Raw genomic sequence first — 144179 nt, 5'->3', positions numbered from 1 at the left:
TCGCTACCAGGAAAGATAAGTGCTCACCTCGACAGTTCCGCCACCTCGACTATATTTCGCAGTTTACGACAGATATACGTCACATATCTGGGAAAGAAAATGTCGTGGCAGATACTTTATCGAGAATTGAAGAAGTAGCACAACCCATCGACCTGATACAGTTAGCGAAATCACAAGATAGCGATCCAGAGCTAAAACGTTTACTAAAAGAGGAATCAACGTCACTGACCTTTCGTAAGCTAACTATACCTGGAACAAAAACACAGCTGGTTTGCGATGACAGCCAACAACTTCCACGGCCATTCGTCACAGCACCGTTTCGACGTCAAGTATTCAATAACTTGCATTCACTGAGCCACCCTGGCGCTGCAGCAACTGCAAAGTTAGTCGCCCAGCGCTACGTATGGCCCAGTATGAGAAAAGATTGCCGTGAATGGACGAGGTCATGTCATTCCTGTCAACATTCCAAGATTACCCGACATGTAACCGTAACTCCTGGAACATTTCAATTACCACGGGCCAGATTTACCACTATACATATAGACCTAATAGGTCCAATGCCAATATCGAACGGCTATAAGTATTGCCTAACCATCGTTGATCGATTTACAAGATGGCCAGAAGCCATACCGATCATGGACATAACGGCCGAAACCGTAGCTAAAGCCCTGATATCTGAATGGATAGCACGCTTTGGTTGCCCTACCGCCGTTATCACTGACAGAGGACGGCAATTCGAATCGGTCCTATTTAACAATTTGGCTGAAATGGTCGGGTTCGAGCACAAACGAACGACGGCTTATCATCCTGCATGTAACGGCATGGTTGAAAGATTTCACAGGCAGTTGAAGGCTGCTATAGTATGTCACTCAACATTAAATTGGACAGAATCACTACCACTTGTCTTACTCGGAATCCGAAACACCTATAAAGAAGACATTCAAGCGTGTCCGGCTGAGTTAGTATACGGACAAACGCTTCGATTACCAGGGGAATTGTTTCGTTCATCCAAAAACAAAACGGAAGATCTTACCGATTTTATGACTAGACTCCGATCGATAGTAAAGGATATACAACCGCAACCCGCATCTAGGCACTGCAAGAAAACAACATTTGTTTTTAAGGATCTCGCTACAACAACCCATGTTTATCTAAGAGAAGACGCCTTGAAGGGGGCCCTCCAACCAGCTTACACCGGACCTCACGAAATACTGGAAAGAAATGATAAGATAACACAGATCTTGGAAGAAACACGTCATTTCCACCTTGTTCACGGATGAAAAAGAATCACGACGAAAAGGCTGCTGAAAAGGAGATACCTGAAAAGGAGACACCTGACAATGAAGGACCTGTTAAGAAAACACGTTCCGGAAGAACAGTACGATTACCCATGTATTATCGCCCGTAGGACGGTCTCTGGAGGGGAGTGGTGTGGCGTCCTCCACACAGTGGCAGACATGCAAAAAAATCGTACGGTGTAATGTGCATAAACAAAACGTAAAAAGCTCGACTCGTACGACGGCCGGTCACGTCACCTCCCGCCCGCCGGTCCGCACCACGCTTTCGCTTGCGACGCATGTGACACTGCTATAATATTATAAACAATCGTTCTACCGCCAGTAAATATATTTTATCATTTTGAACTTATAATTAATTATCCACTTCTTCTTTCTGCTTTCCTGTGCTTGTGCTTCTTACAAAAATACAAACTATTAACTGTTGGTGGAGTGTTTAATTTGGGATATATTCTGGACACGCCGGGACAACCCCGTATCTCCCGCTACACGGACCACCACATATTAATTAAAAACAAACGAAATGTCGCGTTTAATAACACGGTTCATGATATTCTATAGATCGTTAAATAACATTCAAACTTACATTTCGAACGCTAAAACTGAGAGAACCCACCCGTTCCTTACCTCCATCATCATTACTACCAACATAATGACACGAAACTATCATTGTTACAGTGGGGTTGCCAGGCAGGCGGTTGGTAATTTTCTGCACTATTTATTCCTCGCTGGTCACATTTCGCTCTCCGTGTTTTACTTTACGTGCCATTATCGGGGCGCAGCTAAATCGGGATTCGTTTTAAATAATACTATTATATATTTCTGTGAACTTACTCTCTTCTTATATTATATTCCTTATATTTAATTGAACGAGCACAGGGTCCGCCTTTAGTTACCGGAAACCATAGACTACCACGTGAATGCCACCTTAAGATGCGAGGTCGAATATACATTTCTGAAATATAAAAGAAATAATTTCGCGAAACAGATCTAGAGACTTATTATGAATAAATACGAAGGGTTCAAGTATCCAGTCACGAATAAAAATCATGAGCTAACGGTGAGAAGCAAGAAGAAGGGTTGAAATCAAGGCGGGGTGGTAATCAGGCGGCGACCGCGTAATGGGCCCAAAGGGACAGGCCGATGTGCGTACTTGAGCCATCGCATTACAGGGCTGCCAGGTATTATTACTAGTTTTTTAGTTTTATTTTTTGTATTCGCGTTGAATGATGCATCGGCTTTCGAATCTCAGGCGGGTACCAATTTTTCTGATGAAATACGTACTTAACTAATGTTCATGATTGACTTCCACGGTGAAGGAATAACATCGTGTAATAAAAATCAAACCCGTAAAATTATAATTTGCGTAATTACTGGGGCTAGGACCTCTTATGAGTCCGCGCGAGTAAATACCACCGCCCTACCTATTTCTGCCGTGAAGCATTAATGTGTTTCGGTTTGAAGGGTGGGGCAGCCGTTGTAACTATACTTGAGACCTTAGAACTTATATCACAAGGTGGGTGGCACATTTACGTTGTAGATGTCTATGGGCTCCAGTGACCACTTAACACCAGGTGGGCTGTAAGCTCGTCCACCCATCAAAGCAATAAAAAAAATCGAACGTATGTAATTATTTTATTTATTTATTACACTTCATGTAAAATTTACATTGGTGGACTTAATGCCTAAGGCATTAATTAAATTATTTTAGTAGTTTTTCTTCGCAACTCAAATTTGGTCTTTAATTTGGAAAACTCCATTTTATTATGCATCACAGGGAATATCTTCTGCTCAGGCCCTGGCAACTTTAGTCCATTTCAAATGTTCCACAATCACGACTCTTTTAGCGTTCTTCGTCTTCTTTTCGTGAACGATTGAACCTCATTATGATCGACTTCAAGACGTCTGATTACCATGAAATTTTTCCCACGCATCAAAGACCGATCACCGCCCTGCCTATTTCTGCCGTAAAGCAGTCATGTGTTACGATTTGAAAGACGAACCAGCCGTTGTACTTTACATTTGCATGTCTATGGGCTCCGGTGACCAATTAACACCAGGTGGGCCATGAGCTTGTTCACCAAACTAAGCAATAAAAATAATTGCTTTGGGTTCTATGTCATTTATGATTAATTCATTCCCCACTAATGCAGAACTGCATCCAGAGAGTCATATTCGAGTTCTTGGTTAAGATGTACATACATATGTGCCAATTGTTTAATTATTTATTTATCTTTTTTTTTTTTAAATTGCTTGGATGGGTGGACCATCTCACAGCCCACCTGGTGATAAGTGGTTACTGGAGCCCATAGACATCTAGAACGTAAATGCGCCACCCACCTTGAGATATAAGTTCTAAGGTCTCAAGTATAGTTACAACGGCTGCCCCACCCTTCAAACCGAAACGCATTACTGCTTCACGGCAGAAATAGGCAGGTGGTGGTACCCACGCGGACTTACAAGAGGTCCTACCACCAGTTATTCCAGGATTGTTCAGTTAACATGTACATATATTTTTTTGAAAGTTTTAGTAACATGTTCGTTCGTCCTTCTCTTCCATTAAGGTGTGCGGCAGAATTTATTTTCTTAAACTAAGCATAATATGTGGGTGAAGTTAAAAAAAGCAACTATTAAAGCTATATCTAAACTGTTATACAATGTACTTTTCTATTTCTTCGGATTTCGCGTGTCGTGAACATAATTAAAACTACATTTATAAAATAAAAGACTTTTCTCTTTTTTTCATTTTGCTATCGTTCGGACAGCCCTGCGTAAACAGTTATTCTTGTCGGGAGCTTAAGACAATGCCAATGTTTATTCTTTATCGCAGTCGTGGGAAATTTACGTTCAGGGGTGAGTGATAATTAAAATATTTCCATTCATGGAGGCTTTCACTGTTTCTGCATTATTTTGCTTGTTAATTAAAAATGGACGAGAAATACTTTTTTTTTAAATAAAATCTAAATTATTTATTATTCTACCATCTAAACAATCATAGTTTTTACCACGGCTCGATATCAATTGATCGTGAACAACAAAGAATAGACGTGAGATTAATTGTCAAAGTGTATTTAAAAATTTACAAGTACGATCTCTTTGGGTACAAGCCCAAAACCTAAGTTAATAATTAGTAATGTAAGAGGTTCAAAACCATAGTTTTCAGCCATCATCATCGTCTGGTACCTACCATGACCTTCAGAATAAGGCTTTAGAGAGAATATGGTTGTGCGAAATTTAGCTAATAGGTATACCTAAGAAAAATCATCCCTAGAGCTGTTGATTTGGCTCTGTGTACCGACTTATCGATCTCGCATGCCTCTATCTACCTTGAGAGACGAGATCGCAATGATACGGTTATCCTACCCTTCAAATGGGAAAAGGAGTACTTTGTACTTAGAAATATGCGTCATGATAGTCGCCTTATCGTTGCCGCCGCTGGCTACTTCCCGAATCCTAATCACGCAAGAGCCAGTCACGCCCTAAACATGTCCTTACGGATCTATCAGACCCATTAACCCTTGGATTAGACGCCTTTAGCTCCAACATTAAGAACAGGTTTAGGGACCCCAGTAACCGTACTCGTCAAACTCGTCAAAAAGTTCGACGTGCAACCTAACCTAAACATCAGCCCGCTGAGTTTCTTGCCGGATCTTCTCAGTGGGTCGCGATTCCGATCCAGTAGTAGATTCATTCGCGAAGCAGCTACTCTTGAGTCGTTAGGTCACCTATGGAGGCGCTCAGGTAGCAAATCCTACCCTTCCTAGCTGAGCCCTTGCTCGTCCAACTGTAGAACCATATGTTAACCATATGTTATTGTAGTTACCATGGTTAGAAACCACATGCAGACCTAGCTCCAACCAGTTTTTTCACTAGAAAGCAGGAATTTGTACTTATATTTTTTCATTGTCTTGTAGGCAGACTATCATACGGCCCCCCTGATGCTGAGTAGTTACCGTTACCTATGGACGCGCAGCAGCGAACCTACTGCATACCGTTAAGTAAAAACGAAATAATGGGATATTCTCAAACAATTCATCAGAGCACTCTATATTATTATTCAAAAGAAAACTTAATACAAATAGAAATAATTTAGGTAAAAGAAACATTCATTTTTGCGTTGTTTTTCTTACCTATAGGTACCTATCTATATAACTATAAACACGTGTCCACTATGCAAACACGAGAAAAATATTAATGAATATAGGTATCGCCGAATTCACTTCTTTATCATTTTTACAACGTCAGTAAACATATTCCAAATTACAAGTAATTTTTAATCGACATATATATTGGATACGGACATATTTTGTGAGGCAATGATAAACTTAAAAAAAAATCCTACAAGACACTTGCTACTCGTGCTCATGCTACAACTGCAACTAGATATATTCATGTCTGCTCGGCTCCAGATCTATTCGAATCCAAGGACCAATTTTATAAATAGATCATCAATGTTTTGAAGCAACCTTTCCAACTGTAAAACCACTGACGGCACAGGTTGCCCTATTTTTGCCGCGAATCAGTCGTACGTCAGAGAGGTTCCAAACTTTCGTTACCAGAATAGGTACACACTCATGTAATTGGCACTGATAAACCTTGCAGTGTTTAATATGGTTCTTAACCGCCCAAAATCAATTGGCCCTTGAATTCGTCGGCTACGCTAATAAAATAGTAGACACTTCTACATAATAAAAGTAGATTTGTCTTTATGATCCGATTCTGTCAACCGCCAGCGCCATCTCTCAGTTATTTGTGAAAGCGAGGTCACCACTAGCGCCGCTCTTGACACACACTTTTTATTCATATACTTACACGTACACGCACACAAAGCCGGATAAAAGATACTGAAAAATTCACAGTTGAGTTTTGTCCTGTTTCCAAATATACATACAACGAAAATTAGCGCTTATTGATTGAACATAAAGTAAGGATTTGAACAATATTACGTAACACTTACGCCTCTTTCAAACTACGTCGAATTGTAGAGTGAAATTCAGAAAAGCGTAAGTCGCCAGAGTCTGCTCGGAGTATCAACCTTTAAACTCGGAAATAATACAGCTTACGTGGTTGAATTCCAACAGGTAATAAATGAACGGCATTTGTATGGCACTTGTAACGTTTTCGTTTAGAACGTTCTCCCCTCGGACTACATCGTTCGATGTGTGAGTGAGGTGGAAGTGTAGGTGAACTTTCTTAGAAGGAGTTTCGTTTCTTAAGAACTCGAAGAAAGCGCGAAAAGGTTCACACTCGAGGGTGTCTTATAAAAATAGACACGAAATGGTTCGTCGTTGCAGTAATAGAGGGCGCTTTTCGATTTTTCTTCTTTGAACTATGTTTTAAATTCACAATTTAATTAAAAATGTATTAGCTATGGTATTAAATTATTCGTAACAAACCTAGCAATTTTATGAATCTTCGCAGATCAATTCACGACCGGTTGATTTATCATACTGTTTTGTCTAGAACAGTGTAAGTTTTGCAAAAAAATCCCCGTTTCGCTTGTTTTGTATTTAATGATTTTATTGATGTAAAATTGAATATTTTCTGCAGCTAGAGAATGTGGTGGGCATCATGAATTTAGATGTTAAATAATAGAATTTACGCCCCAAACCACAAAATACACCTAATAGCCATTAACCGAACGTGACAAACCTCGTTCATTGGCCTCGTGACCAAAACACCCGACCTATTACGTTCTTAACGAATCACGCGTCGCGGTTAACCGCAAAATCATTCGTCCTCCAATCAAATCATTTGGATATATCTATTTTCCTCTATTTATTTTTCCGGGGGGTGAAAATCTTAGAAACCGCATAGCTAACCGCAAAGGTCAGGTGAACGACCAATAGGAACGAAACCGCGAGCCACGCCCGTTTAACCACAAACCAACCACAAGGCGAGACGTTAGCTCATCGATCGTGCTTACGGCGACATTATTTTTTTTAAGCGTCGACTACACATGCCCCTTTCGACGAGATCGTGCTCTGTAACGCTACGCACTCACGGTACTCGCAAGGAGTATTTAGGTCATAATTTAGGTCAATGAGTTTATTTTTCGCTAGAACGAGTGTGGTCCGTTCATCGCGAAGATGAAATATCGATTACGGTAAAAGCGCGACCCACACACACGCGTTATCGCGTTCAGCCTCACGGACACATCCTCGACCGCATTATATTCATAATGAATACATCTATCCCACTCGGCGGCCGTCTTTGACTTTGTATAAATATGTTGCGTCCCTCTCGCTCGGCACTTGATCGAGGTTTTCCTCTTCGAGAGAGTGAGACGGGTTGTGTCTTCGAGAGGTCGACAATTTCTATTTCATTAAGTGGCGCGTCTGAAACCGCCTGATCGATGGCAGTTGGACACGTGAAAAACATATTCGAAGACTTTGCCTAACTTATATCAAAACAAACGAGCTTAATTTCAACCATGTCGCCTAAATACAACAGCCAGCTTTCGTGCTTACAAACGAAATGCAAAGATCGATTTAAAAAATGAACCATAAAAAAATACATTCGATAACACAGTAACAAAGTCCTCTAGCTGCACCGTAATGAATTCACAATTCTATTAATTATATTTTTTCCTTCTGTTTATATCTAGGAAGAGTGAATCTATAACAATGCTTTCACAACTCGAGCTGCGTCTTGGCAATTTGCCGAATCTAGTAGCTTTACAAGGACTGTGGCCACTATGCAATATGTAGGTAATCCTCAAGCAAATTTAAGAATTTCACAGACCAAGTAAAATATGTACGAAATATGTAGGTAGGTATGATTTTTTTTAGTGCATAAAAGAATAAACAGCCTCACGACCTTCGTGGCCAACATCATCATCATCTCAGTCTACTACCTGTCTACTGCTGAGCATAATTTCTAATCGATCTCCATTGCGGTTGGCCCATCGGCTTCCTTAGTGTTAAGAGGTTACTCAAGCACATAGACACCATAACGTCAACTTTGAGACACGAAAATTCACTACCCATATTATGAGCTTACATTTCATGTTTTACTTACTTACAGATAGTTTTAATTAAAATTATATAAAATTCACATTAAATAACATGTACAAAGGCGAAATTAATTCAGAAGTGAATTTTTCAGCGAACCTCAAGAAAAATTCACATAAACATAGAAGAAGACAAAAAGTGTTAAGAAATAGTAGATATGTTAACAAAATAGTTTTACACCAGTGTACATATTACCAGTATAGATGTATGATTCGATACATACATAAACATTTGTGTCACACACTTAATGATACCAAATACAAGGTCATATTCTTAAACTTCCAAACAAATTTGGTTGACTTGTTTTGCCTATACAACACTCTTCATTTATACCTACCCTCATAATTTAATCTAGTTTAGACTAATTTATTTAAACATAATAAATAAGACGACGGCCAACACCATGAAAACTGAGTATTTCAAACGTCAGAAAAAGTAAACGCAAGATAAAACCGTATAAGAATAGGAATTTAATTATGTTCACTACCCACAAAAATCTGATAGAAAAAAAAGACTCATTAAGATTTGGAGCTCGCCTTTGTATCTGTTATTCTGTAAACAATAAGGAAACATATTTTTTAACGACCAAGCCAGTAATAACGAATCGATTTATCAAGTTCAAATTGTCCTGCAATCCATAATTAGGTCTGAGAGCGGACATAGGTATTTCACGACGCACAAGGTCGTTGACCTTGCGATTCAGCATATTTGTATTTCGATGCGTAGCATTGCAAAAAACAGCAATTAATACATCTGTACTGTCGTATTATAAATGTGACAGTACGTTTGCTTGTTTGGTAATCATTCTCGCTTTTGTTATTCATAAATAACATTACCCGTATCACATTAGCTGCCTCTGCTTTAATAACAAATATCAATGTATAAAATTACAATAACAAACAACATTTACAAATCTACTAGCAGTTTATGAATGAAAGAATTTCACAAGCAAATTATTATCCCGTGAAAATGCAGAAAAAAAAACGTGTGAGGCGCGTTTAACAGCACATATCGTCATCTTGCATTAAAACTGTACTAGTGGTCCCGCAGTAGTCGAAATTCAACTATAATTAATTGGAATTGTAAGTTTGTACACTATTATGATTGTATTTTATACTTCTATAATCACAAATTTCGCCAAGGCTTACACTATAAAAAAATATTAATAAAGACAAACAATATTTAATATATTCTCAATTTGACCACAGACGACAAGAACAAAAGTTTGACAATAAATAGTATGCATGCGTGTGTGCGTCAAATACATGGTTTGTAGTGTGTGTAATGTTTTCTTTATTGATTTTATGTATCTTTTATGCACTATTTTAAAAAAATATTAGCATTGTGCACTTCTTCTCTATATTCTCTATAGGTAAGTGTGGAAAATTTCATACTCCTCCGTCCGCGCAATTTTCGTAAAAAGGGATACAAAGTTTTTCCTTCACGTATTAATATAGGTATAGATAATCTCAAAACTTACAAATTTTACAAGAGAGCGTTTTAAAGGTTTAGCACGTAATATTTTTAATATTAATCTTCTTTGCAACATTTATTTTTTATTTTTTATCAGATACATTATCTATCTTTTCTTCTTCTTCTTCGTCGCTTTCTTCATTGCTGAAGGTCGTGTCCCTGAAACTTGAATATGGCCTATCTCGTGAGCGGTTTCCATCTATCTGTCTTTTAAAGTAAGATAAAATTATGTTTTAATTCTGTTAATAGTAGTTAAACCCCCCTTGGTGGAGCGACCTTGTCGCGGTGGGGGGGCTTGCGGGGAAGGACCAAACACAACACGTCAATAACACCTGGCAGCCACAGGCATACCCTTCCCTTACCAACAGCTCCACGACCTGGAACTCAAAAGAGCTCCCTTGCAGAGGGACTTAGCGCCAGTCCCTCGGTCCGCAACCTGTCCCACCATGACAACGACCCCATTTCAGCGCTCATGGCAGTACGTCATTGGCTATGGACAGGCCGGAGGCTTGCCTTTACCGGCCGGCCACGACGAGGAAAAGTCTGTAAAACCCGAGAGAGAACTCGTAAAACCCTGTGGACACCTGGCGACCTCCACAGTATGTAGCCTCTCCCCCGGAATGGGCGTCACCCGAGGGAGCATATTTATATCGGCCTAACTCGTGGGAATTTTATGGATAGTGAAAATTTAAAAAACCCAACCCGTACTGATCTAATGACGACCTCTGCTGACGATAAAACTGACAACCGAACTGCTACCACGACGACTATGGCATTCTTAACGGACGATGAAGATATCTTCCATGATGTTTACGATGAAAATTCATTTTTAGGAAACCCAATTTTAGATGCCATGAATCGCATAGTCTCACATGCAATGGCTATCTCTAAAAAGTTACCGGAAAACAAGAGCGTGACTAAAGCAAATAAACTTGAAGCGATAAAACATGCAGACTCCATCAAAAAACTAGCAGAAATGCTTATCACAAACATTAAAGAAAACCCTGATAACCTATCAATCCCAATTCCAACTCCACAGACTCTTAATAAAGAAGCAATGGTAGCCATCCAAAATACAATAAAAACAACCTTGAAAGAATACACAAATATCAATCCTAATCAACTCAATCAAAAACAAACTTATGCAACCATAACCAATACTACAAATAAATCAAGTGAATTTCCTTCACTTAGAACGTCAGATAAACCCAAAAAATCTAACCCCGCTTTACTTGTAACAATCAATGGCTCCACCAGTAAAGAGGAATCTAGAAAGATTTGGAGAGAGGAAATTTCCTTCCGAAAAGAAAAATATTTACCCACAAAAATTTCGTCAATTAAAGACGACAAACTTAAAATAGAATTCGAAACAAACGAACAACTTAACAATACTATCCATTTAATAAAACAATCCAAAAGTAATAAATTAACTGCTGAAAAAATAAATAAATTACAACCTATGTTCATACTTAAAGGAATTCCTAAAACTGTAGACTCCAAAGATTTAACCACTCTACTTATAAATCAGAATAACTGTCTTGAACACCTTGACCCAAAAAATACAGAACCACACCTTAAACTCTGCTTCTTAAGAAGCAACAAAAATAATAATTTATATAATGCTGTTTTCCGAGCCAGTCCGGAAATCTGGCAAAAGGTATTAGAAGCTGGACGAATTAACGTCGATCATTCCCGTGTCCATGCTGGAGAGCACGTGGCAATTCTTCATTGCTTTAAGTGCCTCCAGTATGGACACACCAAAAATAAATGCACTAGTGAGCAGCACAATTGCTCTCATTGTGCTTCAAGTCTGCATTCATATGAAAATTGCCCCCACAAAAGTGTTAAGTCAGTCGTTAAATGCTTCAGCTGCATCAAAAACAATACTAAATTCAACAAAAGTAACCCCATAAATCACTCAGCTACGTCCAACCAATGCCCCATAAAACAAGCCATTGCGGCTAGAACCATCAATAACACAGATTATGGAACCAAGTAGAACTAACAGAAGAATTAACACAATAAACTGTTTGCAGCTAAACTTCAATCGAAATCATAAAGTATTAAATGAAGTTATTGGTCATGATAAATTAAAAGAGATAGATATTATCTTTATAACTGAGCCTTATACGGGCAAATATTTATATGCGAAGACTATACAAGGTTATACCCTATATCAAAATGTAAATAAAAAAGATAAAAAATCCAAATGCAAGACCGCTATTGCGATCAAATCTAACAAATTCAGTGCCACTCTAATTAATCCTACTACTACTGACAACCTCACGGTCATACAAGCCAGAGATCTCTCTGGCATGAATATATACTTATATTCGGTTTATTTAGAACCCAAGATAGATGTAGATAACACTTTAAATAAATTAAAAGGATTTTTAAGTCTTAACCCAAACGCAATACATATAGTCACAGGGGATTTCAATGCATGGAACACAATGTGGGGTTCTAGGCATTGTAGTCGCCGCGGTGATGATATTGTCAATATCATTATTGATTATGATTTAATTTTAGTTAATACTGGCGATGAATGTACATACTCTACTGTGGCCAATAATGCTATTAGATCTTCGCATATAGATCTGACGATGATAAGCGACCACAGACACATCAGAATCACCGACTGGAAAATCAATCACGATATCACCACACTATCCGATCACAAATCAATAACTTTCACTATAAATCTGGACAAAAATAGACAGCTCACTAAAAATCTTAAAAACTCCACATGGAGATATAATACTAGCAAACCCAACTTTTGGACAGCTGATAAGAGGCAAGAGTTTAAATTAGAATTAAATAGATATATAAGTCGGAATGAAATAAATAACATATTATGCATGAACAAAACACAATTAGATAATTATATAAATGAATTTATAAAAAGTATTAACAACACATGTCAAAAGACCTTACCGCGGTCTTCTGGTCGGCCATCGAAACCACACTGGTGGACTGACGAGTTGGAAATTTTGAAAAAGAAGGTCATACAGAATCATCACAAATTATCGAAAGCGGCACGTCGCGGAAATCCTATAGAAGAGCTTATAAAAGAAAAATTAGAAATAAAAGAACATTATGCTAAAGCAATACAAGAAGCTTCAACAAAGAGCTTTAAAGAATTCTGCAATATGCAAGAGAAAGAGAATGTTTGGTCGGTTACGAATCGTATTATACGAACGAAACCAGTTGCGCAGCCTCCTTCTACACTCAAAAAATCGAATGGTGAGTACACGCGTGATGTGGATGAAGCAGCGCAATACTTTGTAAATGGACTTTTCCCCACTGACACAGAGGACAATGAAATTCAACGAAGTATACGCGCTAGAATGTACTTGCCCCCGAATACGCAAAATGAACCACTTTTCAACACAACAGAGATTATTGAAACTCTTAAAACTTTCAATTCAAAGAAAGCGCCAGGATATGACGGCCTCACAGCGGACATATGTCTGGTTGCTACCGAATCATATCCAGAAATAGTAACAAATATCTTAAATCAGGCACTTATTCTTGAATATTTCCCAAAACCTTGGAAAAGGGCAATAGCCAAAATCATTCCCAAACCAGGAAAAGAAACTTATGATACTTTAACATCTTTCCGACCGATCGGTCTGATACCAGTTTTCGGCAAGCTTTACGAAAAACTGTTGATAAATAGATTAAACCATCACATGTATACTAACCAGATCGATAACGAAAAACAGTACGGTTTTAAACTTCAGAAATCGACAGTTATGGCTGTAAATAAAGCCATCAAGATTGTAAGAGAGGCCAAGGATGCTGGACAACAAGTGGCAATAGTGTCACTCGACATAAGAGGCGCATTCGACAATGCTTGGTGGCCATCAATATTTTGTCAGTTGAAACGAATCAAATGTCCCAGAAATATATATGGTATTCTCCTAAGTTACACAGAAGAGCGCGAAGTAGTGGTCAGGTTATCAAACGTTGAATCCACAAGAGCAATGTCACGAGGCTGCATTCAAGGATCTGTCTGTGGCCCACCTATGTGGAATCTCATAATGGATGATTTGTTATCAATCCCCTTACCAGACGAGACATATTTACAAGCATATGCTGATGATGTGCTTCTAATCTCAGCTCATAAAAATATTCAATCCCTAGAGGATAATATCAATAGAACTATCAATAAAATTCTGAAATGGGGAAATGTCAATAAGTTAACCTTTAGTCCCGAAAAAACACAACTGATTGCGTTTACAAATAAAGCAAAAAATATACAGATCCAATTGAATGACAAATATCTCAAGCATGTAAATAATATTAAATATCTTGGCATAAATATAGATTCCAAATTAACCTTTACTAATCATGTAAAATACATAATTGACAAAACCAAAAAGCTTTTTAATAAACTAAAGATATATGTTCGTCCCACCTGGTGAATTCATCCTGAAAATGTTAGAACCATTTACCAACAGGTCATTGTACCGATCTTGTCATATGGAGCGTCCATCTGGGAACCAGCTTTAAAAAACAAATACATACAAAAACAACTCTTATCACATCAGAGAAGGTTTTGTATTAAAATTATTCGCAGTTTTCGTACCATTAATACACCACTTTCAATAGTCTTATCCCAGCTTCCACCACTTCCCATGCAAATTAAAACCATAGCAAACAATGAAAAAACTAAACTAAATGAATCTTCTCCGTATCTACCAGATGATATAACCTTAGAAACCCCTGCACATCCTAGAATGAGATTACACCCTGTTAACCGAAAGCCTGTTAAACACTACATAGCTAATGACCAAAACGAACTTCAAGAAGTATTCTTACGACATACAGAAATTATATACTACCTGTATACAGATGGCAGCAAGTCTGATGATAATGTCGGTGCTGCTGTTGTGATACAGGATTCGCAAAATATAATTCATAAAAAATTAATTAAACTGCACAGCTCATGCTCAGTCTACCAAGCTGAGCAATTGGCAATAGCTACAGCTTGCAAGTGGGTAAGAGATCAACGAGTAAGTGCATTCGTTGTCACTGATTCACTTTCCACATTACAAGGCTTATGCAATAGCAACACATTTAATCCACATGCAGTCATGACTCTAAAATGCATCCACGAAATAGAAAGGAATGGACAACAAATTAAATTCGTATGGGTAAAAGCTCACAATGACATACCTGGTAATGAGCTGGCGGATATAGCAGCAAAAGAGGCTGCTGGATCACCAACAAATACTAATTATGCCAAATTCCGAATAAGCTTTGTAAAAGAAATAAATCAAAAGTCACTTACTAAAGAAATTACTAATCTGTATAATGAAGTAGATAATTGTAAATACACCAAGCAGATATTTCCAGATTATACATCCTTAAAGAAATTTATAGATAAAGTTCCACCAAATTTCGCTGTAACACAATTTCTCTCAGGACATGGTTACCATAAAGCATACTTACACAGATTTCGTATAACACAAGACCCTTTTTGTCCCTGCGATTCAAACACCATACAAACGATGGAACATTTGTTATATCATTGTCCAAAATATTTTAATACAAGGTATGAATTTGAGACTATATGTCGAATAAATAACATAGACTTTAAAGATTGCAATGAAATTACAAAAAAAGAGGAAACATTGAATAAATTTATGATACATTTAAATGAAATTATTTATAGCCTCAAAAAATTTAATAACACTTAAATATAATTTAATGCACTGTGTTTTACATTTCTATTTACACTTTTACAAAACATTATATTAACCACTTACAAATTTACATGACATCTTAGTTTCGTTCATTTACATATAAAGTTATATATTATATTTATATACTGTCTACTCAAAACCCCCTTAAATTATTTTACCTCTCATAATAATTATATTCTAATATTTAAATACCTATGCATCTTGTTAAATTTCGAAGTAGTCAATAGCGTCGAAATTTAATAAAAGTATCTATTAGCTTAAACCAAAAAAAATAGTAGTTAAATCATAAGTAAGCTAAAGAAAAAAAACTATAACTAAACTACGCGCTTTTGACAGTATTTATAAGAAAAATACTGGTGATAACCAAATGATTCCGCATAATAACTCAATTCCTAATATTTTTGGAAATTGTACACTTTTAATGCCAAAAGACGATATGTAAATTTATATTATCGTTTGTATTATCACCAGAACTACTTTCTTTCATTTTGGGTGAACTTAACCTACAACCATACGAAAATCCGTGAACTAAATTCGTTCAATATGCAGTGTCACGTCTTTTGAAAATATAATTCTCATTGTGATTTGAGCGGGCATTAAAAATTCATTAAAGGGCATATGGCGATGTCGGGGGCGTCTCTGGACGGTTAGGTACACGTATCGTCCGGCGTCTACGTATTCGTAACACGTCTGTGTTAATATTTAATCTTTGATCCATGTTTGAAGAGTACAATGTAAAGAGAACGATAAATATTGAAGAGATTTACAATAAATCGTGCTATTAAGACACGACACGATTGGAAGGCATGCAATTAGATCAATGTGTATTCATTTTTTTTGTTTTTGCATTGACGGGTGGACTAGTTCACAGCCCACCTGGTGTTAAGTGGTTACCGGAGCCCATAGACATCTACAACGTAAATGCCACCCCCACCTTCAGATATGAGTCCTAAGGTCTCTGTATAGTTACAACGGCTGCCCCACCCTTCAAACCGAAACGCATTACTGCTTCACGGCAGAAATAGGCGGGGGACAATAAAAAGGCGACTTCAATTTTTATTCTCAAGTGAATGGCGATATTCCCATTATAATGTCCATGAGCTCCGGTAACCAATTAACATTATGTCAGCCGTCCACTATAAAATATCAGCGTATCTATCGAAATTGTAAAGTAAATTAAAACGCAAAATTTTCATGTCTTATTTAAACGCAAAAATCAACCAGACACGAGGTTTTCAACGAGCCCCTAGCTCAGTACAAACATCCTTTATATTAATTAGCACGAATATTCTGGGGGTTATTATTTACGTAATAAAGACTAATTTAGTGCTGCCCCCTAAATGAAATATGAGCAATTGAGGAGAATAAGTACTTAGCGCGGTTGTTAAAATTCGCTCTTGTAATTGCGGAAACTGGAAGGGTTAAAGATCATTTGTTGATCGTTCTTTAATTCATGGTTTAATCAGGATTGTTTTTATTAATTAGGATGATTTTAGTTGGGAACACGTACCGGTCTTAGAACAATCAGTAACGACTTTAGGGATGTGCCGCAGATTATTAACGGTCATATTAAAGTTCAACATTTGACTGTAGATTAGAAATTTGGAAAAGACTGACAGAGATTTGTAGACTGTCTACATTCCGACGTAGATGCCAGCACTCGTATTGAAACGTGAGATCGAATTCTCCATCACATTGTAGTGCATGTGCCAACCTTGAAACTGGAACGCACGAATATTTCACAGCAGAAATAGGCAGGACGATGGAACCAATAGGCGGGCCACATTAAATGGAGGCTGATATGCTCAAAATGCTTTACTTGCAACTAAAATAAAATTCGAAATACTTAAAGATTTACTGGTGGTAGGACCACTTGAATCCGTGAATCCGCATGGGTAGGTACCACCACCCTGCCTATTTCTGCCGTGAAACAGTAATGCGTTTCGATTTGAAGGTGAGGTAGCCGTTGTAACTATATTGAGACCTTAAAACTTATATCTCAAGGTGGGTGGCGCATTTACGTTGTAGATGTCTATGGGCTCCAGTAACTACTTAACACCAGGTGGGCTGTGAGCTCGTCGACCCATCTTCTTCTTCTTAGTCGAATACTTCATTGCTGAAGGTCGTGTCCCTGAAAGCCCTTCGTGGCATCAGCTTCCACTTGCTTCGGTTTTCGACTTCTCTCAGGGCGTTCGCAACAGAGAGTCCAGTGAGCGCAGTTATCTGATCCGACCAACGGTTTGGTGGCCGGCCGGCGGGTCTTTTCCCTTCTACCTTGCCCACCACAATCAATCTTTCAAGGTTGTCCACCCGTCTAAGCAATAAAAAAAAAGATGCTTTCCTTCTGGAGTTACGCTGTCTTGTATCTCGAAATTCAATTTGACTGATCCACACGTCTTGATTCGTACAAGCTCCACCTAATTCTGTCTGTGTCCATTGAACCGTGATTCTATCTACAAAAAGTCAGAGTACACATTATTTAAATACAATGGTCGTTCGTTAGGGCAGCGGCAGGCCTCAGGAGCTCGATGCAAGATTTAATTAAATCGCCTCCCTTTTAGGCCCCGCGTCGTCGCTGCCGCCCCCCGCGCCGCGTCGTCGGCAATTTCCTAGAGGGTTGATTTATTGTCGCCTTTGGTCGCGAGGTTACGTACGTAAGGTAAAGGCTTTTTGATCTTCAATACATGAGTTTTTTGGTTATGTGATAAACGAACTAGCTATTTAATCCGAACGCATATTGCTGTCTTAATCAATCCGGCAAGCTATAGACGCGCGATGGAACGCGTTGTATATTTTAGACTACTAAATTCCCGGAAATTTTACTGGTCATTGGGTAATCCGTTTCTAACGTTCGCTTTTGAGAAAGTTACGATCCCCTAATGGTGATTTTAGGTACCTCAGGCACCAGTCACCGTTCTCGCTGAACCCGTCGCTTGCGATGAAGTGCTCGACGAGTAAACTGACCCATAGATACAGCCCGCTGAGTTTCTCGCCGGATCTTCTTAGTGGGTCGCGTTTCCGATCTGGTGGTAGATTCTGCGAAGCACTGCTCTTGCTAGAGCAAGTGTTAGTAACACCTCCTGGTTTGAGCCACTAGAGCTCAACTACACGCTAGGTTAATGATGATATAGCCTCTCTAGGCTATCAGCATAAGAAAAAAAGTTACTTGCCGAGCCTCCGGGACAGTGTATTATGGTTCCAATGTTATCGGTTATCGCAAAAAATAGATTCTTAACATAATGGGCTGTGAATAATGAGTATTCATGATCATACTTAAAGTTACAACATGTCAAAATTTGAATTACAATTTACACAACCTGAAAACGCATTAATTATAAATCATTTTAGTATTATGTAGATAGTAAACGATTAACATTTGAAATCCTATTCAAGATAACTATTCCACAAATTGATTCACTGGATCTGAAACCGGTCAGAAATAAAGAGAAAACACTATTGGTTAACAAAAAAAGCATACCTACAAATAGTGACTAAAAACCGCAAAAAATTACATAACACCAAAATTAATCGGAAATTACCTAATATGTTAATATCAATTTCTTATTTTAAAAAAAAACCACTTTGTTCTACATTGCTAATATATTTTTCAACATGAGATTCCTATGTATAAAAATCGTAAGCTCGGAAAGTGGTAACTTGTAAAGTGAATTTCCTTGTCCGGTGCGGGATCGGGTTACTTTTTCTGGAGTGTATTAAGGCGGGATCAGTTAGGCCGGGGGCGAACGCGGGTTAGGGCACGTATGATTTATGCGAGCAACGTGTATACAAACGAAATTGTTCAGAAGGTACACTTGAATTCATAAATATAAATATTAGGTCATGTCTTGCATTCGTGACTTCGTACAGCTGAACCGGTCGAACTACGAACGTGTCAACTATTTTAAATGTTCATAAACATAATGTTCAGAACGGGACTTCTTAGTAGGTTGCTATTCCAATCCGGTGGTAGATTCATTGAAGCATTGCTCAGGCTCACTTCTGCTTAATATGTCTCTACTATTACTAGGGCAGATATTAACAACTCTCTGAGGCTGACTCTCCAGTACTGGCCCACCAGTCGTGGCCAATATAGCCCTTTGAGGATACTGGCCGATAGGTAAGTAAAACATACAAGGATAAAACTTTAAATAATGCGTTGGCCGTAGGCGTGGCTCTGTCAAAATATATCTATTCTTCCATACCCTTACATCTAACGTGAGATAAGTTAATCTTTTTGACCCGTTACATTTTAATTGAGGAACTATCATTACGAGTTTATACTGATTAGATTATTTAGTAGATTCTTTTATAATTTTTTGATTGAATCTCGTAACGATAACATTGTTTTTAGTTATTGGTAGAAACCCAACCACGCTTCCCTGTGGCTAAGTCGCTCGACGGTTGAAAGACCAAAATTTCTTCCCCGAAATACCATAACATTCGAACAAGTTGTATAGACGCATCGATCACTAATAAATAAATTTACCTATTAACATTACATATTAGATTATAAACAAATAGAACCAATCGACCCATCTGTTAATTCCATAATTGAAATAAATCTAGATTAAAAGTCTAGGCAATAGGAAAGCATTATTCAAAAAGGACAGAAACATTTAAAATCTATCTTCAAAATAGTCTTATATTGTACATGGAAATACGTTCAAAATCCTTGTCCAAACTATTAATTTTATCTCGTAATTTCACTAATCAGAAGTAAAGTAAGTTCTAAACCTTCTGTACAAATGTTACAATATAAGTTTCCATGGGAACGACAGTATCACACGCCATCCGTCTTCGGACAGCGGCTCGCGTCGGTGATAAGAACCGGCGGGAACACGATATTGTATTGTATCTATAATTTATCAGATATTACATGAAATTACATTTTTACTTTATATAATGTTATATGTATTACATGTAAAAAAATACAGTTTCCGCTTCTCAAAATTTCAAGACAGCTTTTTTTTGCCTTGTAGGCAGACGAGCATGCGGCTCACCTGATGGTGAGTGGTTACCATCGCCCATGGACTTCAGCAATGCCAGGGGCAGAGCCAAGCCGCTGCCTACCGTTTAATACTCTCCACAAGCCTCGTTTGAAGAAGGACATGTCATAGCGCTCGGGAAACACCATGGAGGGGAGCTCATTCCCTAGTCGGATGGTACGTGGCAAAAAAGACCTCTGGAAACGCACTGTGGATGACCGCAGTGGCTCCAGGTAGTATGGATGAACTCTACTTCGGTGGCGGGCTTGCGATGGTAAAAACTAGGAACTTTTGAAAAATAATTATTGTTATTATATTAATACCTTTCAGTGGCTCGATAATCGTAGTGAAATTTGAAATAAAACTACTGAAAATATTAATTTTGGATTCACTCGAATTATAACTACAAACGTATGTGATGATACATATATTCCATTATCACTACATAGTATAAAACAAAGTCGCTTTCTCTGTCCCTATATCCCTATGTATGCTTAAATCTTTAAAACTACACAACGGATTTTGATGCGGTTTTTTTTAATAGATAGAGTGATTGAAGAGGAAGGTTTATTTGTATAATAACATCCATTAAATAGTGGAGAAATCAATAATAAATTACAGTTTCCGAAGCGAAGCGAGGGCGGGTCGCTAGTATATAATATAAAGGAGTTTTTTTTAGCTTATGAGTAACATTTGCCAATCTAAATGAAACATTAAAATCACATAACGTAAGAAACAAATTCGCAACCTAAACTTAAACTTGGCGCTCCTTGTCGACTTCGACACGACAAACAAACGGATGTTCGTCTAATCTTATCACGGACCCTCCGTCAAAGAAGCGAAGTTTCGGCCCGAAAGACGCCTCCAAAAACTTCGCCTATTAAGCCAACAAACTCGAACTGCTTTTCATATCAGCCCTACTAATTAATCAGAGAGCCGGAACAAAACAAAATATTAAATTACCTACCAAAAACGAGACCTAATAAAGTTAATTAGTATAAAACTTCCAGTAAATTAAAGTCGTTTTTCGGTTATAAAACAAAGTAGTACCAGAAAGGTTCGTTTGGTACAGTTAATATAATCAAAATCGAACTGTTTTTAATTCAAATAGTCCTTCACGGGCACTTTTTAAATCGCCATAACTTTGCCGCCCATCCGGAATGTAGTTTTATTGAAATTAACCCAATGTAGAATTGTGTTATAAGGGAAGATAAAGAAACGATATTTTTAATTTGACGATTTTAACAGAGAGCACTTTAAGTGATCCTTTAATTTTAAGTCCTCTGCGAACGGAAAAACATTGATAATGGTTTATGGATGATTATTGATAGGACCCAAGTGACCATAAAAATTGGTCACAAACCTTGTCATACCACCATAGCATCAAAATTGGTCACACACCTTGTAATCTATATGGAAACATATTTTTTTTACGTAACTGTATATATTGTGCATTTCAAAGTTTACCAAAGCTTTACATCGAAGTCTGAATAGTATTGCTATTACATAAGGACTGTGTTACCGTTCGTACCTGACCCATTGCATTGCTGTGCATAACAATGACCTTTCCACATCTACCGGTGGAGTCGAATATCTTTCGTAACATCACAAAAACAATAAGGCAATAAATAAAGAGACTGTTGAGTTATCGCGATCCTCCCCGAGGACCTTCACCTCATGTAGTCTATAAATCTCTGGGGTGGACAAAGAAATGATAAACACGCATGTGCGTATGAGTTATGTGCGCCGTGTGATGTAGTACGCGGCGACCCTTAATATTTGTAGGGATTTTTCTTGGGGAACGTTCGAATGGCTACTGAACTAGTGAAGATACTATAAGTCGTCGATACTATAGTTCACACTGTAAATTAGAAAAAAAAAACTTGATTTAGAAATCCTCATATCTTCGTAAAATTATTTTTCGCCAAAATCTATGCTTAGGTGTTATTGAATCTTCCCTTGGGGTTTGCATAAAATGATCGAAAAATATTGAATTCTGCAAAATTAATCAAATTTAGAAAACGATGTAAATCTATTTGGAATCTGTTTGGTTGATTTTAAAATTAAACACTATTATTTTAGTGGCATTTATCACAATTTTCACTTTTAATGAGATCTCAATATTTTGGCGCTGTTGCAAGCTTGATAACGGGTAGCAAGTAGATAGCTTAGCGTAGAAAACTACAAAAGGTGAAAAAAACATAAATTTAAATATTCTTCTTCACAAATCTGTTGTTTAATAAAACATACAACTACCCATCAGTTCTTACGCACAACACAACATTAAAAATGAACTAACCAAATAGGCCACTTTCATAAAAGTCCCGACATTGCATACAAATATACCTTGAATGAAATCAGTTCGATTGCGATTAAAGGATTACGGTCCGGGACAAAGCGATGGCATTTTGTTATTGCCCCTTGTCCACTCACCCCTCCCGCCGACGAAGCGAGCCGGCCCTCCAAGACCTTTAGACATTTGCATAGCTTTAGCTTAGGTTTTTTGCTCTCAAACTCTTAAAGGATAAAGAAAAGAGATTTTCTTGTACCTTTTTTCACTTGCAAAGTCTAAGTTACGGATCGGAGATTCAAGGTTTTTTGATTCTTTTTTCGTTCAGATTTCTCTTGCATGTTTTAAAGTGGGTATTCTCAGCGCTCTGAAGTATTTCCAATACTAAAATTTGAATTTATACACGCATGTGTTTAAACCTATGATAGAATACACAAAGGATACAAATAATAAAGATTCTTCGTAATTAATTTGGTCTAAAGAATAAAATATTTTGAGCTGTTTAACAATACTTTTAATAAATTGTGCCAAATAACTAAATCATTAAAAATTTAAATATAAGTGGGCGAAAAAGGAAAAGAATTGGTTTTGAACCTCCTTCATACTTATATAATACTAGCGGCCCGCTCCGGCTCCGCTCGGGTCTTGAACAAAAAATTCAACGATATTTGACGTTGTTTTATTTTTTTAAATAAAATAACACTTATTGCGGCATAACTATAATAGTTAGACATAATATGCTGTCGCGACACTTTTTGTAAATAATAATGTGTTCTACAAGGCCGTAGTACATTATTTTATTCTATCGTCAATAGTTTGCGCAGGGCACGCGATGTAAAGAATATTGAAGGTATTTTTTTTATACCTTGGCTTACATTATTGGGGTTTTAGTAAGGATCCTTAATTTTTTTCAAAAATGATGCCTATATCACTCGGGAATAGTGTAGCTTCCAAGCAGTGAAAGAGTTTTTCAAATCGGTTCAGTAGTTTCGAAGCCTATTCAATACAAACAAACAAACAAATCTTTCCTCTTTATAATATTAGTATAAAGTATAATATTAGTATAGATTATTAGCAAAACAAACCGATAAAACAAACAGATTTTTTACTTTAATTTAGGTCGCCGCTGCAGTCTCTTGTGTGAGCTCTTAAATCTGCTTTTGCATTTAATTATTTATTTCAACCAGTTCAGGTCTGTCCAGCGTACCTGTTCATGGGGACGCGTTACGTATTTACAAATACTAGTGGACCCCCAGTAGTCGAAATTCGACTATAATTAATTGAAATTATAAGTCTGTACACTATTATGACTCTATTGTCAAAGACTATTTTACTTCTATTATCACAGACTTCGCCAAGACTACAACACTATAGAAAAATATTAATAAAGACAAACAATATTTAATCTATTCTCAATTTGACCACAGACGTCAAGAACAAAAGTTTGACAATAAATAAATAGTATGCGTGTGTTTGTCAAATACATGGTAGTGTGTGTAATGTTTTCTTTATTGATTTAATGTATCTTTTATACATTATTTAAAAAAATTTTTAACATTGTGCACTCCTTCTCTATATTCTCTATAAGTGTGGGAAATTTCATACTCCTCCGTAAGCGCAATTTTCGTAAAAAAGGGTATAAAGTTTTTGCTTTACGTATTAATATATAGATATATAGATAACTAAAATGTCGTTAGGGTTGTTACACGATACCGAGCGCTGAGAATATCAATATTCCAAGTATCGTTACGGAAAATGCAGTTGGCATTCCTAGCAACAATCACACCGTGTACTCACGGCGTTAGGTTGATCAGCCGGCGAACATTCCGTCTGGCAGGCGTCTCCGGGACATATCTAAAATGCCAGAACGCGACTGCTCCGGCACGCTAGGAACGTGATTCGCGCCGCCATAACAGCTCAATGCTGATAATCACAGGAATTCGATTATTAAATTTAGTATTAATTAAAGCATAACTAAGTTTGGGAAGACGTAAATTTTCAAGCTTAGATTTAGATCTGAGCTGAGTTCGGTCGTTTGACGTACTTCTCTCAAAGAATATAGCAGTAATATTAGTCGTTCATTTTTTATTAAATATTACAAGCACGAGACTCCTTACTACGATTTTTTTTTCTTCTTTTTATTGCTTAGATGGGTGGACGAGCTCACAGCACACCTGGTATTAAATGGTTACTGGAGCCCATAGACATCTACAACGTAAATGCGCTACCTACTTTGTCATATAAGTTCTAAGGTCTCAAGTATAGTTATAACGGGTGCCCGACCCTTCAAACCGAAACGCATTACTGCTTCACTGCAGAAATAGGCGGGGTGGTGGTACCTACCCGCGCGGAGTCACAAGAGGTCCTACCACCAGTAATTACGCAAATTATAATTTTGCGGGTTTGATTTTTATTACACGGTGTTATTCCTTTCACCGTGGAAGTCAATCCTGAACATTTATTGAGTACGTATTTCATTACTTGTGGAACTTCGAAACTTGTGGAAAAATTGGTACCCGCCTGAGATTCAAACACCGGTGCGTCGCTCAACACAAATGCACCATACGTCTTATCCGTTAGGCCACGACAACGACCATCAAATAGTGCAACAGTAGTAGCTTTTCAGTAGTAGCAAACAGTAGTAGCAAACGCATACTAATAGCATAATGTAAATAATAAATAACTAAAAGTTGAAAGCTGCGTTCAAGAGTGAAAAATAATTGAACATTAAATAATTTTTAATAACATTTTACTGATTATTATAATTACTGTGTTAAGGCAATTTTATTATTATATGTTGTTTTTCTGTTTGCTGGTTCCTCTTGGTTTTTGATTCTAGCCCTAATTTTATTTTAATTTAAATTAATTCATGTTTTAGATTTTAATGTAATAGCTTGTATTTATACGTTGCTTGTTGTTAACCCCACTTCGATAAAGCGGCACGACACGAGAACCCTCTCATCGTGGCCGCCGGTATCTACATTCCCGAAGAATGGAAAGTAGTCGAAGTCGCTCAAAACACGTCATTTCGGATGCTCCCGATCCACTAACGGTACTTTTAGGTACTTTAAGCACCGGTCACCGTTCTCGTCGAACCCGTCGCTTGCGACGAAGGGCTCGACGAGTAAATTAACCTTCAGACACAGCCCACTGAGTTTCTCGCCGGATCTTCTCAGTGGGTCGCGTTTCCGATCCGGTGGTAGATTCTGTGAAGCACGGCTCTTGCTAGGATTCGTGTTAGCAACTTCGTCAGGCTTGAGCCCGTGAGCTCACCTGCTAGTTAAGGTTCCGCTGGAATAGCCTCTCAAGACTACCAGCTTAGGTAGGAAAAAAAAAGTTGTTAACCTTAACCAGTGTTAGAAAAGTTGTATATGTATTCCTATAAATGCTGTGTTTTCCTGTAATTAAGGGAGTACACAAACTAAAAACGTTTTATTACTTTAAAAAATAAATGCATACATCTAACTAAATAGATAATAATGGAATATTTACTTTTCGAATATGAGTAATTCAATTTAACTAAAGATCGTAGAACATTTATTGGCTCTGTAATTCTGTTTTGATACATGAATTTACAAATACGATTTTAAAGAATAGTTTGAACAGAAATTTGCAGTCAAAGTCTGCTGTCGTCACAGACACGGTATATTGGCGTGATCAGACTCTTGACACGGCGACGTCTCGGACAAACTTTGCCGACCCCTTCGAGCTCGCCCGCACACGTATCACGTATTCTAGGACTTAATATTATTATATTATACATATTATGTGTCTCATAACATATCAGATAATGATATTTGTATAACGTATATCGTGGAATACGTTATACGCATATAGATACAGAAATACTTAGAAATACTTTTAACCTATTAAAAAAATATTTAGGTCATTAAATCACTAATAATTTGAATGAATTAGATTTTAGGTTTACTAAGCAGCTACTTACACATACATAACAAACATAGAACATAGTCCTAACAAAAGTGCTCAGTAAAGGTCACGACCCTCAGAACTGAGGAATAGGACGCACGGAGGAGGAGGAAGCAGCTACTTTTATTTCATTAGTGTTAAATGATTTTCCTAATACATGCCCAAATTTATATTACATGTAAGACGTCCAAAACAAAAAATTAAAATGATCCGAATTAAGAACCTTCTCATAAAGTCGTTTAAAAATGGAATTATTTTAGAACTAAACATTTGTTAATTTACTTCTCAACACTCCAAGTTCATCAGTTGTAAGCTGAAAGATAGTACATACCACATTTTAATATTTATCACAAAAGGATAATAATTTAAAGTAGGTAGCACTAAAGGCAATTAATATATTTTAGATAGTAAATAATTTAGATAACAAATAGCCTATAATGTTAACATTTTATATGTAACTGGAGCTAATTACAATTATCCACTTACAGTAAGTGTAGTGGACTGTATGATTAGGATGGGCAAGGAACTTGATAAATAAACTCGCGAGGATTGCACGTATAAAATTTGTATATTTTTTAAATTTTATAAATCGCGTACAAAAGCACGGAAAAAAAAGAATTGACAAAACTAAGACATTCCAAAATTCAAATTCAAATGTAATGTCAAAAACCACAACCACAACATTAAAAAAGGTTTTATACCGATTTGTTGGGTGTCCAACAGTAAGTACCTACTTGCCTGCTACAGCGCACTTTTGCTAAAATATTGCAATATTACACAGGTTACAGTAATATAAAGAATATGTTATAACTAACTGTTTTATGGAAATACCCATAGACACAGCCTATTGAGTCTCTCGCCGAATCTTCTCATTGGGTCGCGATTCTGATCCGGTGGTAAATTCTGCGAAGCACTGCACTTGCTAAGGCTAATGTTAGCAAAATTATTTCAAGTTGAGCTCACCTATCCGTCCGGGTGTAGCTGGAATAGACCCTTAGCCTACCAGCAAATAGATAAGGAAAAAAATTGTAATATTTTTTCATCTTTGCTACCTTTGAACTCAAGCGGACATAGATAGGCTTATTGGAAACTAGCGTAAGTTTAAGAAACTGTGTGTTTTTGGGTTTGTCTCATATGCATATAGTTCTAGTAGCCACTAAATATATTCCAATGTCTCGCCTAATAGCCCACAGGTGTTACACAAATGGAATACAAAAAAAGAATGTTTGGCGAATATTATTTTATAAACATGACGTGAATATTCCCCTGACAGGTATATTCGAATATTTCAGGGTGTTGCGCTGAACAGAGCGCTTAACATTCCACACGCATTCACCCCTTTCAGTGTTCACATGTATCAATATACATGTTCTATTGACACCTAATAGGTGTCACACGAAGAGTGTCCGAATTTTAGCTGACACTTAATTTGACTAAGGCTTACATCATTAAAGAACCATAGAAAATAAACACATTTTGATTTTAGAAGCATTCATCGAAATGTAAACTTTCATGACGATCTAAATTTTAAAGCTAAGATAAACTACCTGTAAAAGAAAAGTTAATATGTATTCATTAGAGAAAATGTCAAAGATTGACGTCAAAATACAAACATTATCTTTAGGTGAGTCAACAGTGCCACATCTATAGTATGATAAGTTGAGAACAGGTGTGTTCTAGCTTTATTAGTCAAAACCGTTAACACACAGCTTAGTGTTGAGCAAACCTAGTGTTTCACAGGATTAATTAATTTGATCGCATGATTTAGTATCGTCTGGGTAATTAATAGACATTTCTTGACTTTGTGCTTGATTTGTTATTCTGTTTCTCAAAACTTCTACTACTTACCTTACTATAAATATTCCAATAGTTCCAATTAATCTGGTAATTATTCAAACTATTACGAGAACTTTTTCGATGTTTATCAAAAATAATCTGGGCGTATTCTTGTATATCTGTATGTCCCGCCATCTTATCTATTTCTGTGTGAAGAAGTTATGAAGCCGGCTTGAAATTTGAGACAGTCGTTATACTAATCCAATTGGCACTTATATCTCGTGTTTCAAGGTAGGTCAGGGCACTCGCATTGTTATATAGGCTCGGGTCCTATTAACACCAAGTGATCCATGCAATATCAATCCAGTACAAAAAATCCAAAAGTACAGTCTGCAAATCAATTACTATTAATTAAATTTTGGACGGCAATAATAATTGGTCTCTCATGAACATCAGGAGTATAATGTAAAATTGTGAGTCGCAAGGTAATGTTCAATCTTGGAGATATACCTTCCCATTTCTGCCGAACATCAATAATGTATCACAGTTCTAAAGTAAGATAGTTTAAAATTAAGTTCACTCATTAAACCAATATATTCAACTCACACAGTGATGTGATACATCGTTATTACGTTTCTAAATTCTAACAAAGAGTTGAATGGTATTAACAAAAAATAAGAAATATTAATTTTGACATAAATAACCTTAAACTTCAGCAATATTTTAATAGATACAAAACAATTATATTATATTGCTAAAAATAAAAGTGTGGTACTTGCTGTAGCAGAAACTAACAATACTACAGATTGAATCGAAATATCTTAGCCTCAATTTCAAGTGTTTCGAATAGCATTGAGTCGACCCTTCGAAACTTGTGGAATTGCCAACTCCTCTCGGATACATTGGGAATATAAATATCCTGTAACGCCCCTAGCCCTTTCAGCGCCACTTAAGACATCCGACATGGGTCCTTACATCCTGCCCACTCCAACAGACTATTATTAGCAAACAAGATAGCATGTTTACGATATTGATTTTGAATGACAAAAAGACTAAGCTGACAATTGCCACCTTTTAAAAATAAAAAAAGTAGATAGCAGTTGTACCTAAGTAGACGCACTTGAAAACGAGCAGAACAATTCAACATTTTCATTATAAACGTTTGTGGTGATCTGAATGGGTTTTACCATTTATTAGAGAACTTCCTTTTTGTATTGCTTAGATATCACAACGTCAGCACATAGAAATCACGACTTGAATAACTTGTAACTTGAAGTGTTAACTCAATTATATAGTAATTGCGCAAATCATGTTTTTGCGGGTTAGTTTTTTGTTCGTGAATGTAGCTTAAGTATGCGTTTTATTAGAAAAACTGAGAGGCTTTAACATTGGCACAGTCGCATCTTTAGACCCCTATGAATTGAAAACTTCAAACATTTTCCGCTTTCAAGAGCGGTATTACCACCACACAATACGATCGATATTTAGAACTCATCTCTCAAGGTATCAGTATTCATGTTGCGGTACATATGGGCCCCGGTACCAGAAAATACCAGATGATAAACCAGTAAGGATAAGACATTAACAATGCAGAATTATCCTGTTAAGGCTTAAACAAAATTGATACCTCGAACTCATATCTCAAGACGCCAAATCGGAAGTGAGCTTATCGGAACATCCACAGTAATGAATGAAAATAAAATTCCTACTAATAGTAGGTATAGTGATAAACGGGCAGATACCCATGCCCGATCACTATACCTATAAATACCACAATCCTGCCTATTAAACATCACGCATACCTTGCCCTGGACTTAGTATTCGGGGCTGCTGTGTATAATGGGATAAAGATTACAACTTTATTTCATATCCAACCCAGGTGACGGGACTATACAAAGCTGCCATCGCCCAAAACATATCTTGTCGGATCACCCGGATCTACCTTCGATGCTTTTATTGTCTTCAAGCACCAGTCACGGTCCTCGTCGAACTCATAGAGTACGAAGAGTTTCACGAGCGACACAACCCGCTGAGTTACTTGCCGGATTTTTAAATAGGCCGCGATTCCGATCCAGCGTTAGATTCTGCGAAGCACTGCTCTTGCTATGGTTAGTGTAAGCAAATTCTTTCATGTTGAGCCCGTGAACTTACGTACCCGGTCGCGCATGACGTGAATAGCCCCTTAGGCTACCAGTTAATAGATAGAGATAAAAAAGTCGACTTTATCTCACAAAATGAGTTGAAGCACTTACGTTGTGATGTTTATGGACTCCAGTAACGTAACATCGAGTGTAGATTGTGCAGAAATTAGTGGCAATAGATTTCAATTAAGGTTCGCAGGGATCCGCTGGATGCTGACAGCGCAGGACCGGTCTTTGTGGCGAGGCTTAAAAGAGGCCTATGTCTAGCAGTGGACGTCTGTGGGCTAAGAAGAAGAAGAATCAGAATGTATTATAATAATATATACTACAAAAAAAATTTGGAAAAAACTTTAGAACGTACTATATACTGGTGGTAGGACCTCTTGTGAGTCCGCATGGGTAGGTACCACCTCCTCGCCTATTTCTGCTGTAAAGCAGTAATGCGTTTCGGTTTGAAGGGTGGGGCAGCCGTTGTAACTATACTGAGACCTTAGAACTTATATCTCAAGGTGTGTGGCGCATTAACGTTGTAGATGTCTATGGGCTCCAGTAACCACGTAACACCAGGTGGGCTGTGAGATCATCCACGCATCTAAGCAATAAAAATATATATAAATTATGTATTAGAGCATAATTTTTATATAGTACGTTCCAAAGTTAGCATTCTAATTAGCTCTGATTTCATATTTCGTAATCTGTTTTGTCGTCCGAACAATTCGAACTATCCGAAACGGTGAGCAATTTCCTAAAGGCCACATTTTCTTATCTTATTTTGCGCCATTGGTTATTGTAGTGAACGATATTATTAATTTCCATTCTTTTAGCTCCGCCATTTACGTCCGGAGACAAGACAAGCATTTAATTCAATAAGTCGCTACATCGAGCTACGAAGACATTCTGCTGACAAATATTATTTTATTAATAATAATACTCTTAGCGATCTCAATCACAAATTTCAGATTCTAAGAATATCTCTTTGTTATATAAGATAATATGTAAAACTAACTTATATAACAAGAATGCAGAAAACAAATTTCATGTCGAAAATAAAATGAATTAAACACGGCAAGACTATGTTGATGGGTAAGCTTCAGTTATTAGATAATCTTTTTAAAACTCCAATTATGCCACATCCGGATTGTCTTCGTGAATGAAAATATCTCAATGTAGGGTCCGGTCGGAAAATCGCTACTTACGCTGATTGAACAAGTTTTTCCCATAAGTCGGGGGAAAAGCGCTCTTGTGTGAAATTAGCCGAGAACTCCGCTTGTCGAGACGCCGTGATTGTTCATACCGAATGTTCAACATTCATAACGTTGATTAAAACAACGAAATTATCCTTATTACTTGAGTTTCAATCACTCATCTTGTTCTAAGGTATTTGGGATGGAAATATTTATATTGTTTTCTTGTAGTTTCAATAGAAATTCTAGCAACATTTTTGAAAACAATTCTTCAAAAGAGTTTTTATATAATATATTATGTTGACGTAACAAACCATTTATCTAACATTTATCAAATACTTATAAACGAGATTGAACTTGATGCGACATCTGTTGAAATTCCACCAAATTTGTTTGTTTGTTATCGGTTATGTGAATTAATAACTTTCTCATGTCTCGTAGTTCATCCAAATATTCTTCCCTCAAAAGAAAATACTGTTACGCATATAAAAAAAAAACAATATACTTACATCTGTTCCACTTTAATCTAACAAATGATATGGGAAAAGTTTATTTTTGCTCCAACTCAGCACTAACATAAATTTAAAACTATCCGAATTAGGTAACTAGGTTGATGAAAATAAAGTCACAGAATAATTCAAAAGTAAGGATATACTCAAATACAACAACATTTCAAAACCCCACGCCACAAAATGGTGGATGCCTGTTGAAGACCTAAATAATAAAAAAGACAACATAACGCTTTTTTTTTTTCTGAAAATTAATGGCCTTCGAATTTCCTATTAGCATTATACCTAATCAGGTCATAAGTTCCGTCACATGTTTAATGTAAAATAATTGAAACAAGTTTATTCATTATGTAACCGTTCATATACCAAAATGAACTTAACAAAACATAGATTCTTATGACACTAAAGTTTATTCAAAATGACCTCCGTGATTTTGAATACAGGCCTTCAATCTGCGCGGCCAGTCGTCTATCGCAGCACGAACGAGGTCCATGTCAATATCGGCGGCTGCCTTAATCAAGGATGTCTTGAGTGACTCCAAATTGGGATGAGGCTTTGAGCACGCCTTTTCCTCCAAGTGTTGCCATATCTTGTAATCTAACGGATTCAAATCTGTACTGGAGGAGGGCCAGTCTTCGTGCCGGATGAAGTCGATTTCACGCGCCGCCAGCCAGTCTTGTGTGCTCTTCGCTCTATGAGCTGGCGCCGAATCTTGTTGGAATACCCAGTGCCTGTTATTGAACATGGTATGAGAAACAGGTTCCACAAGGTTCGTCAGGACTGTATTTTGATACACAACTGTATTCGTTTTTACACCTTTCTCACAAAAATGTACCTCTGTTAAGCCCCAATAAGAAACTCCCAACCATACCATGAGCGAGGATGGAAAATGACCTCGTTGGACACGCGGAATACGGTTGCTCGCTTCTTCACTACTGTGTGCGTACACCTTATCATTTTGTTTGTTGTAGCTCTCTTCTACGGTAAAAAATTTTTCATCCGAAAAAAGAATTTCCCGATATTTTTTTCCCGCGTACCGCTTCAACAAAGCGCGGCATCTCTTCAGTCTCATGTCCATTAGACGAGTATTCAAACGATATCCTGTTTTTCTTCGATATGCCCGAAGCCCTAAGTCTTCATTTAACATCCTTTTCACCGTGGTTCTGCTTAACCCTATCTGAAGGGCCAACAGTTTCTGCTTACGTTTGGGATTTCTTTGAATTCGCGCCTTCACAGCTTTTATCACTGCTGGAGTCCTAACAGACCGAGGGCGACCACTTCTTGACCTGTCATCTACACTAGAGTCTTCATTGTATCGTTTGATGGTACGATAAACAAATCTTTTGGTTATATTAAAAATTTTCAGTATGTTAAAAATTTGAATTGGCGCGTAGCCGCAACGATGCAACACAATAACTGCAACACGGTCTTCTTTAAGCGTCCACTCCATATTTAAAAATGAGTAAAATTCTAAAAGTATACATTTTTATTTTCATGAACAATTCGAAATTCGAATTCAATAAACTTTTTTGTGGCCAGCATTCTAAAAGAAAAGTTTTTACTGTGTGACAATACTTATGACCTGACTAGGTATGTACATGTGTACATATATCATGATCGGAATTAAGGAAATTGACACAACATCTACGTGCCGCGTTTCTGTAGTCAAAAACAAAAAAAAATGAACAAGAAAAGCAATAAATAAGGCCATAAACTCCCGGATGGACAATCGTTCCGAAAACTTGACCTCCCAATGATGCGAAAACTTAACTGCCAATAACGCTGCACCGGACGTTTGATGCCGATTTTATTGGTTCTCTATACAGCAAATTGGATTTTATAAGATTTTCCGTTATATCTGTATCTGTGTAATTGAATTAGTCATGTTTACGACGAAAGCGTTTTAAATAATTAGCATTTTGGTGGTTCATTAATGTGGTTAAACGTAAAATAGACATAATTAAATTTAAGTAATAAAATCAGTTTCATTATTTAAAAAATAATTAAGGTAACTGTACCTTGTTGTGAGTACTTCTTTCTTTAAGCTTAATTCCTAAGTGCCTTATCGCATGCAAAACAAATTTTAAGAATTAAAATTTCGAAACATTCGAGTTTATGTTAGAATATAAACTTACTAGTGGGAGCCTTTCCTATTTCACCAGAACAGGTAGCCCAGAACGGACATGTCCATAATAATATATGTTATATGGTACATATAAGTCTATAATTTCCATAATATATATACCTAATTTTAGTTTGGGAGCAGATGAACATGCGAGACTTGTTTCTGGCTCTTATTATTATTATCTTATACCTTTAAACGAGTAATTCTTGTATATATATAATCTGAATTTCGGAAACGGCTAAAACGATTTTCATAAAATTTAGTATACAGGGGATTTCGGGGGCGATAAATCGATCTAGCTACGATTTATTTTCAGAAAATGTTGTTTTGTTCATGTTTTCAATAATCAAATTTATCGATAATGAACTTTATGACTCTTCCCGACATCTATTGGCGAATAATAATACTATTTTTCTTAATTGAGAGCAACTAACTGCTTTAAAGAAAAAACAAGATGGCGTCATCAAAAAAAAAAGCGAATAAAGCTCGGTCATCGTCTAGTTATTATTATTATAGAACATATTCGTAGCACTCGACCGTAGTATCCACCAATGTGAACTCATAGCGAACCTTATCAGCAGTAGCACGTGCAATTCATCGTGAAAAACTTAAAAGTGCCAACTAACACCTCAACAAACGAACTGAAATTGCACCTTAACCCCCAGGGCCTATGATCGAAATCCTTATCTCATACTCTCATACCAAGATCTACATGTCATTCTCAATCATCACGACAATGCCCTTTAATTCCACGCACAATACTGTCCTTATTCATTCTTCTCGGGTAAGTGACGGTGATCGAAAGTCTCCGGGGTATACGATGTGATTTTCGGCATTTCAAGATATGGGTAAATGATAATTGCACAGATAAGAACTTATTTGATTTCACAAAGCTAGAATACACCGAGCATATACCTAACGAAATATGTAACATGAGGATAATGTCATGGAAACTAAATAATTCAGCTATTGCGTTACATTGATTGGGTGGATGGTGTGTCTATCTTTCCCTGATCCTTTAAATCAAAATGCATGCTTATATCACGTGCATTCTGTAAAGTAATACTCAATACCGGGACAAATTTTATTCCCATTTCCTGGAACCACTTGCATCCCGTTGATCTAGTGGCAACTGTACCATCCAGGTTCGATTCCATGAGGGAGTCAGTATCAATACTTTTGTTCAAATGTTTAACGTTTGCGGTCTAGATAATTAATAATTACGGAAGAAAATATTAGCTGAGACGTTAAATGAAGGAAACTTGTTTTATGTTCAACGTATAGTGATGTTTTTACGATCGAGCCTTAAAACGATGCTTAAATAGGCAAAGAATAGCTCGTTTTTGTTTTATTAACTTTCTCCAATACCCGAAGAATTTATTTGAATTAAGAAAGAATTAGTTAGATTTTGGAACGAAGTTCCTTATGGGACGATGCGGAGGGGTACCCTAACCGGGAAAAAGCGTCCGTAACGTAAGATTTTTATTAGTAATGCACACAGTGTACGACTTAAGTTTGTAATAACGTACAAAAAATAACATATTTTTTTATCATTCATTAACCACGATCTCAGAGCGTTCGTTTGCGCAATACACTAACTCTTATGCAAACAGCCGTGAATGAAGTGTACCACAATAATTTCGCACGTTACCGAAAGACCGTGGGTTGTTGCGAAACCTCCAGTTTTAATTTCTTTATACCTCGAACAGAACTTAAAATTAATATTTTTATAATAAGGAACTTCGTTCCTATCCGGTGTCCGACGACACCACACATTTTTTTAAAATAATATATACAGACAAATTTAATTCGTACCGAGCAACTAGCATTTGTCTCGTCGGGAACTGTCGCACTGATCCCGAGCTTTAATAAGTCCGGTGGTCCGGTCCGGATCTGCGAGGTAATGTGTATTTGCGTTCCGGTCTCGACTGTTTGTTCAGCGCCGACTCTCATTTACGAAGTTAGACGTCCAACGGATCCACTCGTCTCATTTGGATTATACTAAGCAAATAAGTAGAATTTTTGCGTGTAACTTCTGTTATGTTTCGTTACTGTTTGAGCTTTTATACAGCTCGACTCTATATGAAGCCTTTTTTATTTCCATTAATTAGACTCACTTAGAGCTCACAGCCTGAGCACGACTGTACAGATATTCAAGCACTATCTATTATACATAATGGTAATTAATTGTGAGCGCACGCAGTATCTATATATTAATACGTGAAGGAAAAACTTTGTATCTCTTTTTACGAAAATTGCGCGGACGGAGGAATATAAAATTTCCCACGCTTATAGAGAATATAGAGAAGGAGTGCAGAATGTTAATATTTGTTTTAAATTATGCCTAAAAAATACATTAAACTAATTTTAAAAAGACGTTACACACACTACTATGTATTTGACGCACACACGCATGCATACTATTTATTTATTGTCAATTATAGAATAGTCTTTGAAAATAGAATCATAATAATGTAAAAACTTATAATTTCAATTAATTACAGTCGAATTTAGACTACCGTGGGACCACTAGATCTGTATTAATACACACATAAGGCTGCTGTCCATTCTCTAATGCCTTAGCAGAATTTCGCGACACCTTCGAGACAAGATGTGATCAAAGTTCATAAAGATGCATGGTGATCAAAGTATGATAGCTCTATTTTGGGTCACGCAAAATACATATACACACCGATGGCTAACTAGGTAGCGATTCCGTCGGAATCGGAGAAGCTAGTGTTAGAAAATTCTGTCAGGTTGAACCCGGGAACTCACCTACCCGTCCAAACGTAGCTAGAATAGTCCGTTAGGCTATCAGCGATTGGATAGAGAAATGAAAGGCTAACAATAAAATTATAATCCTACCATTTCTCATGTATCTAAGTGACATTATTATAATTTGCGTAATTACTGGTGGTAGGACCTCTTGTGAGTCCGCACGGGTACGTACCACCGTCTTGTCTACTTCTGCCTTGAAGCACTAATGCGTTTTGGTTTGAAGGGCGGGGCAGCTGTTGTATCTATGTTTGAGACCTTAGAACTTATACCTCAAGGTGGGTGGCGCATTTACGTTGTAGATGTCTATGAGCTCCATTAACCACTTATCACCAGGTAGGCTGTGAGCTCGTCCATCAATATATGCAATTAAAAAATTAAAAAAAAAAACGTTATCAACATAAACTTCAAAAAGGCAATTTCAGTTTTAAATACATCAAGTAAAAAAAGGGAGGTTCTCAATTTGAGCTGTACGTTTAATTTTGTTTTGCTTTTTTCATACTATTAACGCAAATGAGGTTTTAGGCTGTTTACAAGCCCGACTCCGACATCCGCACCTATAAAATTTCACGCGACATAAAGCAAAAACTCACCCACCCCCCAACGTATAACAACTCTACTAGTTTACGCTAACCAATATAGTTAGGTCTGTCGATTCCAAAATAGTGGTCGGTTTTTGATAGATACGAGCATAAAGGGAGATCTTCTAAATTGGAGAGTAAAATACGTGATGGTGACGCCGATATGAGCAAAGTTTTCGTGAATGCTAACATTATGTTTAAGTACATTTGAAATTTAATTCCTAATACGCTGTAAATAATGGCCGTTGAATATGCACCTTAAGTTGATGAGAATTCCGTTGGTCAAATTTACAACTATTTAATAATACACATGATATCAAAAACAATCGAGTCTCTCTCCAACCATTATCTAATAAGTAAGGACTGGATCTCGCAGTCGATTTACTGTTTCTTCATCAATATATTCCACTGGGCTAATGAGCCATTCTACGCGTAGGTACATATGTTCTAAACGTTCCGATATCTGATCCGTCTATCGCTTGAGACTTCGTTCTTCTAATTCTCGATTTTTCCAATCACCACGAGATACACACCTTCTAGGACCTCTTCTGAGTCCGCGCGGGTAGGTACCACCACCTGCCTGCTTCTGCCGCGAAGCAGTAATGCGTTTCCGTTTGAAGGGTGGAACAGCCGTTGTAACTATACTTGAGACATTAGAACTTATATCTCAAGGTAGGCGGCGTATGTACGTTGTAAATGTCTATGGGTTCCAGTAACCATTTAACACACGTGGGCTGTGAGCTCGTCCACCCATCTCGGCAATAACAAAAAAACTCACCAGTAGAATAGGGACATCTTGAAATGGTGTTTTTTTGTTCTTTAGTATACATTTTGTATACGTAGACGAGTGGTGACTGAGTTGGACATACTTCATAGTTTGAGTTACATGACCCCCCTTAAATGGAGTGATCAAAGTATCTATTGTAATATATAACAACTGACACAATTATCATACACATAACTGGTTCGCATCAAAAATAGAACGATTGTACTTACTTCCTCCAATAAAACAGACAAATCAACTAAAAATTATAAAAACACAGTTGAGTCTCAAAACCCATTACAAAATTTTAAATTTAAGTAGGTACTTACTGGTTACTGAAAGTCAGTCAAGAATTTTCAAAAGAGCTTAAGTCTGGTTCAAAATAAACATTCCAGTTTTACCCTCGTTAGTCGATAATAAGACGAGTTCTATCATGCAAATATTGATGTTGAAGGTTCGTCATATTGATTAGCTATCTCCACTCGCTCGCTCCGTCGCCAATTCGTCGTACCCAATTATAAACGTTGATTTTCAATAAATTTTATTTTTACATATAAGCTGGTGGAATTGCGGCGCATCTCATGTTGAACCGTTGGCACTTATTTTAAATAGATGAAATTTTAGTCCCGTATAGGTACCACCATCCTACCTATCTCATTCGCGAAACAGTAATACGTTCTAGTTTCATTAGACAGCATAATTTAAATGACATGCTATTCAATAGAGATCTCATGTCTCGAGATGAATGGCGATGTCCACGTTATGTCCATGGGCCCCGGCAGCAAATTAACAACAAGTGGACCGAGAACTCAATCTGACGCAATATCACAAAAAAATTTTAACAAGTTAAAAGAAGGCTTTATTGTTTCACACTATTTAATAAATAATTCGGATAGGCACCGATTAAGCTTAGGAAAAAAGCGAGCACGTGCTGACCAATTTACATGGAAGTGCGTCTAGGTTTGTATGAATTTTCACAAATAAAAGTTTAAAAAAATAACAAAAAAATCATATTTTTCGAAATACAAAATACGCAAATTTGTTTATTAAATTTTAAAAGAAACTGCCCTTATTTAAAACGATTTTATTTGATAGTGGACTTTGAGTTCTAGTTTGTGTGCTACATCGAATTCTGAGTCCACACGAGCTTTCAACAAGAGTGTTGTTTTTCGGATTAAAGTTAAGTCATTATTTATATTGATTAACTAGCTGACCCGGCAGACTTCGTAGTGCCTCAATCGATAAATAAAAGACCTAAGTTTTTGTATAAAATAAACTTAAAACAAACAAAAGGAATCCGTCCGACGGAGGACACATCAAAGGAAAAACAAAATAGTTATTTTTATTTAATTCCGAGCATGTTCATATTTATCTAACTTTTAAACCTTCTCTGAACTTCCACAAATAATTTAAAAGCAAAGTTAGCCAAATCGGTCCTGCCGTCGAGTTTTAGCGAGACTAACGAACAGTAATTCATTTTTATATATAAGATATATATAGATTAATTAATTTACTAACAATTATTAATTACAACCGAGACTTCGACTTCACCCCTCAAATTCAGCGGCAATTCTATTTCTTTGAGCTCTGATAGACACAAGCTATGCACCTTTTGATAACCCAAGATATTCTCTATTTCGTGTCAACGCAGTACGTTTTGCATAAGCTAATCGTAGTTCAATTCACAGCCTATATTCTCTGTCCGATGCTCTCATTACGTAACCCAATCACCGTGTAGGATCACGCCCTCCCCAGCCTAGTGCCTAACACTAACAATATCCTAAATTGACTACTACAAGCGCAGACAAACTCAGAATTATATTATAGGGTAATTTTATTCTGTCTTATATTCATGCGGCATATTTCAAGTGGTGCATTTTTAGGTTCACATCGATGCGTAGACAAGCCAAGATATTTGTTTTTTTTTTAAATATCCTCAGATGGAGACACACCTAACTCCCGGCTTACCTTGAATATTCAGCATCTCTCTTGGACATCGGTAATGTTAGGAGCGTAATCAAACCGCTTTATTCAGCTGGTTAGTTATTTTTATTCAAAATCTTGGCATAGTGGCAAATGTAAATGCGACAGTGACATATTTAGTTTATATAAAAACCAACAATTTATGAATTTTACGCCATTTAATTTAAATGAGAATCAGCTGACACGCGAGATTGACGTCCTCGTGTGACGCGAGGGGTAACCGCCAGCTGTTTTCGCTTTAGAATGCGGGTAATCTGAAATTTTTTAAATTACATTTTGTGGTCATCTCTGCCCATTAATAATAATAATAATAACTCTTTATTTATATAACACCTTAATATGTACACAGTAAAGTAACAAAACAAAAGTCGGTATATAAATCGGCGGCCTTATCGCTGAAAGCGATCTCTTCCAGGCAACCTTGCAGGGAGAGGAATAAGTTAACTGGACGGTGCTATATCTTAATAAACTTACATAAAAATATATACTTAAATACACATGTGAAAAATAAATACCATATAAGATAAACTTACATACGATTAAATACAAATAAATACTAAAAATATACAAGATAAAATACAAAAGAAGTAGGAACTTATACAGTTATATCATAGAAGCAAAGTAGTGCGATTTCAATCTGGACTTGAAAATTTCCGGCGAGGAAGATAGTTTAACGCTTAAGGGTAACGCATTCCATAAACGGACAGCCTCAACCGCAAAGGAATGGTCATAAAATGACGTCCCGTGAGCCGGAAACTTCAGCATTAAATTCTCCGATGACCTGAGTGAATGAGAGCTTGCAGTATGTAGGAAATCAAAACGTTCCTGAAGGTAGCGCGGGGACGAGGAATTAAACAGGACACTGTAAAGAAGAGACAATATATGAACATTCCGGCGATAACGAATAGGAAGCCACTTGAGCTTAACTCGATACTCAGAGACGTGGTCATATTTGCGTAAACCAAATATAAACCTTATGATAAAATTTTGAAGCCGCTCAAGTTTATTTAGCTGGGCCTCGGTTAGATCAAGATAGCTGGCGTCGGCATAATCAATAATGGGGAGTAACAGAGACTGTGCAAGTGCAATTTTAGTAGATGTTGGAAGAAAATTACGCAACCTACGTAAGGAACCTGCAGAGGAAAATAGTTTGCGACTGACTGACACCAGTTGTGGTCCCCATGACAAACTGCGGTCAATGATAACACCAAGATTTTTAACGGTGTCACTAAACGGGATGTTTATCCCGTCAAGAGACAATTGGGGAAGATGTGTCCACTCTATCTTACTGCATGTCCTTTGGCTGCCAACAATTATACACTGCGTTTTTGTTGGATTCAGTTTAAGGCCGTACGCGTTACTCCACTCAGATAAGACGCGTAAGTCGCTATTCATAGTTCGAATAGCATCATGTAACTGAGGAAGTGGAGCTTGACAATACAGCTGAAGATCGTCTGCATAAAGGTGGTAGGACGAAGTGAGATTACAAGATATTGAATTAATGAAAAGAGAAAACAAAAGAGGAGATAAAACGCCACCCTGAGGCACTCCGGCAGATGTATTGCACCAAGATGAAATCGATTCACCAAGGCGAACACACTGTCGGCGTCCGTACAGGTAATTACGAAACCATTCAATCACAGTTGGAGATATGTTGAAGGAGCGAAGAACGGCAAGTAGTATGTCAAAATCAACCGTATTGAATGCATTGCTGAAGTCCAGCAGTGTCAACACAGTTAACTGACCGTTTTCCATACCCAGACGTATGTCGTCGGTGATTTTTACCAGAGCAGTGACTGTACTATGGCCAGGACGAAAACCGGACTGAAAGGGGTTCAGGAGATCATGACTATTAAGGAACGAACTCAACTGGTTATGGATAAGGCGTTCGAGGACTTTAGATAGGAAAGGAAGAATGGATATAGGTCGATAGTCGGAAAAGGATTTAGGGTTAGGTTTTTTTGGCAGAGGTATTATCTGTGCTTCTTTCCAAACAGAAGGAAACACACAGTTGGAAATTGAAAAATTAAGGATGTGGCAAAGAATAGGAAGCAGGATATCAACTAATGGGATGACCATATTACGACTTATACTATCTGTTCCGATAGCATTGGACGCTATAGAAAGGATACTCCTTCGAACATCACAAGCTGTGAATTGACGAAATTTAAAAGAAGAATGGTCAGGAGCGGTAATGTTAGAAAGAGAATTAATGGTAGATGACTTAACAACGTCATCTAATAAAGACGAAGAAGTAAAGAAAATGTTCATCTGATCAATGTTAATGTTTGTAGAATTACACTCTTGACGAGATTTACCAACTCCTAATGACCTTAGAAATTTCCAGACTTTTGCTGGATCCTCAACTTTAACGGAATCATGAATGTGACGTCTTTGAGCGTCTCTACACACCATATTGCAACGATTTCTGATCTTAACATAACGTGTTCGGTTAAACTCGGTTGGGCGCAACTTATACTTAGTCTTAGCCGCAGACTTCCTCCTCTTCAGATCTCTAATATGGTCAGTGATCCAAGGCGCCGGCTGATGTTTAATTTTTATCGCCCTTAAGGGAGCATGGATGTCATATAAACGGATCATTAGTGAATTAAATATTGCCACTTGGTCATCGATTGAGCTAGCCGCCATCACAGGCTCCCAATCTACAGTTTTGGCATCCGCAAAAAATGCATCCATGTCCATTCTACCAAAATTGCGTTGCAGAATAACGGTAGGTTTACGTTTAGGAGGCCGAATTTTGTAGGATAAGAAAATCAGATGATGATAGGAAAAAGAGTCAGCTGAGCATTGTCCGTGCCTGGCAACATGCTCTAGGGAAGAAACTAAGATGAGATCAAGCAGGGATGGGGAAGAATTTGGAAAATGGTGGGTAGCGCTAAGTGGGAGAATGTGCATATTGCTCGACGTGACAATGCTTTCTAAGGAAGAAGAACGATGATCACGTTTAAGAAGGCAGGTATTGAAGTCACCCATAATTATGGTGTGCTCATAGCAAGGAAGTAGGTCTTCCAAGACCTTTTCAAAAGAAGAAAAATAATTAATGTGAAGAGATGGGCTATAAAAGACTCCAAGTAAGATTTTAGCATGTGTTAGACCGACTTCAATGAACAAGTGCTCGCTGACATTCGGCAAGGGTGATTGGTCGGAGGCGCTAACGATAGTATATGGTATATGGGAGCGTAGGTATATGGCAACACCACCGCCGCTTTTGCCGATTCTATCATTGCGAATTAGGTTGAAGCCGGGTAAAGAATACGAGATAGAAGGAAGAGACGGTTTAAGCCAAGACTCGGAGACTAATACAGCATGGATGTTTTTTATATCAAAAGATACCAGCATATCAGAGAAATGAGCCGGAATGCTCTGCGCATTTATGTGAACTACATTCAGATTCCTAGGCACATCGGAGAAATTAGAGTCCAACGTTTCTGCGAGGGAAGGGATACTCAAGAAGCTATCTTCACTTCCGCTACTGGATGAAGTAATAGATAAATAGTCACTACTATCACTACAATTCAAAATATCAATCATAAAGATAATACCTATTATAAACACAAATAAGTAACAAAAATATATATAACACTAACAATAATATATATATATATATATATATATATATATAAACAATATTAATAAACAAAAAATAAATACATTCACTCAACCTGCCGGCGTCTGATACGAAGAGAAAACTTAAAAATTAAAACTTAAACAAGACAGAAACAAATTTTACCATGTGCATTGCATTTACCAAATACAACATGAAGTGCAATTACAAATTACGAACTGATGTAGAATAAAATAAAATAAACTATTTATAAATTAAAACAAAACAAATACAAAAAAAAAAAAATAAAAAAAAAAAATATATTAACACAAAATTATTAAAAAATAACTAATTATAACACTAATAGGTAATTAAAAATAAAAGGAATCTTAAAAAGTTGTTAAAACATTAATAGAACGTAAGAATAGTGTAACAGCAAAAACAAAACGTAACAAATAAAAAAATAAAAAAATAAACAGAGTGGCTATATGGCAGCTTCCATAGCCTTATACAATAACAACAACTACTAATGACAAGTAATGTCAACAGTCAAAAAGACAATAACTTTGAGTATTTACCTACTTAATAAAAATAATATTATAACTAAATTCTAAACTACATTCTACATCAGTTATTACTAAATTTGGACAATGACAATAATGGACAGACAATTGCAATGGGTAACAAATAAAGAAGCAGTGAATGACACCAAGAACGAACACTACTTCTTGTTCGCAGCCACACGTTTTGGTCTGGTTGCAGCTGCAGACTCCTTTGTGTCTTTGCCGGTTTGTCCCCTCTTTTGAGCAGCATCTTCTGGCATAGTCGTCTTGGCAAGAGCATCCAGATCAGACATTACTTCGACACGATGTCGCACCCCATCCGATCCCTGAACGTAAACGCAGCCGTCCCGAGTCCAGCACCTGGTTACTCCGAAGCGTTGACGTGCAGACATAAAAATATCATGACGTCTTTTGGTCAAGAACTCGGAGAGTGCTATTCCTGAGCCCTTAAGCGAAGTCTTAGCAGCCCAAACCTTAGAACGCAGGTTCATGTCACATAGCTTCAAAAGAATGGGCCTAGATCTTTCTGGAGTAAATGTTTTACCCATTCTGTGACACCGGGAAATGTTAGATGTATTAAAGTCCTTAAGTTTCAATTTACTGACAATGGTTTCGACAACTGTAGCTAAAGTGTCCTCTTTCTGTTGTTCAGGAACACCGTGTATCAGAAGAATTTTTCTCCTTGAGTGCATTTCTAGGCGATCATTTTCAAGTGAAATGAGCTCCACTTGAGTCTGTAGTGCACGAAGCGCATTCAGAGTGAAAGTTTTAAAAGCAAGAAACTCTTCTTCCAGTGTGGAGAGTGTTGAAGTGGATGGAGCGCTCAGTTTCTGCTGTCTTACCTCAAATTCTGCAAATTTCTTGTTGAATATATCAGTCAATTGTGCCATGGACTGCTGAATACCTTCCATTGTGTGGTTGTGAAGTTTAATAAAAAAAAAAATGTTCTGTAGTGTTTTTATTCAGTGGAATCACTGCCGGCAGGTAAAAAGTGTTAGAGTCTATGCATATATATCATTACACTTTAAAATTAAACTGATTTACTATTTTAAAAATGTAATTAACTAAGAGCACTTCTAATCACAACCTAGTTCACAAGTACCGCCCCACAAAAAATGTTATCTCCGGTTAACACTTATCTTGAGGAAAAAAAGAGAATGAATACCATATTAGTTTCGTGAATGGTTACGTTACAGTGCCCGAACCAGGTCATTAACCGGGCGACGAAAAGTCGTCAAATTCACTTATTTGTTCCAATATTTGTGTCACAGATTCTGCTATTATGTGGCCCAAATTCTCGTTCCAATTCCGGCCCGTACTATAGGCACTAAGCATTTGGCCTATATTAGGGTTGGCCTGACTGACGAATCTTAATTAATTTTCAGGCTACGTTGATTTCTTTTTATTTGATACATTGATTTAGATAAAGGACTGTCTTGTCCAAATTATTGAAGTTACACTTTTTTACAAGGATTCATTTTGTAACAATGTATTTATACTATTAAATACACAGTAACATTTATTTAGTAAGTAATCGTTATTAAAGTATTGAAAAGGAGTACTTTGTATATTTTTAAATATATAGTAGAGCAGAAGTATCAATGGTCTAAACACTACCTACAAAAGTATAGTTTTCTAATCTAAAAGTGAACTCTACAGAAACACAAATCGAATTCATTATCGCTTCGGAGCTTTTCAATCTATTGAACTAAAAATATAAGCATATCATTTTTCAGCGTTCGATGATTAGACATTTTTCAGCAGATACCCCAAAACGTATCTTCAAAAGATCGTTCAATTGACAAAGAAGTAAAGATCGCGCTCAACAAAGAAAGGGACCCGGAAGGCCCTGAGGGGTTGAATAGTTTGAGTTTCGGTCCGGGGATGACTCCCGGGGCCGTATAGGGAAGTCGTTACTATGTTTTCAAAAATATAAATAGGTCACAGGGAAGCCTGGATTAATGACAACAACTAGATGTGCCCTTTATTTGTCATTCAATTTTTTTTATAATAATAATAATAAAATAATTTATTGCCTTTCACATTAAATAAAATAAAATACAAAAAAAAAGAAAAAGGCAAAAGGTGGTGGCTCAGCTAATGCTGTTCAAGGTCTATAAATCGAACAGCGCTGATTTTCAGTAACCCCAGTTTCCCTTTGGTTCATTGCGAGAATGAAGGGATTTTGTACACATAGTATTATAATTTTTACAAGATGACGTACCAAAAAACGCAAGATGGGGATATATATTCTAGGTAGGAAAGTATATTCTAGTCAAAGCTTAGAATACATGGTAGATAAAGCATTATTAGGAACGTGAAATTCAACATTATAATATAATATTGCTTTTCATATTAAGAACATTTGGGATCGCAGGGCGGAAACTAGACGATTTTTAATACTAAAATTTTTGTTTCAAAAAGCCACTTCAAGCACAGCTATCACAACTGATATTGAAATTTTCATTAATCTTTTTTAAAACAAAGCTAGTATGCCAGTGTGAAAACTAGAAAACTAACGATCTTCTTAAATAAACATATTAGCCCAAGAGCCCGTGGGCGAATACCTGTATGTATTTGACCAGACCTGAATTTTTGTACATTTAGACCCTTATACCTACCATGCATGAGGTGGGGACTCACTAAGCTCAAATTGATCTCAAGGCATACTTATTTCTTCTATTGGCAAAAATCTATCGGATCACTAAAGGCTGACACTGGACTTTTTTTTGGAACGAAGTTCCTTATCGCGCGTTGTGAAAAGGGGCTAGACGGAAAAAATTCTTACGAAAAGTTGTCACGACACTTTTTAGATCCGTCATTCTGACCAATCAACGTGTAGGCGCTTATCGCGTGACATTGCTCGTATCCGATTGGTCCGCGTAATGAGTACAGTTTCTTGAGATAGCGTTTCAACAATAGTAATTTAGTTCATAGTATTGTTTTCTTCTTCTTCATAATGCCGTAATTTATTATTATAACTTTAAAAAAAAATTACAATTCCTTCACTAATTAATCGAAAGGAACTTCGTTCCATCCGGGTGTCCCATGACACCTCTGAAGTTTTTATTGCTTAGATGGGTGGACGAGCTCACAGCCCACCTGGTGTTAAGTGATTCCTGGAGCCCATAGACATCTACAACGTAAATGCGCCACCCACCTTGAGATATAAGTTCTCAGGTCTCAAGTATAGTTACAACGGCTGCCCCACCCTTCAAACCGAAACGAATTACTGCTTCACGGCAGAAATAGGCAGGGTGGTGGTACCTACCCGTGCGGACTCCCAAGAGGTCCTACCACCAGTAAGCTATTATTCCTGCTATTATGGAACATAAATTATGAAACGTGTAATATCAATATCGAATGTTCTAGCTTAATTTTGACGGTCTCTTCTAGAGTGTCAACATCGTGTCTTGGAAGCATGGGGTGTAATTTGAACGAAATGAGCGACGGCCAGCGAACCAAATTAGATTCTCGCCGCTCGCCGCCTCACCCACCGACAGATTACATTGGCGTAGAAGCTCCCTACTATTTGTGTTTCTTTCGTTTTATTTTACACAATTGCTATTTAAATTTGAAGTCTTACGTAGTGAATTTTTTTTTTATCAAAGCGTTCAGATGGCAACCGTGTGCGCTTATAAACTTTACTATTTATCTATATATATATAAAAATGAATTGCTGTTTGTTAGTCTCGCTAAAACTCGAGAATGGCTGGACCGATTTGTGGAAGTCCAGAGAAGGTTTAAAAGGTAGATAAATATGAAAAAAGTTCGGAATTAAATAAAAATAACAATTTTGCTTTTCCTTTGATTTGTACCCAGTCGGACGGATTCCTTTTGTTTGTTTTAAGTTTATTTTATACAAAAGTTTAGGTCTTTTATTCATCGATTGAGGCACTACGAAGTCTGCCGGGTCAGCTAGTATATAAATAAGATTATAAGAAAAAGCCTGATAGTAGTGTCAAAATAACAGTCTTCAACCTACAACATCTTCCTTGAGAAATATATAATGCCCTAAAGCGCCAACTGCCATTGAAACGACTGCCTTATGACCTGAGAATAAGTTTGATAATTACTGTCACGGACGAATTGTTAACAATCAGTAAGTAGGAAGTGCGTTTTTTTTTGTTTTATTATTTAATAGGCCAGGGAGATCGCAATCGCATTTTTATTAGGATACTCTGACCATATTCTGTGACCTAGAGACGTACCATACCACGTTTTCTTAATTTTATTTTTTATTACTTAGATGGGTGGTCAAGCTCACAGCCCACCTGGTGTTAAGTGGTTACTTGACACCTTGAGATATAAGTTCTAAGGTCTCAGTATAGTTACAACGGCTGCCCCATCTTCCAAACCGAAGCGCAGGGTGGTGGTACCTACCCGCACAGCCTCACAAGAGGTCCTACCACCAGTAAAAACGTTTCAATATATCATGATATAGCTTTACGATTCTTACTAAACACTATTATTAAAAACACATTTTAACTTGACTAATATGACGTCTACGAATTTTGGACTAATCACTCAAAGTGGTCAATAGATTCGTTTTCCCTTTGAGTGGAACATAATTTGAACAAATGAGCGACGACTTGCAAACAAAATTAGATTTTCACTGCTCGCCAACAGATTACGTTGTCCTGGAAATTCCAACTATTTGTTCTGAAACTTTATAATCCTTTACGTAAAGATGAGCAAAATTTAAAGGAAAGCTACGTAAAAGATTAATGAAATTTTATAAAAAAAAAATTTTTTATATCTTTTTCTGCGTAAATCAAAAATGGTTGCTGGTCGAACGCAAACAAATGCCCTCTTATCCGGTGTTTAAACAGTTCCGGACCCCTCCCGACTCCTAATCAAAAAATTGAACTTTCAATAAAGGGAATCATTAATTCTGCTTAGGGAGGGTATCTCGGTACAACCTAACGAACTCCACAAGAATCTTGGGATGTTTTTGTCGGATAATTATTTGAAAGAAATACTGGGAACCGGGGCGCGGACCACTTGGGAAATTGTTTGCGCACCTTGGTGTACGTTGCAGGAAAAAATCCGCAGCGCTAATTACCAAAAGGTTGCAAAGTAGGTCTATTATTGTAACAGTGTTATGTAGAAAATCGACTTAAATTTAAAACTCACTATTCCGATACTTATTTGTCATTTCTTTGAAAATTCATCGAGTATTTATAGTAAGACTATTAGTGTTTAAGTTACTCGACAACACTGGTACTGCATTTAATTTCAAACTAATAAAATTTGCATTACAATCCGTTTATTTCAATATTTATAAATATGGATTTTTCATATCTATTTTAATACAGTAACAGTTCATTCTTGTTCCTTAACCAAATACAGTAAGTGAAAGAGAAGTTTTTTTGTGCAATTACCGTGGAAGTAGTGAAAAAATAACCGGATACTGCGACAAAACCAGAATTACAGAGATCCGGGATATTGATCTGTTATTTTGCTCAGACGCTATTACTGTAATGCAGCCAATCCCCCGACATGGCTGGCGACCGGCGAGAATTAATGATGTCCTTTATTGAAGGCACAATTTTTTGATTCACCCCGCTTCCACAACCTTCGGAGTTAGAATAAGTCGACAAAACAAAAAACGGATCGATCCGACGTTAGTCAAAAATGTTTTTTTGTTTGAATTTCAACTAAAAAAAGAGGTTTATTTGCACGATCACGCTTCGCTGTGACTGTCATTAGTTGTATGAAAAACTCTGTACTTTTCTTATTATCGTTTCTAATGCTAAGACTTCAAATCTCTTTTTCCTCATTATTTACGTAATGAATTGCTTAGAACAATATTGTCATTAGGCAAAATTTATTTGTATGATGAGTTCTAAAACAACTGACGAAGGGTATTTATTAACTTTAATGAAATTTTAAGACTTCGTTGTCGACGGGAAATTAATTAAGTGCACTCAGATTTTAAAACTCGACCCGATGCACGAATGCTTTCATGGCCGAATAGGTAAGATCGCCGGTGGATTATAATTCGGTATCGGGTACGATTTTTTAAGAACTTTTTATCACTAGTAATGACAATCAGACAAGCTCACGCCTCAGATGATTTCAAGTGGTTATCAGAACTCACAGACACTGAAAGATAGCTGTTACCACTCATTTTCAGCGAACGTCGACAAAAGTTCGGATTGTGTCTTACAACGAACGTCTATTCCATATTTCAAACCGAAACAAATTACTGTGATTCCGTAGATATAACAGGGTGATCATAACTATCCGTGGAGGTTTGCAAGCTGATCAACTACATATACAAGAACATACAGGCAATTTTTTTAACAATGTATTACAAAATCGTCATCATACCGATTTTAGACGATAAATCGTTACCTATCCTCTTTTACTTTCACCCTGTTCTATACCCGACAAATGGCAGTGATGTAGCCGACGGCGTCGGAAGCCAACAAAAGCCTTGTTTACACGAGCGGGGGCTCGCATTAAACAGAACGCAGGCTTGGTGCCTTCAAGGCATCGTTCAGTCATGTCGGGGATTATAGAATTAAACAGGAAGGAAGGACGTATTCGAATTTCAAACTCACGCCAATTAAATATCGCCCAAATATTATCATCGCGGTATTTATTATTTTATTATACACAAGCGGTCCGCTCCGGCTTCGCTCGGGTCTTTAAGAAAAATTTCAACGATATTTGACGTTGTTTTATTTTTTTTACATGCTGTCACGATACTTTTTGTAAATAATAATGTGTTCTATAAAGTCGTAGTACATATTTTTATTCTATCATCAATCGTTTTCGCAGGGCACGCGATTTAAAGAATATTTTAAGTATTTTTTTTACACCTTGGGTTACATTATTGGAGTTTTAGTAAAGTACCATAATTTTTTCAAAAACAATTATTATAGCCTATCTCACTCGAGGATAGTGTAGCTTCCAAACAGTGAAATAATTTTTGAAATCGGTTCAGTAGTTTCGGAGCCTATTCAATACAAACCAACAAATATTTCCTCTGTAAAATATTATTATAGTATAGAAATATAGATTATTAATTGCAATATCATACATTATTAATTGCAAATAACGCAAATTGAGAGGATTTCAGATTAGTTTTAGAGAATGAAATTTAAATTTAACGAAATTTAAAATTTCTCAATAAAATTTTTTGTAGTTTGTTACTAACGATAAATTCAGCAGGGTCATTTGAACAAAATTTCCGCTAGTAACTTTCTTTAGTGTTCACCAAAAGCAATAAGTGCGAGCGAGCACTGAACGCTAAAGACGTCGTACGTTTCAATTAGGCGGGCGTCGGAACGCGTCTTGTCGCAATCTCGTTAATTATCACACGACCTCATCGGGCGAATAGCATTACCGAACTTGTCGCCTGCATTAAAACTCGATCTGTTTCCATATTAATAGCCAGCGAAGGTTCTGGAATACAAGAAGTAAAAATCATTTATGAATGCTTCCTCTGTACGATTCATATTTGGGTCGTTTTTTTTCTATTGTGTACAGGCGGAAAACTCAAGGCATGAATCAACCATCTCAACAATAACAGTAGTTTTGCATTTTTAATATGTGAACTACGTAATATTCCAGATCACATTTCTATAAACACTTACTGGGTTGGGATAGTACGGTGTTGACTGGAAATCTTGTGAAGCACAGAATCGTTAAAGCTGTAACATTTCTCGGGAAGTCATTTTTTTTAGAAACAGAGAACCTATATATCACGAAACTTATTATTATTATTTAAAAAAAACGGTGAATAGTGCTAAAACATTGGTGAAAAATGGACTTTAAAAATCGAGATATTGAGTTCTATGTAGCTTATGTCTCAATGTGGGTGGCGGAATTTGGGTCTATGGGCTCCAGTGACCATTTAACACCAGGTGCGCCGGGAGCTTACCCGCCCATCTAAGCAACAAAGAAATATAAGTATTTACATTTTTATGTCCAATATACTTTACCTGACTAGACAAAAAAGTCATATTTGTTTTACTAGTTTCAGTGGAGTTTTCAAAAGACAACTTCCCGTCATGTCCGTTACAATCAATCTCTTTTGGACACGATCAGCGACTTCTGTAATTCGTTCTCCGACTACAACCGCGCACTAAAAGTTACGGAGCCGTATTCTTGTTGCAACACTAATTCAGAACATAGTCAGCCAGCCATTTCTCGTTCGTAAAAATTTCGTATTAGTTCGATAGGAAGATGAATACATACAACGAATGAATTTCCATGAGAGATCAGATTAAATCCATTCTTATTATAATGTGAAGCGTATTTAAAATTCCACAACAATTTGGTGACTAAGCGCTTACTTACTTTCTTCTTGATTATAGTTACCGCAAGGAAACAGCGTTCCGTTTTCAAAAACAGCCAGCTACCATTGAGACACAAACGTCTTAAAACTTCTTAAGAAATATTAGTGAAATAAGCGGATTTTACGTCGTGATTTCTATCGGCACCGGTAATCACAACAGAAGAGCCGTGAGCTCTCTCTCTCTATTTTTTTTATTGCCCTTGTAGGAGCAAGTTAGCTCCATCACCTTTCTGTGACCAATTTAAATTAAATTTACAAATGCACCTATAATCCAAGATATCGTGAGGTCGAGACTGGGATCACTGCGATTTATAAGTTTTTAACTGTATTAACTTTGTTATTCACATGAGCTGTCGTTGTAATAGAATCTACATCTGAGTTATAGTATTAAGGATCACCTGCAAGTGTCTGCAATAAAAATATCGAACAGTAGATAACATAAGAAGTAGCACACTATGTCTTTACTTAAGTTTTAATGAACTCGCTTCCTTGTTAACTCGTACCTTCTAATTTTGAAATCAGAAAAAGTTGTTTGACGTGACAACGTTTTATAATTCGATGGAGCCGGCTGCACGCACGAAAAAACATGAATCATGCGGCGTTACCACACTTTGAAGCGTTCCATTTAAGGCTTGAAGTGCAAGCGAGAGCGCGCAACGAGCGACCAAGAGGCACAATCGGCCTCCGCGTTCGGCAGCGTTCGACATCTGTCTCTCTCCTACTTGAGGGAGCGATGCATCCGCTATACAATAATACACCGATGGACAGCTGCTATACAATAATACATTTACATGTTTCCGTCAAGTATGAAGTGAAAAGTGAATGTGGTGTCAATTGTTTATAGCAACGATAATTGCGATAATTGAAAAATGAAACCATTCCATCTGTATTTTCTTATGACGTTGTCACGTTCAAATATCGTCAGTAAGCCGACTTTACAGACAACCGCTTTTTTTTTACTTTTTTTTTGCACTTGTTCTAGAATAAGCAGAATACCGATTATATGTCCCGACGTAGCTGCGTCGCTCGTGTGATTGGCAGACCGCACTGTGGCGAGAACGAACGTTCGCGGAGTTTTCCAGTCGGCGGTTTTCTAATCCAAAAGTCGAATTCGTTCACTACTAAATGTCACTGATGTTGGACGTTTTCGAATTTACGTAATTGGGCAATGTTAACGGGCATTTCTCGCAGACTTTATTACCTACATGGTTCAGGAGGAAATGAATGAAATACTCTATGTAACAGGAACGAATCAAAATAAAATAATGATTTGTTCATATGATGAACCGATTCTGGATATTTATAATCATGGAGCCCGTGAATGTGAAATCAATAAAAAAATTTAAAAAATATATAAAAACTTTTTGACTCTAATGTCGAAAAATAGACAACCACCAAATAATCAACCAAAGAGAACGTAATCACTTAGTTTTTATTCAATTATAAAATTACACTTGTCATTTTTCAATACAATCAAAATTCTCGTAGAATACCTAAATTTAACTACATTCTAGTCTAGTGTTGAATCAAAAAAACTACTCCTTATACACAATCGACTAACATCCTCAACAATGAATACAATCTCAACGACGAGTGCTACAAAATTATCAAACGTTTTGCGAAAGACCAACGGTATTTCCGAACACGATGTAGATTTGGAATCCAATTCCACTATATGGACTGAAAACGGTACTCAAACTAAGTTCGGAAAGAAAAGTAAGGAATATATTACTCTTGGATAGATAACAATTAGCCATCTAGGCACTTTAGCCCAGTTAGGTTAGTTTAGGCTTAGTTGGTAATCGGCCCAATATATTCGTATTCAGAGATGGGAATACATCGGCGTTTAAATCTTCTGGTACATACCTATATACCCACATATCACGAATGACTTTCACGATAAAGGAACACGGCTAATCAAACGTGGGTTGTGAGTTCAGATATAGATACCATTCGGTCTATACTTGCTTCAGATTTTTCATGTTTATGTTAAAGAGACTCCGGCCTCATATCTTGATTCTAAAATATCGTTTTAGAGTCCCAAGGAACCAGTAATTTACAACAATCCAAGTGAAAATATATGTCAACAAATAAGCAATCTAATTTGTTCACCATGGCTTACAATCAGATTCCGCTCCTTTCCTACCAAAATAGACTAATAATAGTTCAATGCTAATTACAAAGTTGCCGACATCTTTTCGCTTACAGCAAAACCAGGCACAGTCATACCAAGAGGATTAAAACAAATTGTTCCAACGAATAAACCAAAGAAAAGAAAAGGTAGACCTGACAATTTGTCACCAATCTTTTTATTTTTCAATATCCATCACCTCTGTAGTGCTGCCATGTGGCGATTATTGACCGTTTGCTAATGACCTACAAAGTCCACACTAGTCTAGGTTGCATTTGTGCATGTTTTTTTTATCCTACCTATGCTCATAGCCTTGAGAGGCTATTTCAGCTTCTCCTTGACGTGTATGTGAGCTCACGGGGCTCAAGCCGGGAGTGTTGCTAACACTGGCCCTAGCAAGAGCTTCGCTGAATCTACCACCGGATCGGCAACGCGACCCACTGAGAAGATCCGGCGAGAAACTCAGTGGGCTTTTGTGCATGATTCCAGCACCCACAAGATATTATTGTGAAAAAATGTTCTTTTTTTTTTTATTGCTTAGATGGATGGATGAGCTCACAGCCCACCTGATGTTAAGTGGTTACTGGAGCCCATATACATCTACAACGTAAATGCGCCACCCACCTCGAGATATAAGTTCTAAGGTCTCAGTATAGTTACAACGGCTACCCCACCCTTCGAACCGAAACGCATTACTGCTTCACGGCAGAAATAGGCGGGGTGGTGGTACCTACCCGCGCGGACTCACAAGAGGTCCTACCACCAGTGAAAAGAGGTCCTACCACCAGTGAAGAGGTCCTACCACCAGTGAGAGGTCCTACCACCAGTGAAGAGGTCCTACCACCAGTGAAGAGGTCCTACCACCAGTGCCCAGTCCACCAGTTCTTAGTTTGGGTCACCATCTATTAAAGTTGGAACATTGAATTTTTGGAATAATTTAATTTATGAAAACTGTTCATTCCTTTAGAATATTATTAAACTAAACTTCAGCTCATAAACTTGAATGAACCAATATATTAACGTATTATATTGAAATGCATTATACTTGCATAAATAAATATGCTTAAACCGTAACCTAACTTTATAACACGTTGATTGCAATGAAAGCTCCAAATAAATCAGTATAAGTTTTCAGTAAAATTAATGAATTGGAAGAAATACCACAGACTGAACGTGATTTACGCGTTTATAGATGAACTGGAGAGGGATTACCCGGCCATTTGCACTGTCTCTGTCATTGGGCAATCGGTCGAGGGACGCGATATTAAGGTTTGTTATCAGATAATTTTATTTTAAACAGTACAGCCGAAATTCGGTTATCCAGAACACCGTTCACGCCAAAATCGTGTTTGGGCAATGATCGAGTCAGGGTGCGAGAGCGGACTTGCTTTGCCCTTGATATTGTCGACATCCGTGAACGACCATTCCCAATTCAGGAGGCCGTAGTAGACTCTGCATCTCGTATGTTTTCTGAAAGCAATTCTTCTTCTAACATTTCTGCTATGAAACTCGTTATTAATGTGCTAGCACTTAAAGCAGCAGATGAGCAGAAGAACGCATCCAACTGGTGTTGACAGTAATTCGAGCCGACACAGTCACACGACTTATGAAATTTAGTCGAAATTTCAGTTTCAATAGATAAAAGTTACGTGTATACGGTCATTCAAATAAGAATATATGATTTCGCCGGGACTGGAAAAAGCTGAACCAAAAATTATAGTTTTTTATTTTTATAAGATTTACTCGTGGGGCGCATTGTAAGCCTGTACGATGAATAACACAAATCAACCTGTTTCCGACTTTAAGAGTTCAGACGGTGCATTCGAAGGCTGAAATAGCCGTATTCCGATACAATTAAATTTTTTATCTCTTATTTCAGCGTGGGTAGTGGTATTCAAGTGGAGAAATAATTTTCAAACTACTGGACGATTCTTAGTAACTCTTTCTTTCTCTAAAAAATATTTCCAGATGCTAAAGATATCAAACAGCGACGCCCGTAACTCAGCTATATGGCTCGACGCGTCGATACACTCTCGTGAATGGATAAGCACGGCAGTTGTAACTTACATAGCTGATTACATTGCAAGAAACTTTCACAGTCTACCTACTTCTATTACTAATAAGGATTGGTTTGTACTCCAACTAAAAGTAGGGCTATTGTCATTGATTTTTAGTAGGAAACGTAACCGCTCTAATAAAATATAAAAAAAAAATTAGGATATCTATCACAGAACACGGCTGAATCCGATTTGTGTTACCTTGTGTATTTATACGTATGACTTTGTTATTATGCACTATATTATACTACTACTACTACATATATTATGAATTTCTGTATTATATTACAACTATATTATGAACGGAGCTACAAATCGACAGATATCTTATAACTGCTATTATAGGGTAATTATAATTATTAATCGTCGATGCATGCATAATGTCTGAATTTACCGAGTGGCAACGCGGGGCAAATCTAGTTCAAAAGTATATAATAACTTATAAAATGGTTTTATATTTCGCATTCGGTTGCCATTACTGAATTAAAAGCTGTCTTTTACAGAAAAATATATTGAGATGATTTTGTTTCGCTTCCAGGCATATTGTACCCATATTAAATCCAGATGGCTATGAATACACCCATACGCATGACCGAATGTGGAGGAAAAACCGAGCGAAATATGACGGAGAGCGCGTTGGTGTTGATTTAAATCGAAATTTTAGGTGAATTACTACGTATTTCCTTGTTTGAGCTTGGTGCTGTATGTTCAAAAAGAAGTGCCCTAAGGAATTTTTCAGAGATGACCTTGTTCTCTCGTTTTATCGTTGCACCGCCCATGGCCGGGGTAAAGTTCACCCAAATACCTAAATCGGGTGCTTTGGTCCTCAACGTATCATTATTCGTATGAGTCATTTGGCTCTGGAATGAACTTCCCTTCATGGTGCTTATTGGGCGCTATGTCCTTCTTCAAACAAGAGTTCAAAACAACCTTCAGTGGTTGTGAGTTGGATATACTATCTATCCTTGTTTGCCTTATCTCACTTTAGGCAGGGTTGGCACTCTTAATTCATCTGAGCTAGTAATTTCTATCCTGAACTATCACACTGACAGGTTGGGCCTTGGTTGAGTGTTTGGTGTATATTTGTCCTCCCCGAGGCGCCGTCTTTGGGCAGATACAGTACATGACGAACGGCGTAGTCATCGTCCCTCCGCATTATCCATAATTGGAGTGATGGCAGATTTTTACTTGAAAACTCTTTGTTTAAAAGTAATGCATAGTATTCTTGCCACCTTCTGTTTATACTTTTATTTGAATTTAGTGAAATGTTTTTTTCTCCTACTTACGCCGAAAATTCGGTTTTCCTCCCGCTGTACAGGGAAGAAAGTGTAACTTTTCCTCCCTGGGTACTGACAAGTGCGCATGTTAGTGTTAAAATTCTCCGCCATTGTTGTGCTCGGGTAGTTTGCAATATTGTGTTTAATGTAAAAGTGAAATAAACAAAATGCAATAAAATTTAATAGTGAAGTATTAAGTACAAAGATGAGTTCATCAGACAGTTCTTATTCAATTAGTAAGAAATTATTTAAAAATAAAAAAACAGTTAAATTGTTTTTTTACTAGTAAGGGGGGGCTCCGCCCCCCTCTACCCCCTGCCAGGGCTTCGCCCCTGGACCCTGGCTCGATACTCCACGAACTTTCGGCCTGGTAGGAGAAAAAATAGTATGTGCACCGCGGGAAAAAAGTTAGACATCTCATCCCGCGTGTTTGCCATTTACACGCGAGAGGAAATGTCCTAATTTTCTCCCTTGGTGCACAATGTACTATTCTTTATATATTTGCTTAATTTTAAATCCAAACTCTATATTTTATTCCCATAACTGAAACATCCGTGTACATCCTTATAATTGGAATTGGATATATTTTGGATATTATTCCTTATAATTGGATTTTATTCCTCTACAAGTCTATTAAGATCGCTACAGATAAGTTTTGTCTCACTAAATGGAATACTATTCATAAGATAATCTAGGAATGCCTCCTTTTCTTCTGCGGTACACCCAGTTTGTACAATGTACGCAGTTATTATATGACTTGGATATACCTTATGCCGCTATTTAAGCTTATATCCATTGATAGCAGTATAACATATCTCATATTCGTTATTAAATTTAAAATTAATTGAAATGTATGTGATGAAGAAATAAAATGAATATCGGCATTACGAGCGCTTCGTGAACTTTAAGTTGTACTAAAAACTTCTGAAATACATTCCAGCTGCGGTTGGGGTAACAACGGTGACGAAGGTTCTTCAGAGGAGCCGAGCAGTGTATTTTATAGAGGACCAATGCCATTCTCTGAACCTGAAGCGATAGCAGTAAGAGTATGTATTGAGATTATAGTAATATTTATATAAGATTTGGCTATATAAGATAAGCACTCCGCTAGATGGCTCTCTATAAAAAAATAACCAAACACAATCCATCCCAAATGAGACGAATGACGTCAAAGGCAAAACCTAAATAAAGAATTCATCTTATTTATATCACAGTACACAGAAATCAGTCTGGATATATCTACTTTTTTTTCAGGATACAATCTTGGGATCCACAGTTATATTTAAAGCATTCCTATCGTTTCATAGTTATTATGAACTGATTATATTTCCATGGGGGTACAAAAGAGAACCGTGTCCGGACTACTTGAAATTATTAGAAGGCGGGGCAGTAATGGCAAGGGTACATAAGTTCACGTAAGAAAAATAAAATCGTATGGTCAATTAACTTCGTCTATTCCCGTTAGAACTGTGAAACAAAAACGAATCTTTCTTTTTAAAGTGTGCATCAAATCAAAGAGGGCTTATTGTGGATTGATGGAGTCTCCTTATACGGCTTACTGAAGCTCATAGACAAAACACCATAGATGCCAATACCTACCTCAGAATGCAAGATTTAAAGATTAATTTATACAACGGCTGCCCAAACCCTCGAACTGGAAAGCCCGAAGAATGCTTCCCACTAGTATAAAAATCCCTTAGAATTGATGAATTCGTGGGTAGATAGGAATATTGGTGGAAGTGCGATTGAGAAATGGTAGCTGCTTAAAGGGGTTAGAGTTGTATAGCCGTGCATAACTATGATGAAATAGAATCACGACTAACTAATGTAACTTGATTACAGGCAATATTTGAAAGCAGCGGTGTGACTTACAAAGTAGGGAGCACAAAGGACATGACATACTATGCATGCGGCACTAGTACAGACTGGAGTTACGCGATTGCAAAGATCCCATATTCGTACATGATTGAATTGAGGAGCAAAAAATACCGATTCAAACTACCCAAAGACCAAATTATGGAGACTTGCAAGGAAATTCTTAGCGCCGTCAAAAGTTTGATGGAATTTATTGATCGAAATTAACAAAGCTTAGTGAGTTATGTCAGTCGGAGTTCGCGAATGTAAGAGCTGATAAAATATAGTTTCTCGATTAAACTGTTTAAGGACTAAAAGCGCATCCTTTGCGAACAGTAGTCGTGAAGAGAAATCTAATGGGTCCCAAGCTGGTTAGTTTACCAACAGCCATAAAAATATTCTAGTAAATATCTTCCTGGTTTAATAGCCAGCTCGAATTAGGTTATGAGATACAGAAAAAATATACCTGAAGTTTAATTAAAATACCATATTATTCATAGCCACACGAAAATCAAAAGGCCTGTGGCTAATTTTGGAACCTGATGTAAAGACAGCATCTTTTGATATTCAACAAACATATTTTGTGACATTTGAGTCCAAGCATTTAACTTCCTCATGCCTATAAGGGTCAGGCCAGATTTTTGTGAGTGGCTATTACAAGTACAATACAGCGACCACCTTACCAATCGCCCCATTCTTTTTTTCCTATATAGAAACTTAAATCAGCCCTCATTTTCTTTCCTACTAACGAATTTGAGTAATATATAAAATTAATTAATATATTAATATAATTAATTGGATATCATTGTTATTGTAATCTGTAAAATTGTATCGATTTTGAAAATAAATAATCAAGTTTTATAGTTCTCTTTTATTCTGAACAAAATACTATTTTCACACATTTCCTTATCACTGTGGGTTCTTTTTGAAATGAACATTGCAATTGCGACATTTCTTTTTGTCGACGAACTCGGCTAATGCCTTGACCCCGTTCAGCACCTCTTTACAGCAATCTTGAATTTCTTCTTTGGGTAGTAAAAATCTATCCTTTTTACTTCTCAATTCGATTAGGTACGTAAATGGTATACGAGCAGTTCCGTAGCTCCAATCTATGCTTGTACCACTTGCGTAGTACATGATATCTTTAAAATTACCGACTTTGTACATTCGGCCACTCGTCTCATAAATAGCCTAAAACAAATCAATGAAACCAGAAATTTAATATTATAACATAATCTCCAATCTCCAATTTATAATGCATACAATTTAAAAGGTCGAAGAAGACAAATAAATATAATAATGTGTTCAGATACATTTTGTATGCTTAATTTAAAGTATTCCAATTCGGCTGGTGGTGCTAGTTGACAAGGAACGAGCAGAAAAAGCAACCTATGAAGCTATGACCCCTCTTAACATTAGACACGCGAAAGAGATAACGAGATAAACCAACTTCAATGCATGTATAAAAAACTAATTGCTGCCTTTTACACGAGTGTTGGTTATGGATTTTCTTTCGTGTTCTTGAACTACGACGTCATTATACAAAATAGTCTTGCTAGCACACCTATCTAGAATCCGCTACTAATCTTGGTGATTCTTAACAGTTTTTTTTATCGATCGCTTATTTTTGTAAATTTTCTATGCGAGTGCATGAATAAGATGATTCAATTGTTACCTTAGCCATGGCGGTACCTCCTTCCAATAAATTAACGTAATCCGGACAAGGATCCGAGGTATAGCACCATGGAAATGATATTAGTTCACTGTATGCGTGAAATGTTAGAAATATTTTGAAAGGTACCCCCGAATACAAAATGATGTCCTGTGAACAAAGACATATTTAATTAGTAAAGAAAAATACTTTTCAAACATTCAAATCTTTTTTCATTAAACCTCATTACACTCCTATAGTTAGTCCTGAAGTAATTCGATGTTGATATTATGATGGGACTTTAAAAATATATATTATATCTAATATTTATGACACAAACACCTTTAATGACCAAAAAAAACCAGCTTAGAAAAAATGTTCTTCACAGTACTGAACCAACAAAAATAATGCTATGGTCAGAAGAAACAATAAAAATTTCATAAGTCATAGTGTTGTTAGAGATGAAGCTAATAAAGTGATGGAAATAATAGTTCACACTTGTGAGGGCTTAGAGTACAATAAGATGCTCAACTACCAGTAAAATGATAGGACACCCATTTATTGGAACTACACGCGCACCACCATGTGTGATGGTATTACGTCAGAAGTCTTCCCTAAAGTGGCAACAACTTTATCAAGTTTCATAAACAAACAGATAGCTTAAGAACGCATAAAGAACATACAAAGACGTCCATTAAATTCGTTGGATTCTCTTACCTTAATAGCTGCCGTTTCTGGTTCAGAAAATGCTTCAGTTCCACGATAGTTTAAATGATTCGGATCTCCCGAGGCACATTCTGTATTACCATTCCTACCCCAGTTTAGTCTATGAAACAATATGAACGCTGTTAAGTGTGCACCTCAATATATACGAATTTCAAATAAATTTTAAATCCATATTATTGTTATTGATGTAGACGAGCTCAAATGGACAGGTCGAAGTCGCAATTGCATTGAAGCGACATTGCGAATAGGTCGCACGATACTACCGCAACTTACGGACTCACCATCCATCACAACGTCACAACATCAGAAGAATACGATAGTGTTTGTTACATCATCATGACAGTCACTGTTGACACATAACGTCGCCTAACTAGCAATACTTCTCAAGTAACCTTTGTTTACTTTTTAGCAGAGGCAAAAATAATTAAATATCTCATAAGGTTTTTATCAGGTTTATGTAGTGCATCATCCATAAATATGTAAACGATACGCTGTAAACGATATTTCTGGACGCACTACATTTAAGGGTATCTGACATGAGTGCTATTGTTAGCTCAATAACTATTGTTCAATCCCTAAGTCGTTTTATCCCTAAGTCGCGAATAAAACTTGAATGTTTTAGAACATTTCAAAAAATCAGTTAAAGAAACCAAATTATAGATGGAAGGAAAAAAAGACCTTTTGAGACACAAAAATAGATTTTTAATTAAAAATATGTATCTTATTTTTATATTCTTTTGGCTTTCACTCTACACAACCAAATAGCAGATGCAATTATTCGGATATTTATGCATTTTAAAATACTATATTAGTATCATTTTTGTAAACTAACCCGAAATTTCTATTCAAATCAACACCAGTAATGGTATTTCCAAATCGAGCTCTATTCTTTCGCCACATTCGATCGACCGTATGCGTATGATAGTAGCCGTCCGGATTTACCACAGGAACGAAAAACCTACAAAAATCAAGCACATATAAAACACAAAACAACATATTAAAGACTCCCCTTTTAAATTGGCAAAGTGCCGAACAGATAGGGATATACAAGAAAATAAAAATCCAACAGTTGTACAGTCGTATTATTAAAACCAATTAGACGAATTTTTATTTCGACTAAACTGCTATGCTACCAACAAACAATTTTTATAGATCCAAATCAACCATGGTACGAAATAAACGGCGGTTTTAAAACAATATCCGAATAACAAATATTGTTTTTAAAAGTGTGTATCTGTGCTACAAGCCCAGTGACAAATTTGCTGCTAAATTGACATACTGCATACGCGTGATGATTCTATTAGACCAATCTAGTTCTGTACCGCATATTCTTTAGAGCATGGTCTGAAGAATTATTTAAGTTTATCCTGTAATCATTACCATCCCACCACCCGCCATCGAATCAGAGTAAACTACAGAGTAAAATTCTGAAAACGCTTCATTGACATTACGTACACTTGCGATACCCGATTTTTCCAAAGCGCTGTAACTTGTCTTTCTTCAAAGGCACAAAGGGCCGTTTCAACAGTTTTTAAAAACGGATATAAGACACTCACCAGTCCTTATTAGTGATATAATCAGGTAGCGTATTAAAACTTCTAGCGATATGATCGGCTATGTACGTTACGACTGACGTACTGATCCACTCTCTAGCGTGTATTGTCCCGTCCAGCCAAACAGCTGTATTTCTGGCGTTACTATTTGAAATTTTCAACATCTAGAACATTAATCAAACATGGTTTCAATAGTGGTGTATTCAATATTATTCGTAGGTCAATCGAAGCTGGAGACATCAGATCTTGATGACAAGTATAATTTTTTTTTAATAAATACATTTGTACACTATCATGCAAACGATTTTCGCAACAAATAAATAGTTTTAGTAAAAATGAAACTAGCCAAATTTTGCGTAATTCTTCGTATAGTACAAGATCCCAGGGCCCCCAGACGTCACGTATTTTCTGATGAACTAAATGTGGCCGATTGCGTAGTGTTAGTATGTACTAAGAACGCATGCCTACCTGCTACCTTGCTTAGACGGCCAATTTTCAGGTATCAGGTACTCAAGGTATATAAAATCATGACCTACGTCACGTATTTTCTGAAAGCTGATTTTTACGTATATTTTATATATTAGGTAATCATGTTTTCGATTAATTTCGGTGATAAAAAAATAATTATATTATAAGCAATGTAATGTTTTACAATCTCTTTTGGATATACAATTTATTTTTCTACATAGAGACAATGCCGGACAACCTTTATATCAACTTTGGAATTTAGAGTTGCTCCTAATACATTACAAATATTTAAAACAAGATTAAATGGAGTATAATAATATGTGAAAGTTCAACAAGAATTAAAAGGTACGATACTTTCTTTGATGGGTAATGAAATGAATGGCGTAACGTTAAGTATGCTGCTATAACAGATATGACTGTGTGTTTGCTGGTTCGTAATATTACGTTGCAGTTCGTGGACTGAAGACAGACTCTATAGAAGCCGCTGAACAAATTACAGATTCTATAGAAACCGCTGGGCACGTCTGGTTCTATAAATTGTAAAAATGAAAACGAAAACCTACAAACGAATCCGGGGGAAAAATAATTTCGCAAAAACGTGAATCGACGGTGTGCTTCTAACGACGAGCGCACTAAATTAAAATGTAAAGTATCTAGTACCTATCTAACCTTGACATCCCTGCCTTCCACTGTATTGCCAATAACGGTTACCGTGCAAATCGACGGGTATTGGCGCTCTAACGCATCGAGGAAATCGTAAATAACATTCAAAGGGTAAAAATCTTTCCAGTCGAGACTTTTTTCTGAAATTTATTAAGAGCTTACTTATTTTATTTAATAAACTTAAGTTCGCCTTAAAAATATAATACAATAGTGTTTTCTTGGGTTTTCTCGAGTCGTGGACATTTAAAAATAGTTTAGAGGCTCAATCTCGCTTGTTTTTAAATATTATTCCATATTTTACAACGCTTCGATTATTTAATTTTTCGTGGTCAAAGGCGACTTCGTTAAAAATAAAACAGCAGTTTGTAGTTTTTTTTTTTTTGCTTAGATAGATAGATAGAGGAGCTCATGGCCCACCTCGTGTTAAATGTTTACCGAAGCGCATAGACACCTACAACGTAAATGCCGCCACCCACCTCGAGACATAAGTTCTAAGGCCTCAGCTTTCACAGTACAACGGCAGCCCTACCCTTCAAACCGGAAATCATTACTGCTTCACGGCATAAATAGGCAGGATGGTTGTACATACCCGTCCGAACTCATTAGACGTCCTACCACCAGTAAAAGAAAATTCGAGAAAAGTAATTTACATACATATGCGTTGACCAAAAAACAAATCTCTTTTGTCCCACTGACAAAGGCGTCTGTTAAATAAAAAATCGCCGTATCTCAATTTTGTCGTCTCAATCAAATATGGAATGGAAATTGAGTGATCCAAAAGTAATAAAGGCTATGTCGTAAATATGAACATATCTAAATCTAGTAAAATGTTGCTTAAGCAGATTAAAAAAGAACAAAAATAAGATGTCAACCGATTCAAATTAAAAACTTAAAATAAAAATAATAACAGTTAAAAAACCCACTAATTGGTGAACGCATACGCGGTGACAACACAGGACTTCGGACACGACGAGGTGGACCCACTAGTGACGTAATATCATTCGTCACCACGTCGAAGGATATGTCTCTTTCTCTTAGTAGTTTTTCTACTTGCATTGTACGGGTACCCTCCACTATCACATCCATTGCACTGTGACGTTCTTTGCATACGTTGATAGCTGAAAATGTGAAATAATGACTATTTTTGTTTTTTTTTTTTCCTACCTAAGCTGATAGCCCTAGCGGCTATGTCAGCGTAACCCTAACTTTAGTAGGTGAGCTCACGGGGCTCAAACCTGACGATGTTGCTAACACGAACCCTAGCAAGAGCCGTGCTTCGCAGAATCTACCACCGGATCGGAAACGCGACCCACTGAGAAGATCCGGCGAGAAACTCAGTGGGCTGTGTCTGAGAGTTAATTTACTCGTCGAGCCCTTCGTCGCAAGCGACGGGTTCGACGAGAACGGTGACCGGATAATGACTCATTTTAGAGGCGCTATTATAATATAGAAATAACTATAGAATAATTTAGTAAAGAAGATAAGATAAGAACAAGTATAGAAGAATTTGATTTTACATTTAGTTTTTCTTATATACGAACTATAATAAAATGCGATAAGAGTCACAAAAGTCTAAAACTTAAAAAAGACACTAAATACTGAAAAAAAACTCAGAAAATTCAAGCTAAAATTCTAAACATACCGCCCTTGGTGTCTAAGCTCTTTACAAATATCCTTTGACCTTCTTTTAAGCATTTTACCTCCCATATTTGAAATCTCGCGTCCTTACGTGCCACTTTGGTTAGTTACCGACTGGAATTTCACATTAATAACAAAAATTTATTGGTACTTTCCAAAAATTTAATTGAATATCTACATAATCTTTGACAGTTTACAGACATTGGATTATCAGTCATTATTGTATTCAGTTATGTAATAAAACCTCATTCTTGTTTTTTTATCATTAATCAATTTAATAAAGTTCAAACTAAATTTAAAACATCTTTACAACTTAAGGCCTATCTAACTGTTGTACAGCCTAACGTCTAATTTGATTTGTACATTTTTTTTGCGTAATTTTGTTTAAATTTCTATTAATAACATCCAGTCATTCAAAATGCCGCCAAATATTCTATACCCAAAAAAAATTTTTTTTTTGGTTGCTTAGTTCGGTGAACGATCTCACAGCCCACCTGGTGTTAAGTGGTTACTGGAGCCCATAGACATCTGCAACGTAAATGCGCCACCCACCTTGAGATATAAGTTCTAAGATCTCAGTGGCTGCCCCACCCTTGAAACCGAAACGCATTACTGCTTCACGGCAGAAACAGGCAGAGCGGTGGTACCCACCGGCGCGGACTCACAAGAGGTCCTACCACGAGTAGTTTAAATTGAGCATTTCCAAAATATAGGGTTTAAAAAAAACGAAAAGCCAAATCTGGATCACGTGCTATTATTATTGTAAGTATTACTATATATTATTCATACAAACAAATTTAATTTCAATAAAATCGAACATTCAAGAACAGCTTTAATTAAATTTTCAATTTCGAATCCTTATCCTCGGTACCGGTTTCAATAAGTCCGCCTGCGCTAAGAGGCAGGAGCGCTCGATAATTACATGTAATCAGATATTTTCAGTAAACGCCTCGCCGGTCGCCCTTGTCTCGCCATGCACTCCCCTCTAATGAGATTAAGTACTAACTTTTCTCGAAACAACATTCGTTAACCTGTAAAATTTTAATTAACTATGAAGTTGGTAGTTTTTTCAGCATTAAACAATAAAAACAATCATGGCATTTTGGCAAGATAAAATAATCAGAAATTCATAATATTATCTTTGGGTAGTTTAATCAATCAACTAAATAGGGCAACTAAGAAAGGTTTTATTGTGTAACTTCATCAAAATGTACCAAATCAAAATAATGTAAAGTCCGAATTGAGAACATCCTTCTTCTTTTCATTTAAATTCATTAAATATTCCATGGATCCTAATACGTAAAGTTAATATTTAATCGCAATTAGTTACAATAGCCAAAATAAACATAAAAACCAAACTAATAACATTATTAATAAGGCATTTCATTCTTTAGAAATTATTACGAAAACCCAAAATAAATTCGCGGGTTCGAGGGAAAGATATTTGAGAAATAATTCGAGAATAGAACAATTGGTAAGGCTCGACGGATGTGTCGGTAGCCCGCTGCTAACCAGGGAGTGGTCCCCGAACCACGAGGCGCCCTCGCCACCCAAGTGTCACCTCGCCTTGGTCTTTATACGCGTTTATCTTTTTAATTGTGACCCCTCTTCGGGGGAACTTGTCACTCGTTAGTTGAATTTATTGCGACCTTCATACACTTCGAACTATATTTTTTAATTAATTAAAATATGTGCTCAATATAGGAACATCATCCGAAAAGAATGGATTTTTTTAGTGCCTACGAAATCTAACAACTGTGGCTATTTTAACGCAATTTATTTAAGGTTGGCAAGAAATTCTAAATTCAAACGAATTTTATTGTAAAGATATGGGATTTTATTTTAAAATTCAGTCATTTGTTTAGTGGTTTTTTTCAATTTACGCAAAATTGGTAAAGTAAATAAACTTGATAAGCGGTCATCATGTTTACACCTTGGTTCAGAACCTACATATATAACGCCCCAGACGAAAATTTATCACTAAAACTGGTCACTGCTTGGTGCCGGTATAATTAATCACAGCTTCTTACCAAATGGTATCAGCATTATTGCACATGTGTACTGTAAGGAACAGGACATAATGGCGGAGAAGTTGGCGATTCTCCGGCCAGCCTTGATTAATTGCTTATCCCTACTGCTCGTATTCGAGAATGCTCAGCTCCATACGGCATTACAGCTACAAAAGGCAGTTAAAAAATTAAATACCCGAGAGGCAGTACAAAATGTCTTTGAAGAGTTTCAGACTTTTTGTAGTAAATAATATTAATTAAGCAGCATATGTATACTGAGTTTTCTGGGATTGATATAGCTTTTTAGGTAATACTGCTGTAGTAGACATGAGTATTGGAGCTGTTATGACTTTTTGTGGCTTCCACAATCGAGGTAAACAGTTTTTTAATTTGTGAAATTTTATCATTGTACCTACTTAATTGTAAAAATCTCTTGATATCCTTGTTGGTCGAGTGTTTGGTTATCCTTACTTCTACACCAGTAACATTCCGCATGGGAGTCAATAGTTTAGTTATTAATAATCATCTGATTCATTGATGTTATTCTCGCATTACGCATATTATAATACGTTATGGATATACATATATAAATAACATCCTGCTCCTCCTGGCATCGTGCACCGTGCACCTCAGTGCTGAGGGCCGTGACCTTTACGAAGTACTTTTGTTCGGACTATTCGCTCCATTCATTCCTGACCTCTGCGCATTGGATAGCGACATTGATGTTAGAATCTAATATCGTCTTAATTTGATCGGGCCAACGCATGGGACTACGCCCCTTTGGCCTCTTTCCTTATCTTTTCCTCCTACATATAACATAATGTTACGCGCTGGGGTTCGGGAAAAAATTCTACTGACGTACAAATTAAAAATGTATTAACACTTGGAACACTTTCTTTAGGAAAACTTTAAAATTCTCAACTCACTTCTTCCACTTCGCTTCAGGTGATCCATTCGCTGTTACGCTTCAAGTAGTTCCGATTACTAACTGCTTCCCTTGTATCTCTGCAACGCTTTTATAGTCAATACGATATCCCTAGAACTATAGAGAGCATTCCTGACAAGTCGAGTAGTTTCGATATATGTTTCCGCTATTTGATAATAGATGGCGTTGCACTTCTCGAGCGTTCTTGATTTTACTAGTTCTTTTGATATTCGTTTCTGCTATTCGACGATAGATGCCGTTGCTCTTACCGGCTTAACATTAACTAACATTAATGAACTATTTATACAACACAGCACGGAATTAATTACTTGTGTTTTAGTTTGGGTATTGTTTTTTTCTCTTCAATCTGTGAATTTGTTTTTCAGTTATACCGAATTAAGGAATGATAAAAAAGAGTTTAATCTTGACTTCAACCATTGTTAGGTACAATTTAAATGATCAATTAATCACTGGTTCAATACATAAAAATTTGACGCATTGGTTTTTAAATCAGTTACGATCAGATACTTCGTAAAATAAACACGAGATTTAACAGTATAATTGTTATATGAGCATTTCTCAAAATAAATGCACCACCAATAAAATAATGTACTAAAATAAAATTGTTAAACTAAAGCATTTTTTTTGTTTTCATTTGTAGATAGGTGTCTAAAGATTTTGAATATGAGGTTTGTTCTGAGGTTTAATATGTAATAAAGTAGAGAAATGTGTAGAAATATACCAAGGGCGGAGAAATATTCTTATTTTGTTACCGTCTATCAATTACGTTAATTAAAACACCAAATCAATTTCGTCAACTTTTATGCATTTCAATAGGGTGACATAACCATCATTTTACGTGTCTATAAAAAACTGTTAACATTTACAGCAAAATGTTACTTATATAAGTTGTAATATATCCTTTACGTTACCATTTGCCCACAACTTTGTTTTAAAATCACAGTAAAGAAGTTTTGATGTTGTTTTATTTTTAAATACGTTCACAAATGAAATAACAATGCACTTCTTATGCTTTTTTAAAAAAAATTGCAGGTTTTAAGATAATAAATAAAAAATTTGAAAAGAAATACGTGTCCGCTTTTATGGGACAGTAACAAAAACGGAATACTGGTAACAAACTAGGATTTTATAAGGCTAGTTTTCGAAGTAGTTCAAATTATAATAAACTTTGACCCGTGTTAAAAATAATTATAATTATATTTATATATGTAGATTATAGTATGAACTGCTGTCAAAGGACATTTAAACATTTTTCGTTTAAAAAATACCCTATTTAAATATTTAGGAGCATTTACGAGTAGGTAACAAAAATATCGTTTCAGTTCTTTTTTAATCATAATGAAAAGGAGGCCTAACGGTTTCTAATTCAGTAAAAACCTTTAATAGCAATAATCACATTCATCGGCTGGATAGTGATCGTATAAATCATAATCACATCTTTGACACCAGAAAAATGGACAACGTAATAATATTTTTATTTCTACAGCGTTCATACTTGATACAAAATGCAGCGGATTATTAGACGAATCTGGAATAACATATCGGTGCCTTTATAAAATGTGTCGAAGAAAAAGGCCATGATAGGCCAAGGTGTAAACACAGGCACGCCACTTTTGTCTTTGTTTATTTTTTTCGTCTTCTGACATCTCACTTACTGATTTATATAAATATTTAGATTTTATCCTTTCTATGTTTCGTATTCGCTGCTCCTCCATCTTTTGTGGATTTTCTTTAAGTCTTTCGCGGTAGCGCCTCATTTTTTCAGCAGAGGTTAGAGTCGAACCCGTCGCTTGCGACGAAGGGCTCGACGAGCGAATTAACCCCATAGACACAGCCCACTGAGTTTCTCGCCGGACCTTCTCAGTGGGTCGCGTTTCCGATCCGGTGGTAGGTTCTGCGAAGCACTGCTCTTGCTACGGTCAGTGTTAGCAACTCTCCGGCTGAGCCCCGTGAGCTCACCTACAAACGTTAGGGTGAAGCTGAAATAGCCTCTCAAGGCTATCAGCATAGGTAGGAAAAAAAAAGTGTTAGTGTAAAAGAACCCTTTTTTTACGTTACCCAGAACAACAGATATTTTGAAATTTAGCCCACCACATCAGAAGGAATATCATGCAGTAGTTCTCTCTTTACTATGATCGCACTTTTAGATTAAAACAAGCAGATATTTAAAAGCCGCATTTGTTTTTAAATAAACTAATCAAACTGATAGAAAAATACTAACAAAAAACTCCCAATCTATTTCATAGTACAAATCTGTAATAGTACAACAAAAAAACAAAGAAATTGACGCCGTTGTAATTGCAATAATTATTATAAAATTATTTTAAACAGAAAGTTAAATAATAATAATAATATATTATCTATACTCAGCCTAATGATTTCCTATTTTGTTACTCTCTTTTCCATTTATACGTTACCACACAAAAGTAACAAAAAAAGAAGTAACAAATCAAGAACAACATGTCATTTTATTTGTAAACACATGCATCTCACACGATTACTCTTATTTCGATTTGATTAACGAAATCAAGAATGGGAGCTTTAATAGTAGGTTAAGTGAAATAACAATAAAATCTGCACTTATCTATGTTTTATGAGTAACAAAGGTGGAATTTTTTTCTGACCGCTAGCTTAAATATTGACTTTTACCGTTCGTACCGGCACCAGAAAGAACTAGTCGAAATTAAAACAAGACGGATGCCAAGCCGGTTAATGCTACCATTATTCTAAAATATAATTGCATTAATCGATTCTCATATTTCTTCAGAATTATGGTAACAAAAACTGGAATTTCTAGGTGGAACTTTTTACGGGACAAGTTAAAATCATTAATTAGAAATTTAATTATAAAGTAATGCTAAAAAGGATGTTTTAGGATGAATTGTGACTTATGGCTATAAATAAATAATATTTTTTATTTATACAATGCCCATGTCCATTCAACTAAAGATCGATGGTTTGGTAAGATATTGAGATTGGGACACTGCACTTTTCATACAACTGGTTGAAGCTGATTTATGATATATATTTTTAATGAAAAAATCTCATTGTATTTATATCTGTTTTTTTCCTTTCTAATAAGTAGAGTAGTTATACTGCTTACACAATTTATAAAAAGTAGTAATGAACTAATATATTAGCCGGAACAAAATATTAAAAAAATGGGACAGAGGCTAAAGTCTATTGTGCAATAATTTTGAGAAATGCTCATATGTGTCGTCTCTGTAATAGGCGATATATGATAGTCGTAGATAATAGATTAATTTGTCAGAAATCTATTCACACTTCAATTTGCGATAATGTCAGTAAAATGCAAATTATTTGTCAGTAGTTTTCAATAGTTCAAGTAAATGAACAAATTAATCAAAATGCAACAGGCAAAGCAATAGTACTTTTTGATGAAAATACAAAATTACAATGAACACTTATTTTAATATTTGAACTAACAAAATCTGTTTTGATGAAAATGTATAATACATAAATTTGGGTAACTTCATAAGAATTATGGACCAGATCTAACAGAGTACAAAATTTCATAAATTCGTTTTATTCTCCGCTATTGTCAACACATAATTAAAATGCAGCCAAAATACTAAGCAAAAACTCAAACATAACTGTTATTGATACTAAACATAAATCAAATTATTTTCGATCATAAAATGGAGAATGAAAACAACCAAGCCAACTCAAACAATATAATTCAGACATTCACTTTTAAAGACTACAACAAAACAACAGAAAGATCAACATTCAGAAAACTATCTGCTCTAGTCAAGATACATGAAGACATTAAAAAAGGTGAACTCCCGTTTATTTCTAAATTACTATTCGATGACGAACCCAAGGCATGGTTTTGGGTGCTGCATATACAGTAAAAGTTTCTCATTCGCGTAGTATATGTTCCATAAACAGGCTGCGAATACAGAAACCGTGGATATGGAAAAGTGCGTTTACGAAGGATGTTCGGTTAGGATACCTAGGTATATATTACATCCGCGAATAAAGAAAACTCGAGTAAAGGAAACGCGAATAACGAGCTTTTACTGTATTCACAGTGGATAGCGATTCAGATCTTATCGCAGATGCACTTGCGGGGTTGCTCGAGGCACTTGAACCTCTATGCCACCTTTGAAAGTGCTCTGGCAGTTGTTAGAAAATGTTTTCTCAGCCATTCTGGTCAGAGCTTTTTTGTCTTGCTAAGATCATAATTGGTCTAGCAACTGCATTCCTTCCAACCCAAAAAAAAAGAAAGATCAGATTAGAGTCTTTATAATATTGTGTATCGACTATGCCAAAATATAGATATAGTGATGGCACACACAGTGTAGTTTCTCTAGAACATACGATTTATTTGTTTTTTACTTGGAAATGATGAAAAGTCTCAAACTGCAAGTCGTATTTCGACTCATTTTCGAAGCAAACCTCTGATTTACACGTTTTTAAAAGCAATTAATAACGTTCAAACCATCTTTATAGATGAAGAAAATGGGCTCCGTCTTCGCATGGATTGGACCAACTACCATCGTTTGGATGTAATACATTCGTTTATCGATGACCTAGAGTTTGACTTTCCATCTATTTGTACTTCATTTGTCATCGGAAAATCATTGGAGGGTAGAGATTTAAAGGTGAATTTAAATTTTTAATAATTAGAACGTTTTTTTATTAATATGCATGATTAGCATTAGTACCGTAAAATGGGGCGATTAGGGACAAATTCCAACTTTATGAGCAATTTTAAGGTAGTTGTTGATGTATATAATGCTATATCAGGATCAAAATGATTGAGTCTTGGGAGCATCTTTGTTGTCTAATTTAAAATTATGCAACTAGCATTCCAGTTTAAGCAAAAAATGCAAAAATAGGTGTAATCCCTATTTACCCGAAAATTGCGGTTAATTGGGACGAAATGAGAAATTTGCTAGGGTTGGCACTACTTTTATTTTTATATATAGTTTTAATTTATTTATTTATTTAGTTGCACCAACAAAGTGATCATCAATAAAAAAAAATTGAAAAACTGACAAAAGTACATGGCAGACATCACCTCAATTATAGGTGCAATCGACAGTGCTGATATTTCTATCTGGGTTAAGAGATTAGGTGTGTCGGTTATTCCATGGATTAATCAGATGAATACCCCCACTCTGAACAAATATTAAATATTTTATTATGTATTACTTAGACATTTTTGTCCACCTTGAGATTTCATTGATCTTGTTACATGTCTCTGCAAAATTGACTTACTTATATTAAATTGCTTATCTATTTCAACTAAAGACTTATTCCCAATTTCGCTTCGAATAAACCAGATTTTTACCAACAAATTTAAAAGATATTGTTATAACTACATAGACAACCCTACAAACCTGTACCTATTTATACTTAGGTCGTTTCCATTTCACGTATTCTCATCCCAATTGACCCCTTTTTCGTTGTTATTTATACCTAAGACGTCCCTAATATCCCCCAAAACAACAGATTTTTACATGTATTTTTATTTAATCAAATACTTTAAAACCAATAACAACTGAGACTTACCTTTAATATATATGCTGGTTCAAACACTAAATAACGTTTATAAATCATAGTCGTCTTCTATTATTATCAAATAAATAAAAGAGAGCAAAGTTTCTAGCACTAAAACAATTACCACCACAAGAAGTTAATTTGGAACGCGATTTTTTATAAGTTAGCAGCTATTATCATGCATATTCAGAATTGTTTTGTGAACTTTCAACATTCTACTATTAAACTACAAAAAATTGAAGATTTTGCAACGAATATAAAACTAATATTGAGCGTCGAAAGATTTTCCCGGTTTTTTCCCGATTCGCCTCTCAATCCCTAATCGCCCCATTTTACCGGTATTCAAAAGAATACTAATAAAAAAGTAATATTGTAGTTGCTAAAGTATGGATTAGTTTAATCGATTATTATAATTACCCAAAAAAATGACACTCAATAAACTATTTCAATTTGATTTCAAATTTTATTTTCAGCATATTAATCCTAAGTATAGTGTCAACTTTTATGTCTATCGAAAAAAAAACACAGTAGTGTATATTTTAAAGTAATGTATTATTATTCGATATTTTTTGTCTGTAATGGAGTGCACTAAATCCCCCAATTACCAAAGATATATTTTAGGCATCGCATTTACTTTAAATAGCATGCCTTGTTGAAGTTTTTTTATGTAATAAATTTTTTTTATGCTCAATTCATTGACGAAAGCATTCATGAGGTCTTGAGGTAATGCTGTAATGTTGCAGTTACTCAAGATATCGAATAGTAACGCCAACAATGCAAGTGTGTGGCTGGACGCCGGCATCCACGCTCGTGAATGGATCGCGCCAGCTGTGGCTACCTACATAGCCGACTATATCACTAGGAATTTCAATGATATGCCTGAATGTATCACTAATAAAGACTGGTAAGACTAAACATTTTCCGAATTTCCATGATTGGCATGATTTTTAGTGTAATCCGTAATTTGGTACACTACTCTAGTAGTCTAGAACATACCAGACCAGTCTAGCTGTCGAACTATTTTAAGATTTTTAAGGAGTTTCTAAAATAATTTTTGAATTGCAACCGCCTTTTCTGCTAAGTAGAACAGTAACGTCATCTTTGTACAATGGTATAAACTGTCTCTAAAATAAAACATTAATTTCAAAAGTAGACTTTTCAAATTAAAAACATACATTCTAATTATTTCTAACGATTAATAAATGTGTATCCATGAAATATTTTGAAGATAAGAAGCCAGCCTCTCACTGGTGCGAACCGATTATTTCAAGGCTTTATAAGAGTTCGTCACCGACAACCATATACTATAAATTATATACAGTACTTACTTTTTTTTTCCTACCTAATCTGATAGCCTTGAAAGGCTATTTCAGCGTAACCTTAACTAGTAGGTGAGCTCACGGGGCTCAAACCTAACGACGTTGCTAACGTACCCTAGCAAGAGCCGTGCTTTGCAGAATCTACCACCGGATCAGAAACGTGACCCACTGAAAAGATCCAGCGAGAAACTCAGTGGGCTGTGTCTATGAGTTAATTTGCTCGTCGAGCCCTCCGTCGCAAGCGACGGGTTCGACGAGAACGATGACCGGATATACAGTACGTTTTCGCAAAGCTATAGCTTTTTAATATACCCTAGTGCTGGTGGGTCGAGAAAGACTGGTGGAAATATCGTTAGGGACCCACTTCGACCCGCCGCCGCACCAGATGAAGTTTTATAATTTTAATTACCCCAGCCAAGGTGTTAAACAATATACCTAAGAATTATATAATACGAGAGCCCAAGAAAAGGTTGAATAAGAAAATATTTTCTGTATCAATTAATTACAGGTACATCCTTCCAGTTATGAATCCCGACGGTTACGAATATTCTCACACAAAAGACCGTATGTGGCGAAAGAACAGAGCTTGGCACGGCGGCCAGTGCGTCGGTGTTGATCTTAACAGAAACTTTAGGTATGCTTGAATAGAGTAATAATCGTAACTAATATTTGGTATATGTTGAAATCTAATTATGTACATTGAACATAAATTCTTCACAATTCTTTCGGCTTTTTTATTCCTTTCTAATTCTCCTTTTTGTTGCTCATTAGCCTACTGACGTTTCTTTTCATACTGCAATTACTTTTGTAGCAAATACAAAAATCGAGAAATAAATCTGTAAGGGCAGAATAGATATTACTATTTTTAAATCTATTAGATAGATTAGTTTAGACATAGACTATCAAACATGTATTTAAAAATTAGCTGTTTTTTTTCTAGTATTGGCTGGGGCCAGAAAGCGTCTTCTGATAATCCGACGAACAATTTTTACAGAGGACCAGAACCATTTTCTGAACCAGAATCATCGGCTGTTCGCGTGAGTTTAACCTAAATATTTATATCACAACATATCGATAATACCTTATTAATACTAAAACTATTTTGTGAATCTTGATTGATTTCAATTAAAAATTAAAATTTGGAAGACTAGAAAATTCATTAGTAAAATAAACTTAGCAAATTCTTTTTGGTGATATCTTCTCAAAACAAGCTGTATTGATGTCAGTGCTCTATGAGATTACTAATGGGCGTATAGAAGTCGATTATTTTTTATCATAGACCATTAAAACTATAGGATGTACCTACACATGTATAAACAGTAAGAAAATTGTGATTTGAAGGCCGGGATAACTTTGCTTGACATGTGTACACGAGGTATTTTGTAATGTAATGTCTTCAGTTGTGTAATTGTTATTTCTGTTTACATTAGGAGAGCAGTCTTTCATAGTTCTTAGCTCCGTTATTTTTCTTGTGTGTATTTAAACACGTATATTTATACAATCATATCATATATTGGAGTTTTGTTTTCGCACAAATAATACGCGAACGTCATTACAAATCCAGATTCATTTAGCAATAATGTGTTGATACCGAAATCGTGTCACAGCCGTTGAACGCAGAGATTAAAGTGCAAACAGGATTTAGTCGTAAATCAATTTCAGTGCACCGGTTTTATATCATTCCCGTTACATTAACTCGGTATTTGTGTAATAACCACACCTGTACGGCAGATACAATTAATAATATTTGCCGTCTATTATATTTTTATATTTTAAATGTCAATACGTACGGCCACCGACTATTTAACGGCTGTCTATGGGTGTATTTTAAGCACGCACGGATTGTTTGGAACGCGAAGCAGTCATGCGTTATTCAGAGTGAAAGAGTTTAAAAGTACAATCCAAACTTCTATCTTACCTGAATGGTCGGAAGCGATCTATTGGCCCCGGTAAAAACTTAAAACAAAATGCACTGCATACTCACATGCCAATCTAATGCAATAAAATAAAATTCACTGTTATCAGTCAAAAGATGTCCACTACTAGATTCCCAAACTCCACCACGTTGACAAGTTCTGCATTCGAATCGTACGGATTCTCACGATCATGACTAATCATTATAATATTTAAAGTTTAATTATATTATTTTCAATACTTCCAGGATTTCATGTTAAATTCTGGTATTACGTTTAAAGTTTACATCACATTGCATAGTTATGGAGAGGTAATCATGTTTCCATTTGCTTTCAAAGATGATCTTTGCCCAGACTACATCCGTCTGCTCGAAGGAGCAACTGCTATGTCGAGGGTAATACTAATTTTTTAATTTTCGTAATTTATGTTTAACTGCTGAGACAGTGTGAGAGATTCGCACTTACTTTTAATATCAGTAGGGCGTTTCGGAACATAGTAGGATTTAGTACTAGTAGTTAGTGTTTCTGGCGCAACATTTCTTATTTGCTTAGTGTAACAGCTATGATTTCAAACAAGGTTAAATAGGCCTACGCAAATGGTATTGTGTAACCTTAAAGAGGAACGAATCAGCGAACACAATATCGTATTTATTATAACAGACAGACCGGGCATTGTCCGTCATTTACATATAGTAAAAAGCCTTGTGTATTAATCTAATCTATTTTTATGGAAAATTTCATCCAAACCCTGATCTCTCCACTATTCAGGGTATATATGACTTCAATGGAAACACGTATAAAGTTGGAATTTCAAAAGACGTTATGTATGGAGCTGCTGGCACAAGCAATGATTGGAGTTACGGTGAATTAGGCATTCCTTATTGCTACCTCATCGAACTACGAAGTAAAAAACATAAATTTAGACTTCCCAAAGAAGAAATAAATGAAACTTCAAACGAGATCTGGAACTCTATTAAGGCCTTAATGGAGTTTGTCGATGATACTGACAGTCAAGAGAAAATTATCGCATGAGGTAATTCAACCTTTATGCGCATCAATAATGAAAGACAATGAAATCTTCATACGTCATTTCGAAATTTAACATGCCGTTGTAAAAATCATTTGTAAAGACGTAAAATATAAATTAAAAAAAAACAACAATTTTCTCTAGAATAACGTAAATTAATTAATTCAAAGTGGCCAACTCAATTTCAAATACTCAAGTATGGGAAGTGAGATTTATTAGAGAAGGACAAAGGCGTTTTGTTAAATCATTGGATACACATGGAGGTTGGTCCACTGATAAGAATATAATATTTTTTATCTAATTAAATTCAATGACAGGTACAAAGAATTTGATAGACTAGGATCTTAAAATCAGGCATGTTCTATTCAAACTAAATCTTCAAACAAGTCAAGTTGACTGGATCGAAGCTCTCATGTATCAGAAGATAGCCGTTCGAATTTTCGATGGCCCTTATCTCACCGGTTCTTTTAATAGAAGTATGGATTCTGTATGTATTTCGCTTCGTTTTTTACAAGTAATGCTCATGGTGAACAAACTTTCCCTCGCGGTGCTTCCTGAGTGCTGTGACATAACGCTCTTCAAATAAGGTTTAAAATAATTTGTAAGTGTTGGAGAACGGCTTGTTCAGCACCGCAATAAGCCATATATTATCAAACCTCTAAAAGTATTTTAAACCATTTTAAAACTTATATTTAAATTAAATATCTCATATTTAACTTAAATCGTCTTTAAATTTAAAATGACTACTAACTAAAATGAAATAAACACGGACTGGTCACATAATGCGAAATACTCGAGAGGTATCTACCTCCTCTTTAGGATATCAATAAGTTAGGATATCTTAAAGAGGGCAAAAAGAAATGAAAAAGTAATTGAAAAATAAGGAAAGACGCACTAAAGCTTTCTAATTGGGGTAAGCTGCAGATAGAAGACAATAAAAATGTTAGATGAGACCTTTACAAGGAAGCACGCTATACTGAATGACATCCTTTGAAATATGAACTACTGCAAAAAGAGTTCAGAATAAAAGGGCTTGATATTAGATTTATAAATAGAGATACGACAACGGATGCCAGTCGATCCAATTATGTTTTTATCTGTAGCGATAACAATCTGGAAAGAAGAAAATAGCACAATGGATATAATGGTGGATGGACCTAGAATCACACAGATAGCCGGTATGCTTCACGAAAGGGAGATACCGTATTCTATAGCAATTGGCGATGTTGGGTCTGTACTGAGTAGGGAACAAGGGATTAAATATTCAAAGAATAACCGAAAACCAAACTGTAAGATTTTCGATATTTTTACTTATAACTTTAATACATTAGACAAATAATGTGATTCTACCTGCGCAAATTCGGAGTAAATGAATTTATGAGCTTAGTATTATTTTATAATAGTTCATCATCTAATATTGCTCGTACTTTTTTCGCTTCCCACCTTCTGTCGTCGAGGCATAACGAAAAACATACAGGAAACCAGTTTTTAAATAAACTATTGAATTTATAAAACATGGAATCATTAAAATACCTTTTCTCTATGTTTAACGACAGATCTAAGAATGTACCTATAAAGAATGGCCTTCAAAAGACCGTTTTAGATTATTTTTCCGTAAATATCATAAATAATTAATACAATTTTAGTATGGTTAAAGTGTTCAAAACCGGTCTGTTACTTGACTTGTAGCTAGTAACTATGACGAGACCCTAAAATTTAGATAGGCTTATTACAAGTCATTTTGCTGAGACAATAACAATTAGCAGTCAAAAGTAAACTCATTTATACTTTCACAATGTTTATGTTTAGATCATTTCTGTGGCATCTGTTGATGAATTTACTATCGTAAACATGATTAACCCTTGGGGAGCCTCTCATAGCATTTGAGAGAGCTGGTTAAATGAATGCTTCACGAAGCTAACCTCAAAACATTTAAGAGCTAGCTTGTGTGGTTAAATATTGTTTTTCTTTATTCAAATAATAGATTGTGAAATGGATTGGCATAACTATCATCGTCTTCATGTAATTTACGCGTTCATGGAGAATTTGTCACATGAATACCCTTATTTGTGCTCGGTGGCCGTTATTGGAAAATCTGCTGAAGGACGAGATATTAAGGTTAGATATTGTGTTATTATTATATATTTTTTATTAGTTTTAGATTATTAGTTTCAGTGTGCAATCATTTTGGAGGTTTATTAGCCTACTGGTACCACGCTGGCTAGACGGGTTGGTACAGGGTTTAATTTCGAGTTTTCCTTCTCTCACACTAGTAAATATTGTGTGTTATGCTTTCCCTTTTGTCGCCTCTTACGACTCCCCTGGGATGGTAATGGGGGTGGTGACAAAAGTATTCTAATGCCGTCACCACACGACGGACCGACGATCTAGTAAAAAGCGCTGGGTCTCGTTGGATGCAGGTGACAATGAACCGGTCGCACTGGAAATCTATTGGAGAAGCCTATGTTCAGCAGTGGACGGCGATAGGCTGAAATGATGATGATGATGAGTTTCAGTGATTAACGAAATATTAAGGTTGTCATGCGATTGCTCTCGGCTTAAAAAGTCAGACACGTTGCATTTTTTCGGGTTACAAATCAAAGTGGATTTATTCCATTATCTCTGTGCAAAGGACAATGTCGATCTATTGGTGCATTGTTTGAAGGTTTTTTTTTATTCCGTTCGATAATCAATATTTTACTCCATTTGGTGTTAAAAGGTCAGACTAACAAAAACAGTTTCTTATTTAGAAAAGTGTTGTTTGGTTTTAAAAAAAAATAAGTTGATGCATTCAAACTTTTTGAGTACATCTCTTCTGTAATTGTTTTTTTTTTTTATGATTGAAGGATTACTGGTGGCCCGTAGGCCTTTCCAGTTTCACCAGGACAGGTGGGCGAGCAAAGGCTCAGCCAGGAGGTGTGGGATTTGCTAACAGCTACCCGAGCGCCTCCGAAGGAGACCTAACAGCTCAAGAGCAGCTGCTTCGCGAATGAATCTACTACCGGATCTGAATCGCGACCCGCTGAGAAGATCCGGCGAGAAACTCAGCGAGCTGATTCATGGGGTAGGTTGCACGGTGAACTCTTTGTCAAGTTCGGCGAGTACGGTTACCTGGGTCCCTAAACTTGCTCCTAGTGTTAGAGCTGAAGGCGTCTAATGCAAAGGTTATTGGATCTGATGGATCCGTAAGGACGTGTCTAGAGCGTCGACGGTGACTGGCTCCTGCGTGATCAGGATTCGGGGAGTAGTCAGCGGCGGCAACGATAAGGCGATTATCATGACGCATAGCCTTATCGAAGTACCGTTCCGACGCTGACTTCATGTATTTCTGGATAGATTCGAGGCCCAGGTCGTCGTGTAGGTCAACGTTCCTCACGAACCACGGAGCTCCGACGGCTAACCTGCAAAAGCGGGATTGTAGAGATTGGAGGGTCTCTATGTGTGTGCGGGCCGCGTGAGCGAACACCACACTCGCGTAAGTCATGACGGGCCTTATGCAAGTTTTGTAAAGTGTCACCTTGTTCCGAAGGGACATTTTACTCCGCTTACAGATCATGGGGTAGAGTCTACCGAGAATAAACGCGGCACGGTCACGGACTGATTTTATATGCGGGCGAAATGTCATCGATGCATCCAGGGTAACGCCCAGGTACTTGACCTTCCTGGCCCAGGGTATGGGTTGTCTAAAGAGAGTAATCGGGGGTGTGAGATTCATCCTCCTAATCCGGGAGAAAATCCGTGTGGAGCTTCCCCTCTGAAATAGCACCGCAGTACTTTTCGCTGGGTTGATGTCTATGCGCCATTTTCGGAACCACTGTCCTAGGGCTAGGGCTGCACTCTGAAGCTTCTTCGCGATTAGGGACTTGTTTTTACTGGAATAGTAAACAGTCGTGTCGTCGGCGAATAAAGCTAAATGGGTCGGCGGCAACCGGGGAATATCGTTAACGAATAAGCTAAATAGGAGGGGTGAGAGGACAGAGCCTTGCGGGACTCCAGCTGTGAGAGGTCGTGGGGAGGAGCGGGTTCCCTCGACTCGATATCGAAAAGAGCGGCTCGACAAGAAGTCCCATATGATGAGCACGAGACTATCCAGCACGCCCATGTTGAATAGTTAGAAAATCAAACCGTTGTGCCAGACTTTGTCGAACGCTTTTGCGACGTCGAAGAAGAGAGCTCCCGTGTATAACGGTTTTGGTCGATTAAGCCCCACAAGAATGTGCTCCGTGAGGCGGTGCACCTGTTGAACGCATGAGTGATTTGTACGGAATCCGAATTGTTCATCGATGAGAATGCCCTTGGATGAGACGAAGTCTCTGAGGCGTTTGTAGAGCAGACGCTCATACAGTTTGCCTAGAGACATGAGGAGGCTAATCGGGCGGTAGCTCGTCGGATGATTTTTTGGTTTACCGGGTTTACGTATGCCGATAACATCCGCTTCTTTCCACACCGCTGGAAAGATACAGTTCACCATAGCGGCATTGAAAATAGATGCCAACATCACGATGAGTTGGACGGGTAGAAGTTTAATAACGCGGTTGGATATACCATCGGAACCGGGAGCCTTGCGAGGACGTAGGTCTTTGATCAAGCCTTTAACTTCCATCGGGGTGACGAGTGGTAACGCATCCGAGGGTGGCAAGGAGACTCTGCGTTCTACCTCACTGTCTACTAATTCTACATGAACAGGGTCCACGGATTGAGTGCTGGGCGTGCACTGGGTTTGCAATGTATCGGCCAGCAGCTCTGCTTTTTCGTCATCATCAAACGCCGCGAGTCGGCCTGAGGGGCCTACGAGGGGAGGGCATAGTTACTACCGTATCCAATTTGAGAGTACGAGCTAAGCGGTAGTAAGACCTTTGGGAGGGCGCGAGTCCTTCTAAGAAATCAGACCATCTGGCATCTCGGACTTCGGCGATGCGAGACTTTACGTCGCGTTGTAAGGCACGCATTCGAATACGATTTTCCGCGGTAGGATACCTGTCGTAGGCGCGTATCGAGGCGTTCTTAGCTCTAAGGAGTTCCCTAATATCGTCGGACAATTTGAAGCGGTGAAGGAAGTCCTGCACTACAACTTGTTTCGATGATCTATCTAATGTCGAGGTGATGTGTGACGTTAAGATGTCTATGGCTTCAGCGGTATCCTGAGGAGACGGGATAGAGTCCGGGTTAAACGGGAGCGATGGTGGATCAGATTCAGCCAGGCTGATGCCCAGCGTGTGCCAATCCACCACAGTCCTCGTGACGGGAACGGAATCGGGAGCGTCTGTAATTGGTTTACGGTCATTGTTTGCTTGACTTTTTGCCAATCTTTGCTGTGCATAATAAAATTAATAATCTACTCAGTAAAAATATTTTTTTAAGTAAGTTGTCCTAATTCATATATATCCAACCAGAATTTATGACACAATGTGTAGACCACATATCTATAGTAAAAATACCGACTCAGAACGCGAATAATACCCGGATCCCATATCACGTCGTCAAGAGGAAATTTAACTTTATCCCGTTGTCTTGCAGATTTTAAAGGTATCTAATGGTAATGAATATAACGTTGGCGTCTGGTTAGACGCAGCTATTCATCCCCGTGAGTGGATCAGCACAGCTGTCGTGACGTACATTGCTGATAGACTCGTCCGGACCTTTCATGAGCAGCCTGATTGTGTAACTAATAAGGATTGGTACGCTCTAGTTATATTGTTAAGTTTTTAAATCAATATATAATAATTAGATTTACGATTTCTTAATAAAATACTAGTCAATTCTCACAAATACAAACCTGTTTCTTTAAATTCTAGTGACACTGATCATACGTGTTTACATATATAAGTTTCTGTCCTACGATGCGTATGTACTGTACTACATATAAATTTGGAAAAGTGCCGAGTTTCTTACCAATTCTTTTCAGTGATGAATCTCCATTACAAATCGGTGGCAAAGTCGTTGACTATTTAATAGCCCCTATAGAGATCTATTTAATTATTATAATTACTTTGATTTTAATTGACCAAAAGGCCTAAGGACTTTCAAGTGAATAAGGTTCGAATAATTGGCGATCCTGCGGACCGAAAGGAAAGCAGTCAACGTCACCCAAAACACGTCGTTTCGGATCCTTCCGATCCACTAACGGTGCTTTCAGGTACCTCAAGCACAGGTCATCGTTCTCGTCGAACCCGTCGCCTGCGACGTCGTGGGGTCGTCGTACCCCCTTAGGGGGGGGCACGGAGCGGGCCTCGGGGAAACCCCTCTGCCCGGACATGTAGCTCCCTGCCTAATAAGGCAGGGGTGATGCACTGCTGGATGGGGTATCAGGCAGGCGTGATGTTATGTGTGGGGTCGACTTCTTTTTTCTTCACTCTTCTCTTCTTCTTCCTCTCTTCTTTCTTCCTTCTTCTTCTTCTTCTTTCTTCCCTTCTTCCGGGGGCGGCTGCTGCTCTCCTCCATAATTTTTTTTTTTTTTTTTTTTTTTTATTAATTTTTTTTTTTTTTTTTTTTTTTTTTTTTTTTTTTTTTTTTTTTTTTTTTCCCTGCACTATTTACAATTTCATCTTAACCTAACTTAACCTAAAGTAAACCTAACTTACATCTAAGTGACGGCAGCGCGCCGTTCCTGCACTCCGTGGAGTGCCGGGACAGCGCGCGCCGTCACACCTAAACTAATCCTAATCTAACTTAACCTAACATAACCTAGCTAACCTACTATGGGGGAGAGAGCGAATCCGCACTCCACGCTACAGTCCTCTCCCCCTCTCCCCATCGTTATACAATATTGATGGGGGGGAGGATTGTAGCGGGTAAGAACACCCCATCCCAAAAGGGGGTGGGGGGTGGGGTCAAAGCCCCTCATGGAAATGAGGCTGCACCTACTGGGTGCAGCCGCGGTCCCCATACGGGGGACCCGCCAAACGGGCAAGAGGCGTGGGGCTAGAGGCTGATGAAACTCAGCTCCGAGAGGGGCGCTCATAGGTCCTCCCCGGCCTCACAGCCGGCGAGGAGCTTTATCTCCGAACGATCGTCGGGGGTACCAATAGCTCCCGCGGCAACGCCGTACCATCCGGTGGTCTGGCGTGCAGCGGGGCTATGCTGTGGAGATGCTCATGGGGCCCGTTTTCGGCTCGCTCGTACATATTACGGGCGAGCCTAGTCACAAACTCCACGAGCGACTCCACACCTAGGTCCCGGGCAATAACGTCATTTCTGACGTACTGCCCGGCCCCGACGATAATGCGGAGGGAAAGACTCTGCTGGGCCTGCAACCTAGATCGCTGGGACGGCGACAACAGGTGATACCAGGCCGCAGCAGCGTATGTGAGGCGGGAACGGACGTATGTCTTGTAAATGGCGAGTTTGGTCCTGGTCGGAAGCCCGGACGCAAACACCGGCCGCAACAAGAACCTGGCCGCGCGAGTCTGACCGATGACTCGGTTGACGTGCGCGACCATGCTCAAGGAGCGGTCGATGTCGCATCCGAGATACCGGACCGTGGTCCTGAACTCGACATTCACACCTCGGAGGCTGAGTTTCTTTGGGACGACTCTGATACGGACCGGACCGTAGAGTAAGGCCGCGGTCTTTCCCACATTGACCGCGACTCTCCAACGGTCCAGCCACTGGGGCAGTAAATCCAAAAGCCTCTGCATCCTCATAATGGCTGCAGAGGGGAACGGAGAGGACGAGAAGTAGGCCGAGTCGTCAGCGAACAAGGCCAACTTCACGTCCTCCTCCCACACCCGAAGGTGACCCTCCAGGGTGGGGATGTCATTGGTGTAGAGGGCGTATAGGATAGGTGATAGGACACTACCCTGGGGAACCCCGGCCGTAATGGGACGCACGGAAGACCGTGCGCCCTCGACCGCGACAAAGAAGGTTCTGCCCTCCAGATACGACCCGAGCAGTCGCACGTGAGCGTGCGGTAGGCCCGCGTCCCGCAGCTTGTGGACCAGCCCCTCGTGCCACACACGGTCGAAGGCCTTCTCGATATCGAGGAGGACCGCGACCGTGTATTGGCCCGAGTTTCGCCGGTCCGCCAAGTGATGCAGGACACGGGTCAGTTGCAGAGTCGTCGAGTGGCCGCTTCTAAAGCCGAATTGCTCCGGCCTGAGGAGAATATACGGCGATATTCTCCTCAGGAGCAGCCGCTCGAACAACTTGCCCACGTGCGAGAGCAAGGTAATCGGTCGGTAACTGGAGGGCTTTCTCCTGTCCTTGCCGGGTTTGGGCAAGACGATGATCTTGCCCAGTTTCCAAGTTCCAGGGAAGTGTCCTACCCGGAGAATGGAATTAAACAATCGTGTCATTGCTGACACGATTGAGGGAGGGAGGTTTTGCAGGGCGAGGGGAGGAATACCGTCCTCGCCGGGGGCTTTGCGCCTCTTCATCAACTTGATGAGGAGGCGCACCTCGCTGGGAGTGACTAAGTCGCCATCTCCCAGCTCGACTCCCGGCGATTCCGGTTTGAGGAAGTGGATTACACCCTCTGACACCTCGCGATGGAATGCAGCCATCGAGGGTGCAGAGACATTCGGAGTGAACTGCCGCTCCAGCGAGTTGGCCAGGACTTCGGCACGAGCCAACGGTGTAAAACACCGTCTTCCCCCCTCGTCCTCCAAGGGGCAAGTGGGGGAAGGCTTGTTGGTGAGCCGGCGACAGATGCGGTGAAGGGGGGCCATCGTACGGTCGTCGGACGCGTCCAACAGTCCCCCCTCCCAGGAATCACCCCGGTAAGTCCGCATCTTAGTCGCCAGCTCCCCCTCAAGTCGGTTGAGCTCGCGCTTAATCCTGGGACACCTAGATGTCGCCCAGAGCCTCCTCAGTGCCCTCTTCCGACGAATTAACGTCTTGAGGTGCACCGGGAGTTCCGCTCTGGGCCCCCCGCTGGGTACCAGAGTCGTCACTTGGTCCAGGGCTCCCCTGATGGTGTCGACGAGACGGGAAGCCGCCGTGTCGACCTCATCAGGGGTAGACGGGTCTTGAAACAAGGATTGGTCGGCCAGCAGTCCCGTAAAGGACTGCCAGTCGACCCTAGGCCTGAGAGGGGATGTCGCGACCCGAGTGAGCCCCAAACCCACCGTGACCAAGATCGGTAGGTGAGGGGTACTCAGGTCGTACAGTGCCTCTATCGCTAGAGGGCACTGTAGCCCCTTGTGAACACACACGTCCAATACGTCCGGTTGGTACCGGGCCAACGTTGGAACGTGTGTGGGTTCGTTGGGGCCGACCACGCAGTAGTCCCCCCTTTCGGCATCCTCGTACAATCGCCTTCCGGGCGGCGTGATGATTCGGGAGCCCCAAGCGACATGTTTCGCATTGAGGTCCCCGACCACCAAGGCCGGATGGCGATCATGGTTCAAGGCCCGTCTAATATCGTCCTCGACAAAATCAGGACCCGGGGGTCGATACGCGGCATAAATCCGCAATTCGGCCCCCGGTACGTGGACCCTCACCCCGACCGTTCTGGTAGAGGCGAAGGTCAGTAGCTCAAGCTCCTCGTGCACCACGTCCCTCCTGACGAGCGCCGCAGTGCCCCTGAACGGGCGCCCGTTGGAGGTCAGTTCGTCCCGTCGGTACACGAAGTAGTTGGGCATCCTAAAATCTTGTCGAGGTTTGAGCTTGGTCTCGCCCAGGAGGATAACCTGCGGGTCATACTCCTGGGCGAGTCGGATGAGCTCCGACCTCCGGGACCCTATCCCGTCGGGGTTCCAGTAGATGATGCGCAGCTCCTGGCTAGCCATTGAGCTGCGCAATCATCCGGTAGAACCCCGCGAGCAAGGCCCCGAAGGGACTGGCTCCCGAGGCGATCTCTCGGATCACTCCGGAGATCACCTCGGACAGTTTCTCCCACAGGGAGAGGAGCCAGGCAGCGAAGCCGGCAGGCTGCGTGTCCTGTCGGCCGCTGCGCCGCTCCCTCTGCGGGCGGGGTGGTAATGGGGGCTGTATGCCTGAAGTGGCCGGTTGGGCCTGGGGCAATGAAGATGGTCCAGGTTGCTGGATTGACTGTTCGTCAATTATGTGGTCGATAGTGGGGTTAAGGTCAACCTCCATATCTAGGGCAGGTACTGCGGGAACCGACGAGGGAGCAGCGTTCTCTAATGCTTCCCTTCGCGCTTTCTTCATCATTTTTCTTTTGCTCTTTTTTTTCCTATTCTTTAGGGTTTTTTTGTTTGGAGCTACTTGTGGGGTTGGGGCACCGGCACGGGCCGGAGCGCGGTCTTGTTTTGGGGTCGGTCTTGTTATAGCGAAGCTACGTGGGGTCGGAGTAGGTTTACCCCGCCGCGGAGTGTTGGCTTCAGCCATCAGCGTTGCCGCCGATGGTTCGGCCTCCACTGTGACGGCAGGGGGGATGAATGAGGACGTGGGAGGGGGTTGGGGCTGGGAAGATTTCCCTTTCCCCTTCCCCTTCCCCTTCGAGGTGGGTGCTACAGCGGAAGGAGCTGCATTCCCGGATCGACGTACCGGTGGCACCGGTGGCACCGGAGGAGGGACGGTTACTCCCATCATCCTGGCCTTCTTGCGGTAGACCGGGCACCGCCTATCAACGGCGGCGTGGTCCTTCCCGCAATTGGCGCAGGAGAATGGGCCGTCCCTCGGCCTCGGGCAGTCCGCTACAGTGTGCTCCGCAGCACATCTCACGCAGCGGACCGCACGGTGACAATTGTGGGAGGCGTGCCCGTAGGCCTGGCAGCGGTGACACTGCGCAGGCCCTCGGGTTGGTCGCCATCCCTCAACCGTCACCCCCGGCAAGTACATCAGTTCGTTGACTGAGTACAAGCGGGCGAGTTCATCCTTTGAGAGGTGATCCAGGGCAACGTGGAACACGTTGCCCGGTCGCCCTCTCTTGGACCGAATGCACCTAGCGTATCGAGCCGGGAACCCCAGCTCCTTCAACGCGTTGGTAACGTCTGCCGTGTCGGTGTCGGCAGGGAGGCCCCGGACAGCTACCTTAGAGGGCATCTCCTCCGCCAGGGCATAGCAGTACCATTTAATGGTACTATCCCTGGCAGAGGCCTCCGACAGGTAGGCCTGGACCGCCCTGTATTCCTCAGCCGACGACGGCAGGAACCTAAAACCAGTGCCGAAGGGTCGCGCCGAGGGGGCGCGGCCTAGGCGCTCCCTAATGGCAGCCATGTGGCGGGGCCAATTAGAAAGGGCCTCCACCATTATTGGCGGGTGTCGGCGCAGTTCCTCCTGGGCGCGACCCTTCGGTCTCGGGGGAGGAACATTTCGATGGACCTGAGTTGGGGGCTTGGGAGTAGTTGGCTTTGAGGCGGCGATAGCCGCATAAGATGTGGACGGAATTGGGTCAGGAAGTTTTCGGACTGAGGGAGGGGGGGGTCGGGTAGCCTCGAGGTCCACATACCTAGTTGAATCTAGGTTGCCCGCCGTGCAACTTGAGGCGGGGGCACCTCGAGTACTATCCGCCATGATAGGAGAGAGTGCTGGAGAGGGAGAACGCGGAGGGGTTCTCAACCTAGGAGCATCTACCGTCCTAGGGAGTGCCCTAGGTTTGGGGATGGGTTTCTTGGGTGAGGGAAGGGATTCCTTTGAGGGGGACGTTGAGCGAGAGGAGGAGGGGGAGGACGAAGCAGATGTGGATGCAGAAGAGGAAGGAGTGACGGAGGTAGCTTCGCTATCGTCACCCTCGGATCTAGAAGAGGGGCCTATCCTCGGTCTCTTGTCTTTCTCCTCAGAAGAGCCCCGGTCGGACTCGGACCTGGCCTTCTTTCGCGGCCGAGGGGTCCCCGAGTTATCGGTCGGTAAGGGAAAGCAACTTTCCCCCGAACCGATTCTCGGCGGTCCCTGGGCCGCTCCAGAAGGCCCGGGCTTATTGTCCGGATCTGGGCGAGTTTGGGTTTGGGCAAATAGGCTAGTTCCTATTGTGCGTCCCTTATGGGAGGGGCCTGGGGTGCTGATTATGGGGGGGCTCCCCCCTGACATGATTTAGACGACAGTCTACTGAAGCAGGTGACAGGCACCAGCGAACGCTGCTGGTAGTGGGGGTCGATGAACCCTATTAACCGGAGAGAGCAAGGACAATCCCGCTCACCATACCGATAAACTAACTAGAAATTAAAGTAAAAGTGAAATTGAAATAATAATTAAGTGAATGTAATTAATGCAAATTAACTGTTATTAAATGTGGTTATTAAATTATGACCAATAGTCACAATTTAACACCTCCATAAGCCTAGATATATAGTTTACGTTATAAGGATGAAATAATAAAGAAAATAAGGAACCAAATAAAATTACTATAATAGAAATGTAAGGTTAGTATTAATAACAAAATAAAGTAAAGTTAAAAATTAAAAATTAAAAATAAGAGTTAAAATGTTAGTACTAAGTGCCCACTTATGATGGACCGAGCGTCCACCTGAGTCCGCCGCCAGATGGTCGCAGTTTAAAACTGGCGACTTGATAGCAATACAATATTGCTAAGTTCTGGTGCGGTCGTAGGCACGTAATGAAAATTAAAAATGCTATAGAAATTAATTTTAGAAAAATAAATATTAGAGTAATACCTGGAACTATAATTTATTCTATTGCAATTGGTATAATAAGGTTTAGAAAAATTTTGGAGGATGGTAGTTGTAACTAAATATGTATTCTATTTGGTTTGTAAAGTTTTAAACGAAGACGTGAAAATAAAAAATAAAATATAAATCGAATACGGTAAACTAATACAACCAACTAGGTCAATACTCAAAATGATAGAAGATCAATTTATTTCTATGGTAAGCGGGACGACACCCCTCGGGGTCTATGGGTCGATCTAATTTAATTCTTAATTAATATACTATAAATTTAGAAATGTTTCAGGAAAGGAGTTGAAAAGATTTGATATGCTATAATTGAGGGTAGTTGGAAAAATAATAAATGTAAAATTAAAATTAAATTGTTATTATAATTAATGAACTAGGCTACTGAACTACAATATCTACAAGACTACATTAACTGTAATGACTAATTAATCTAATATATAAATAAGGAAATAATAAAATAAGCAAAAACTAATAAGAAAACACACCGCGACTCGCTAGCGAGCCTGTCGTTCTGACGACTCAGTTAACTAATTCGTCAACTCGGGTTTGGTTTGCAACCCCTCCTAACCCCAAAGGGTAGGGGAGGACTGGGAACAGACACAGATGGCCAGTCTCGATGGCGCTAACGTAACTCTGTTTTATTCTTAGAATAAATTGAGTACGCAGCTATCCAGGCTGATCAACATCTACCCGCAATTAACAAATGTTAAAGAATGAAAGTGTCAATCAACTTACCTGTTCCCGGGTCCCGAATTTCGTTTGTTCGGGGCGTCACCACACCGACACAACACCTCTGGATAAAACACACTCGCGAAAGGATTCGACAAGACCGCACAGCACAAGCAGTTTTGGTATCCTGGCGCACTGGTGTCCCGGGCCCTGCGACGAAGGGCTCGACGAGTAAATTAACCCACAGGCACAGCCCACTGAGTTTCTTGCCGGATCTTCTCAGTGGGTCGCGTTTCCGATCCGGTAGTAGACTTTGCAAAGCACGGCTCTTGCTAGGCTGCGTGTTAGCGAAGTCATCAGGTTGAGCCCCGTGAATTCACCTACAAGCTCGGCGAATCTAGAATAACCCTTCGAGATTACTACATAGAATAGGTAGGGAAAAAAGGGTCGAGTTTTTTTCTAAAACATTTTTTTTATTTTTAGGTACATACTTCCAGTACTGAATCCGGATGGTTATGAATACACGCACACGCACGACAGAATGTGGCGTAAGAACAGGGCCCGTTACGGTGAATGCGTCGGAGTTGACCTTAACAGGAATTTCAGGTAAGGACTAACCAACGTCACGTTCCTGTTCCAACGATGAGACGGTCTTTCGCTATTGAGACTTCGATCCCAAGTTTTAAGACTACTTGTGGCATTCGGGTCGCATGTGACTTTGATGTGATCTCACAGTCTAACTGCCTGAGTTGAGTGGCCGTTGCTTGAAAATTTGTCAAAAGTAGTACTCGTTTTCAAAGTGCTAAGGTGTTATGGTAACTAGTACTCCTAAAACCACCTGTCAGCTCAGTATGTCATGATACTTTTCAACTTATCGTTTGAATGTTTGTAATACTCAAATATTAAAATAAAACCGGCCAATGTGGATGACATAAATGCTTCAGACTGGAAATTTATATAGTGTTGAAATAAATTGTTTCAGTTACGGCTGGGGAGAGAAAGGCGAGGAAGGTTCATCAGAAGACCCGGGTAACATCTTTTACCGAGGACCGAAACCATTCTCCGAACCTGAAACGGCCGCTCTAAGAGTGAGTTAATTACGATTCAATGCTCCAAATTACGATTCATTCAATGCTCCATATTGCCAAAATAAGGAAACTGCAATTGATTGCATGTTAACAATAATATGACGATGGCGTATAATTTTAGATGCAGATTGTAGCTGTGCCAGTTTGGCTATTTTATTGATAACTTTAATACCACTGTAATATGTAATACTCTTCCAATTAAACGAAGAGGATGGCCTAAACCAAAGCATTAGTTTGCGTTATTTAGTACTAAAATGTTAGTGATGGTAGGACGTATTGTGAGCCCGTACTTACTTGTAGGTATACTATCCTGCTTATCCCTGTCCCGAAGCAGTCACGCGTCAGGACTGTAAGGCGTATCATCCGATGACAGGTGACGTCATGCTAATTGTGTGATGTTTATGGGTTGAGGAATCCACTTCCTAACTGATGATCATAGGCTCCTCTGCTCATGTACATATACAAACAAAAAATGCATCCGCCGAACGCCTGAAGATGTACGTCCGAAATTTACCTAACAGACATGAGCGTACCATATGCATTCGGACTTAAAATCTGCTGCCAGTTTAAATCAATTCATATTAAATTCGTAGCGCATTCCTTTGGAATCGCCGTCAAATGTATTTCCTTTATCTTAGTCGTGTCATTATTTCAACAACATTAAAGAAGTAAGACGCTTAATGTAGTTTGTATGAATTGAGATTATGAGTCTAAGATTGTATGTTAGAATTAAAAGACGGTCGGAAGCGGCTTGGCTAACGGTAGACGGCGTCTTGGTTTAACAGTAGGCCGTGGCTTAGCTCTACCCCGCGCATTGCTGATGTCCATGAGCAACGGGAACCACTCACCATCTAATGGGACGCACTAATCTTAACACTTTGTTGTTTCTTTGTTTTTAGATGAAAAATAGTAACTATGTATTATTTGATGACGTGTTTATTTTTACAGCGCTTGATCACCAAAAGCTCGACGCCGTTCAAGGTGTTTCTATCGTTTCATAGCTACGGCGAAGTCGTTATATTCCCATGGGGGTACACAGATGAACCATGTCCTGATTATGTAGAGCTGTTGGAAGGAGGCACTTCTATTGCAAAGGTCAATGTCGTTGTCGATTATTATGTATACTAATATATAAATCTAGTGGTTTTTAGGGATGTTCCATTATAACTACTGAACCATGCATCCACTTGACTTGAAACTTGTATCCATGTAGAATATACATGTACTTAATGGATAGGCAAATATTTATATTAGTTTTGGACTCCCTAATAATAATGACAATAAATAATAATGTTAATATTAAATGCTCAGCCAAGCGGGCGAGTACGGCTAGTTCTTTTATAAATTTGGAATTGTACTTATTAGACACGAAGCTAGAGTTCCTTATTTTAAAAAAAACTTTTTTTAAATGAGATTTTTCCACTAAATCGTTTGCAACTTGAATGATGATTTTTGTGTTTCGCAGGCAATATATGAAACAAGCGGACGCACATATAAAGTAGGCAGTACGAAGGATCTCATGTATTTTGCGTGCGGCAACAGTATAGATTGGAGTTACGCTGTTGCGGGCATACCTTATTCGTATATGGTTGAATTGAGAGGGAAGAAACACAGATTCCTGCTGCCTCAAAACGAAATCGAGTCAACCGCCAAAGAAGTAATGAATGGAGTATTCAGATTGTTGGATTTTGTTGACGGGAAAAGTAAAAGTTGCCAGTCGTGTGACTGTTCGAAATGATATATTCTGCTTATATAAATGAATGATAAATCAAGAATTGAACCGCTACGTTATGTAATCTAATATATAATGGAACGTCTATGGAAAATATTGTTTAAATACGAAAACATTTTTGTAATTAATAAAATAACAATTTAAAACGATACGGAAAACGTGTTTCCGTTGCAATGACCTGTGCCAAATAGCTCGCTGATGCGGTTTCGACTATAATGGATGCAATCCAAAACTTTTTACTCCTCACACCAGCCTGATGTGTATCAGTTCATATTTTAATTAAAATTCATTATAAAGAACACGATCTATTAAAAATCTCGATAACTTTATTTACAGATTGCATTATCTTATAATACATTCAACAATCATAAAACGTACGATTTCACATTCATTTCGTATCTATTATTGATGAAAAAACCTATCATTTCACAACGTTCACTATTTTATCTTTAAAACACGACACATTCAGTTCACTGTCACGGTATACTTCGGACGGCCTATTAACCGATTTCTTTATGTTTATACATAAACATTACTAGCTCAATACGGGCGCCAGACATCGACAGGTCTTTTCTCGGGCGTCGTAAGCGACTTGCTTCGCGTCCGAACGCTTTGGTCCGACCACTCTGGGGACGCGGGACGTTTTTTACCCGCAACCGAAGGCGTAGAGCTCTCTTCTTCCCGGTCTGGGCTCGAGCTGGGATCCTCTTGGGGCGCAGGCGGTCGCAGCCACCAGTCGTAGCCGCCGTAGAGTTGCGAATACAACCACGCTGGCGGGGTGGGGAGTAAAGGGGAATTTAGGAATAATTGAGCGGCTAATGCACTGTGGAATAAACTCGACGGAGCCGGTAGTGGCTGCAGGGGTTTTCTTGGTCTGGTGAACGCTCCCGGCCGTTCGTCTGGAGGAGGACTCATTGAAGCGGTGACGGATATGTCATCGTCTTGCGGGGAGCACGGCCGGGAGTTCGCTGGACTCGTAGTGCTGTGAGCGCGCATTGATATTGGATTATCTGACGTCACGTCTGTAAAGATAAGAAATTTTAGTACTCTGTAAATAAAGGAATTTAAAATTGAATTGACTTAGTCCGAAATTCTTGTTTCTTGGTATTTACGCCAAACTGTAAAAACTTCCAATTCTTCAATTACGTATATATTTTTTTTTTTTTTTTATTGCTTAGATGGGTGGACGAGCTCACAGTCCACCCGGTGTTAAGTAGTTACTGAAACCCATGGACATCTGCAACGTAAATGCGTCACACACCTTGAGATAAGGTTCTAAGGTCTCAAGTATAGTTACAACGGCTGCCCCACCCTTCAAACCAGAACACATTACTGCTTCACGGCAGAAATAGGCAGGGTAGTGGTGCCTACCCGCGCGGGCTCACATGAGGTCCTGCCACCAGAACCACCACCGTATGTTGAATTAGAATCTGAAAAAGCGACTTACCGTTTTCGTGAGGCGGTGGGGGTCCTGGGGGCTGTGTATGCGCTGGAGGCAGCACGTGTGGAGTGAAGTGCGGATGTGCTGGCAGAATTGGTGGGGGGTAATGCCGGGCTAGCGCTCCCCATTCGCCTCCAGGTAGACCAGCCAACTGATGAGCTATGCCTGAGTACAAATTAACTTATTATCAGTAACAAGCTTAGAAGTCCTCGTGGCCTAATAGAAAAGACGTCCGGTGCATTTGTATCTTGCAATGCATCGGTGTTCAAATCCCGCAGACAGGTACCAATTTTTCCAATGAAATACGTACTTAACTAAATGTTAACGGTTGCCTTCCAAGGTGAAGGAATAACATCGTATAATAAGAATCAAACCTGCAAAATTATAATTTGCGTAATTACTGGTGATACCCTGCTTATTTCTGCTATGAAGCAGTAATGCGTTTCGGTTTGAAGGGTAGAGCAGCCGTTAAATACTGAGACCTTAGAACTTATATCTCAAGGTGGGTGGCGCGTTTACGTTGTAGATGTCTATGGGCTCCAGTAACCGCTTAACACAAGGTGGGCTGTGAGCTCGTCCACCCATAAATGCAATAAAAAATAAAGAAAATTAAAAGTAATAGATCTAGTTTTCTGACAGCTGACAGTCACTAAAGGATATTAATGGATGAAACTAGCATTATCTTGATAGCAGAGGATATTGGAAGCCTGCACAAATAGGCACTGGTATCCTGGTTATCTCTGTTGCCCAATCACGCGCTCGGGATCAAAACGAGACTTTGACCTTCCTCATGACTCAAAGTGGTTGACATCGTTCATGTTATGATGTCGTTACGTGACATTACGTGAGCCGTTAGCACACTTGCCCATTGTACACGACAAATAAATTTGAACTACTTCAATAAAACTGGCAAACAGACGATTCCGAATTCAATCATCACAACAATAGCGGAGCACTCGCAAAACGTTGTAGTAACGATAACAAGACACTTAACGCAGTCGTTTAAATATTTAAATAATGAGTGTGAGGACTAAGAGCTCGCTCCCTACGTAAGGGACCGAATATAATGAAGAATCTACCTAAACGAAAATCTTACATATTTTGTCACTTGTGCATTAAATACCCATAGACGATGACCGAGCTTGGCGCGGTTTTTTTTTTTTAATTGTGTTTTTTAGAAATTACATTTAAATACAAGTTACACATTGATAAAATAATGAAATATTCCAAGATCATTTAGGCATTTTTAATTGAACACGTGAGTTAAAAAGACACAAATAATATAAATAAACAATTCATTTTCTTGGTCTAACCTTAAACCAAACACTCATTGGCTTCGGGTGGCTTAACAACGCCATCTGCTGAAATAACTTTAGTGTTATTGTGACTTTAAAGCAGTTAGTTGCTCTCAATTATGAAAAATAGTGTTATTATTCGCCAATAGATGTCGGGAAGAGTCATAAAGTTGATTATCGATAAAACTGATTATTGAAAACACGAATAAAAGAACATTTTCTGAAAATAATCCGTAGCTAGATCGATTTATCGCCCCCGAAATCCCCTGTATACTAAATTTTATAAAAATCGTTGGAGCCATTTTCGAGTTTCAAATTATATATATAGAATTGCTCGTTTAAAGGTATAAATCATTATGAAAGATTAATACATTAAAATTAAATAGTGCAAGACATTCTGAACACGGAAACTGCTTAAAATTAAATTCGAAAAGCAACATTCATTACTGCATTTAAGAAGGCCGTGTGACAGTTTTAAATTGAGCTGCCGCGCCGAATCGATTGTCAATTGTTTTTGACATTGACGAGATTTGAAATTACAAGTGCTTGCTTCGCGAATGATTGGTTTTCGGCATTGGTCGCCTAGCCAGCCGAGGGAACAGGTATGGTTGGAATCGGTAACGACTACCCTCTGAATATAATTTTCATGACACCGTTGCAGACGTTTCAAATTTGACTCAATTTACTTAATAGAACTACACAATCATTAATTCTCCAATCCGCATTTCGTCTAAAATTGTTTTTAATTTGGTGCACAAAAGCAATATGTATTTAAAAAAGTTCTTATTTAGATTTAAATGTAGCACATTGATTTGAACACAATAGACTTAGACTTAGACTTAACAATGATATAATAACAGCAGAATTATATGTATTTTATGACACGTCAGCCGAATATTATTGTTGGTATTGTACATCTCTAAATATCATATGAACGAATGATAATTTGCAATTCAATAATCACAATAATAGGGATTTAAAAAACTGTTTGTCTAAACTGGCAGCGTACTTAATGCAGCCGACGGAATATTTTAATAATGACTCCGTCCGCCCTCGCGGATCTTGTTACAATTCCCGCGTTATCTACGTCGCGGCACTCCTCAATTGTTACCTACTAAAACCTACTTTGACAATTGTGTTGAAAATTTCGCGCCTGTAAATCGTAACTTTATGATATTTGCGTTTCGAAACTCTTTGTAATGTAGGCATTGAAATGAACACGCATTTCTTTTATTGTTTGTGACTCGTGTAGATAATTTAAGACGTAAAAATTTGGAATATTTTTTAAGAAGGCTAATTGACCGTACATTACAATGGTTTAAGAATATACGGGTGCGTAAAACTGGTAATCTTGTTGTTGTTCCATAATACCTTTTTAAAGTTGTCGTGGCCTAAAGGATAAGACGTCTGTTGCATTCGTATCTAGCCATGCAACGGTGTTCGAATCCCGCAGGCGGGTACCAATTTTTCTAATGAAATACATATTAGTAAACTAACTTCATTTTCATACCCAACCGTCGCTGTAATTTCTATAATGAGTATTGTGATATTTTAAGTCTGGTTTGCTTTTATTTGTGAACCAATGATTTAAAATATTCGCACCTTATAAACGACACTCGTTTTGTTGTGTCCATATTCTATGGTGACTTTAACACCAACGTATCTCATTTAACGGAATAAAAAAAAATGTTGTTTTTTGTACGTTATTACAAAGTTAAGTCGTACACTGTGTACTTTACTAATTTGTACGTTATTACAAAGTTAAGTCGTACACTGTGTACTTTACTAATTTGTACGTTATTACAAAGTTAAGTCGTACACTGTGTGCTTTACTAATTTGTACGTTATTACAAAGTTAAGTCGTACATTGTGTGCATTACTAATAAAAATCTTACGTTACGGACGTTTTTTCCCGATTAGGTTACCCCTCCGCATCGTCCCATAAGGAACTTCGTTCCAAAAAGTCAAGTTTAAATATGATTTGTTGACATTGCACGTAATCTCTGTAGGTACTTTAAATCGTTTGAAAGACTTGACCACCATCGCGATCGTATTCACGAAAAAAAAAAAAAGAAAACGGGAAATTTGTTTTGGCGTCATAATTTTCAGTTGACATTTTTAAGCGCATAAATTAACAAAGTTTGCCGTCGTCGCGACCCCGTATATTCGGCTTAACCCTTTAGCACCCACCTTGGGTAATTCCCACCCTGAGCGTACCCAACCCTTTCAGCAATAGAATAAATTACAGGCCGTTTTATGTCGCAGATACCGACGGTACGAAAATGTAAAACACATTATTTTGAATCCGACCGCTTAGCCTTTATAGGTGTAGTGCTTTATGAGTTCGTTGCAATTAGACAAGAGCAGCTTTTTAGGATTAAGCGGGGCTTAATCTTGCCTCGAGGCGGCTCAGAGCTTTTACGATAACGATTTGAGATATCGGAATGCGTTGCGAAAGCTATTTACTTTGTAACCGATTTCAGTTTATGGCAAAATTGTCTAAAATTACTCTGTAGTCTAACTGTTTTTACCTGCATTGAGTTATAAAATTAAGTTAATGTGTTTTTTATATTTTAAATCATGATTATATCATTTTCTACTCCTCGAATAATATTTTCATGGTCACGGCCGCCTAAAATGCTGTACGTCAACATTTAAATATCTTCTTCAATCTTTAAAATAGTATGTTTACAGTAAGATAATCACGCAACCCTAAAAGTAGTTTTAATTAATTAAAAATAATAAATAAAACCGACAAACATTGTTCACTTGTGTCATTGTTGTCAGCCAAACACTATATAAACGTAGGCGCAATTGGTGTATCGAATATCTTTAACACCAGTTTCTACCAGGAAACGAGACTCGTGCTCTAGTCAGTTCAGGTCAAGGTCATACGCTAACAGAACTGTAGTGGTGGCATACACATTAGGGTCACTGTTTTCCGAACACTACTTAACAACTGGTTGACTGTGAGTTCATTCGACTCTCTATTTATAAAAAAAAATTAAATTTAATATGGTAAAAACAAAATGTAAAGTAAAAACGGTTTCAAACCAATGTTTCCATCCTCAAAGAACTTCATATTCGAAATAGACTTTCGCCGATTGTTCAGCTACGAATTCTCAAGTTCTTTGGACACATCTCCGGAAAGGAAGATTCAGTGGAGAGACTTGTCGTACAGGGCCGTGTAGAAGACAGAAGAACTCGAGGTCGATCGACGCGCTGAATTAACCTCATCACCAGTACTACGAAAGCCATCGCAGTGTGCTCGCAATGCCAACAGCCGCCTCCAATGGAGGAACATCGCTCGGCCTGCGACTGCCTTGGAAGCGAGCGGTGACAACGAAACGCAACCCTGTCCACCGACAGCCACGACTGCTCTGCCAAGAGTATCCGACTAGGAAGAAATATGATAAAAAACCGATAACGCAACAGAAAATGGATGCGGTATTAACTTGTTCAGCTAAGCATAATTGCGGGTTTTGCGATTAAGATATTAATTAGTAAAATTTGTACTCGCAATGGATGAGTACAAAATTCAGGGGTGAACGAACCGTCTTACTCAAACTAAGATGAGACCTTGCACCTGCAAAACCATTCCATTCACCTATGTTACATATCAGCTCAAGAATCATCAGCGCGGCTTCCATATTCAGCTATAGACTCCGTTTTTTTAAAAACAATCCGCATATACTCTGAATTCTAAATACCCCAAGAAATTCAGTCGCTAACACGATTACTTTGCCCCCTTTAAATATGCCTAAGCAGATAAATAGCCAAGCAAAAGGTATTCAAAACTTTCATTGACTAATCGCATTCTCTCAGACAATACCAACATCACCACCCAAAACGGATACAAAGAATAAAGTGCAAACTTACTTGCCATTGGAGAGAGGAATTTAACGGTGGATAGTAGATAATATGTATATGTGTATATATATTTACGCTTATATGTTTTTTGTGTATGTATTTGTAATTTAATATAAATTTCATTGCACCTACCACTATTTTATCTGCTCTACCTTTGGTTGACTGGTAGAGAATACCTTAAGCATTAAGTCCACCAATGTAAATTTTACATGAAATGTAATAAATAAATAATCATAAGCTATGAGAAGCCGACCTGATTGAAGCTGAGAAGCCGACTGTGGTCTACTATAATACATGAAATAAATAATAGAGAAAAACACCCACGATCATCCCCGAGGCTCCCAATTAGGATCTCCACTATTATGAAAACGAAACTATAATTACATATGTTTAAATATGTATGTACATATAAGATATTAAACTCTCAAACAAAGAGCAAACAAACCTGCTCCTTACGCAAATGTTTACCCTAAGTCACAAATGTATCCACGATCTTTGGCCCAACTAGAGCTGCCGAAATAAAGCGCCACCGAATTCATATTATTTTTTCTTTGTACGGGCTCTAAGTCCACCTGATATGCAAGTGGTAACCGGAGCCCGTGGATGCCACCACCTACCTTGAGACTTGAGGCCTGTATTTTAATTTTAAAGTAATTGCGCAAATTATGTTTTTTGCAAGTTCGATTTTTATTACACGATATTGTAATTGTATGAAGTCGTCGCGGCCTAAAGGATAAAAACGTCCGGTGCATTCGTGTAGAGCTATGCACCGGTGTTCGAATCCCAAGCGGGTGCCAATTTTTCTAAAGAAATACGTACTCAACAATTGTTTACGATTGTGAGTCCGCACGCACGGGTATATACCACCACCCTGTCTATTTCTGCCGTGAAGCAGTAATGCATTTCGGTTTGAAGGGCGGGGCAGCCGCTCTAACTATACTGAGACCTTAGAACTGATATCTCAAGGTGGGCGACGCATTTACGTCGTAGATGTCTATGGGCTCCAGTAACCACTTAACAACAGGTGGGCTGTGAGCTCGTTCGCCCAAAAAAAAAAGAAACACCAGACGCGCAATCCTTTAGTCTCAAACTTATCCGCAAACAAATGTTAGGAAAAACCGCTATCGGATCATTCGAATTAAATCGTATATTTATGCGACAGATTTCCCATTGACAGAAGGCACTTATCCGCGTAGTGAAAATACCTCCTACAACCAATATTTGAGAATGCTCATTAATTGCATAATTTACAGTTTTCATGTTATAGCTTCAAAATATAAATATTCCTAAATATTTTTTATCCTAGTTGAGAATTTTATTTACGACTAGCGACCCGGCCTCGCTTCGCTTCGGAAACATTAAAACACACATGAAACCAAAAAAAAAAAAAAAAAAATTAAAAAAAGTAGCCTATATTCATCAGGGACAATGTCGGCTTCTAATGGAAAAATATTTTTTCAAATCGGTCCAGTAGTTTCGGAGCCTATTCGAAACAAACAAACAAACAAATCTTTCCTCTTTATAATATTAGTATAGATATAGAAAAAAAAAGGATTAACTCAAGTTAACTTCCTTCCGATCTTAAAGCTATCAGAATAATTCGTTTTAGTTTAAGATTCTTCCTCATCCACGACATGAAAAATGGAAAGGGATTGTTTCATTTTGTATTCCCTGTTCAAAGATTCAAAGGAAAGGGCAGGCTCCAGACGATTTGCGATTTGCATTCGTTAAAAATGTTGGAATTCTTTGTATTGTGTGCACAGTGTGTAATCGTCGTGTCGTACTTTGACTAACAAATTTTGATACTCGACATGCTATTTTAGATTTTTTGATGAAAAAAATCTTTTTTTTTTGTGTAAGCTGTTCGCTGGCTTCATTTTAAAAACTACACTACTTTAAAAAGTGAATTTCAATTTGAAATTTTGTTATTTACTTTGTTAGGTAAACAACGTAGTTTCAGTAACTAAATAAAAGCAAGAAATAGTAACGTGTAATTAAACACAAAATAACTTTTGAACAGAAATGATCAAGAGCATTGAAGTCGCAGTAGTAGTGGATTGGCCGCATCAGAAGACGTGCCAGTTCGCTCCATTGCTTCGGACGAAGGGGTTTTTTCTACGACTTTGAAAAATCGCGCCGCGCTACGAGAGGGTTGAACCCAAACATTTTAATGCCATTTGCTAGATTGCGTCTTGCATTTTTCCTCCGATACTACAGCGCTAATCCGCGAAGACGCCCGGGATTACCAGGATAAAAGTCTTTACCTTTTTAGTTTGATTCCAATGTCCCCGGATTAGGGTGGAATTTTTTAACGGCTCTCTAAGACCCTCCGCGGTGATTAGAGAAAGGGTTGGGCAAAGCACTTTAGAGTAATTATTTTACATTTCTTCGAACATCATTCTCTGAGAGTCGGTCGAGTGATTTCACTTATTAGTCTTTTGTTTTAAGGATCTAGGGTGTTTAATCGAATGTAGACATTTATTGTTGAAGCACTTTTCCTGAATCTATCCTAATCTATCTCAAGTATTAATATATTTTTTTTAATTTTACGTATTTATTTCTCCGTTGTATCAAAAAAATTGCGTATTCACATATTTAAGTTATAAATTATCTTGTCTATTCCGTCAACTAAATCCTCTTTAATGTAGTATGATCATAAAACAGAAAAACTATTAAATTTACAATTAAATTTTGATACGGCACAAGAAAAAAAATATATATTTGACGCATCCAAAAATGAATTCGTCGACAATGAAATTTGTCACAAGCTTTTACATGAAACTGTTTCACCTATTCGTAGTTGTTTTGACAAAGAATAAAGGTAAGACCGCACTCTGCGAAACTGCACCGCGGTCAATAAGCACTATTTAACACATCAAGCTTGTTTCGTGCTGCATTATACAGTACGTAGGAAAATCGAGTCAGTTGACTTATAACTACGCAAGATGAAGAATGAACAAAAGTGGCATAATTTTATTAATACATTCATTGTCTTTTCGGATTAAAAGTGAACAATTTCCAAAAATATTCGAAATTGAGTTAATATGCGTAATCATTTGGTATCACCAGTATTTTCTCATAAATACTGTCAATGAGCGTAGGTAACTTATTTCTTTTTAGTTCTATTAACAAAATTAATACATAATTTTATCTTACTTTAACAGACAGATAATGTAACTAGTAAAAAATAAAAAAATAAGTTTTAAACATGATTAATATTAAAAATATCGCATGTTAAACCTTTAAAACACTCTCTTGTAAAATTTGTTAGTTTTGAGATTATACAGTTTTAATGCGAGAAGACGATATCTTGATATTGTGTTAGGCAGATAAAGCGCGTGTGTCAGTTACAGCGCAGCTCCATATAGTGCGACGTTACCTTAACACTCTATAGAATGTTGCTTTGGAAACTTTAACATGACACGTGGAACGTATGAAAATTCATTTAACTTTTGTGTTCCTTGAAACAATTACACATATTTGAATGACACTTTTAGTTTGCAAACGTTTTGTTGCTGAGTAATAATGTTAAAAGAGGAGATTTGTGTTTACACGTATACATAGCTGATTTAAAATACATTTAATCTATGTACCTAATTGATGATGATGAAATTCATCATAGAATTATTATGATTAATATTCAATTAGCATCGTATTAAACTAAGCAGTGCGTGTACCGTTGAACTTCATTCAATATGTTTTTTTTTTTATGTTTATAATTTTACGTATGCTCGAGTCCACGGTAATATAACTTTTTTTGCTTATCTAATCATTGGTAGCATTAGGGGCTATTTCAATTACACACGGCTTGTTAGGTAAAGTGACTAATCTCAGCCTGGGAAGACTTGCGAACACTAACCCAGTATTCAATTGATAAAATGGATACTGAAACGCCCGCCCTACCTTTTTAGTCCCAAAAACTTTTAGCATTTACAGGGACAAATTGGAATTAGAAATTAGAGAGTTAAGTACTAAATAATAAGTAAGTTAAGTACTAATAAATAAATTGATATATACTGTTACATATTGAGGACTTGAAGGTAGGGTTAGAAAGGAGGTCGGGTGGCATTTCTGTCTGAACTAGAGTCTTCTATCACTTTTGAAGCACTATGCAATATGCTATCAGTAATATAGTTTGAAGCAACTTTAGCCTTCGAACACCAAAAGGTCGATAGCATTTAAGGCCTATAATTTAATACGGACTCATGTGCTTTTTGTAGAAGTGGGGCCTGTTTCCACCTCTAAACCGTAGTTTTTAAATTAATCAAGAACATTTTAGTTTCAAAATAGCCACACAGCCGTCTTACGACGATTTCGATTATAGTTATTAGTCATCGTCACACACCGATATTAATAAGACCAGAGATAGTCAAAATTGGTGCGAAAGTAAAAACGTGACTATAACACTTTAAATAAAATTATCGACCGTGATCCAATTGATCACAAGTATAATACATTTGAATTACAAAAGTACAAATCCTGTAATTCAGCCTCGCCTAATGCCGACAGTAGGTTTTCTCAGAAAAACATTTCTAAACATTTCAGAAGCAGTTAAATGAATAAACTTTAACTCGAATCTGCTAGAACGTAAATTAACATCCTTCAAAAGAGCAAAATTAACAGACCATATATTCTGTTAAAATGATGACTTGTATTACAAAATAAATAACAAAACTTAGCCATCATACTTTGAATTATGATTAGATAGATAGTTGTAAAGATCGTAACGTCACAGACGGGAAGCTTGCAAGATAGATGCCCTCCGTACATCATAAGGTTAATAAGAGGGCTCCCGAACTAACGATGCCGCTTTGTCAACGCGCCTTAACCCGCCGGCGCCATCTTGCGCGCCATGTTGGATTTCAATCTGCTTAGAGCTTAATGAATTTGCGTCTATTGATTTTGTTTAACCCCTTTTTGTTTTGCTTAATTAACCTTTCTGTGTAGAAAAGCAGCTGAGACAAGGGAGTTGAAGGTTACACTGAAATGTTTGTTTTGTAGTTCGAAAATTAGGGTTCCATTAAAAAGGTGCGCTTCTAATTTAAGTAATTAAATACGATTTTGGTACAAACACAAAATGAGATCTAAAACTCAAGTGAATAAGGCATTTAGAAAGACTAACTAACAAACTATAATATATCACACAAATACAAAAAATATATACAATAAGTCAATTGACAGAACAACGGACGCGAACGATTTATGAAAATTGCTCGTCGCATTTAGAGTTAACAGCGCTTCACTCATCATACGAATACATTAACACCGTTTAAAGGTGCACCGAAAGCTCGAATCGCGTCATACAAAAGCCTGCACGGTGCGGGAGGGACATTTAAAATTTACAAATGCGTAATTATGCACCCGCATTGTCGCGGCGCGGCAAAAGGGTTACACGCGAGCTTTCTTCCCACCCCTTCCTCTTACTCCCGGCTTCCGAGCCTAATGCTATATTTAATTTTCTCTAAGGCTCTCTCATTAATAATACGAAGGTTGCGACTTAAAGTGGCGCTTACACGACGATGTCAGAACACAGATATACGAACCGAAACTAAATATGATATCTAATATATTTTAAAAGAACATTCGTAGATCGTGGAGTTAGTATATTTTGCTGCCTAAGACCCAGCCGTCACAGAGTACAGAGGCGGTCAGAAGTTTCTTACTTCTCCTCACAGATCCGCAGACAGGACCAATTGTAACGCCTTGCTATTGTTAGCCGGCTCCTTTGGACTTTTTAGCCATTAATCCAAAAATTCTTAACTTATCGCGACCCGGATTGAGAATTTCTTACATAATAAAATCGATTGTACAATCCTAACAACAAGGTTTCTTCAGAGCCATCTGCGTTCAACGGACTTCCACCAATTGAATTCGGATGCCAGTGGATGTTAATGGTGCTAGTGGAAGGTTCAAGACCGGCCGAAGACGTCTCTGCGCCTTTCCTGGCCAGTTCACCCGTTATTTCGTTTGTCTCTATACCACCCTACCCAGCACGTAACAAAAGGTTAGCCTATTAGGACTATCCAGCTTGTTTAGAGTTTCATAAACACAAAACAGATTCTACATCAAAAATGACTTTTATATTTATACCACATCCACTTTAACAGATTTCACGGTTTAAAGTTTTGTATCTATAAAAGCAGCGCGTGAACGTGAGTGTGGATAATTTATCATGATTTCGAAAGGGTTATTGGTACCCGTTAAGAGGGCAGGATTGTGCCTCCGTGACAGCCACGGAGCGCGGAATTTACATTTTCAAGTGCGTTCTAAATTGTTTCTAGAACGGAACAAAGAGAACTTGAACGATGCCTAAGCGGTTCAAGTTACTGATCTCTTTATATGGAACTGTTACGTCAAACGTTGGCGCGTATGTGTGTGAATTGCTGGAACTGTCCATAGATTGATACGATTATTTATTTCTTTTGCAAGTACAAAGCAGATTTTGAAATTAAATACCTATATTTTTTTTATTGTCCTTTGTAGCCAGACGAGCATACGGCCCGCCTGATAGTGAGAGGTTACCGTCACCCATAGACTTCAGCAATGCCAGGGGCAGAGCCAGGCCGCTGCGTATCGCATTTATGGGTTACCCTTTATTTTATTGCGTAGATGAGTGGAAAAGCTTATGATCGACCTAGTGTTAAGTGGCTAATGGAGACGATAGAGACCAAACTGAAATTTTTTAATCAAATAGTTACATCGTAAATAGTTCATAAAAAATATTTTCTTTATTTTCATACATTAAATTTTTTGTAATTCAATAACGATTTAATAACTAGAAGATCGATAGCGACATTTACGTTGTAGATGTCTACAAACTCTGGTAACCACATAACGCCAGGACCTCTTGTGAGTTCCATCAGCTGTTTAAGCAATAAAAAAAACTGCTAAAAATTGTTATTTTCAAAAACCACTGTAACTGAAGCCTTCGAGACAGATCAGTCAATGTCGCCCTACAGTTAGCAAAGCAGGGAAGTGTCTCAAACCTCGTTACGTACACGTACGGTGTCAAAGCGCTGTAACTTAATTATCCACCTACGACACGGCGCATCGAGTGACGACACTCCAAGCGCCTGCACACGCTCTCTGTACGATAATTGTTAACGTGTTAACATTTGAAATGTATCTTGTAATAATTATTAATAATTCTTCGGTTTTCGCGATTGATAGACTAAAACTAAAATTAAAAATTAAAACTATACGATTTATTCTCGCGTTTTCATTTGTTTATGAAATGTGTGTAAACCTATTTACTAGAACTATAGTACCTTCATGGTCACGGACTACGAAGGTGTTTTTCGTCGACATTTCAATATCGTGCAAGCCACCGTCTTTTTTTTTCTATAAAAAATATTTCTAGATTCGTTACGTTACGTTTCATCTTAGACAAAATGTTCGAAATAATAATAATAATGTATTGAAGCACGATATTGCTTAATTTCTTGAACATTATCGTACTACTTCATCGTTCGATTTGGCTTTATGATGGGTAGATTGATTTTACAACATAATTGTAAACGTTCACTCGTCTAACCGACTTCAAATGGAAATGAGATCCGCAATTCGACCAAGTTTGTTTACTTTTTCAATTGTTTTTTTAACACTAAATCAACTTGCATAATATTTTTAATAATAGATATTTTTTATTTGTTTTGATAATTTTAAATGTATTTCGATAATCTATGTACACATACGAAATTGTTGTCTGAAATAAATCATTTTCATTCATTCATTCAATACCAATTTCAGTAATAACAACAACAGTATTTTTTTTCGTTATGTTTAGCCATGTATAAATAAAATACAGGCTTGTAAAATAACCATTCGCGTTGATTCTAATTTTATTATAATTTAATTACAACTTGCCATGTACGAAGCTAAAAGACTGGAATGGAAGAGAGTGTTGCCAAGAGCAAATCTTAAAATTTAGCAACTTAGTTAGGATTGAAGTGTTGCCATTACAATATTATAATAAAATTCTAATGTTCATATTCTGATTGAACCAATGAAGTAGGAAACCTATGGAAATGAAACGTCAACCAAAATTTCGTGCCAGTGTGACGTCATCTGGCCACAAAACATGGCGGCTTTAGTGCTGTACAAAAGATTTCAATGTTATCAGGTTTTATCGATAAACGTTCTTGGCTCATTTTATTTTAAATATTGTTGAGTATTATTTATTTGTAGAATTTATACTTTAATGGGAAGTAAGTAGGTATATTGTTATGTGCAAATATGATATGATTTAGATGGGTGAAATCTAAGACAAGTTCGTCCTTCGAATTTGCCAAGTAAACGATATGATGATTTTTAAAAGTTGCTACACTGATTTTATAAAGTTGTCGTTTGTTGCAAAACATAAAGATATGGCGTAGTTCAAAGCCATCAGCCCATATCTAGCATGCTAAATGTTATCGTATTTTGAGTACGTGTTTTTCTTAGACTATTACAATCTATTTTAATTGTTTTGCTGACTCTAAAGTCCGTAACATACTACCGCAGCGCACCCCAAGGAAGGTGCGCCGCACCATTTGAATCACTTTCGCTTGAGAGTGATTCAAATTTTAAACTTATCAAGGGACCGCGTGAAAAAAAAAACACTTACAGAACATTTATTCATTAATTACAAACGTCATTCCTTGTGACTTCCTCTCTAAAATCACTTAATTATTAAATATTTAACAAATTTACAATAGTGTTTTACTCACTGCGGAATAAAACTATTTTATTTAAATAGTTCCGAAGAGATTTTGTCGGTAGCCTTTTCCCCGAAATATCTAAACAGAATGTCTAAATATGTTTTGATGACATATTTTAAAGTGGTATTTATGATTAGTGTCATGATCAATAGATTCCGACCGAAAAATGGATTTTTCGGATGAGGGCTCCATAATGAATTTAAATACATATAGATAATAGTTTTAGGGCATCGACTTTCTTGAGATCCTATAAAATACGTTTTAATTATTATTTTTGTATGTTTTAAGCATGATAAATTATGAAATTTTATATATGTAATCAATCATATTAAATCGATATCAAAGTCAATAAATAATGTACAACCCAAAACAGACGGCCGAACTGACGTGACAATGACATTTGGCGCGCTAAACATGGCGGATTTTCGGCCTCATTAGACGGAGACGGAGATATTTATGTATATTCATGTTTCATTTTATGTACGCACTGAAATACTGTTATATTGTTTTCCTGCGAGTTAAAGTGCTTAGTAAGAACGAGATAGATATATGTTTATGTATGTTCCTTCAAAATGGGTGCTATTTATATAAGCAATTGTACGTATAGAACAATATGTCGTGTCCCTACTATATAGGATTGAACAGCCTTTTAAAGCAGTGACAGATGACAGAGTTCTTCTGGTAGTGAGTGGATGACCGACCCATATATGTCACCACTCATCTTGAGACATCTTTAAGTCTCGATTGTAGAGTTTAACGATGTCCCAACTCTTCAAACCAGAACGCAGGACCGCCTCACAGCAGAAATAGGCAAAGCTTTCGTATTTACCCGTACGTAAGATTGTAATACTCCCTTTTTTACGTAAGGGTATCGAATTTACGAATACCCAGCCGATATGTTATAAGAGCTCTCTCTACCAACAGCAATTACGCAAAATTCAACTTCTACGGGTCTTCGTTTTTATTTCTAGATGTTTTTCCTTCATTGTAGAAGTCGTTAGTGAACATAATAATCCATTTATATATTTCATTAGAAAAAAAAGATATTTAACAACGCCATTGTTGTATTGTTCGATGCGAGTACAACGCGCCTTGTCACAAAGACGCCGATACTCAAATAGGTATATTTCTTTCTAACGAAAAGCGTTTCAACACAAGCTTCTTGCTTTGATAATGATGGGCACATAAAATCCTTCGTCAGTTACTTTGGCCCTTAGGAGTGAAATTACAAATAATTCTTACTAATAGATTATTCTGCATTTTACCCCGAATATGTAGACTGCAGAATAATCATTTTCCTAGTAACAACGGCTTATATTCTACTTTATTAAGCAGTCATTTGAGCCAAGTAAATACAATATCCGTACAGATGTTGATTTACCATCAAATCATTAAGCACAACAACAAAAACATTTACAAATAAAAATGTATATCGAAACAAGCTTCCTAAAATATCTTAAAACGTATTATATTTCGCAGACAGGGTAATATAGCAGGGGTGTTTATTAGGTGCAAGTGAAGGAGCGATGCCTAGCGACGCCCCGTAGCGACGCCGGCGACTACGCTCCGCTCAATATTGAAAGCAATTTTAAACAGGTGCCATATTTGTAACACGTGTCTGCTTCTGACTTAATGTGTACAGAATCTATTGAGCTATTCCGATTTTTTATTATTTTAATATACATACAGCTACGAAGGTATGGTAATGCATTATTGAATTACGATCGGCGAAATAATCAGCGGTTTTTAAATTCTAAGGAATTCTTTAATAAAAATACAGTCGTCTAAAAATATGATAATATTGTTTTAAATTCTTAACATTTAGATAAACTGTGTTCAAATCGTGATAAAAAAAATCGTCATCACACAAAATGAAGACGTAACTATATGTCCTTGTAACCAAATCACCCACCTCACAGGTGTCAAAAGAGGGATCTAAATTGATAATTAATTGTCACGCAAAACTTCTCGACAAAATTAAATACCCTTTTGAAGCGGACGCGAGCTACAACGGTCCCCGCTGACAATTTAATATCAGTTGGATCCTTTGGAAACGGGAAGAAGGGCGACTAGTCGACCGAATATTTCTGTATATATCCGCAGTAACGGACTGTCTACGCAGAAATTGATATTCTTATATTTTTATTTTTGTCATTTGAGAAGTTTGTACGTGTTAAATGTGTTGAACAAGATACTTCCGACTTAAAGGACAGATACGAATTTTGATTTTGATGGATATCAAAGAGTTTTAATAAAAGTCAAATAATCCAAAGCGTCAATTAATATATTACATACCTACACTAATTTTTTATAAACTTTTGTAGAAACTGAAATTCATAATTTTACAGAATTTTCAACTAAAACACCTTTTACGATTTAATCCCGCTTTTTTAATTGTCAGTATATTAAATCGTCTCGAATAGTACTTTACAGTTTTTGTAGTTACGAACGATCGTTTCGTAAAAGTAGTTTTAAAACACTGAAAACACTAGTGTTTTATTGTATTCCGCTTCCACTAGTCGCAGACATATCCAATACATTACAGCATTCGTTAGCACAATGTTTTAATGTCCACTTATAATATAACACTTTAGTCGTCGTGACCAATCCGGTCAATAAAAATAGTGAGATTTTTATTGACGGTATTTTTAAAGACGAATTTTCAAAATCAAATTAAATGACACTTTCCCTTATCACTTACCTGACAATTTAAAAGGTAGTGATCCCATCAAAGGATCCGGAGCAAACCTGGGCCCGAAATGGAAAGGATGGAAACCGTGGTGTCGAGTCTTGGACCTCGGCTCTCTGGGGCCGTCGACCGTGACTTTGATGGCTTTTTGGTACGTCGCGACTTGCGGAGGAGAAGTTGCCAGCATTATCGTTAGAGTAAAAGATTTCCCTGCGAAATAAAACATTTCAATATTAACATAGCACCAGATCAATATAATACGGTGAGGTATTTCATAAAAAGATTAACTCACGATCCAAGGGTCATGTCAAACGGCAACCTTTTTTTTATCCTACCTAAACTGACGGTCTAGGGAGACCACATCAGCGTAACCTTAACTAGTACGTGAGCTCACGGGGCTTAAACCTGACGATGTTGCTAACACGAACCCTAGCAGGAGCCGTGCTTCGCAGAATCTATCACCGGATCGGAAACGCGACCCACGGATCTCACCCTGAGATATGAGATCAAAAACTCATTAGAAAATTTCGTTGAAGAACCGCGTTCCTACAGTTAAAATCGGAATGTATTAATGCTTCGTGGCAGATTAACATTATATATGGATACATGGCATTAAAAATAAAGTTACATAGAATCGGGTAGCTCGACTAAGCCGAAACTCGAATATCCATATCTTTTGTTTTATTATCTACTAGGCAAATGACCTAGTTTGTGCTTTGCTAATCTTGATATTAATCTTGATATTAATCTACATATTCTGAAAAGTCTCAAAAATTTTAATTTGCACAAAAAATTCCAATTAAGATTTCCAGCTTATGAATAATAAACAGTAAAAGTGAGGCACGACGTCTGGTGGAAGTAGGGCATTTACTAATATGAGCCCGCACTGTTAGGAACACCACCCTACTTATTTGTGGCCGTGAAGCATTCATGCGTTTGCCGTTTGCGTCTGAAGTTTTAAATCAACTGATAAAACATATTTTTTTTTGTAATCCTCAAATAGTGCAATCGTACCCTAAAAATACTATTACGGGAGATTAAAAAAACAACGCCCTGAACTGCATTAAGAATTCGCAAGTAAATCTTGAAGGGTTATTCCGTCGGCGGTTGATTTGTGGAGCTTGGTGTCAGCCGTGCGAGAATTCCGCGCGCCGTCACGTACCACCACCGCGGAGACGGATGAAAACAAAAAAACAAAAAAAACACGAAATCTTACAATTTAGACTTTGAGCCTAGGGTAAAATACCCAGTAGAAGACACCTTAAGGATTTATTAGTATGTTTATTGACATAGTTTGGTATGGAACCATATTAGAGGGAACTTCTAATTAGTAGTAGCTGCGCAAGTTATTCCCTTTCCAGAATGTAACAAGAATTGTAGCAATAAAACTAATGTATATTTTTATGTTATTTTTTAATAAAATAAAGGTACTATGCTAGTAGTTGACACCTAGTGAAAAGAAATATATTTAGTAGTTGACACTTTTTATTTTCAGTAGTTGACGTAGTTTTTTTTTTATTTTTTTTTTTTTCTTAATATTTAATTTTCTTCGTCAAAGTCTCAACTATTGGTGCAGTGTCAACTACTGGTGGTTTTACCCTACATTCCAAAGAATCTAAATTAATAATACAAACCGATTTTAATATCGTGTAGTTAGCCCGGTATCTTGTTGTTTTGTTAAGGTAGAGTTTTTTTTTGTCTTCCAAAGCAGATGTAAAATTGTCGAACCACTGTCTTCCGCGGAAGACTCTGCGATTTTAAACTCAACGTCTTTGATTTTAAACGAACTTTTTCAACACCTCATTTTGTTGCTTAGCAAGGTGAAAGTTCTTTAAGTCACGACGACTTCAATGAAATAGCTCGATGACGGCATATCGATTCGGCATAATGAGACGACGATTGTCATATATGTATACTATACGAGTCTACGATTATAACGCTGAAAAAAAATCGTAGGTATACTCTATCAAAACTTTAGAAAGACAGCTTACTCTTTGCTCTCTTAAAAGTATTCTTCAGTAAAAATTATTAAATATCTAATTTTGTAGGATGTATACAAATTCGTCGAACACTTATTTATAAACAGCAAAAAATTAAAATCTCTAAGCTAATACAACGATTAACAACCCAATTGAAATAATAAGCCCAGACCAAAGTCGAAACCGCGGATCGTTCTATCGTTTCAAAATTAGAACATCGCAACCAAACATAGTTCTCGTAAATAATCAAGCTCACTAAACATTGGCAGTTTCACGGTCAAATTAAATCCAATACCGAGATCATAAGCAGCAATGAAAACAGGACATCGAAATCAAGTTGTGTTACACTGTGACGCAAATTCAGAATAGAAGGTAGCTGAAATGCCGTCGTTATACATAGACCGCAGAACGGCCGCAAACACGGCGGCAAGCGTTTGAACAATCACTGGCATATCGACACACATACCTAATGGTTAATACTGGCGGTTCGACGATTGACACTACAAGCGTACGTCTGGCTGCTAGTCAATCATTTAATGCAGTTTCAATTAGGTGGCATGTGCTACGCTCTACGATAAGGAAGATCCGTAGCCGTAGCGTAGACTTCACAGTTAAGACTTCGTAGACTTGCTACGAAAGTTTAATTAAATTAAGGGAAAAAAAGGTTGCGCGCTTCCACTTTTCCATCAAATTATATTTCGAATGAAAGAAACATACCGAGATAGCATTCCGTAGTTCCGCGAAACAGCGTAGCATTTGCAACGTCTGGCTTGAAGCCAAAAGCCGCGGCGGTGGTCCTTCGGGCCATGAAAACGACATAAACACCCTCCCCCCCCCCCCTCCCAGACACCCACAGACCCAAAATGAGCGGGCGTCCGCTTATTTTCATAAAACCCGCATAAACTCGGCGAGACCTTAAGAGAGAGACCCAGAAATTGTGTTTTCTGAACAAATGTAGGTAATAAAAGTTTTCTAATACCTCAGAGTAGATAAGGCTTTTTAAAAAAAAACACTTAGTTTTTAGATGAACCTTGATCTCATCAGCACTAGTAAGCGATACTACAGTGACTTAGAAAGTACTGTGGAAAATATATCAAAACAGATCATCAGAGTTGTGCTTAGTCTAGAAGCTCACGTAGAAAACTAATCTAAGTACGCGTGCAGTCGTTAAATCCAAAAGGAGTTTCATCTAGAGTGTCCCGGAAAATAAACAGCTTTATGTAGTTCTAAATAAGAATTAAACCTATTTTTAGATATTCCTTTATAGTTAAATTCAACTATTTGTCCTATATTACAGAAAGGAACTGGCTTTAATTGATCTTCTTATATTTTGTATTAAACGCTTACATGATTAAACTCTAAACGCTTCTAATTTGAAGAAGAATGCCATGACATAATTTACTTTGTTGCTAGCTTATTAATGGTTCAAGGTGGGTGGCGCATTTACATTGTAGATGTCTATGGGCTCCAGTAACCACTTAACACCAGGTGGGCTGTGAGCTCGTCCACCCATCTAAGCAATAAAAAAAAAAAAAAAAAAAATAGCGGCTTCGGTTATACTGATCACTTGTACCATCTCGAAAGTATTTTATAATTTCACAATTAAATTAATTGTTTTATCAACCAAAGTTCAGATAGGTCGAAAATAATATTTTATACGAAGTAGACCGTAAATATTTTTCAGGTAAGTAGCGCCATCTATTGACATGAGTCTGAAGCAAAAGTACTAAATTAAAACAAATGTGAATGCTTTAAACCAAGCATTTCTTACTGACTGTAATAAGGTTTGAGACTATGGTGATTTGTGTTATTCTAAGTCAGATCTATACAAACATGACTTTCTGCTTAATAATGCAATTCTTTTTTTACCTTAAGTGCAACCATGTGAATTATTTTCCTAATCGTCCCGTTTTCTTAGAATTTCTAAGTATCGTAATTTATGAGCTAACTTATGTACGCTTTCACGCAAATTACGCGTTTTACAACACTTATAAATCCTCCTTTTCCTCTTTTCTATCTAACAAGCTACTATCAGTATCTTTACGCCGGACATGATCTTGCTTTCCTTAAATTCCTTTAAGAACTTGAGCCTGCATTGTCTCTCTCACAGTCCTTACTGTGTCTGTTCTTGTTTTCTCTTAAAATCTACTTTTCCCTAGAATGCTGAGTGCACCGTGTAATGACGACAATCACTGATTCTAAAATAATCAAATTAAGAGTGCGGTAAAACATTTTAGATATATTGGTAGAATCCTCTTCAAATTAATAAGCGTATATAGAATGTATAATATATTTAGCCAAGTAATTTATTAATTAAAATCATATATTATGTTACACAGCATCTGTCTATCGTATCTATTTATATATTTTTTCAAAAAATATATATAGTGTATTACTTGATAATAAATAAATAAAAAAAGCCTTTTATTTCATGCAAGTGACATGACAAAAACACGCACACAAAAACAAAAATTAACGCAATGTAACCTATACTATTAATTAACTAATAAATAATATGTTTATTGAATAATATTAGGTATTATTTCCCACTTGCAAAAACCCCTCCTCGAGTAAAGGTTTCCTCCAAGGTATTACTTGATACTTTTCTTTAATTTCATTTATCAACAAATTCGCCCACTACGCTACGAATAAATAATAAGTCTATTTATTCGTAGCCACTACGTTATTTTCTGCACCGCCCTTGGTTGACATGTAGCAAATGTCTTAACCATCAAATCTGCCAATGTACACGAATGCATATGAAGTATAATTCATATAAATAAATAAAATAATACAATAAAGTTTAGTAATGAAACTAAAGTTATTGGCTCCAACTTAAATGTACTGAAGCCAATAAGACAGTGGAACGCGAACCGAACCGAATTGTTTTCGCCATTTTCGGGCTTAGCTAGATTAAAATCAGCTTTATAACGTCATAAAGTAGACGGGGGCTGCGTTAAGATAAGAGCTCTGCTCTCTACGGCTAAATAAAAAATGAGCCACAATCGTAATGGTTCGAGCTCCTTTGATCTCGGTTACAGGGCTTACCGAGGATTTTCGGCTTACTGAACTCCAATTTGGATATAAAATACCGAATACGTACCGATTTGCATTAAAAACATTAGCGAATTTACTTTGAAACGGCACATCGAATTCAAACTCGTTTTGCGCTTCAGCTTGTTAACGTTATAAAAGAAAACTGTACACATTTCCATCCCCCACCCCCCGACAATAAAACGTGCCTAATACAAGCGAGACACCGTAAAATCCAACTTTATTGAAGCGTCTCAAAAGAACAAGAGGAAAAGTCAAAAGCTGGCACAATTAAAAACATCCCTAGGGACGAACCTCAAGGCGAGCGGTCAATATTATTCGGTGAGGCCCTCAATTTTCACCACTCTCCCCGCTGCTAATAACAATAATTAGGAATGAGTGGTTCAATAATTAAAAACGGAAAAGAGAACACCGAAAAGACGCTACGTAAAGAAAGTTTTCGTTCTCTGTCGCACTAATGGTGATCAAGTATTTTTTATCTCAACTACACCCTCTCCTCTCAATTTCGCTTATGATTTTTTGTGAACTCACTAGCGAATTCTCGTTTAAATTAATTTTCTTTTATTAAAGCAAAAGACGCGTTACGGAACGAAATTTCATGTTCAGATCTTATAAAATAGATAAATTTGATTGCATAGTCTACATTTCGAAGGCTGATAAAAGTTAAAGAAAACATACATCTTAATGATTAATTATTACTGTTCAGTTTACTTTGTAAGAGTGAATACAATCAAATGTGGTATATTATGGCAAATGCACAAAGGTCATTGAACCATACATATTACAGTAAAGAGACAGATACTTCAAGGTCCACCTGGTACTGGTGTTTTACTAATGGTAAGACGTCTTGTGAGACCGCACGGGTAAATACCACCACCCTGCCTATTTCTGCCGTGAAGCAGTAGTGCGTTTCGGTTTGAAGGGTGGGGCTGCCATTATACTAACTATAATAAGATCTTAGAACTCATATCTGAAGGTCGCGGCATTTACGTTGTAGATGTCTATGGACTACCGGTAACCACTTAACATCAGGTGGGCCGTAAGCTCATCCATCCATCTAAGCAATAAAAAAAATGTACTGATCAGCGGAGCTCTAGAAAAGTGTAATCAAAATATCAATGTATTGGATTAATCTCACACGACAGCTCTTGGATCAAGAATACGTGGCCACTTTACATACATAACGTTGATATATAGTGTTTACCATACCACAAGTAATTACCGATGTAATATGTTTTTATTAAAAACTAAGTTTAGTTAAATCAAAACTCATAATTCGAATCATTTCCGTAAATAACAATTCTCGCTTGACTAATAAAAATTAAGTTTAGTTAAATCAAAACTCATAGTTCGAATCATTTCCGTAAATAACAATTCTCGCGTGACTAATAAAAATTAAGTTTAGTTAAATCAAAACTCATAGTTCGAATCATTTCCGTAAAGAACAATTATCGCTTGACTAATAAAAATTAAGTTTAGTTAAATCAAAAGTCATAGTTCGAATCATTTCCGTAAAGAACAATTATCGCGTGACTAATAAAAATTAAGTTTAGTTAAATCAAAACTCATAGTTCGAATCATTTCCGTAAAGAACAATTCTCGCTTGACTAATAAAAATTAAGTTTAGTTAAATGAAAACTCATAGTTCGAATCATTTCCGTAAAGAACAATTCTCGCTTGACTAATAAAAATTAAGTTTAGTTAAATCAAAACTCATAATTCTCGATGGCTAATAAAAATTAAGTTTAGTTAAATCAAAACTCATAATTCGAATCGTTTCCGTAAAGAACAATTCTCGCTTGACTAATAAAAATTAAGTTTAGTTAAATCAAAACTCATAATTCTCGATGGCTAATAAAAATTAAGTTTAGTTAAATGAAAACTCATAATTCGAATCATTTCCGTAAAGAACAATTCTCGCTTGACTAATAAAGCGATAAACATTTTCAATTAAAGGGCAACGAATACACAACAACGTATAATTAACGTTAAAAGCCTGCTAAATTACCATACTTACCTAGCCACGTGTAACAACAACCCATTCATATTTTTAATGCGCGTACTCCATTACGTTAACATCCTCTCGCGAGCTAATTTATATCCATAATAATCCCCGCAACATATCCGAGATGCTTTAAAATAACTGGGCGAATTTAAAATCATTAGTTTGTGAGGGCTCGTGCTGCATCAAAGGGCCCCTTCAGTTAATAACGGAAGGTGAAGCTAAGATCTTTTTCGCCGCTGCTCTATTCAAAAATAATTTACCTCCTGCCAAGGGCGAGGGTGTGCGGAGCTCACATATCCATTGTACAATTTGACATGTTGGGCAACTCTAGACTAGAATTTGTTTTAGGCCGATCTTAGAGTGAGATAGAGAGAGAGAGAGAGAGAGAATACACTTTATTGCACACCAAAACACAATTTACATTCAAAAAACAATCAAAAAAGCAGATACATTTGTACAATAGGCGAATCTTATCTTATAGATAATAAATACATTATTGTAGAAAATATATACATACAATAAACAAAATATATACCGTTTACATATAATATGAAATATATACCAATTACATACTTACATACAAGACATACTAATATATAGGTACTTACATACACATAATACATCAACAGTATAGAAATAAGAAACTATGATGCAAACAGACAGCACTAAGCAGATAAGTTAGTATTCCTTCACCATTAATTCAGGTAAAACTACTTTTGCGTTTTAAATTCGTGGCCAGAGACGACTCACCATGAAACTGTTAAAGTATTCGAAAGGTTTTTTTTATTCTCATCATATTATCGTAATAATATGCGAGCTCACACCGTAATAGTAGTTTTAATTATGTCTACAACTAGAGAAAAGCGAAGAAAATACTTAATTCAAATCGTTCGTACGCGTATTTACAAAATGTAAATGTTATATCGATTATATCATACGTCCAATTTAATTTTCAGGTTTCCAAAGAAAACCGCTTTTCTCATTTTCCATCCACGTTCATCATTTAATTAAAAAGACACGATCATGACAATCGGATTTACAAATACCCAATAAGATACGTGAGGGGCAATTAAAGAGCTTCCGCGTGGGGAGACCGGGGACGAACGAGCCTAGGGCCGTATTTTTATCGGCAAGGTGAGGGTCAATCAATCGATTAGTACATGTCGCGCCTTGACTACTGGTGCGGTAAATTGGCCTATTCTGCACAGCCCTCGGCTTTAAGGTACGATTAAAGAATTTATGCTACACTACTGAAGGTTTTTATCGGGAGTTTCGTAATTCAATTGCTATTCAAAAGTTAATGTAGTGATATTATCTTCTTTAATACTCAAATGCTTAGAGACGTAGACGCAATATGAAATAGGAAAGAAGAAGATAGATACATTCTTGAAATAAGGAGCCGGAAAACAATACCTTGAGGACTGTGAACCAAATTTCATCAATTTCTCCAGAAAAATCGAATATGTAACTTTCATATAGCATAGCCGAAGAGTGACTCCATAGAATGGTTTGTTGTTGAAAGGAATCAATACAAGCGAACGGTTGCCAATGCGATAGACGGACCAGAACAAACCTGTTTTCAGTGGTCTAATGCAAGGACCTCTGAAAGCTCGTGTATTGTTAATCCTTGATATATTATAAGGCAGACCGTAAGGTAATGTAATACAAGCAATATTGTTCCCTGGTTAAGTAAAAAGCACCAGAAATGCTAGGCAAAGACGAATTTGAAAAAATACATTTACAGGATTTCTGATTTTTTATCCTCGTCAATCATCGAATATTTAAATTTCAAAACGTTCGACAGTAGAAATTGTGACTAAATGCATTATTATGGCTAACAAGAGAGGAAATATGTGGGAAAGTGACCACCCCAACTTGCTGACACGGCAAACAGTCGCGAAAAGAGGTCGGGGCCCTCATTAAATTTTTCGCTTATTAAAAATTCCCAACTCCCCGACCCACAGCGTTAGATACGCAACTTTTTATCCCGGAACGAAACAAAAGTTGTGTTCAACAGGGCACCGATCCCCCTTAGTCTTTTTCACTCGATAATTTGAGTGAGATTTTCTCGCAATTTAAGATAAACAAAGAGAGCGCTTACCCTTAATTGGAAAGCAGAGCGTTATTCAGGAAGGAACGTGACAAATAGACACCTCTTAACTTCTTTTCCACTTTCTCGCCGCTTTGGGCTATATTAGGTTTTTTTTTTCTTGTACACGCTATCCGAAAGCTTTTGTTTGTTTAAGGAATTTTTAATGGGACCTTTCCTTTAAATAATGGGAAATTTCGCCCTATATTCCAAGCGTCAAGTGCAAGTACTCGAGGGCGAAGCTTTCGAATTGCAACAAATGTCTTACAAATCAACCTCGTATAGTATACTTAATATCTTTGGGTCAACTATTTTCGACGATATAAGTCGATGTGCTTGATAGATTATTATGTAACACACATGTAATTCAACGGGGCAATGAACTTAGAAGTAGGCAATGGCTACCTTAATCATATTGTATTTATACTACCTGTTTACAACCATTGCTAGAATATGAGCATGCAACTCATCTTCAGTGGTCACTGTTATAATTCAAATTCAAATTCAAAATCATTTATTTCAACTTGGATGTCATCAAAAACACACTTGTTGAATGTCAAAATATAAATGAAAATGTTAACTCTACCACCGGTTCCAAAAAAAGCCACAGTCCTGAGAAGAACCGGTGAAACAAACTCAGCGGGCATTTTTTTTTTTCAAATATTTTCTTTTTTTTTTAAATAAGGAAAAATATTCACAGTATTCGAAAAAACAAGTTGAAAAATACAATTCAAATAAATAATAATAATAATGAAAAATGAAAAGGCCAGGAGCGAACGCCTCATTCTCACGTAGTGTCATCTAGTAAAAAATCCTTTATAATATGCCTTGTTGCACAAACGTTCCTTGACAGTTTTCTTAAATCTATGAACAGGTAGTAGTTGAACGTTTTGTGGGATCTTGTTGAAAAGTGTTACTCATGGACATTGCACATACAAGTTCCTAAACTTCGTTTAACCTAATGTGCACAGTACATTGCACTTTGCCATGTAGCACGCAACTGTTCATAGATTAATTTATTTTACATATTTATTGACAAACATATCGCAGTGAGGGCATTAATTCATTCAATTCAAATGTAATAAAATAAAGTTACGCTATGCGTTTGCTCCAATGATAAAACCGTTGTGTGATACCTAAAAAAATAGGTAGCTGAAATTTTGAGATGTATAGATATGACACTTTCTTGGGTCGAGACTGAATGAAACGCAGCCCGAGGTGATGGGAAATCGTCATACCTGGAAGCGTTAAGGCCTCGAACGGCCTTTGCGAGATAGTTCCGATGAATAGTCATGAGCATCAAAATCAAAATCATCAGATTCCTGGTACGCGTATTGCGAACTAATCACTCTAAGCTATTGGGCAGAACTGAGGTTAGAGAAGAGAAAGTATCGTAATCACCATATTGATACATTAAAAAAAAAAACAAAATGAATATAGAACCGTTGACGAAAACAAACTATACACTAAACGTAACTACACTTTCGACTGACACACTTTGTTGATGCGGGTGGCTCCCGTCACAAGTTTAATGTTGATATTTTCTTACAAGTTCAACCGAGTATTATCTTAGCAAAATAGAACTGACATGCCAACAATATTTACTGGCTTAGTTTTAGAAGGTCTTCGGATATTTGGCGAATTATACCCACACGCCCCGCGTTCCCCTTCGCTTCGTTAGCTCCCCTGCACTATTTGAATATGAGATGCGAAGAAAGTTTACAGTTCGCCGATGTTCTTCCGATGTTTGCGACCCTAAACTTAAACTTTGGCCTTTTTGGTGTTCATTTAGATCAATGGATATATGAAAAACGGACGTTTACGGAGATGTCTATTTCTTTTCTTAAATCACACGACTTAGTTGTGGCAAATGAAAGTAGCTAGTTTTCCAATTAAACTTCAACGAAATGTTTTTTATTTTAGATACCAATTAAAACCCAAATTATTATTTTTCGGCGTAAGCTTAAATTGATTCACTAAACAACATAACACTCTTTGAGTAAAATGTGATTGCAATATGTATTATTAAATTACAACCGATTTCGGTAGGCACCGGCTTGGTTCTGCCCCTGGCATTGCTGAAGTCTATGGGCGACCGTACCCACTCACGATTAGGTGGGCCGTATGCCCATCTGCCTACACGGGCAATAAAAAATAAAATATTTCACTGTATTCTTGACTTTCTTCGCAATGACTCACAAGACCTAAGGTTAATGGACTAGTGTCGGGTCTTCCAAGTAATCCCCAGGGTGTATTGTTAGGTCGTCTAATCGGCCACTAATCGCCTATCGCGTTCCGAATCACCACAAGTGTAACGTCGCGACGATCAGACGACGCTGAATGAGGCACTTGACCGGTTCACCACACGGCCAAGAAGTATACATAAATAGATATATTACTCAAGTTATTTAGTAAAAATATATTTATCAGTATGGCATTTTTGTAATTGGGAATATTTTTAACCGATTTCGAAAGAGGATAAGGTTCTGAATTCTACTGAATGTGTTTTTGACTTCAGAAGTTTTTTTCACGGAAAACCGATTCTGATGCTTATTTAAAAACTGACGCTTCTCACGTGGTTCCAAATAATTTTTATTAAGATCTGACCCGTAAGTAGTATTTGAATGTAATAATTATGCATATTTCATTGACTTAGCCTACATTTGATAATATTATCATTTTATTTAGCTAAAGCAGGTTTTCATTTTTTTTTTTGTAAAAATTTTGTATTATATTCAGGGTGAACGAACTCACGGCCTACCTGTTTCATAAATGGTCACCCGAACCCATAGACATCATAGTGCTAATGTCCCCCCACGCATGTTGACACATGATTCGCTTATACTAAATAACGTTCACATTCCGGAACAAAATCGTGATGTTAGGTTACTTTTGAGGGGGCTCATTAGGCAAAGTTAGAAGTGAACAAAAATACTTTCAAAACAAACGAACACTAAAATAAAATTTAATCTATTTGTTACCCGTGAGATAGTGTATATATTTTTTTCATAAATAAACATATCCACGAAAACGCAGACGTATAGTCATAAAAATCTCCGTCTCCCCTGGGCGAGCACTCAAAAACAAAGCCCCAGTCACTGAATATTTCAACAGGTCTTCTCTTTGTACGAATATTAAGTCAATGGGGGTAATTGATCTGTTAAGACCCTACTGCACCAAATCTATGCCGTAAATCTTTAAGCAGATCTCTTATATACACAAACATAAATAAGTATATCGTAATACGCATTTACGAAATGATTAAGGGTGACAATTGTTTATTTGTAAATTTAAAAAAAAATGCTAAAGTGAGAAACAACTTTTTAGCTCGGCAAAATGCAACGTCATTGTTCTTATAAATTTAAACCCTTCCTATATATCAATGACCAAGGCTAGTTAGTAAATAAAATGATTGTGTATCGCGAAAATAGTTTAGCTTGTCTTCTGCATTGACAAGCAGATTCAAACGCGATCCAGCCGGTCAAAAAACGAATATCCTATTCATAAGCGACTGATGTACTTATGAAAAGTAGATTTAAATGTAAAAAGGATTGTGTGGTTTTATGAAACTTTTTTTCACATTATAGACATTTAACTCTGACAAATAAAATTTACATTAAACACTGACAAAAACAAAAACAAAATAACGTGGAGCACTAGCACAAATGAGTAATAGTCTATACACTGCACGGTCAGCTGCTGCGAACTATAGGCGCCGCCATATTGGCCTTGGCTGCTCTGACGAGCGTCTTTCACTTTATCCCTACTCTGCGGCCGACCGTCACGCGACATGCAACACACAGACGAAAAAGTTTGAGACGATTAAGATGCCCAGCAATTACAAAAGCTGGACAAGTTACGTCATTTGTTTTATTTTTCTCGACGTGACTCACCTCTTCCGCTTCGACCAACGAATCTCAGATCGTTGAATTTAGCCACCTGATTCTTCATTACTGCAGTACAGTTTCTCAGTTCAGCCGAACAATTCTCGTCGTTGCCTGCGCGTACTGTTACTAACGTGCCGTCCCCAACATCCCCGAGCGCGACCACTTTGAACGCTACCGGTAGGGTTTTGTTCGATCGCCAATGCGGCGGCAGAACTGTGCATACCTAGGACAGGAAATATTACGTAAATAGTACATTGTGGGAGAAAAGTTGGACATTTCCTCCCGCGTGTAAAATTGCCACCCGTGGCAAACACCCGGGACGAAATGTCCAACTTTTGTCCTGCGGTGCACATACTACATTTTTTCTCCTACCAGGCCGAAAGTTCGTAGAGTACTGAGTCAGGGTCCGGGGGCGAAGCCCCGGTGGGCTCCAGGGCTGAAGCCCTGACGGGGGTAGGGGGGCGTGTATCCCCATACTCATGAAAAATCAATTTAACTGTTTTTTTATTTTTAAATAAACTACTACTGATTGAATAAGAATTGTCTGATGACACTATTAAATTTTATTGCCTTTTGTTTATTTCACTTTTACACTAAACACAATATTGCAAATTACCCGAGCACAACAATGGCGGAGAATTTTAGTTGCGTGAGAGCAGATGTAGACACTAACGCGCATGCGCACTTGTACCCAGGGAGAAAAAGTTACACTTTCTTCCCTGTACAGCGGGAGGAAAACCGAACTTTCGGCTTAGGTAGAAGTTTTTTTTTTTAATAATTATGTTTATTACTTAGATTAATGAAAGAGCTCACGGCTCGTTTGGTGTTATGTGCTTACAAGAGACAGACAGAAATAGAGTGACCATAATCCTAAATTAATGCACGGAATAAATCATCAATATACAACAACGACATTCTTATTATACGTGTAAAAGTTAAAGCTTAAAAAAATACACAAAAAGACCATATTATGAAGTAAATATACAGGAAAAAGCATGAAAACTTTGTACGTCTTGTACGTCTTGAAGTCGTCATGGCCTAAAGGATAAGACGTCGGTGCATTCGTATGACGCGATGCACCGGTGTTCGAATCCGGCAGGCGGGTACCAATTTTTCTAATGAAATATGTACTTAGCAAATGTTCACGATTGACTTCCACGGTGAAAGAATAACATCGTGTAATAAAAACCAAACCCGCAAAATTATAATTTGCGTAATCACTGGTGGTAGGACCTCTTGGGAGTCCGCACGGGTAGGTACCACCACCCCGCCTATTTCCGCCGTGAAGCAGTAATGCGTTTCGGTTCGAAGAGTGGGGTAGCCGTTGTAACTATAGTGAGACCTTAGAACTTATACATCGAGGTGGGTGGCGCATTTACGTTGTAGATGTCTATGGGCTCCAGTAACCACTTAACATCAGGTGGGCTGTGAGCTCGTCCATCCATCTAAGCAACAAAGCAATAAAAAAAAAAAAAAAAGTCGTTTCTTTGTTTATAAAACAATACGTTATTTTATTGATGTTTTTCTTTAAGATATAGAGAGAGATAGTATGCTTTATTGTACGCAAAATAAATAAAAACACACAACATTAAATAACAAAAACAACGACAATAGGCTGTTTTTATGATTATAAATAAAAAAATACCGAGGACACGGGCATCTGTGAACAGCTGTGAGAGTCAGAAACTGATATACTTATTTAGATACGTTTAAAAAATACATGTGTACACGGATGTTAACAACCGAAACTTAATTAACAGACAAAGAGCAAACAAGCCTGTTCATCAAACGAATGCTGTGTGAAAATGTGGAAATAGAACTCACGACCGTCTACTAACTACTACTCCACCGAGCCATTAATGGAAAGCTGTGTTCCATTTTAATAGACTATTCAAGCGTAGGTATCACGATCAAAATATTTTCACAATTCATCTCATGATTTACGAAAATATTCGTTATATGTAGTTTCGTAAATTTTATATTTTATCGATTGTTATTTTATCGATGAAAGCGGGCATAGAAAATAACAAAGCACTTCATGGAATTATTCGTATCGATAGTCTTCAATCTGAATAACTCAAGTGGAATTAAAAAGCTCCTCTAAATGTTCTACAGAAACTTTTATTTTAGAATCGACATTGATAGATACTGCAGGCAAAGTCGTTTTGTATTAATAGAAATTGGTTGTTTGTAAAATCGGTGTTGCATTGATGAAAAATTACCTACTTTTATGATTGAATTGAATTGAATTGAATTATTATCACTGAATTATCATTTTTGTGTATAACACAAAGAAGGAGTTGATTGAAAATAACATTTTTTTTTGTTAAATTAACGTTTAGGCCGATCGTGCCTCTCTATCGCTTATTCTGCGCTCTCGCTTGCACGCTCAGGCTCAATGGGAACGTGACACTTTTTCGTGCGTGCAGCCGGTGTTCATCGATTTATAAGGCATTAGTTATCACGTCAAAAATGTTAGTATCTCTGATACACGTTTCTCTTTCATCTAGGAAATGATATGACTTTTTAAATATTATTGAATATTATTGTAATGAAACGACTAACAATCTCTACCTAACAATTAAAAAACCGTCCTTGGGAAGTATATGTTTGTTGTAATATCGACAAACTTTAACTCAAAAAATTGCACACGTATCAAGGACCGACTAATGATAGGATATACCAAGATCACTATATAAAAAAAGATAATTTTAGTTTGCATAATTTAAATGCTTTTTTTTTAAAGTTTAACTGAAATATGTTTAAGAATTATTTTTACTACGATCTCATCATTCCAACCGCGGAAACTTACCACGTGAGGACTACCGGTTTTCACCAGCTCCCCTGGATGGTCTGCCAGTAAACCTTCTAACGTCCTTTCTGCCAACAGTTCGGCAGTCAATGGTTGACTCGGAAGCGAGCCGCCGTTGTAACTTGACGACGGAGCCTCGTGCCCCAAGCCATTGGTTGTCGAGCTCACTTCACTTGCCAAATGCATCTTATCAGTTCACTGTTACTCACTATTCATTCATAACGAGTTCTTAGTCTATATACACATTGTCTGTCACATAACTAGGGATTTCGATATGTGGTTAGTTAGAATCGAGAACTCGATGATTATGAGAGGTTTTGTTTCGTTCCGAAGAATCATAATGGAGATCTGAAAATAAATAAAAAACGGTTAATAAATATACTTTGCAATTCATTAAAATTGATTTATTTTGTTACCTAAGATGAGAGTCTTGAGAAGCTACATCAGCGTAGCCTTAACTAGTAGGTGAGCTCACGGGGCTCAAACCTGATGAGAACATTGAACTGTTATCGCGGTGTTTAATTGGAAATCCCATAAAAATTTTATTTACGCTTAGACCTTAATTAATTTTTAATATAATTAAACTGAAGACGCGTTGGAACTTTCAAAATTTAAAGTACAATATTTTGAAAAGTCAAGACGAGAAATGGTTATGCTATATAATAACTTTTTACGTATTAATCTAGACAAATAATTTTAATCAAAATATGTATATAGTATCATTGGTTCTTAATCAACAGACCTACTACATATATACCTGCGAATTTGAAACTGTGAACTATATCTGCTCATGTTAGATTCTACCGTAAATCTTCACGTGTTTTTCTACCTGTCTCCTGCTTAATGAATCAAAAATAACACACATACTAAAAGGAAGTTTGCGAGTTCGGAAGGTTGGATACCGCTCTATATATACCTATTTACCAATTGATTTCAATTATATGGCTCAAAGTAAGCATCGGAATTTGTTTTGTGACTACCTATGATCTCCGGTGATCGCTTGGCAAAGAGCGGTGAGCTGCCGTCTAACTGTCTTAAAGTGTGAAATACCTATTAAAAAATAAAATCGTAACACGACTTCGGTCTTATTCGGTTGGTAAAAAGACTTTTTTCCGAATTTCAAAGCATTTAAAAGAGAACACAGACTCTTTGAAGTCGTCCGCGACTTATTGGCAGAATAAAATATGCGCCATCAAAAAGGTTTCTGTACCCACAATACGTGTACTAAAAGGGGCGGCAGTAGCACTACAATTCAGAGTTAGTGCAGACTAAATAAATTTGCCCCTAGTCTTACGACGGCATATTTGATTATTGTTCTTAACTAATCCGTTAAGATTTGGAACTTTTTTAAGTTGCATTGTATTTTTATTTATTTATTATTTGTTTTAAGCGAGTTGTAAACACAATCAACGCTACTTTGAGGGTCAGTTCTTACATTTACTATTCTCACTATATTATTTCTAACGTTTCTAAAATTGGAATTTCGAATATGAATAGGAACCTTGACACTCATAACCGAAGACAGGCGACGGCGTGGCGCTCACGTAGTGATGTTTATGGGCTCCTATTGTTTTTTTTTTTGTTTAAGATCTTAAAGCCATAAGTTTAAAGCTCCAGCAGTATTTCGATATCACGATCGGTCTAGGGCTAAGCGCTTTGCTTCGGGCAAGATTAGCCCTACTGTCTTCACTTCATCAGCCACAGTACCAGGTCTGCTTGGAACAGCTTACTCTCCACTTCCCTGGGGGTCCACTCCTATAGCCAGTTCAAATATAGTTGACAGTGGCGATTGTAAGCTCCGTTACCCTCCATGATTTATCTTTACTTTTTTCATAACTTCGGTTTTGATTTTACATTTTCTTAGGGAAAATATTAGGTTGTTCCAGGATTATTTTTGCAACGATATTAATGAATTCCGTAAAACATTAACATTACATCAATTGAAATTCGATTGGTGCGAGTTTCCCAAAGAAAAATTCCCTGTTTACTTTTTCGATACAAGCCGACAGCCTAATGTATAGTTATTGAATATGAACCCTAGCCGCCGTGTCGCTAAGCACGGTTGGTTTGCACATCGCGATTGTCATCTCACTGCTTTTGATCTTACCCCTTTTGATCTTCAATACAATTTATTTATCTTCAATACACAATTCATTTCACCATGTGTGTTGTTGAAAAACTAGACTATATGCAGAGAAAATACTGTGAAAGGTATTTTATTTTAGGCTCATATTGAAATGTAATATACATTGCTCACTCGACAATAATTTACGAATATAAACTTTTTTAAATATGCATATTTAACAAACAAAAAAAAATTAAAATTTACACGTACAAAGTTTTTATGTTCACCGATGCATTTTTTTGTTGAAAAACTATACAATTTGCAGAGAAAATACTGTGAAAGGTATTTAATTTTAGGCTCATATTGAAATGTGATATACATTGCTCGCTCGACAATAATTTACGCATTTAACTTTTTAAATATGCATACTTAACAAAAAAAAAACAAAATTAAAATTTACACGTACAAAGTTTTTATGTTCACCGATGCATTTTTGAAGTGAAAACTTCTTTAGAATCGTTGTGATTTCAAACCGGATGCAACGGAAAAAACGACAGGTAAGAGACACAAATACAAAAATGTGTAGGATGAAGCCAGCAAAGAATGAGACAGAAATATACATACTATTTAATACAGCGCCATCTGTGAGATTTTTTAATACTAACGTGTGTATGAAAGCTCTTGTAGTGAATTTTAATTTAGGATTATACGTGAAATTAAAATATCAATTCACAGAGGGCGCTACCTTACAATTATTTACTAATGACAAAATTTTACATATACTTAAGACGTTTAGGATAATTGTATTTTAATTTTGGAAGGTTTCACTTCTACCACGTGTGAATTGCACACATGTAATTTTTTTTGTTTTGTTGTTGAAAAACTATACAATTTGCAGAGAAAATACTGTGAAAGGTATTTTATTTTAGGCTAATATTGAAATGTAATATACATTGCTCGCGCGAAAATAATTTACGAATATAAACTTTTTCAAATATGAATACTTAACAAAAAAAAAAAAAATTAACATTTACACGTACGAAGTTTTATGTTTACCGATGCAATTTTTTTGTCTTCGCTATATTTTGTGGAAAAATAAATTGCGACAAAAAATTTCTTCTCAAAACAATATGTTTCGAAAATTTTCCTCGTTTTGTTCCCATGCTCCGAGCCCCGTGCTCCCTAAGGCGTACAAATAGGCCGTTATAGGTTCACGAAACGCGATATGTCGATTGGGATGTTAAACTTAATCCCAACTAGGGGACTCCCGACAACATGTCTTTTACTGCCTCTCGCTGTTTGCTTTGATTCCACTCATAAAAAGGCTTGTAAATATTCACGTGCAAACAGATTTCGTAATAGCTCAGAATAAATATTACCTTAGAATAATTGCGATTGGGGTTAGTAGCTTCGTGATATTTATACAAATAGATCAGTTTAATAGATACTCTTAGCAACACCCGACTAACACTAGTTGCAGTGTCAATTGACTGTCTGTCTATGAAAGCTTATGCGACACTCGAAAATTGTGAAAGTTAATTGAAAAAATGCAATTTTGTCCCAATACAAAACTTATAATCTTGTTTCTTGAAACACACTAAAGGAAAATGTATGTAGTATGAATAAACTTCAACTATACATACAATTTATTGTTATATGTTGTCTCTCTGTCTATTTCATCAACGTAGAGCCTAAGTCACTGAGCTACGAATTTAAAATTTTGCCAGTTGACGTCTTTTATGTTGATGTCAACTTTTAAGATGGTTTGTATGTTGCATTTTCATCAAAATGAGAAGTGTGAAATTTCAAATACATATTGTATAAAATGTAACCCCGAAAAGATGGATTTGGGATTGAAATTTCGCAAGGTTGTAGTTCGTGTGCGCAGGTGAACTTGCGGACGAAAAGCTAATGTGATTATTAATAATTAAGAGTATGTAGCCTAGATTTACACAATAAAGGAATTAAATCCTCACATTATAAAGTAACAAAACATAAAAATCGGAATCGTCGAGCCGAGATTCCGTAGCGGATCTTGCTCATGAATAGGACAGCAATAAAATCTTAGCGTAAAAACATGCATAAAGGCCCTATGCTCGTAAATAATAAAACATGTGCGTGGGGCACCCCATTCCCTACAAGTGGGTAATGCTCGTTACGTCCACCCTTCCACAAAGGAACTGGAAGGGTAAAGATACATTACACCAGTCGTTTCTGTTTCAATGCTCGCCGTTAATATTCGGCCGATATTTTTAATAAAAACTTCTCGCTCCGACGGATTCGAAAACGATTTAAAATTTGGCGCGAATTTGTTTTTTGTTACGGTCATTACGTAAATTTACTGCTGTTCTCAAAAGAACTCATTTGTTAATCGATTTTAAGCCCAATGGTTATTTATAATTTTTAAGTCTCTGTTTAAATTCCGTCAAGACACAAAAAAACCACCACTAATTTCATTTCATTGTCTGAATCAAATTTACACAAATTAATCACGAATCAATCAAATTCATTCACTTCGTAACAACTCAACGCTTCCAATTTTATTCATTAGATTACACTGATCGCGAAAACCTAAAGCATGTTAATAACAAAACTTTTCTACAAACCTTTCATTTTAAAATTCGCTCCGAATTTCGAATTTGTAATCCGAAACGTGCGAACAGAACGCGCGAACCCCTTACTAACGCCAATAACATCTATTATCGGCCCAATTTTAAAGAGATGTGAATGGAATCAATAGGAGGCCGAGGGACATTCCTGAGGGCGGTCCCAGGGGACAGCCTGGACACGGATAATGATCGTCCTACGACCAGCGACGGGTACAAATGGGTTAGCAAATGTAATATCCGACCGGACTGTACCCTACGTGGCTTAGATATTCAAATGGACGCTCTTAGACGGGAGCAAGACACTTCCTGACTTTAAGGCTGTACGCGTTAGGAATAACTTTCATAGATTTTCAACTGATTCAACTTTATACTATAACATGGGCTATTCGAAGCAAAGAACGTTTTTCTTTTATGAAAATCGCGATGGCGGATCAATAAAAAAACTGTTTCGGCTTTTATTTTTAAGCTCATACATACTATAAAAGGAAAAAAACATAGTTCCAAAACATTAAATTTTTATTCGAAAATTTCAACCGATAATAAAATCCAACTGTCTTCTCAGTCAGCCCCTGTCAAAACAATTTTAGTGAAATTAAAAAAAAAACAGTCTCCCCGAGCCTTTCCCAGCTCAATATTGGTGACAATAAACAACATCAGGCACAATCAGGCAGTTAAATAAGAAACGCGTGGAATGCGATCCGCCATCATGTGACGTCATTTATTAAATCCTCGCCTCTGAGGGTAAAAATAGACAAGAATTTCACTACCGATTCGTTTTAATACTTGACACTGATTTTTTTTTTAATTCCTTTGTCATATCGATTCTAAATAAGTAAATTGAATCGAACATTTACTTGTCCGACATGCACAGTTATAGTCTACGTAATAGGGTTCATACCATTACCAAAATAAAACTGTAAGTCAACAATAGATTGAAATACATTTTTTGCACGACTCTATTTTTGAATTAGGTGTAAACTAAAAGAACCAATTTACGACACATTTTGTTTTCAAACTATTTTGTTTATTGTATCTTTAAGCTTGAAAAATGAACGGTACTTGTGTTGATAATGTCACTACATGCTACAATTGAGCTAGTCTGATTAAGCAGAGAAGATAATGGAACTCTTAAATGCCTAATCAGATAACGGGCTGATTGGTTTATGATAAATGTGTAAAATTTAAACTCCATCTCGATTTGCTTATATTCACTGCAACATTTTTGTATGCCGATGGAACTTGTATTCCTCTTTTTTGATATTTTACTGTGATTTTTTATTTGAAACCATATCATCTTCTTTCTTCTCTTCTTCTTCTTCTTTTCTTTCATTTTCGAACTAATTCTATCGAACTTAGCTTCCAAATTTCCCTTCCAGTGTCCACGTAATTATAATTTTATATTTAAGCTTTGTGGCCATGACAATGTAAAGTGTTATCAAACATTTATTCAAAAACATAAATTTCGGATACTACATATTATGTTAGGTCTGGGTCATTTGAGGTCTGGGGTTTTGTATTTTTCTAATGTTACAGGTCGCACTGAATATTAAGTAAACTAGTATTGGTATCTAACTAGTTATGGTTATTATAATATCCAATATTCGGATATTAATAGCAATTCGTTACAACATCTAACAGAACTGTAACAAAATTATCAAAGATGAAACAGCTCGATGTTTTCCCTCTTTTATTCGCTAACCGATTTTCTTCTCGTTTAGTTAATGAACATGTTTTAAACAAATATCAATAAAATTTACATTAACAAGACAAATTTTTAATAAGGAAACAAAGGAAGGTGTGGTATCAGTGCTTAAGTTCGAATTTCGACTGCTGAGCAAATATTCCTTATATTAAATCGTTTCTGTTTATTGATTTATGAAACTTCTAGAAGTTTATTTTCATTGTAGCATGATAAGTATAGACTGCAGATCTGATATCATATTTGAGTCGGTCAGCGCAAAAGTGACCTAACCCATAATTCATTCCGCGGATATCGCACCGTCTCCTTCGAGGCGGCGTGTGTTTTGGCGGGGACGCCGCCATGGGAGCTGGAGGCGGAGTCGCTCGCTGCCGACTATCGGTGGCGCAGCGAGCTCCGTGCTCGGGGCGTGGCGCGTGTCCCCGAGAGTGAGCTGCGGGCGCGGAAGGCCCATTCTCGGCGGTCCGTGCTCGAGTCGTGGTCGAGGCGATTGGCCAACCCCACGTGGGGGCTACGGACCGTCGAGGCGGTTTACCCGGTCTTTGATGACTGGGTGAATCGTGGCGAGGGACGTCTCACCTTTCGTCTGGTGCAGGTGCTGACCGGGCACGGATGCTTCGGGAAGTACCTGCGCCGGATAGGGGCTGAGCCGACGACGAGGTGTCACCATTGTGGACACGACCTGGACACGGCGGAGCATACGCTCGCTGTCTGCCCCGCTTGGGAGGTGCAGCGCCGTGTCCTGGTCGCAAAGATAGGACCTGACTTGTCGCTGCCTGGCGTCGTGGCGTCGATGCTTGGCGGCGATGAGTCATGGAAGGCTATGCTCGACTTCTGCGAGTGCACCATCTCGCAGAAGGAGGCGGCGGGGCGAGTGAGGGAAAGCTCTCCTCACTACGCAGAAACCCGCCGCCGCCGAGCAGGGGGTCGGGACCGGGGTCGTATCCGTGACCTGGCCCCCTAAGAGCTAGGGGTCCCACCCGTTTTGTGCGGGGAGGGACCCAGACGAGGGGTGGCGTGCTCTGCACGCTCACCCGCAATAGGAAGCCGGGTGATGGTAGACCGCGTTCCCCCGACCGCTCTGGGGGAAGGTGTAACGCGGCGCTATCAAAGCGGGCTCTCGGCCCGCTGAACGAGGGAACCGGTGGTCGTTTCGCTGGCGGCCACCGGTCCGGCGTCCGTGGGACGGTGGGATGGATGTAATGTGCTCTGCGTCAACCCTGTCCCGCCGTTTCAATAGCCCCGACTGGGCTCTGGCCCGGTCCGAGGTAGGGCGCCGGTTGTGAGCGGCAGGAGTTTTTAGTGAGGTTCAACTCCCACATACCCCACCTGCCGCGCGGGTGGGGATCCGGCGATTTTCCCCTGTGGAAAAAAAAAAAAAAAAAAAAAAAAAAAAAAAAAAAAAAAAAAAAAAAAAAAAAAAAAAAAAAAAAAAAAAAAAAAAAAACCCATAATTCATATTCATGCTTATGTGTTGCAATTTATTTAAAACATAATAAATTTTGATGCAAAATCGGCCTATCCCTAGTTTCAATACATAGACAACAGATGACTTTGTAAACAACATTTTAGCGCGTATTTTTTTGCTTACGAAGTATTGTAAAGGTAAATTCGAACCTCATTATCTCCATACTAACTATGGTAAGCTCAGGCCACTTTTGCGCTGACGGCCTCATTTAGTGATCTGATTTCAAATACAAACAATCAATGTGAATTAAATAGCAAATGGCTATACATACTGGCGACACAAACGCCTTATATTTTATAAGCAACACAATGAGACAAGACAAATATGAAAGAAAGAGATGCAACAAGACTCAATATGAAGTATTGTCCTTATTTGTAACCAATAAGTTTGGTAAAATCAATTACGACATCATGATAGAACAATTTACGGACAGAGTTCATCCAGCGGGGTTCATTCTTATCCTCGCCCTGTTTCCGATCCGGGCAGCAGTGTGTGAAGCTAACGTTGACTCCACTTGTGTCCTACAGTCTTACACGATCGGTGTAGGGGCAAACACATAATTTATTATTACTCTTAATGTAGGATTGGTAAGAACGGAACGTATGAAAAGAGTGTGGAACGGAGCGTTAAGATGTGAGTGAGAGAAAACGGAAAGAAAGGGAGAATAGAATGACAGACAGAAAGACAGAAAAAAGGAAGATGGCGATGACGGTTAAAAAAATGAGCAAGCCGTAATAAAAGTGTTAATTAATTTTTAATTATTATTATTATAACAGAAGATTTTAGAACAGTGTAACTTTTATTTTATGCGCTGCGATCCCTATTCTACATGTATTACGTCCAAAAACACACAAGCATATGAGTGCGTTGTTTACTGATGGTGAATGTTCACTAAATAGCGCCTGTTGTCATATTAATATACACATATACATAGAAATATATTTGCTGGCGCCAAAGATGGCTGAGCAGCCATGCCGTCATCGTTGCGTATTCGGTTGAACTAAGTTCATTGTAATAAACCTTTTTTATATAATAACTAGCTGTCACCCACGGCTTCGCCTACATGGTCAAGGAAAACAGTTAGTGTAATTTATCATTTCGAGATTAAAGGTAGCCCGTGTCTATCACTATCCTGGCGTAAAATTATCACTTTAAATAAAACATGTCAATCTGTTGGTTCAAGAATCAAGGTCCTGTTACCATAATTCCGCCCTTATATAATGACGTTACGGCATTTAAAATGTCCAAACAATACATAAGTTATTCTCCACGAAATAGAAAAATAATGAGTGTAGAAATACGAACCACACTCGCTCCTTTCTACTCTAGATAAATCCTGAATAATGCGTGCTCATTACGGAGCCTGCATTGAATAATAACACGAACGTTTGCATTTAAATAAATAATTATGTTTACATTAACTCCGACGCGGGGTTGAAGGCAAAAACTACACACGTATACTTTAGAACACGTACATACCGCGGGGAGTGCTCTGAGGAATTATTTTAAATGTTACCGTCAACTCCTTTTTGACGCACGCCATCGGAGCAAACTTCGAAATTGCCATTTGAAACTGCTTGCTCATTCTCTAGTAAAATTTGGTATAATCCCCATAAGAGGAATAGCTCATAATAACAAAATTATCGAAAATATTATATTTGTTGTGTAATGTTTTTCGAGTCCATATATATTTTGTGTATCCATGTATCCTTTTGACTTACTATGCATGAATTTGTTATCCTAATAAGAGGAATGGGCAAAACTAAAAAAAATCATCTAAAATGTTATATTTGAAATAGAAAACTTTTAATCGGACTGTGCCATTAGCCGAGTAATGTTTTTCGAGTCCATATATAGTTTGTGTATCTTTTTGACTTACTATGCATGAATTTATTATACCAGTATTACGTATCGTCAAAAATTTCACGGCTTCAGCGAAAGAGGTTAATTTATGAAAAAAAAAATTCGAATAATTAAAGTTAAGATAGTCGAAATATGCTTTCTTTTCAAATATGTAATTGAAAATAAAAATGTGAAATGTAATTGTGTTTAGCCAACACTCTAGAAACATGAGCTTTAGTATGTTAATTAAGATCTCTTTGTATCTTTTTGTGTGTGAACAATATGCCCTAAAGAGAAAATTTTATCTTAAACATATGCTCCGCAGTTTCCAATTCATAGAAAATAATCAATCAACGTATATCTACCATTCGGTAAAATTACAAATAGTTTTCAATGTAAAAATACGACATTAAGTCCATAATAAAAAGTATTTAAAAATATTATTACTAAGCATGTATTTACTTTTCATATATCTAGTAAATTGTATATTGTTCGATTTTCGCGAGTCGTATCATTAATGACGTTATTAATAACTAATTTTACCTTAGGATACAGACGACTGTTGTTCATGACCACAAAAACTAAAGTATTCGTAATGTCGGAAATAATATACTGATAACATAAAAGACAATTTTGAACCGTAAAAGTAGATTTAATTATTTCTTTAGTACCAATTAAAGTAGGATCAAGAACTAGCTGATGTAAAGTTCTCAAAGTCAATAGAGAGATTAACTAAATGAATCCAGCTGACCTTGGACCAGAATATTAAAGAGTCAATAAATAGCACTGAAATAATCTATATATTAATACGTGAAGCAAAAACTTTGTATCCCTTTTTAAGAAAATTGCGCGGACGGGGGAGTATGATATTTTCTATACTTATAGAGAATATAGACAAGAAGTGCACAATGCTAATATTTTTTTAAAATAATGCATAAAATATACAGCATAAAAGATACATTAAATCAATAAAGAAAACATTAGACACACTACATACCATGTATTTGACGCACACACGCATGCATACTATTTATTGTCAAACTTTTGTTCTTGACGTCTGTTGTCAAATTGAGAATAGAATAATATGGTTTGTCTTTGTTAATATTTTTTATAGTGTAGTCTTGGCGAAATTTGTGATTATAGAAGTATAAAATACAATCATAATAGTGTACGAACTTAGGTGCAATTCCAATTAATTATAGTCGAATTTCGACTACTGCGGGACCTCTAGTTAAGATCTAATCCTTCAAGTGAGAACTCATCACTTCACAAATTCGTTAAACTGAACCGAACTTAAACTAACACAATAATCACTGCTAGTATTCCTAGTCTTTTTATGGCCATAGAAGACTAATGAGTCAACCGAATGGTGAGTGTCAACAATTCCAGGACTAAAGCTGCATTCAGACTACGCTATACTATAGTGCCATATAGTATAGCAGCCTATACTTAGCCAATAATATTTTTTATTTTTTATTGCTTAGATGGGTGGACGATCTCACAGCCCACCTGGTGTTAAGTGGTTACTGGAGCCCATAGACATCTACGACGTAAATGCGCCACCCACCTTGCGATATCAGTTCTAAGGTCTCAGTGGAGTTACAACGGCTGCCTCGGCCTTCAAACCGAAACGCATTAACTGCTTCACGGCAGAAATAGGCGGGGTGGTGGTACCTACCCGTGCGGACTCATAAGAGGTCCTATCACCAGTAAAAAATATACAGTAATAGTACAGTACAGTGTGAACGTGTCCATAACATTGTATGGTGTGCGATATTGTTGTGCTGTGAACTATATACTATAATTATGCTATTATATTATAGCGTAGTCTGAAAGCGGCTTATGGCTAATCCGAAGCCTACCGCTCTATCTATAATTACATGTGTCATTTCATAAAAAACAGTACCCATTACTCAAGGTACGCGTGTGTGTGTGTTTCTTTTTAAGAAATAACAATCGTCTTTGAACATTCAACGTGAATGGAAGATCCTAACTCAAAACAGAAAATGGGTGTAAAATTTAGGTGACAATTACACACAACGAGTTTAGGGAACAGTCTCTCTAATGGCAGTTCTCGGCTACTTTTTAACAAGTTTCCGCTTCCGAGGAGAAATAATGGCGTAAAGGTGCGTGTGGTGAACGCAATGTAGAATGTATTTAGTACCGTTTAGGGTTTATTTTTAATTGTACGAATTTTATTTTGTTAGGAAATTTATGAAAAGTTGCTGTTTCATTGAAAATACGTGATGAACTATGTGATGGACTTTGCTAGAGTTATATCACAAATTATGATGTAAAAAAAAATATGTCTGAATGTAAAATTGTTCAAATTGAGTCATTAAGCATGCGATTAAGTTTTCTAAAAACAATAAGTCAAGTTGTGTGTGTTGTGTAATATGTGTACATCTGTATATTAATACGTGAAGCAAAAACTTTGTATCCTTTTTTACGAAAATTGCGCGGACAGAGGAGTATGAAATTTTCCACACTTATAGAGAATATAGAGAAGAAGTGCACAATGCTAATATTTTTTTTAAATAATGCATAAAAGATACATTAAATCAATAAAGAAAACATTACATACACTACATACCATGTATTTGACGCACACACGCATGCATACTGTTTATTGTCAAACTTTTGTTCTTGACGTCTGTTGCCAAATTGAGAATAGAATATGGTTTGCCTTTGTTAACATTTTTTATAGTGTAGTCTTGGCGAAATTTGTGATAGTAGAAGTATAAAATACAATCATAATAGTGTACAAACTTACAATTCCAATAAATTATAGTCGAATTTCGACTACTGCAGGACCTCTGGTTTACTTTAAATTTGATAAACAAAACTTACGTATATCAAAAATGAACATACTCAATAAAATCATCTTTATATGTCTCAACTCAAATAATATTTCATCGCATCGTTTAAATGTAAACAAAACTTTAATTAATCCAATCAAACTCATGACCCGTGCGTTACAAGCAGTTTACCCAACGTTATCACAATATGTGCCGTTATCTTACAAGTTTAATCGTCGCGGCTCTGTGTGCTCCTAGCCTAATGAACCTGCGGTTTTCGCGAAAACAACACGCAAGTGAGCACCCGCCCGCCCTACAAACTCGAGTTTGCGGACTTAAACAAACTTCGTACTAATTAATTTCTCGCATCACATTATTAATTAACGAAACTTTAATATTGAAATTCGTACCTCAGCTCTATATTCTTTTGTCAACAATAACCAAAAAAAAAAAAAAACACAACACTATATCCGTCACAATGAATGAAGTTGTCAGAATGAAGTTTTTACCGGTAACCGCTGAGGCGCGCGCGTTCGCGGCCGAAACGTGGTCGACATTAAAACCTTAGCGGGGAAAGAAACGGTCCCCTTATTACGTCTCAAAAGAAATTCTCCCGCACACAAGGGCGAGGCGAAAGAAGTCCGCGCACACAAATGCATTGCGCGACTACACGGGGGGCAAGCGACACTGTGTGCGTGTCGCGGCACGTAGTATTAAAAGAGATAGTTAGGTGTGGGACATGCGAATTGTCTTACAATATGCTGCGTCCTGCATAGAACACATGCGGATATAAATATGTAGATTTTCTTTGGTGATCGTTAACTAATAAATAGTAAATCAAATTGACAGATACAAAATTGCAAAATTGTATTTTTTTTTTATATTAACTTTCAGTTTTTTTTTTCTTAAGCAACGTAGTTAACTGCTAAAAAAGCTAATAAGAATTTGATTTAGTCATTTATTTTACGTAAGAAATAAAAAAGTTCATACAATTGCATTGATAATCTTTTCAAATGAAAAAAGCCGAAATCAATTCAAAAACTTTTTTCATAAACACATTTTGTTTCATGACATACTTCGAAAAGTAAAATTGGAAAACATTGAAATTAAAATCAAATCGATTAGACTTAGTACTAAATAAAAGAAAAAAGAAAAACTTTGAACCTTAAAAACGAGCCTAAAGAACTTTAATAGGAAGTTTATTTTAATTTTTTTTTTAATTACATTTTGATGTACATTGCATATTTTAGTAACGCTTTTGCTGCAAAACATCTCTTAAAGATTCTTAACATTGTCATAGCTCAATAGCGCTACGAAAGTCTACGAACCGCTAACAGAACGAAAACGTATAAATTGCGTAATGAGAAAATTCGTCTGGAATACAAATTACGCTTTTCATCATGCAGATGAAAACAAGAGCTTCACGAATGCCAAGAGTCGCCGCATAAGGGACCTCAGAACACCCTCGAGCCAGCCGACAATGGAAATTTTATATCGTCATAAAATTTAACTGCGCACTTTAATAACTAAAGTCTGAAGCCGATATAGCGGCGTATTGTTGACAAAAGGATGAGCACTTCCAGCGGCTCTCGGTCCGCAGACACGTGGCACGCACACTAATAGATCGCAACGTGTCGCCACACACGCACACAGCCGCAGCTCACCACTACGCAGACGAACCCACACGCCCACCCGCCAAACACGCCCAACGTCTTGGGTTTTCTTATAAACCACGTTGCGTTGTACATCCTTGTCTTGTATTAGGGACCGCGGGTGTTGCTCTCTGTCTGGCGCAATGACGAGCCTCACATAAAGCGTCGCCGCATTCCCGCCTTTTTTCCCACTCCATTTTGACAGCTCGCGGCTCCATATCTGGCCGGATAGTAAGACTGTGTTCACATATAATTCTAAAATTTATTATAATAGTATATTTAACTTTGAAATATATATTATTCATCCAAGGATTCTTAGTTTAATACTGACCATTATTTTTAACTACTTTCCGAAGCCCTTGGGCCCGTCACGTTATGACGTGAATAAATGACAACCAAAACCTTATAATATACCTAATCTACCTAGTAACCTATAACCTCACAAGCTCCCGGTAGCTTCGTAGTGC

General features: G+C 37.5%; 4 protein-coding genes across 7 annotated transcripts; 2 read left to right on the top strand and 2 right to left on the bottom strand.

The window, feature by feature from the left end:
* The first annotated feature begins 54358 nt into the window (after nt 1-54358).
* On the top strand, nt 54359-61153 carry LOC101743472 (carboxypeptidase B). 4 transcript variants are annotated; one of them, XM_021351661.3, is made up of 8 exons: nt 54359-54689; nt 55182-55253; nt 56240-56373; nt 57073-57233; nt 57700-57825; nt 59379-59484; nt 59693-59839; nt 60281-61153. In XM_021351661.3, exons 1-8 carry the CDS (start codon nt 54545-54547, stop codon nt 60518-60520), a joined length of 1131 nt encoding a protein of 376 aa, XP_021207336.1. In that variant the 5' UTR covers nt 54359-54544; the 3' UTR covers nt 60521-61153. The 4 variants fall into 4 exon arrangements, with proteins under 4 accessions (XP_021207336.1, XP_021207337.1, XP_004931737.1 ...); XM_021351662.3 differs by having other exon boundaries at nt 54365-54689; nt 56297-56373; XM_004931680.4 differs by having other exon boundaries at nt 54367-54689; nt 59693-59853.
* Nucleotides 61149-67092, bottom strand: LOC101743329 (carboxypeptidase B; the record flags this gene model as incomplete). The annotated part of the gene is made up of 8 exons (XM_021351664.3): nt 61149-61483; nt 61968-62114; nt 62661-62769; nt 63502-63627; nt 64226-64386; nt 65360-65493; nt 66277-66471; nt 66996-67092. Coding segments are annotated over 8 exons (1251 nt in total), but the record flags the coding sequence as incomplete, so codon positions are not given.
* A 6131-nt stretch (nt 67093-73223) lies between these two features.
* On the top strand, nt 73224-95917 carry LOC101735349 (uncharacterized). Its single transcript, XM_062674652.1, has 15 exons — nt 73224-73744; nt 74423-74574; nt 76219-76379; nt 77303-77428; nt 77735-77831; nt 78956-79102; nt 79476-79733; nt 79898-79997; nt 80838-81023; nt 81719-81852; nt 85252-85412; nt 93423-93545; nt 93922-94027; nt 94976-95122; nt 95493-95917. The coding sequence occupies exons 1-15, from the start codon at nt 73606-73608 to the stop codon at nt 95763-95765; spliced, it is 2310 nt and encodes a 769-aa protein (XP_062530636.1). The 5' UTR covers nt 73224-73605; the 3' UTR covers nt 95766-95917.
* Nucleotides 95918-96071: 154 nt separating this feature from the next.
* On the bottom strand, nt 96072-142594 carry LOC105842405 (runt-related transcription factor 3). Its single transcript, XM_038018936.2, has 6 exons — nt 142471-142594; nt 129580-129927; nt 126774-126990; nt 113766-113963; nt 97207-97365; nt 96072-96781 (listed from the first exon to the last, which is right to left on the bottom strand). The coding sequence occupies exons 2-6, from the start codon at nt 129763-129765 to the stop codon at nt 96300-96302; spliced, it is 1242 nt and encodes a 413-aa protein (XP_037874864.1). The 5' UTR covers nt 129766-129927; nt 142471-142594; the 3' UTR covers nt 96072-96299.
* Between the last annotated feature and the right edge of the window lie 1585 nt (nt 142595-144179).

The sequence above is a fragment of the Bombyx mori genome, chromosome 3 (assembly GCF_030269925.1).
Source record: "Bombyx mori chromosome 3, ASM3026992v2".
Taxonomy (NCBI): Eukaryota; Metazoa; Arthropoda; class Insecta; order Lepidoptera; family Bombycidae; genus Bombyx; species Bombyx mori.
Note: the sequence above shows the minus strand (reverse complement) of the source record. Positions and strands in the feature narration are given on the sequence as shown.

Excerpts from the sequence above, each read along its gene's own strand:
- LOC101743472 (XM_021351661.3), top strand. The coding sequence starts at position 54,545 with ATGAATACAATCTCAACGACGAGTGCTACAAAATTATCAAACGTTTTG. Across the intron at positions 56,374-57,072 it reads TCGAGGGACGCGATATTAAG|ATGCTAAAGATATCAAACAG; the intron begins GTTTGTTATCAG and ends AAATATTTCCAG. Across the intron at positions 57,234-57,699 it reads TCTATTACTAATAAGGATTG|GCATATTGTACCCATATTAA; the intron begins GTTTGTACTCCA and ends TTTCGCTTCCAG.
- LOC101735349 (XM_062674652.1), top strand. The coding sequence starts at position 73,606 with ATGGAGAATGAAAACAACCAAGCCAACTCAAACAATATAATTCAGACA. Across the intron at positions 76,380-77,302 it reads TGTATCACTAATAAAGACTG|GTACATCCTTCCAGTTATGA; the intron begins GTAAGACTAAAC and ends AATTAATTACAG. Across the intron at positions 77,832-78,955 it reads CAGAATCATCGGCTGTTCGC|GATTTCATGTTAAATTCTGG; the intron begins GTGAGTTTAACC and ends CAATACTTCCAG.
- LOC105842405 (XM_038018936.2), bottom strand. The coding sequence starts at position 129,765 with ATGCATTTGGCAAGTGAAGTGAGCTCGACAACCAATGGCTTGGGGCAC. Across the intron at positions 126,991-129,579 it reads AAACCGGTAGTCCTCACGTG|GTATGCACAGTTCTGCCGCC; the intron begins GTAAGTTTCCGC and ends TTCCTGTCCTAG. Across the intron at positions 113,964-126,773 it reads CGTTGGTCGAAGCGGAAGAG|GGAAATCTTTTACTCTAACG; the intron begins GTGAGTCACGTC and ends TTTATTTCGCAG.